This window comes from Sceloporus occidentalis, unplaced genomic scaffold (assembly GCF_023333645.1).
Source record: "Sceloporus occidentalis isolate IW3139 unplaced genomic scaffold, rSceOcc1.0.p SCAF_62, whole genome shotgun sequence".
Taxonomy (NCBI): Eukaryota; Metazoa; Chordata; class Lepidosauria; order Squamata; family Phrynosomatidae; genus Sceloporus; species Sceloporus occidentalis.
This window is the reverse complement of record NW_028317042.1, coordinates 3,405,595-3,549,773: the sequence shown is the minus strand read 5'-3', so window position 1 is coordinate 3,549,773 and position 144,179 is coordinate 3,405,595. Positions and strand designations below refer to the sequence as shown.

Genomic DNA, 144,179 nt, shown 5'->3' with positions numbered 1-144,179 from the left:
AGTGAACCCTGAATGTTTTGGTCCAGAATTTTCATTTTAGTTCATCCCTAGAATAAATCTAGGGAATCCTGAATTTGTAGTCGCAAAACTTTCAAGGCCCAGAAATCAGTAAGAGGAAGAGTAAAGGTTTTGTGTCATTTTACTTTATTTTAATCTGCATATTTTATTAAAGGCCATATTTTTTGTCACAGTGAAAAATGAGTGCGGCCCGCGCACGTATACAATTCTGATGAAGTGGCCCACTGCAGAAAAAACTTGGACACCCCTGGATTATGCCCTTTGTACATGCGCCCCTTTTTCTTTGATTATGATTCAATATGTAAATTGAATTTGTTGAATTAGTTGAAAAAAAATTGTTGGGTAAAAATCATGTTTTTTTGGGGGGGTGAGGGGGTGGGGGGCCCTTAACAGATTCTCGCACCCGGGCCCTGAGGCATCTAGTTACGCCCCTGCTTGGCATGATAGGAGTGTGATTGCTGTTAGCCTAGGCAACCAGTAAATGCTGGTACCTAGGCATGATGGGACTGTGCTCGCTGTGATTGCTGTTAGCAATCACACTCCTATCATGCCAAGTCAGCCAGTACATGCTGGTACAGGGTGGCTGTAAGTGATGTGCAGACCCCATACTGCTGGCAGCATCACTACACAAGGGGGGCAGCTAGCTAGGTTTCAGCATGTACTGGCTGACTTGGCATGATAGGAGTGTGATTGCTAACAGTAGTCACAGTCCCATCATGCCTAGGTTCCAGCACTTACACATCCATCCAGTAAATGCTGGAACCTAGGCATGATGGGACTCTGATTGCTGTTAGCAATCACACTCCTATCATGCCAAGTCAGTCAATACACGCTGGTACAGGATGGCTGTAAGTGATGTGCAGACCCCATACTGCTGGCAGCATCAATACACAAGGGGGGCAGCTAGCCAGGTTTCAGCATGTACTGGCTGACTTGGCATGATAGGAGTGTGATTGCTGACAGCAATCACAGTCCCATCATGCCTAGGTTCCAGCACTTACACATCCATCCAGTAAATGCTGGAACCTAGGCATTATGGGACTGTGATTGCTGTTAGCAATCACACTCCTATCATGCCAAGTCAGCCAGTACATGCTGGTACAGGGTGGCTGTAAGTGCAGACCCCATACTGCTGGCATTATCACTACACAAGGGGGGCAGCTGGCCAGGTTTCAGCATGTACTGGCTGACTTGGCATGATAGGAGTGTGATTGCTAACAGCAATCACAGTCCCATCATGCCTAGGTTCCAGCACTTACACATCCATGCTAACACACACACACACACACACATTTATTCATATAATCATTCATTCACAGATTCATTCCCTCAATCACACACACTCATTCAAACACCCTCCCCACCCCCTTACCTGTACTGCAGCTCCCTCGATGCCGCTCGCAGACTTCAGCAGGGGGCGCGGCCTCCCTCTGCCTTCTCTGCTAAAGCACAGAGGAAGTAGGAAGTCACGTGAACCCCGCTTCCTCTGTGCTGTCCAGAAGACCCTCCCACAAGTAAGTAGCAGGGCTTGAGGTGCGGCTCGTGTAAGATCGGTTGCCCTGGCTGCCGATCTTACGCGGGCCGCACCTCGAGGTCTCGCGGGCCTCATTTGGCCCGCGGGCCGCATGTTGGACGCCCCTGCCTTATTTAAAAAAAAAAAAAACGTAAAAAAGATTTCGGGCGGCCCCTTGGCTTGGGCCCCCCTGCCGCCGGGGCCCGGTCGCAGTCGCGACCCCTGCGACCCCGGTAGATCCGCCACTGATGCCAAGTCATATTGCTAATTTTGTCCAATTGCGTGTTACCTACTTTTATTAAACATGTGAGTTTTTATTATTTTTAAAGGTGGGGGTCATTTTCGGTTTTGGCTAAGTGAACCCTGAATGTTTTGGTCCAGAATTTTCATTTTAGTTCATCCCTAGAATAAATCTAGGGAATCCTGAATTTGTAGTCGCAAAACTTTCAAGGCCCAGAAATCAGTAAGAGGAAGAGTAAAGGTTTTGTGTCATTTTACTTTATTTTAATCTGCATATTTTATTAAAGGCCATATTTTTTGTCACAGTGAAAAATGAGTGCGGCCCGCGCACGTATACAATTCTGATGAAGTGGCCCACTGCAGAAAAAACTTGGACACCCCTGGATTATGCCCTTTGTACATGCGCCCCTTTTTCTTTGATTATGATTCAATATGTAAATTGAATTTGTTGAATTAGTTGAAAAAAAATTGTTGGGTAAAAATCATGTTTTTTTGGGGGGGTGAGGGGGTGGGGGGCCCTTAACAGATTCTCGCACCCGGGCCCTGAGGCATCTAGTTACGCCCCTGTTGGGACGTGCTGTAGAAATCTTCATATCCATAAATTTAAAAGCAGATATAAGCTGATCGGTCAGTAATGTTTTTAAGACTTAGACAAGGTTTACATAGAACAATTACCTATACAGAAATGCAATTAAATGTATAGGATCTCATAAAGAGGAAACATGTTTATCACCATGTACACCGTATTATTCTATATGGCAGTTGCTCCTTTGTATATAATAATGCCTTATCTCACAGGCGACAGTGAATGCAAATAATGTTTCTTGATCTATACATAGGCTTGTAGATCTCTATAGGGGGCATGGCCTCTTTAAAGAAAACATGCAGACCCAACGAGATCTGGGACTTGCACTCCAAATGCATTCTCCTATACTAGCCATGTTGGGGTCCAAATGAAGCTGCAGCTTGTCCACCCCACTAGCACATTATCCTGCCATATTAAGGAATGGGGGGGGGCAAGCCGCGCTGCAGAGTATCTCACATTAAAAAAATACTGTTCAGTTAACAAAAACAGCTTTAGTCTATTGGGACTGGTGATCTAAAGAAGTCTGCTTTGTGCCTAGCAAGATCTATTACTGCGCGATGTGCTGCGGTACCGAGAGAAGGACATTACAAACATGACATTTCATCGATGCTCACACAACACCCGGGGTAATATTCAAAGTTTAATATGCTCCAAATAATTAAACAGCAACATTGGGCAATGGTTTTAAAGATTGTTAAGTAAATAAAACCCTTCATAAGAAAGGGTCGTTCTCTCTGGGCTTAGAATAACTTGAAAATAACATGAAATGGTTATTTACCTTTCATACATAGTTTCACTCGTTATACATAAAGAAACACAATCTGCTCCTTAGATAATATTCAAAGCATAACGTCTTCTACTTAATGGCCCGGAATAACTGAACTGCCAAACACTGAAAGGGCTTTAACTGCTAAATAGCATTTCAATTCACATACTTTACTAGGGGGCATATCCACTAAAGCGTGAGTCTGTAAAGTAAGTTTAAAATCGCATCGCCCTGCCTTTACTGAACTGTCCCTGTATAATGCATTGTTAACATAGAAATATTTTAAAAAGTTGCCTTGTTATTGCAGGACCAGGCTTGCTTATGATTATAACCCAAAATCAGTAACGACATTATATGCCTTACAGTGATTTGCAAAGGATAAACTCCAATTAGTGAAAATATGCTTTATGCCTACCCCATGCATGTTTAATAATTGGTTCTGGAACCACATTGCTGGCTCTTTAAAGAAAAAAATAGGTTAAATGTATATATATTGCATCATCTGCTTTGTAGCGGGTGTTGTGTTAAATTAGAGAAGACAGGTACTTTATGCCATCCACAGGTTGCTGAAGTTTCACGGAAGCGCCGGTTGAAAAAGTGCCAGATTTGTGTTTTGGTCACATTGCAACTACAACAAAATTATCCACAATTAAGTCTTTCAAAACCCTTCTTTTTTTTTTTACTCTATTATGCAAACTCTTTAATAAGGTTAAAAAGTTACGCATCACCAATTCCAACAGCTTTTCCCCAAAGATTATTAGATCGGGGACAAAGAGGTGCTATGTATATTTTTTTTGCTGTTTTATGGTTATATATGCTTACAAAAAAAAGATAAAAATACAGAGTTTAGCATTTATAAGAGTACTTAAAACATATTTTTACAGTAGGGCGGTAGACAAGCTTTTATCTACAGGACAAACAGAGGGATGACACATCAGCATCAAGAAACACACCCCGACACTGCGAGGCACCACGTCTGGAAGCAGTATAACTAATACTAATCAGTGGGAACCACCGACTGTGCACGAGAACGTGATATATTGGGCACAATAGCCCTCCGAGGACATCTCAACAGGTATAGATGTTTAGGTTACATTTTGCAAGACATCCGGGTTGAACCTTGGTATCCGTCGGCTGCCTGCGGAATCGCACACAATGGCGGCACTCATAAAGGAAAAATACAAGAAGAAAAGAGCTCTCGATTCCCCCGACTGGTTTTAATTCAATGCACGGCTGTTTTTATTTCCCTGCTGACTCCGACGGAAGGTTTTCCGGTGTTTGTGGATTCTCATTTGGTTCCGTGTTGGGAGACGTCCTCTGGGCAGATAGTTTCGTGGCCAGAAATTGGGAAACTGGGTTTTAATCTCAGTGGTGACAACCGGGGATGGTCCAAGTCAACAGAGGAGGAAGCAATAGCGCAGAAAATAGCATTGGCCGATAAATTAAATGTGGATTATGTCTGGCTCTGGATATGGGATATTTCAAGGACTGGCAGCAGAAGCTGGAAAGCATCCTGGATGTAGGAAGCGCTGTTAGAGGCCTAAAAAAGAAATGAATGAATGAATGAATGAAGCACAATTCACTTGATTAAAGAATTATTATTATTATTATGTGACAGGTGTGGGGATTGTTTTTTTTAATGCTGTAGTTTAGTTCTAAAAGTATTAATTTAGCAGTGTAGGTGATACAAAACCTCCAAAGCTTCCAAGAGCTGAACCTTTCACAAGATGCCCCCAGACATAAACAATGACATTAAAGGAGTCACGACATGCGGGAGCCTGGAGTTACTCAGAGAATAGAGGTTCACAAAGTACACACACCAACAACACCCGACACCCGACAACCTGCGTGACATGCATCAAGCTGTGTACATGTCAACTGTCTAAATAAAGTTGATTGAAATGGGAAGCCGTGTTAGCATGTCCGTCCTGTGGATCCACACATGCTCTACTCTCTGATCTCGATTAGGTACATCTGTGATCCACACTCACCTCTAAAAAGACGGCCGTAATTAATGGGTTCAAAACATCAGACTTTTCTGAAGCCTGCAAAAAAAAAATAACATATGTTATTACGTATTAATAGGTTGGATAGCAAAGAAAATAATAATTTCCTGTATTGTTTTATTGATTAAAGCCGACTTTTCTGTACTTTGACAAACCATTAAATATAAACTTCGCCTGAATATCCTCCTCCTCTGCTAACCTACAGATGCACTCAAAATATGAAATCGTATAAATAGTGAAGAGGCCTGACTTGTGTTGATAGCGTCGATGAATCTGGATTAACATATTTTGAATTTAAACTCTGGCCATAAGAATAAAGATGCGCAACAAAATACACCCTCTTCAAAAACTTTCATAAACCTTAAGCAATCGCTTCCAAGCCATAAATCCATTAAGTGCTCAAAATGTGTTTTCCAACATCAGAGGAGTGAAAGAAACGGGCCGCGCCGCATGCATTGGAAAGGATAATAAAAGATTTAACGTATCCGTATCCAGCACACGCTTACCCCGGTAGTCGTCAGCAAAGTCGTTACTTTCTTTGAAAGCTGTGAGAGTTCTTTGCACAACGTAATTGTCATTCTAGAAGAAAAAGAATGCAAAATTAAACCAGGAACTGGGGGTCCTATTAGTGGACCACTAGGCAAACGAGTAGACCACAATAACATCAAACGGTGAATTACTGGCCCTATGGCTCCCACTCAGATGCATCTCCACTCCAGACCATTCTATGTATCTCTATACTACCCATCCATTTAAATTCTGTGCATGGATACCTTATGTAGTAGTGGGGACAAAATAAAACGTGTTTTGGCTCAACTGATCCTTACCCACAGACTACAAAAGGTATTATTAAAGTGTCCCTGCTATGAAATACACCTTTGTATTACACTCAAAAGCAGATACTTACCACTGCAAGCCATTGGGAAATTATTTAATTACAGACTCGCGTCTATGAGAAATCATTGGCCTTTCTCCTTACCCCACCCTCACCGAAACGGCTGCCTGAATCAATCAACAATAACCAGCGACTAAACAAGAGGGGACAGAGAACGTAATGGGGAGGCTTAACTATGTATATACCGAGATCAAGACGTCTGTTAGGTTTGATTAGCGAACTGGAATGCAAAATGTAGGATTTGGGAAAAGTGACAGAAGCTGCACCCCTCGCGAAATATCTTTATGGGGGGGTCACTGACTGTAACCTGTGCTGTTTGCAGTTGCCGATGTTCACGCAGTAGCTGTACGGTGAGAATGGGGAGCAGCAAGACCGCGTGCACTTACTGGGACAGGGCCTTTCCCCTTGATATCGCAGGAACTTGCGTCTCTCCGTGAAGGATTAATGTAGCCGACTTGTGGAACATTTCCATAGAGCAGGCGGATAGTTCTGCCAGACTGCGAATCGCCAGGTCATGGATTTCCTGCCATCAGAGAACAGAGCCATTAACACTTTAAACGAAGGGCTCGGACACAATATGAGTTTCTGACATACAGTGTTCCAGAATCTTTGAAGCCATGTGGCTTCCACATTTAACATTGTAACATAGTTCATAAGGTTGAAAAAAGACCAAAGTCCATCAAGTTCAACCTATATACATATTGTGTCCCTACTGTGTTGATCCAGAGGAAGGCAAAAAAACCCTTATGAAGCAGATGCCAATTGCCCCATACCAGGGGGAAAATTCCTTCCCGACTCCAAATATGGCAATCAGAATAAATCCCTGGATCAACGTTCTGTCCCTATTAATCTAATATCCATAACTTGTAATATTATTGCTTTCAAGAAACACGTCCAGGCTCCTTTTGAACTCTTTTATTGAGTTTACCATTACCACTTCCTCTGGCAGAGAGTTCCATAATCTCACCGCTCTTACTGTAAAGAACCCCCGTCTGTGCTGGTGTAGAAACCTTCTTTCCTCCAGCCGTAGAGGATGTCCCCTTGTTATAGATACAGTCCTGGGTATAAATAGGTCCTGGGAGTGATCTCTGTACTGTCCCCTTATATATTTATACATAGTTATTAAATCCCCCCTAAACCGTCTTTTTTCCAAACTAAATAACCCTAATTCTGATAATCTTTCTGGGTACTGTAGTCCTCCCATTCCCCTTATTACTCTGGTTGCCCGTCTTTGAACCCTCTCCAGCTCCACTATATCTTTCTTGTACACTGGTGCCCAGTACTGTACACAGTATTCCATGTGTGGTCTGACTAGTGACTTGTACAGGGGTAGAATTATTTCCTTGTCGTGGGCATCTATGCCCCTTTTGATGCACCCCATGATTTTATTTGCCTTAGCAGCAGCTGCCTGACACTGGTCGCTACAGGTAAATTTACTGTTAACTAAAACTCCTAAGTCCTTTTCCATGTCAGTCGTCCCCAGTGTTTTCCCATTTAATACATATTCCCAGCCTGGATTTTTCTTCCCCATGTGCATAACCTTACATTTATCTGTGTTGAACCTCATCTGCCACATCCCAGCCCAAGCCTCCAACCTATGCAGATCCATTTGTAATCGTGCGCTGTCCTCTATTGTGTTAACCACGTTACAGAGCTTAGTATCGTCTGCAAAGATTGATACTTTACTATACAATCCCTCTACAAGGTCATTAATAAATATATTAAAAAGAATAGGACCCAAAACTGACCCCTGTGGTACCCCACTAGCAACAGTCACCCATTCAGAGTATGTACCATTAATAACCACCCTCTGTTTCCTATCACTGAGCCAGTTACTTACCCACATACACACATTCTCCCCCAGCCCAAGCATTCTCATTTTATGTACGAGCCTTTTATGTGGCACCGTATCAAATGCTTTGGAAAAATCAAGATATACGACATCCAGCGATTCACCCCGATCCAGTCTTGAGCTCACCTCCTCATAAAAGCTGATCAGGTTAGTTTGACAGGACCGATCCCTTGTAAACCCATGCTGATATGGAGTCATACACTTATTTTCATTGAGATACTCCAAAATAGCATCTCTTAGGAAACCCTCAAACAGTTTACACACAACAGAAGTTAAACTAATGTTATAGCAGATGTTATATAACCCATGAGCCAAAACAAACTATTGCATTTCTCCATCATTCCCCGATCACATCCCCTGATTCATCCCCTGATTATTGCAGCATTTTTCAGGCTGTTCACCTCAACAGTGGTTTTCTTCTGCGGCTCTGTGACCTCCGTGACCTCTGCGTCAGTCTGTTCCTCGCTTCCCTTTGTTTGCTGTGCCGCCACTCCGGCCACCCAACTGTAAGCCGCTTTCCGTGCCTGAAAGGGGAATAGATGGCAGAATATGGGAATAATTAATCTGACCAGGCAATCAATAAAGATGTAGAAAAGCCATCTGTTCACACATTGATCACACGATTACTCTCCTGCATTTCTTAAACTTTACCCCTAAAGTTTACCAACTAAGTTCTGAAATTAAATGCATCAGATCTGAGCAGCTGTGGCAGCCACCTAGTGGCCACGCATGGCATTGCAGCAAATAAAAAGTCAAACATCTAAACATGTGTCGGGTTTTCTAGATTCTGGACATGTACCGGCCAGTGCTCAAAATTTGAGATGTTAGCGTGTAGAGTTATGTAGGAGCCGCAGGGGACAGATAACGAACATGTTGCAGATGACTTGAGTGGCCAACAGCGAGTAACGTTCTAAGTCATGGAAGCCACCGTGCTAAACGCCGCTTTTTCGTTGCTGTTAACAGTTTGTTCCCGAGAACGCTACCTAAGCGGCCGCTATAATAAAGGTTAAGCCTGGCCGCTGGGACTAGTTAAAATAGGCAGCAAAGTAGGCCCTTTTCTCATTCGTCACTATGTCCTCTTCATCTGATTAGTCCCCGAGTTAAATGGATTCAGAGGGGACACAGGTGCTTTAACGGCAAAGCTGATTGGTCGCCTCTTGCCACTCTCGTTTTTAGATGCGAGATTGAATTGCAGATAGCACTGTGGGTCTAGCTTTATATGTGCTGTATGTTTCATTAATAAAGTGTGCCTCTTTGTTCAACCAATAAGACCAGTGCCATCTGTTATATTAGGGAACAATACAACAAAGGGACGAGGCACTAAGCCAAAAAAAAGCCGACTATTAATCCAAGGACCAGAGGAAGATTTTGGCAACAAAGGCCAAGGAATACTCGGTGCGCTTGGTTCCCATTACATTCTAGTATGGAAAATGATTGAGGATAACGATGAAATAGTCCTAAGTACAATGACACTGGCCCTCACAGCTGCCCCACTGGCCCTCATATAGCTGGTACTCCCATCTCCGTTGACTGGCCCAGGGAGCTGTAAAATCAATGGCGGTCTGTGCTGTTCCAGCATGGACCTTCACGGCTGCTCCCACATGGCCATCTTCCGACGCCCTGAAGCTGGGCACTGCAAGGTGGTTCCTCAAGTATGGTGAACAGGTGGCCCTGCCCTGACCACAACCCTTCCTGTGTCTGGTCACACCCCCCACCTCTAACCACACCCCCACCTCTAACCACACCCCCAACACAGTTCCCCTGATTTGGACCTTTGCCATCAAATACTGTGTGTTCTGTGAGGACGATCGTTACACTTTATTCATGGTGAACGCCGTCACACAACCGCCTGGTAACCAAACGCTAGATCACACAGTAAAAGGATGTCGTTGATGATAGGGACAGGGGCAAGCGCACTCACTCTGGTCAGTTTATCCGGCTTGGCTGAGATCTGTAACGCCTCGAACAACGCAGTTACCTCCTGGCTGAAATCTTCATCCCCTGCGTGAAAATCATTAGCAGAGGTAAGACGACTATTCACAAAAGTCTAAGAATCCAATGGGTAGTTGCAATCTTTTGATAAGGTACAAAAAAAACCAAAACAACAATATTTAAAAATATACAAAATAATCGGCCAATTAGGAGAGATACATTCTGGGAGATACTCAGAATCCTAATGGGAAAGCTTTTTGTAAAAACTATTTCAAATATTATTAAAAATATTCTCTCTGGTTTTCTCCCCACCGACATGGCTTTAATGCATTCGCATGCCATATTCCCATGCAGGAACTATACAGACTTTACATTACATTCATTTACATTGTAATTAAACTACATTTCAGTAAAAGTGTGTGTCCATTAATTATATATATATATATATATATATATATATATATATATATATGGAATCATACTTTCCAACTACTTTCAAGAGACTACAAATATGACAATTAATTGCTGGGTTTATGGGTCAGTCCTTTGACGTGCCCAAGTCCACCGATCTCTTTCTATTTTAAATCTCAGCCACTCCAGAATGGAGATCGGGCCTTGGGATAGTTGTCAGGTACAGTAAAAGGTACAGACGGTGATGTGCGCTTGAACTGACTTGACCCAGCTAAAATCGCCACCTTCCATCTTTGGTCTTCATGTGCGTCTGGAAGGGCTTTCGCGATGGACCTTCAACATCAGGTGGGCAAGTCAGGCTCAGCATTGGCCAGCTCACCCACCTGTAAGATAAAAAAAGGAGTCTCCGCAGAATTATGCCTGTATTTTAACTTGAGTATCAAGCAACCTTTAACTTTTCACTGCTTAGCACACAATTAATGAATTTCACGGGGGGCTATTACACATAGATTCCTGCACTGTGTTTTTACCCTTTTCCACTTCATCCTCATCATCAAATTCCTCCAGAGAGAAGGTTTCCTTTAACGGCTCCAGCTCAGATTTGACTGTGGCGAGCTGGTCCCCAGACAGCGCACTAAGAACAGACTTCACCTGGGAAAACAAGCAAGAGGAACCATACGGGACCTCAGTTACCATTACTGAGGTCCAATCTCAACCTTTCTTAATCACCGCAACATACCTTAAAGGCCCGGGATTCAGGAACCACTGAGCAGACCTAAAAGTGTCTGTTAAATCTGTCACAATAAAAGTTACTTTCATCATAAAGGCTTTAAAAAAAGGTCTACAGGGCAGTTTTTGCAGCTCTTTAGCCAGTTTCTCAATTTTCTGATCAATTCCCTGTTATTTGCCTTCTTCTCCGCCAACCAACAAAGCTACCAACTTAGCAATAGGCAAGAAATTATAGGGTGGAATAACAATGGAGATCTGGAAGGTATGGAAGCTTATTTCTCCATGGTATAAATGTTAGTTGGGTTTTTCATATAGATTGCTTATTGTAAAGACCATTATAGAGTTTACCGATTCCCCTTAAGCATTTAAACGTCAATAATAACGAGCTCTGTTTTTATGCGAAATATAAAGCAAACCTTCGCTTCACTTTCTTTAGAGAGGATTTCCAAAGCCTCAAGGTGTGCGAGACCCTGGTACTCATCAAATAGGAGCCCGTAATGGGCCTTTCCATCGGTCTCTGCAGTAACCGCGCCACTGACTCGCTGTTCTTCTTTCTCCTTCGCCTCTCTCAATACCTGCCAGAAATAAAGAAAAAGTTAAGGATCATTAATAGCGATTGTTGTTTTAAAGCGGGTGTGTTCACGTCATCTCCCTTTGTTCCAGATTTCTGTTCTGTTGCCATCTGCACTGAACGGATATCATAGAAACAAATTTCCTCTCTGGCTTGGATGCGGCGGGAAGACTCACCACCAGAACTCTGATACACAATTAAATTGATTGTAGAGCTTTGGCAGACGCAGGGATCCGCTTGAGCTATAGCGCCAAATTATTGTTTCTGTAACAGCTGATATTTCATGATTCCATACAATTAGGTGGCCCTGGGGTTTCCTACCCTACACCCAAGAGCTGGCAATGACACCTAGATTTACATTAAAAATCAAAGGGAATGTTATGAATCAGCACCCAGCCTTACAGCCACCGTAATAGAATGCTTGTATTACTTATACAAAGTATAGATTTATAGGTTACTTATAATCAGACTGCCCTAAGCACAGCTTAGCTAACTAAGCCTGCTGTTGAACTATTAAGAATAAGTGTAACGGCCCACAGCCGGTCTGTATCGACTGCCGGAGTGGTGGTGTGATTGCAGAAGGTATAGCAAGGAATTGCCGTATAAAGAGTGTGTCCTGCTTTAAGAATGACAGCAGAGTGTGGTTTGGCTCAAAACAGCCGAGCTTAGACAAGCTGGGGCAAAATCTTATTTCGTACATATATAGAATATTTACATTTATTCATTACGTCCATCCCTACGCCTCATCACTTCACACATTCGCTGATCATTGGTGGGGTGAAATACTGCAATGGACCACAGACTCCTGCGAGAGTTCTGTCTTTGAGGGTGAAAAGTCGAAACTTACTTGGGATAAGGTTGAGTTTCTGTTTATAAGTCGCTTGGTTTTCTTGAATCCTGGGTCTCCCTCTGCAATGACGTCCATGGTCTTTTTCCCGATAAACTCCAGGGCATCTAATCCTCCGGTGAGAACAGTCTTCCCCTAAACAAGAATCCACAGATCAAACGGTGATATTGTATAGGTGTTCGGAACGTCATACACGTACAATCGGTGGATTCTGGCTCTGTAGACTGGAAGAGCTGTCCAACTGTTGTCTTCTGAGCCAATTCTTGCAGCTGCATGAGATATTCTTAGAGGTGGTAAGTAAACTATATGTGACAGACTGCACTGTATAGGTGTTCCGTACGTCGTATGCCGCACAATCTGAGTCTTTAGAGTCTTTTTAAGACATCGTACAAACACACGCACTCACCCGTGTCATATTAGCATCCCAAATATGAAGAGAAAGCTAAGGGCCCTAATGTCAGGAAGGCAGGACTATACGCTCTCTTATAAATACCTTATTATAGCCTGTAACTATGGAAAATTGCTAAGAAAAGTATGAATAAGAAGTAGAAACATTTAAATACTCAAACAGAAGTCACAAAGTACAGGAGGGAAGTTTATTTCAAAGGAGGAGAATTATGAGGTCATAATCCAAACGCGTCAGAGGCTTTGATGTAATATATTAGAGTTTTACTGAGAGGGTGGTAGAGATTAACACAGTGAAGGAATTTAAACACGGAAAAGATAAATACATGGCCTGAATCTAAAACGAGTCCAACGACTGATTAAGGTTTAGGTCTGTAAAGCAGAGGGGCTAAAAACCAAGCAGACTAGATGGGCTGAATGGTTCTTATCGGCAGTGAAATTCTCTTTTTTTTTTACAAATGTTGATCAATTCTGTGTTTATAGAGAGTAACAGGAAATTATTACAGCCCAGACAAACATTTCAGATTCCAAGAAGCGATTTGCAGTGAGCGCTTACCGTGCTTTGGACTGCTGTAGAGATGCTGGAGAGAAAACCGAACGCCCCTGTTATAGGAGACGAGCTTTCACTCTCTTTGGCGCCACTGCTCTCCCCAGAATTGGCCTCTACAATAAATAAATGGGAGAAAACACTTTTTTGTATAAACAATTCGATTTACCATCATCTCAGTGATAAAATCCTTCAGCCATACAACAAGATTCAAGGTATGGTAACTCGCCTTCTGCTGGCTCGTCACGGGTTCTAAATGAAAGCTCAACAGGGCTGGGAACCCCTAAGGAACTCTCAGCCTTTTCAATAGCGGTAGAAATCCCATGACCTGCAAGAACAGAGTGGGGTGTAAAAATACTCAAGGGGTGCAAAAAAAACACCGGGATGGGCATTTATGTTCAGAAAATGAAATAGTTGCAGCTAGGTGGGATATATTGTGTTAACCTATATAGAAGATGTGATTTTTGTATTGTCACCATTCCCCGACTTCGTTTCTGTCTAGCAATAAAGAAACCAGAGTTACTGGTTGTAAGAGTGTAAGCTCATTTGACCAGGGCCCTCCTCACCTGTTGTTTATGTATGTTATCTTGATATGTTACATACTAATTGTTATGTTCTGTCTAGCCTTTGTACGGAGCTGCGGAATCTGATGGCGGACATGCCACTGGTGGAACAAGTAGCCATGGGTAATCACTTCTTTATGGCCCTGTATGAGGGACTGGTCGGCATCAGATTATTACTGGTACTGACACTGAGCAGCCAGAACAGATATGCCATCCCAGCTGGCTGTCAGTCTCTTTAACTGGGTTACATGGGATGTTAGATAAGAACTCAAATGAACCCCGTAAGCAAACGGTTTGATATGTGCAGCAAAACTGATGATAATTCACAATCTTTACGGTAACTACGAACTCCCACGTGTGCTATCCGTACTCACCCACAGTAGCCACAGTGGCTGAAGCTGTAGACATTAATGATTTGCCCCAATTTCCCCAGTAACCCCATCCCGATGGCGATTTGGAATCAGAATCCTTCTGGGGATAGAAACAGAAACAAAAAATGGTAGATTAACGGAAGCCTACTGAAAAGAACGGGTGATAAACGTTATGTTACTAACTGATCATTAACAAAACCGGAATTGTTATCTACAATCGTAAACAAGGCGATTGCCGCTATAGCCTCTTTTAGGTGATCGAAGATAAAGACGTGAACATGGATGTATCTTTTTTTTTTTTTTGTGGTGAATATTTACATTTTGCCTCAGCTCAAAGTCACCAGGAATAAAACAGGCAGACTGTGCTGAATGTTTCTAGGTGGGACCTGGTTTATTGCCTTATTACTGTAGCACCGGAAGCCCCTGGGCACTGCTCCTGGAGCACGTGGCTGTGTTATCCGAGAGCAAGGAGTGTAATGGCTTCCAAGCCAACCTTTGATCTGTGACACATCGCTTTCCATCGCGGGTCTCTGATATCTTACAGGGTATTGCCAAATAACAGGTTACTCTTAAGTACTTTGAAATGCCTCAGCAAGTATATTTACTAGTGTAACGTATGAAGGTTTGATGGAAACCCACTTGAAGGTCTACTGAAAAACCCTCCTAACTATTTTCTTTCTGCAACATCATTTATCACGGAAACGGTGGAGGTTAATACAGCGAGAGCACGGGATAGACGTGAAGCTCCTGAATCCAAGACCAGATCAAGGACCGATTGAGGTCTGAGTCTCTACATCGGGAAAGACGGGTAGACTAGATGGGCCGGACGGTTCTTCCCTGCCAGTAAAATCTATTATGATCTCTCACATGGATAACCAGCACGAACTTTGCTTCTAATTACGTTCGGATGAACTTCCCCAGAACCAGCCCCCCCAGGAATAATGCAAACTAGATCCAAGCTCAGCTTCAACACCTCTGAATAAATAATCGTTCTGGAAACGGCCTTACTGCTTCGGACTTCTCCGGGGCCTTCTCCTCTTCATCCGTAGATGTGCTGTAAGACTTAGATTCCGGCCGCTTCCGGGTTACAGCCACCGGTTCTGCGACTGGCCGGGGCTCCTCTTTGGAGACGTTCTCCGTTGACGCTGCATCTTCTTCCCCTTCCTGAGCCAAGATATCATCTGTAGTGTTTTCACTGCTGTCTTTATCAGACATGTTTAAAACATCTGGAAGGAAGAAAAAAAAGTTGTATTTTTTAACAAATTCCACTATATCTGACCCTAAATGGCTAATGATTGATAACCCCGCATCGCCTGTATCTTCAAACATATATTGTCCTCTTCGTTGATCTTCCATCGTGATCTCGTTCACCTAACACTTCCAGGACCTCTACTGCTGCACCTAACCTTGGTCTGTCAGATTCTCTACCATGTTCTCCTTTCTTTAAACACCGTCTGAAGAACCCAGCACTTCGCCGAAGCTTATAACCCACCCGACGGATACTCAACAACCAACATTCCAGAAAAGCGAGACCGTTCTACAACATCTCTAGGATAAGAACATCACTCACCGTGTCCGGCATTACCCTCGTAGCCCCCGTATCGCCTAACACTCTCTACCTCCTAAAACCAGGTAAGCTCATAAGAGGACAGCCTTCTATGCCAGCAACGTACGTTTCTTCACAACAGTCGAAGCAGCCATGCGTATTGTATTTCGCCCCAGTGGCTTTACAACCGGCGCTTCCGAGAGGCTGCACAAAGCCAAGTCGCTGTAACGCGAACGGCATGGAGCCCAGGGCTGTGCGTGAAGCCGGCCGTTTCTAAACCATTGCACATTAAAGGCCACGATGTCTATTGTAACGCAAGTACCCTTCTTACACATGAAAGCACGATCACAACTGCGGATCCATCATTATTATTCATTTATATCGGGACTGTGTTATTTAATAGTAAAGAAACTACAGATCTGACGTGAAAGAAACTTTTATTTAGGGCTCTGTTCACAAGAGATCACAATCGTATGTAATATATGCAATTATTTACAATCCGCAGCATTATGTGATTCCGTATCATTACTTATAATAATGACATGATATTATTATTAAGAAATTATATATATATATATATATATATACACACACACATATGTATTATACACATTATTATATATATATACACACATATGTGCTATACAGATTATATATATACACACACATATGTATTATACACATTATATATATATATATATATATACACCCATATATGTACACACACCCATACATTATACCACATGACACCATATGTTTATATAAGCGGGTAATTTAAAGTAATATTTCTTTTCCTGCTTGGCGCATATAGCCCGTGCCCCTATATATATATATATATACAGGTAGGCATTGTGAAGTAATGTATACATACACCCAGCGGGCTGGCAGACGTGGTGTCCGTGTCTACAGCTTCCTATGACGGGGTAATATTACTGTAGCTGCTCGGAGCAGATGGGACGAGGGGGGTAAACCCCGATGACGTCACGAGGCTGTGACAGCACGCGCCGCCACGTCACTGTCAAGTCCAGAAGCCAAACAACCGTGCAGGCGGAAGTGAGAGCTGAGCATTCCCCGTCCCACACCCGTGACCCGGAAGCGGTCTGTCATAACAGAACGCTTCCGGATGTGAGGCGGAGGAGGATTTGTGGAAGGTGTATGTCCCCGCCGATGAGTGTGTGGATAACTCGGAATACGGAAGGTAACTCCTGGAGGCTTCGGCTATAACGCTTAGAATCTGACGGGAGATATGACTCGTTTGGCTCCTGTAGCCTGCCTGTCAGTCGTTGGTCTCGTCTTAGATTCAGGCGCTGTATGCCTATCCCATACGTGTTTAAATCCCCCTCACTGTATTAATACCACCACCACCACTGCTGCTGGCAGGCTGTGCTATTTATCTACTACCCTCTCTGTAAAGTAAAACTCCCTTATGTTACATCTAAGCCTTTGACCCTCTAGTTTTAGATTATGGCCTCTTGTCCTAACATTTCTCCATCTCCAAAATAAACTTCCTATAAGTTAAATCCTTTTAAGTATTTAAATGTTTCGATCACACCCCCTCTCTCTTCTTTCCTCCAAACTTTAGGTAAGAATTCCCATTGTCTTTCCTGATCACATTTATACATCACACACACACACACACACACACACACACACTCTTCATTCTACATCTACACAGAGCGCTAGTGTTTAATATAATAGGACAATACAATTTGTGTGCAAAAATAATGCACAGCAAAACGTAGTGGGTTTGTGATCTGTCACGTCCAGATCTCCTTCATAATAAGACTATAAACGAACCCTTGTACAGCGCTACAGAATATGATGGCGCTGCAGGAACCGATAAATAATAATAAAAACATTTTACTGCCTCGTAGTTTGGCATCCAGCGCTGTTGATAAAGCAGCATTAGAAACGGCAGAGAGCGATCAGACCGCCACGATGAAAGTGCTGAGCTTGCGTTATCGGGGGAATCTGGCAATGTCCGGCTCGTGGAACGCGATCTGTGCGCCTCTCTGTGTCTCTCCGTGTGCCGGGCAATGCATTTCATTTAGTGATCATTTATGAATAGCAGAAATTATTTGCATGTAAATGATTGTTTTGATCATTTTATTTATATATATATATATATATATATATATATACACCATATATCACAACTGTTCAAAAGTTTGGGGTCACTGAGCTGTTTTCATGGCGATCCAGGAAATTTCTAGCTGTTCCAGATGAATGCAAAAGGGTTTCTAACGCTCAATTAGGCGGTTAAAATTGAATTAGCCAACACAACGTGCCATTGGAACACAGGAGTGATGGGAGTGATAAAGGACCTCTGTACGCCTATGATGATGATCCATTAAAAATCAATTTCCAACTACAAAAGTCATTTACAACATTAACTCCGTCTACACTGTATTTCAGATCCATTCCATGTTATTTTAATGGGGAAAATGTGTGTTTCTTTCAAAAGCAAGGACATTTCTTAGTGACCCCAAACTTTTGAACAAGTGTGTGTGTGTGTGTGTGTGTGTATATATATATATATATATATATATATATACTGTATGTGTGTATATGTCTATATATTTATATATACACACACAGGTAATGGTACATTTTGACTACATTCTTTTTATGTTCACAGGAGGAAGTATCTACAGAAATGTCCGATGTGAATCCGCATCTTTAGGTTTCCTCATCTGAAGATCTCTTTCACCAATGGATGTTCTTCAGTGGCTCTGCTGACTGAGGTGGAAAGGTTCTCGGTTTACATGTCCAAATGAAAGGCTTATTTCCCATGCGGTCTCCTCTGGCGCCTCTCCTCCTCTGTTCTGGACTCGCTGTGTACCTCGCCAGCGCACAAACCATTTCTAATGCAACCAGCACCCAAGCACCCAGCCCGCACAATGCCTCTTTTCATGCGCAGCTCCGACTCTCAGCAAATTCACCTGCACACCACAACCTGATCGCTAAAGAGGGAAGCAGCACGGTTATAGAATGTAACCTCAACACCACCCAAAATGGAGACATCATGTGGTTTAACTCCAAAGGCCGTCCTCTGGGAGAGGTGGAAGGAGGTGAGAAGTGCAATGAGTTCAGCAATGGTTTGCATTATCTTTGACATATAATACCAGCTTTTATCCGGAATGTCAGAGGATACCCTTTGTTTGACAACTATATATGTTGGGCACAAAGTGCAGTCTGATGAGCTTTGAGGTCCTCGAGAGTCTCATCTTTAGATGATCAAGCGCTGGTCCTGGTCAGTTTTCTTTAAGCTACTACGACCAATGGTCTTAGTTAGTCAACTGGCGTATGTTTATGTAAAGAACCTACTTATTTAGTCAACAGCCCATGGTTTTAGATTTTGGTAGGGATGGAAATGGGTGTTTGTGTGATTATAGTGGGTTTCCTATTTGACTCAGCCTTGAAATTGGTATATTTTGAAAATCGAATATTTTTTATTCTGTGCCATCATTATAATGAGTTGTTTGAATGACGCACAAAGAGTTGCCATGTTTTAATCCAGTTCTTATCTCCTTTGACTCATTTAGGAGGTAAATGGGTGATCTCATCAAGCGGTGCTCTGAACATAACAAGTGTGACCTTTGCCGATCGTGGTAGGTACACCTGCATGTACCCTGTTGGCAATGGTACGTCCTTCTATACAGTTACTCTCAGGGTCACCTTCACCTCTGGAGATATGGGCATCTACTATGTGATTGTCTGCTTGGTGACCTTCACCATCACTCTTATCCTGAACATCACCCGCCTCTGCATGATGAGCAGCCACTTACGAAAGACTGAGAAAGCCATTAATGAATTCTTCAGAACTGAAGGAGCTGAGAAACTTCAAAAAGCTTTTGAGATAGCCAAGCGTATCCCGATTATAACCTCGGCCAAGACTCTAGAACTGGCCAAAGTCACTCAGTTTAAAACCATGGAGTTCGCTCGTTATATAGAAGAGCTGGCCAGGAGCATCCCGCTTCCCCCACTTATCTTCAACTGCAGGGCCTTCATGGAGGAGATGTTTGAAGCCGTGAGGCTAGATGATCCAGACCAGGTTGATAAGGTGAATAGTTTGGGTATCTACACAATCAGCCCACCTCTGCCACGCAGCATATCCCCATCTGGAGACTCTGAAGACAGCTGTATCAATGGGCAGGAGATAGCTGTAAATGTGTCTGTCCACCCACAGTGCGAAACGCAAAGCATCCACACACATAACTCTCAGGACAGTTATCCCATGGCTGGTCCTGAGGAAGTTGTGGCCATGTTGGATCCAGAGACCACACCAGAAGATCATGTATGTGGTTGATGTCATCCCAAGTCAGAACCCAAGGGGCTTGCACCCAATTCCAAACCCCACTGGCACACAAGTTTATTCAATCTAATATTCTTCACCATTCATTAAGATGGGCTTTGGTGCCTTTTCATAATGCCGGAACTCACCTACAACATACAGGGTTGATATGAGTTTGGGCCTAGTCCATTTCCCCCTTTGTAGCGGCTGAATGTGCCAACAAGCCCTACGCCAGCGTCGCCAATAATATGTAGTGAACCATGATCAGTCTAAACCGTATTCAGGAATCATATCCCCAAAACTGTAGCCAGGCAGGTAAGTGATGAGCTTTGAAACACAGCTCACGTTGGAGTAGGACAGGGGGCTTGGATTTGTTATACATTCAGTGCGCTTTTGGGCAGTTACATTATTAGGTCATCTGGCCGATTTTGCCCATGAGCTAACATTTGCCATTCTGACGCTGTGATCTAGTATTCCAGAATCTTACAGCATGTGCCATAAAGATGACGCCTGGTAATAAGTAACCCCTTTGTTACCGCATTGCTAGAACAGCCGTCATAACCGCAAAGTCGCTAGCCAATAAACGACGTTCCAAGAAGCAAGAAGCAAATCTTACGCAATACTTATGTTTCTCGATGGTGACCCAAATCTGAGCAATAGGGGGAAAAAATGAAATGTTTTCCAAACAGGGACCAAAAATCACTAAGGATTGGTTTATAGACCCAGGTGAAAGTACAGACGATGTTGCAATGTGTTTTGTGTTAGTTCAGCTTATGATTAGGGCATTAACTGCCTCGATCAGCTTATCGTAGTTAGCGGACTCCCTGCTATTCCTGCTGCAGCGCATTTTAATCAGTCGATTGACTTTTTAATGTAATCTCTGTCTTATTGCATTGTCTGTAACGTTTGTTGTTTTCCCCTCTCAACGGAGCTAGTGTTTAATTGGAAGGATCTGTTACATTTTGTAGCATAACGTGGGTAACTTTCAACAAATAATCAATCTTCTGCTCTGCCAGCTAACATGTAGGGAAAAAAACTGAAGTCACACAAATATATATACTGCCCTTCAAAAGTTTGGGGTCACTTAGACCTCTTTGTTGTTATCAAAATACCATGAAATAAGTCAGAAATACAGCGCAGACGTTGTAAATGACTATTGTAGCTGGAAATGTTTTTTAAAACTTTTGATTGAGGAAGTGTATGACATCACATCAATGTACGATGACATATTTCGATTACAGAACAATCGTCCACATGCTACATATGTGTGCATGCAGAGAGGGTGGCTCCCCAAAACATCAATGGGAGAAAATCATTGAATCTTACTGGATATTCAATGGCAATGAGCGTAAAAAGGATCAAGCCGACCAGAATTGAAGCTATGCAATCGTGTTTATATATATATATATATATATATATATATATATATATATATATATATATACCGTATTTTTCGCTCCATAAGACGCAGTTTTTTTCCTCCCAAAGTAGGATGAAAAATCAGCCGCGTCTTATGGAGCGAAGATGCAGGCAGGGAGGGGAGGGGGGGGGGGCAACGATATACCGTATTTATCGGCGTATAACACGCACTTTTTTAACTAAAATCCGGAGCTTAAACCCTACCTGCGTGTTATACGCCGATAAATCCGGGGTCGCAACTGAGGCAGGCGGCGGCGGCGGCCGCCAGCAGAGGAGTCCTGGATTTCTGCCAGTCAGGGGGGCCCAAGGGGTGCCGAGCGGTTGCTGAAGACAACCGCTCGGCAACTCTCGGGCCCCCCTGCCTGACAGATATATATAGGAATCCTTTGCTGGCGGCGGCCGCCGCCACTGCCGCCTGCCTCAGCGCTTCAACTCCTGTGTTGGAAGCGTTTGTCTCGGGTGCCGGCGCTTTACGCTGGGCGCCGGCATATGACGTCAGACGCCGGCGCTCAGCAGTGAAGCGCCGGCACCCGAGACAAACGCCTCACGCTTCCAACACAGGAGTTTAAGGTAAGTGACCGGGGCGGGGGGGGGAGAACCTGAGAAGGGGGGGTTAGAGGGGAGATCCTGAGAAGGGGGGGTTAGGGAGTTAGAGGGGAGATACTGAGAAGGGGGGTTAGGGAGGGAGGTCTTACTGTGTGTGTCTTACTGTGTGTGTGTGTGTGTCTTACTGTGTGTGTGTGTGTGTGTCTCACTGTGTCTGTGTGTGTCTTACTGTGTCTGTGTGTGTCTCACTGTGTCTGTGTGTGTCTTACTGTGTCTGTGTGTGTCTTACTGTGTGTGTCTTACTGTGTTCATAGCTTATTCAGTTATTGTAATAAATATTTTAGCCCATTTTTTAGCTCAAAATATTTTTTCCTTTTTTTTCTCCTCTAAAATCTAGGTGCGTCTTATCAGCAGGTGCGTCTTATAGAGCGAAAAATACGGTATATATATATTATAACCTACAACCACAATTCAGCCCTCAAAGGACATCAATTCCAAAGAATTAGTCATTCATTTATTTCCCGAGTAGAAGCCGCAGGATATATTTCCCACCGGGACTGCCCGATGAGATCATAATTTATAATCAACAGCTGATTTTTAATGGAATCTCTTCATAGGCACGTAGAGGGGCCTTTTATCACTCCCATCACTCCTGTATTCCGACGGCACGTTGTGTTCGCCGATCCAAGTTTAAGTTTAAAAGGCTAATTGATTGTTAGAAAACCCTTTTCAAATGATGTAATAATTATGTTACAGCCAAAAAGTTCCTTGTTTCCCATGAAAACAGTGACCCCAAACTTTTGAATGATATCGTATATTATTATTATTATTTATTGCTTTGTATAGCGCCATCAAATTCCGTAGCGCTGTACAATGGGTAGACAGGACATAACAAGTAGTATGTAACATAACAAATTGACTTACAGAGACAGGTGAGGAGGGCCCTGCTCAAAGGAGCTTACAGTCTATATGTCTGAATATTTCATATTGCGTAATAATTATTTTTTTTTTGCTAACCTTCACAAGGCTTACTCAGCGTTGCCGTTACGGCGTTCGCACGGACACCAGACACAAGTACTATGAATATTTTTAAGGTGCTGTTCCACCAGCACTGCTGGCTTTAACACTAAGCAGCATTAAAAACATCGTCTCTAGTACCGCTGAATGCCCGAATACTTTGCCCATAAACCTGCCTCAATCATCGTTTTTGACGGTAACACTTAATTGTCAAATGCAAGAACTAATGTTGTTGCCATAGAAACTGCAGAACGGTTTTAAACATTTCAGTGCTCTTTTCACGTGCTAAAACCTTCCGAAGAAAGAATAAAAAGACAGATCAGCTAATGGTTAATTGATTAACATTATAGAAAAAGGAATTGAGATTTTGTCCAATCTTACGTTGTGAATATCTGTTAATGGCTTTTGTTATTATCGCCATATAAACTTATTAGTTAGATACACTGATAGCATATTGGCGGTAGTGTTTAATAGTATTAATATTTTAATAGTACTGTAAAGTGTGCAGTGACATATCATTTCTTCCCGCAATAATTGTTATTCCCTCTATAAAATATTTTTTAGGAGAAGCATGCAGTCTCGACCTTTCCACCCCCTATGTTGAGGTATAATAATGATCTGTTATAGTGATTAAATGCGACAACATTGTGATCCGTGTACGATATACTGTGATCATTACTTCTAGCTATGTTGTCACGTTTAGGCTTGTGTTGTGTTTTAGAATAGCTCGTGTTTATAACTTGTTGTCCTGATTGAGTATTTGATTACGTTTGATGCCCAGCCTTTATCATGGATGTGTAGGCAGCACCCTGATGTCCAGGCTAGTTCTGTAATCTTTGGGGTAAATGATTGGGTCCATTCCCCATATTCCACGATTCTTTGAGTTTGTTTGCCACTTTATAGCTATTTTGTCCATCAAAAAAAAACACAAAAATCAAATAGTCCTTGTTCCAGACCTTTCTTAAGGGTGCTGTTCCACCTAGTCTGCTGCATGAACCTTAAGTACCTAAAGGTTCCTACCTTTCCCAGGAAATAATCACTTAATGGGATAACATTTTCATGGGAATGCCTAATTTTCATGGGACACAAATGCAGGCACTGGTAGGTTATGATAGAAACTGAGAAGGCTTTTCAAAAAGTCCTGTGTTGGTTTTAGAAGGAAGAATATAACAGCAGATTAACACACTAAAGAGCGTCGTTAATATTAAGTGGAACAGCACCTTTAAGAGGCTGTATTCTTCTAAATTAAGCAATATAAACTATTAAGAATCTCAACCCAACTTTTTGGGACGGTCTAGCACCCACAAATAATCTTTCCTCTCGTCAAACCTCACTGATTGTCATAGGATGGAAGCAGAATCTAGGTTTATGTTTTTGTTTTTTTTATGTGGTGGGTTTTGTATAATTGAAGTGCCCCAAAAATAGGGTTTGTTAATCAAAAAGTAAGTAGTGGTGAGCTGAACCATTTTAGTGTGAATTCACTAAAGTGTGAGTTTGCGGGTGAATTTAGTGTGAATTCACTAAAGTGTCACTTCACCATGTGTTATAAAAACACCAAACACAGCGAGCCTTCCCTTCTAGAAGGTCCAAGCTTGCCCAGCAGAACACATCATCATTAGAGCTGGCTCTTGGCCATGTGCGGTCTGCCTCTTGGCCATGTGTGGTGATGTTAATAAGTTCATCTCTCCTTTAAACATTTAAGTGAATACCCCCCCAATTTTAACTTGCAGTATTAAGTATTCGTTATGAAGGACGAGTATCATCCTCCTTGCTGGATAGACTCACCATGGTTGGTCCTTCATGATAGTGAATAGACACCAACGGTTGATATGGGTGGCAACGGACCTCATGTTTTGACATTGACCAGTAACGTTTTCAGGAACCAAAGGAATTCCACAGTGGGCCACTTCTCACTTCATCGTATGTACCAAACAGGGCAAATAGGCACCTCATCCTAATGGGGGTTTCACTTGAATGATATTTAACCCCCATCTCTATTTGCCTCATTCTGTTTATTTTTTATGTTCCTGATGTATTTTCCATAAAAGATAAAAAAAAAAAATCTTTACACTTTCAGATGATTTGGTGAATTTCCAAATACAATGAACTCAAAATGTTGCAGTTTTTAACTAACACGGCAAACTGTCCAGAATGGCAACAAAGTGTTTCATTGTATGAACGAAATGGGGTGTCTTGTAAAGAAGGGGGTGGCAAATGATTTGGTAATATTTTGGGGGACAAGTATTATATTTGGCAAAAGTCACCCTTGTCGCTACACATTCCTTCGACGAAGCAAGTATTTTGTAGCCAGCCGCGTATCATTATTGATAATGTAGCAGATCTGCAACTTTGCATGGAGTGATTTAATAAAATCTGAACGTTCAATTTGTCTTATATTGTGTTTTTTTCCCATTTTTACTTTTGTTTACCAGCAGAACTATTGCAAGAGAGCTTTAAACCTATATTATTTGGGTATGAGGTTTGTATCTTAGTCTAATGCTGGCATTACATTCTTATGTTATTGCAATGAGATAGACAGTGCTGATCTCAGGGTCTCACGAGCCACAAACATGCCAGGAATTCAGGACAGGGCAGTATTTTAACATAACGACCCCAAACACACCTCCAAGATGACCACTGCCTTGCTAAAGAAGCTGAGGGTAAAGGTGAGGGACTGGCCAAGCATGTCTCCAGACCTAAACCCTATTGAGCATCTGTGGGGCATCCTCAAATGGAATGTGGGGGGGCGCAAGGTCTCTAACATCCACCCGCTCCGTGATGTCGTCATGGCGGAGTAGAAGAGGACTCCAGTGGCAACCTGTGAAGTTCTGGTGAACTCCATGCCCAAGATGGTTAAGGCAGTGCTGGAAAATAATGGTGGCCACACAAAATATTTTTGGCCTTTTCTACTTAGGCTTGTACTCACTTTTGTTGCCAAGGTTTAGATATTAATGGCTGTGTGTTGAGTTATTTTGAGAGGACAGCAAATTCACACTGTTATACAGGCTGTACACTCACTACTTTACATTGTAGCAGAGTTACATTTCTTCAGTGCTGTCGCATGAAAAGATATAATAAAATATTTACAAAAATGTAAGGGGTGTACTCACTTTTGTGAGATACTGTGTACATATATATACAGGGCCGGCCTTTGGGGTGTGCGACCTGTGTGACCGCACAGGGCGCCTCACTCCAGGGGGCGCCGACGCCGCCACCGCAGGGTCCGCTGCCGCCCCCTCTGCACCTAAATTAAAACCCTAAGGCCGGCTCTGTATATTTATACCGTATTGGCTCGAATATAGGCCACACTTTTTTCCCCCACTTTAAGTCTTTTAAGTGGGAGTGCGGCCTATATTCGGGGTCTAGCGCCCAATGCCCGGGACATGCAGTCCCGGGCGCCGGGCAGGCAGCGGGGTTAGGATACAGATCCCCCGCAGCGGTGCAGGGGACCCGTATCCTACTCCCCGATACGCTCAGACAGCCTCCCCTGCCAGCACTTCCCACGGGGGGGGTGCCGGCACGGGAGGTTGTCTAAGTGCATCGTGCGGACCGTCCGCACAATGCGTTTTACCTCTGCCCCCCCCCCCCCGACTTACCGGAGCAGACTCCTGGGTGTCTTGCGGGGCCGGTGGGTGACATCTACGCAATACGCGTATACAACTTCCGGTGCCGGCACATCGGAAGTTGTATACGCGTATTGCGTAGATGTCCCCCGCCGGCCCCGCAAGACACCCGGGAGTCTGCTCCGGTAAGTCGGGGGGGGGGGGCAGAGGAGGACAGTGGCAGCATATCTCGGGGGGGGGGGAGGAGGACAGTGGTAGCATATCTCGGGGGGAGGAGGACAGAGTGGCAGCATATCTCGGGGGGGGGGAGACAGAGTGGCAGCATGTTTTTTTGGTGCTTTTTTAAAGAAAAAAACTTTTTCTTTAAAAAAGCACCAAACTTTTAGGGTGCGGCCTATATACGGGGGCAGCCTATATCCGAGCCAATACGGTATATATATATATATATATATATATATATATATCTGTGCAAATGCCCAGTCTGACATTGGCCTCCAGTGCCCCATATTCACTAGACTGGATATGCACAGCCACACAGTGTGAGAATAGCCATTGTCCTTCAAGAGATAGGGCCTTCTGCTCATCCCCAGTCCGGCCGTGTATGTAATCTATCAGGATCCCAAAAGGTTGTAGCTATGCACTTGTGACACTAGAGGGCGACATTGTAACTTTATAGCAGCATCTAAAATATGCATCACAATGCAAGGCAGTAAATTCTGAATATGAGCAGCTGTGGAGGCCACAAAACCTGTTTGTTTTCATAAATGATGGAAACAGAAATGCAAGAGAAACCATATTGCGTCTAGAAGCGTTTAATTCATGAAATAAACCAGAAAAAATAGCCAACGACTACTCCTGTGGTTTGATGCCAAAAACCAGCAACAACCACAGACTTGATTAATTTATGCTGTGTACCAGCATATTTCTAACAAATGTTTAAGATTCACAATCACATTGATTCTTCCTGATTACTTCTTGTCTGTTATTTATCATTACACATAAATGGAATAGAGAGATGAGATGCGATCTAACAAACAAATTGTGCTATCCCTATAAATACTGTTTCTTGCTTTGTGTGTTTGGGGAGTGATTTGTGTGGCTGGCAACATTGTGTGGTTGAGTGTGGTGTTGTGTGTTATCTGTGTAGCCGAGACAGTTCTGTGTGTCTGACACTGGTTTGTGGTAGAGTGTGATCTGTGTGGCTGAGGGAGGTTTGTGGCACAGTACACATACACATTCATACACATACACATACACATTCATACACATACACATTCATACACACGGTAACTGTGAAACTACAGGAAAATCTGTCTCGTTTTTACAGATCTCTTAAAGTAAGCTCTGTCCCATGAAAATCAGAATGAGAGGCAACCCTACCGGTGGAGGCAGATCCGGTCCAGTTGCTGTTCAATGAGCAGATTTGGGAGATCTCCCATGTAACTACTGAGGCATATCCTGTGCGTATCCAGCATTGACTTCCATAGTAACTCTTGAACTTCGTGACCTTGTGATGTATATCACATCATATCCTAGGGATCTGCTAAAAGGCCTGGGTATCATTAGGGGTGTCGTTACAAGGTTCCTTCTTATCTTAGGAATTAGGACGTGAGGGCACAAAGGACAAGGGCAGATGCAGTTTGGGGCTTGTGCTAGTAGTCCAAAAGCTTCTATCTCTGTTCCATGCAGTGTGGGTCACACAATTTGTCTTTCGTTGTGTTTCTTTATCTTCATTTTTCTCATAGGTGCCAGTAGACCAGAAAATGTCAGCGTAGTACCAACAATTTAACTTATGTCTCAGTTGTCCGACCCAATGTACAGGTGGCAGCTTTGCATGCTTAGTTCTAAAAACCAACCAGGCTCTTTCTACAGAAGATGTTAACTGGAGATGGACCTTCATCATGCATAGTGAAGCTGAAACACAACTCTCCTGGATGTCCCTCACATTGTAGGCAGGCTTATGGGTGGCATCATGTGGTCTTCTGTGTCACTAACAAACTCTCAGAATTTGCACCTTAATCTCAGGGTGAAGAGCGAAGGAATATAATCTCTGGGTTACACAATCCAGAGCTGACTCCATATTCTATACAGATCTGATGACACATGAGCCTTCCGTTTACTACCTGTGTGTCATGGTTGACATGCCTACTTGAGTACAGGTGACTCAAATAAGTGTTAGGAAGATAGTAGTGCCATTTGGATAACACATTTGATGAGTGGCTACATAGAATCTCCATTATGGGCTATTAAAGGGATATTATTTAATGAGTCTCAGGGTCAGCTCATTTTGAAAGTTTGAAGGTATGGTCACCGACCTCTTTGCATTCTTACAAAATTATTTTTATTGATAAAAGCTTGATCCCTTTTTTGGTTTGAGCAACTCATTAAAGGTTAATTGGGTGAGCCATATAAATTTTACCCGCTTTCTTATCGTAGATATTGGCTTGGTCTGGAAGTTCAGCCATGTCATGTTAGCTAATTGAGCTTGTCTACACAACAATAAAGTACTAAAGCCATTTGGTGATTTAATATATTTGCAGGCTTAGATTTGATAAAAGGTAATTTCTTCTTTTCCTTTTTGTTATAATTTATAAATGAAGCAGGGAGTTTATACGGTATTTGACTGAATGGAAAAGAGGCAAGTTGGGGTTACACACAGGGCTGTAGGTAGCACTAATTCAATTAGAAAGGGGATGGAGAGCCTGCATTGCCAAGCTTCACTCCCACCAGATTTACTGTCCTGGAGACTCGTGATAACCGATGTTTCTAGGATAAGCCCGAGGGTTTCTAGGCTTCTAAAGATGTTGGCCAAGACTGAGAGAGTGTAGGCTGGAGCCAATCTGCCTCAAACCCTTGCTTTCATTTAATCATTTGGTCCTCCTTGGCAGGTCCTGTCTGGCCATCAGCAGACAGCACCCCATGCTTACCCATACAGTTGCTCCAGGAGCAGATCGGGTCTTGCAGTGTGAGGACGCCAGCTGGACACTCACATATCACGTCATTTATCAGCCGCTGGCCTTAAAGCCCCAGGGCGGCTGACGAGACCCCATACAAACATTTTTCATGTTCTGAACTTGCTGAAACCCGGGTCTTGCTCAGCCGCAGAGTGTATCCAACAGCCAGATGATCACATCCTAACTCCCTCTAGATTGTAAGCTCATTTGAGCAGGGCTCTCCTTCTTTCCGTATGTCAAATTGTTATTCTATATATTACTTGTTATGTCCTGTCTACCCACTGTACATCCCTACAGAATATGATGGCGCTATATAAAACAATATATAATAATAATCAGACACTAGGTGTGGATAACCACGCATTGAAAGGGTCCCCTTAACAGAATGAATATTGCTTCAGCATGAAAGCCTAAAATTCCTATTGACTAGAACCATTTATTTAAATCAAGGTCTCTCCTCCCACAGTATGTATTCGGCTAAATCATCTACCAGCCCTTTAAAGTATGATAAACGATCGTGATCCGGATCCTTGATTAGGAGAAATGGCTGTTGTCAGAATAATGTTATGATATAAACATATTAAATTCCATAGGCTTATTGTTATTATTATGAAAGATGAGCTAAATATACGGTTAACTAATGAAATAAGGCGTATTATCAAATATATATATAAATATATATATATATATATATATATATAAATTTATTTCTCGCTTAAACAGAAAAATAACATTTGATTACGGAGTTCTATGGCACAACCGAACGCTAATACTTTATGATTTCTCTTTAAATTATTTTATAACTGGTGTATGAATGAGATGGTGACATCAGACACGCATACACTACCTCCAGCAATTCCTGCCTACCTGGGCACTCTCCGGGCTTTTGCCCTAATCTCAGGATGAAGGGGCAGATTCTTGGGGTCATACAGTCTGAATCTGACTCCTTCTTACTCTACATTACTGTGATCATATCTAAAACTCGGCCGTACCTGGGATCTTTCTATATAAGCGGACCATGAGATTTGTGAAATATTAACCCTTTAATAGCTCATTGTGATTATTCTAAATAGTTGGCTCACCAGACATGTTAAACACGTGCATGACCCTAAGAATCTGCCCCTTCACCCTAAGATTGGGGCAAAAACCCTGAGACCCAGGGTCCAACCCCCGAGAGTTCGCCTACTCTGCTGAGTTTAAGACATTTCAACTAAATGCGGTTAAAAACGGTGTAAAAAATAATTCTTTGAGTCGTGCACAATTGTGCCTCATTCATTACCTTTACAGGGACACAAAATCACTAAAGTTACCACGGAAACTGAAAATGCTTTTAAAAAAAAATTCAAAAATTCAGGTTTGTTTTTATGGAAAATCTGCTAAACTATAAATATGCATCTTGTGTTATAATCGTCTGGCATACCTGAGCTCTATATTTTGATCATTCTCATTCATTCGCACACTCAAAAGGTGACAGTCCCATTAATAACGTAATAGGCCATTCATTCTTTTAATACAAAAAACAGAAGCAACGCTGACAAATATCACGGCTTATAGAGCGGCAGCTGTAATTCTATTTGAAGTGTCATTGTTAGGCTCTCCACAGCCGTTACACGAGAGATCCACGTAGGAGAGCTTTAATGTTATAATGTATGTGACTTCACATAAGTGCCCTTAGACAATATGAGATCTTTATGTATAGGACAATTATTTAGGGGACTATAAGCATGTTTACATTCACCAAGGTCTCATTAATCGCCTTTACATGCATGTTATGTCATTGTTTGCAGAATATAAGATGTCATTGAGCTAAACGGTGTTTAAATTGACTAAAGTCACTTGAAACAGATGGCTGAGCAAACAGATCTGCAAAGTGACCAGAGCAGCCGGAGTGCCTGCTTTAACGCAACGTGCCTCTGAATGGTAAAAGGGATCCAAAGTGAGGGTTCTGCCGTCAATCCAACCAGGGATATCTGGTTCCTCTTGTTAAACTGTTGCGACCAAACCTTTAGCTTTCTGTTTCAGGCTGGGGAAGGATCATTCTCTCTGTTCAATTCACAGGCTCCGGCTTTTGTTCAGTAGGAGCTACTGAAAGCCAAGGAGAATTGCAATTTCATCAAGACAAAGAATAGAGCACTATAGACAACACCGAGTGCAATTATTTGATGTTAAGAGGGCTTGTTCAACCATCCCTACTCTGCTTTCACGAAACGGCGCCAATTCATGCCCAATACAACCTTCTTTTGTATAAAAAAGAGTAATAGGAAGGTGCGGGCTTTCAGCCTTTGTCTGTATCTTAAAGTGACAGTAAAGATTAAAGTGCACTGAACATGTCCAATGTGGCCTTATTCAGAATATCTGACGGGAACACTTAATTGTCAAGTAACATAAACAGAGGCACTGATAGGTTGTTGCCATAGGAACTGAAAAAAAAGCTTCTTAGATATGTTGTCCCCTTGTGCACCGACGTTTGTTGTTATTAATTTGTGTGTTTGTGTGCCGATGGGTGACGTTGGGATACGAAGGACTCCCCTGACGCTACCTAGGGTGCCAAATACATACCTCCCAACCATCCCATTATCCACAAGATAGTCCCAACTTCTGGACATGGTCCAGCCTCTGATATCCCCTGACCGGCCCAAGGAGCTGTAAAATCATTGAAGATTGGTGCTCTTCCCATGTGGCAACCTTGCTACGCTCTGAAGCCGAGCACCTTGAGGTGGCTTTTTGGATAATGTAATCCTGCACCAGCCCTGCCTTCCCAAACCCACTCTCACCACCTCCAGACCCCCCCCCGACAAAGGTGTCCCATTTGGTCGCCTCAAATGTTGGGGGGTATGCTAATTTGGCAATTCTTTTAGTTTTACTCTTTAACTACTTTCATGACAGCCATAGTGATAGTAATTACATAGTTACGACTAACAGAGAAGAAAGTGTTCTCCCACCTAATAAATTAATGCAGGATTAGAAACATTTTAGTTCAACTGAATGCCCAGACCTCCCCGATAAATAATTATTTAATCATGTCAGATATTACCTACTTTCTACGTTTTCAGGGAACGCTTAATTGTCATGTGATGCCAAAGCAGGCATTTATAACTTCTTGCCATAGAAATTGAACAAGTATTTTAACTGTTTGTAGATCCTTTTATGTGGTTAAACTTTAAAAGGATCATATTAGTTGGTTAAGGGCTTGACTAAGTGTTTATCTTTGGCGTTCTCCTAGGCCTAACCCAGGGCAGCGACACCACCGCCTCCTTTGCGTCACCATCCTTAATGCTGGGATATGACATCATAATTCACACGGGACGGAAGTAAGCTATGTAGGCTGTGCCAACTTGGCATGGTCCGCTATAGTCTTAATGGGCTGTTTGGGGAGATCAGTGATGTCACATTGAACAGGCCCATTGAACAGTGGAACTACCTGACCGTCCAAAAGGGCAATAGGCCCCCTGTTATGCAGCAGAGGGGCTCTTGCCCCCTGGACCTGTATGCTAATGACTGGGGGTGAAGTGTAAAAATTCCAAAGTAAAATGTTTTCTTGGCCACCCAAAAATGTCCCCATCTGCCACCTGCTAAGCTCGACATCTGGGCGCTCAAAGCAAAAAAATGTAGCAGTGAATCACCGCATTTCCACTTAATCTATACGGACTGGTGAAACGGAGTATCAGCTCCCAGCGGGCTTCAGTGTAACAGGGAATTGAAGAGAACTAATCAACAATGTTTCCCTTCTGTCCGTGTGCAACCTTCTGTCTGATCCGATGTATAAACTCAATGATATTCTGTTACGCACAGTAAGACCCCATTATGTTCATCTAGGAAAACATATATATATATATATATACCGTATATATACAGTATAAATATATATATATATATATATTTATTTATATGTATGCATTGGCTGATATTCCCTCTATATGCTAAAAAGTTATAATTTAAATTATTTAAATAATTTCACAGCTTCTTTGATGTACTTTTCCAAAAATCATCACACATTAACAAACGATTAAAACGGAGCTGTCGCCTTCAAAGCTTTTAGCATAATTAAATTTATTATAGCTTGCTATTGCTCGTAAATTTTCATCTAAACAATTGTTTTGGCAATATTTAGTTTAAAATTAAGAAACTATTTTTATTTTATTAGTGGCATCAGAGATCTGTGGGAGAGCATTCAAGACGGTTGCCAATCGTCCAAGGAGTGGACATCCCATCTAATTCACCTTAAGGTCAGAACATGCAATGCTCTACAGGCCTCAGTTAGCATGTTACATGTCACATGTTAAAGTTCATGACAGTACAATTAGAAAAAGACTGAACGTGTATGGTTTGTTTGGAAGGGTTGCCAGGAGAAAGCCTCTTCTGTCTAAAAGGAACATGGCAGCACAGCTTAGGTTGCAGCTGAACAAACCCCTAGACTTCTGGAACAATGTCCTTTGGACAGACAAGACCAGAGTGGAGATGTTTGGCCATAATGCACAGCGCCACGTTTGGCGAAAACCAAACACAGCATATGAGCACAAACACCTCATACCAACTGTCAAGCACAGTGGTGGTGGTGGTGGTGGCGTGATGGTTTGGGCTTGTTTTGCAGCCACAGCACTTGAGAACCTTACACTCATTGAATCGACCATGAACTCCTCTGTATACCAAAGTATTCTACAATCAATGTGAGGCCATCTGTCCAACAGCTTAAGCTTGGCTGAAATTGGGTCATGCAACAGGACAATCATCGCAAGCACACCATCAAATCTACAACAGAATAGGTGAAAAAGTAAATAATCGAGGTGTTGGAATGGCCCAGTCAAAGACCAGACCCTAGGCCTGGTCAGCTGAGGCCAGGATATCTAACTGATCAAATGCATTAAGATATTCAGAGTGTCCATTTAAGGTGTCAACTTTTGGCAACCAAATTAGTAGACAACCAATAACACTAGGAGGCCAACGAAGGCTATGAGTAACCTCCAGCCACCGCTTCACCAGGCGTTGAGTTGCCAGCTAGCATTATCTTTCCACTTTTTCCTCTTTGGTAAATTTAATCTCAGCTTCTTTACAGGAAAACTGTAAAGACATCATTACGAGAATAACATGGAAATGAATTTATTTGGTCCATTCCACTATCCCGAAAGATCCTAGTTAGTCATGTTGATTTATAAAGCAGTTTATAAGACCTGACAGTCAATTTAGGGCCCTGAGAAAATGTCTGTTATCAACTTCAATGTTTATCAAAAGCCGAAAAGCCCACAGGAGAATCTGATAATAATAAAATCTGGGGGAAAAAGCAAATGTACCGCTGGGCTAGTTATATGTGACTATATATTTAATCAAAGGTGTTACTGCAGACTGAGGATGCAGCAAGAGACATATACAATTTAATTAACACTTTAGATTCATTTAGTTGTGCCTGCAATGCATGTTTATTGGAAAGAGATGTCTTTATTAAAAGGATACATCATATGCTTTTTACAGATTATGATAGATGAGTAACCACTTTCGATTTTTAGGGTGTCCCACTTTTGCAGAATCCCCCCATATGCCTTTGCCCCTTTCGTAGGAATTTGATTTACAGGACATATGTTGTGCCGTATGATGTCATTACTGACAGTAGTCTCCAACACTAGCTTGGTGAGAGTTCCAGAAGAGAGTGGTCTAAGGAGAACCTCCATGTCTGCGCAGAAAGAGGTCCCTAGCATGTCTTCCTTTGTACATCTTTCTAAGGACTAGTGCCTGCATATGACATCATGTCCACACCTGGGAACCCGGAGCCTACCCTTGCAGGATCTGGCCAGGTCTGCCCACTGACGTCTTGGAGGATTTGAGTGTCGACTCCGGAGAACTGGAGAAGCAGCACCGAGCAACGCGGAGAGTTCCCAGGTATGGTCATGTGACATGGCAAGCAGTGTGAGGAAGCACTGGAGGTAGATCCTGGAGGGCAGCTAGGGCTGCTGTCCAGCTGAGCAAACCCAATAAATACGGAAATAGCCTATTGGGTTATGCATTGTCCATCGGTACCTTATTCCTAGAGCTTTAGCTTACTCAATGTCCTGAAACATCCACCTCTATGGCTATACACTATCCATCTATAAGATAATGTGTATAAGAATTGATTTCACTACTCCCTTGCTAGACAAAGCATTAAATTAAGATAACACAATACATTGGGGGATGTTATAAACAGAGCTCTCGAATAACGTCACCACACTTTCCTCCACCAGGCCCGGACTGGATACCCCACTCACAAGTTCGGCAGACCTCTATGACCACAGCCGGTGTAGAGTGTGGCCGTGTGTATCCATCCATTCGTTTGCCGCAGGTGCATAATTTATCGGCCACTGGCCTTAAAGTGCCGGAAACCAATTTTAATCCCCCAGTCCAGATCTTTTTCCCCACTATCTAAGCCACCAAGGCTACTTCAATTTCACATTTATCAAGAGTTCAAACATTATTAAACACAGATTGTGCTAATGCCACCAAAGCTCTGTTAGTAATGTGGTTATAAATATGTTTTTCTGCAATTAAATCCTTGCAAGTGTTTTGAAAGAGAATGTTGGCAATCACCCAGTGCCTGTCGTGGCAGCTAAAACTTTTCTTTTTCAGACTTTTAGGCTCAGTGACGTTTAACCATCTGTCATCAATATTCCAGCTTAATTATGTCTGTCCCAGTTTTTATTCACATGCTATTATTTAGATCATCAACAATATAAATAACCTATTACTCTTGGTTGATGATGCAAGAAATTGTATTATCTGATACACTCGTCATGTCTGGGCACAACTTGATGCATTCTACCCACCCCAAGAGTTCTGCATACAAAATTAAAGTAGGTTCTAAAACCAATAATAAATATTACTATTGGCAACATAACAGACCTTTACTCATTCTACACAAATCCAACTGCCTGGAGGAGCTAACGCTTATTTAATAACTACTCTGGGGTAAAACTTAATGTTTAGGGCTACCTGAAGTGGAGGTTTTGCCGTCCAGGCACAGTCTACTAAAGAGCAAATGGGCTGAAGATCTCCCTTGGAACCGGCCTATTGAGCAGCAGAGCACTGTGGAGCCTGATTACTAGACTTGGGCGCCGGCCAACTCTTCGTGTTCGTCTTCATGGGGAAAAAAATCTTCGTATTCCGCGAATATTCGCCCGTTCCTGTGTTCGGTTTGGGCGAATATTCGTGTACATTCTGACAAAAGCGACTGTGTTACGTGACCCTGCGGTAATAGCCCAGTGTGCAAGCAGCTATAAGGTAAGGATGTGAGATGAGGTTTGTTGACCTCATCTTTTTATTTATTCAAGTGCTGGTGTTTGAAGAAAAACCAATAAATATTTAAAATAACGTTGTTTTTTTCTAAAAAAAAAAATAAATAAATAAAAAAAGAGGAAGAAACATGGTCTGGCACTTTAGGACACTTTTGCGGAAGGTAATCCCTTTTACTTGGCCAACATAGTAGTGTCTTTGGGGCTATAAAGTAATTCTATTGATATTCAGAATCATGGATACTGGTATTCTAGTCATCTAATCGCTGTGCATGTAATTCATGCAGGCAGATCACAGTACTTTGCCTTTATCCTCAGATTTAAATGCTGGGGTGCACTTAGCTCATCAAAGGACACACAAAGTAGATAGGTGTATGACCAAGTATTTAAATATTTTTTAATACTAAGTAAAAATGAAGGAGGAAATGTCACGCATACATTGCTCTTTACAAGCTGGTGCTTTGCCAGGGGCTAGAAGCCAATGTCTTAATATCTGTTCATATTTGCTTGAGTGGCTGTACGAAAGTAGCTGCCAAAAGTGTCTAACGATTTTAAAGCAAAATATCATCTTGTAATAAAAATTACAACTTGGAAGATGAAAGGCTCTGAGGATCTTCTAAATGGATCGACCATAATTGGTAATGTTGGCACAAAGCTGTAGGAAAGAATAGATTTATGGTTCGGTATTCATCGAAAGGGACATGGGGCATAGTACCTACATCTTGGCAGTGATTACTCTGCCAATTCATTATGTGCTGGGCTTTGTGATAGACATTTCACAATATGCCTCATAAGCACCGACGACTTCAATTAGCCTTGTTACAGATACTTTGTCCTGGGTGGGAACCTTCTCCAAGCCAATATCTTGGTAAATTCTTTCCAAACTGTTGATGGATCTGCAATAATATGGTAGCCTGGCTCAGTTTAGAGGTGTCGAACTTTATGCCTAGAGGGCCACAGACAGATCAGGTTATCTGGATATCCCAGAATGGGCGCTGGTAGCTAAATTCACCCAAATGCCAGTCTGTTTTTGGCCCTCCAGGGCTGGAGTTCGACATCCTTGAATTTAAATAATATCCAAATTGATATCCCAACTTTTATAACCAAAAAAAAATAAGGAAAATGTGGGCAAAAACATGCTTTATGATGGACACTTAATAGAATGTTCTATACTTATTGAAGACTATTGACGACCAAGAGTATTGTTAAAGACAAGTATGGATACTTTGCCCACCTCTTCTTGATGGAACAGGAGATTCCATCGCATCATGGATGTGACAAATCTGCCGCCGCTGCGTGCTGCCATCATGTCCATATGGACCAATAAGGTCTCATAAGGAGCCCCAAGGATCACCAAATGTTTTACTGCTTTGAAAGTTAATTTTGGATTACAATACAACCCTTTTCCCTCTAGTGGTTTGAGCATCTTTTTTTTTGTACTGATACATAGAGGGTAATAATTGGATGTCAGATTTGTTATTCTTTAGTAGATAGCTAGAGGAGAGAAGTTGCCTGGAGCTCTGAATGATGAAATCTCCCGTGACAGGTACATGAAAACACTTGTGTCTATCCACACATCATTTAAGAGTAAGATTCAATCACACCAGTCGTGAATACCTCGTCCCCCTTTCCACTGACTGTATTTGATATGGTATTGAGTATAGGCACTGAAACCATATTGTCTAAGAAACAGAATGCAGACAAAAGTAACTAACCTAGAACGATAAACACAATGCAAGTTAAAAATCAAAAAAACTCAACACCCCTTATATTACTGGAAGAAGTTAGGAAGAATCTAGCCGATTAGTATATAAAAAGTCTGATTTTAAAAAGAATCTAACATATCCTTTTTTGCATAGACCCAGATGAAAAGCCCTCTAAAAGCACTATATATATATATATATATATATATATATATATATATATATATATATATATATATATATATATATATATAAAGCCTTATATATCTCCAAGGGTAGGCAAAATAATCCCTGGATCTACCACTATTTATATGACTATGCATACCAATGTTCTTCCTCCAAAACAGGAACCCGCTTTGTTCCTAGAAGCCTCCAGCTGTGGTTTCCATTGTCATAGAGAGCGCATTTCAGAGCTTTACGGCTCTCACTGCGAATAATGTCCATGTTGGGATCATAGTGGTGGCTTCTAGTTATCTGCTGACTTCGTGGTGTAAAGATTTCCAAAAACCTTATGCTGACCTCCATTGGTGAGGAAGTGGACAGAACATGGGCACAAATGGGTTGGTTATGTTAAATAAAAAGAAATGTTCATTAACAAATTTCATAACTAGTTAAAATTGAGATTAATTTCGAATCTGGGCAGCTCTATAAGTAGCCTGATAATGTGTGAAATGCCATCACTGAGCTCAGCGCAAGCTACAATTAAAGTTTCCCTTGAGTCACATTAATGTATTACTTAACTTGATTGCTTTAACTCAAGCCTTTGTCTTTTGGGATAAGACATAAATATAAGAAATAAAAGCAATACAACATATCATATTAGGCTGATATCGTTCCTCACAGACTTTATTGAACCCGTTAAAGTTTTATGATAGTCTAATTGAGTGACATTGCATATGGCAAGACATAGACTGTACCCCATGCCCCACCAGTATTGTTAAACCCTTCTCCATAGAGTTTTACATCTGGTTATAGTTGAGCGGGTCTATAACGACAGCCGAGAACCGTAGAAACTTGATTTGCCCCAGAAGCTCGGGGTATGGGGGCTTCTCAACAAGCTTCTGGGGTAGCTTTTTGGAAAGGACAGCAGTATTTAGCTCTGCCAAATCCATGCCCTATTCTTACTCTACTGCATTTTCCTATCAACCCATGGCTAGTCCTATTCATCATATGGCAAGCTCAGCAGCCCCGTCCAGATTTAACTGCTCCTGGCTCCCATGTCTACAATAAGTATATGGAACAGAGCGCACGAGAAGTTGTATGTTGGCCTATTAGAGCGGGATTTACTGCATATATTATCCAATTACCAGCCATTTGGGAACCATTCAGGTACAGGGCTATTCCAATATGTTCCAATTAGAATCCCTTCTCTTGTTTTCCCACGCTGCACTTTAAAACTTCAAATATATTTCAGTCGATTAAGGAACTTTTCCAACTTTCTCGGCAGCCACCAACTTATCTTGCATGCTTTTACTGTCCCCTAAGTATGGTTGGGATGTGGGACCTGATGAGATCACCTATTTTGTTTTCATTTTTTAAACCCACTTTAGAGTAAAAAGATAATCATCATAGCAACAGAATAAAGACATTAAAAATACAGTTTTGCTAAAAAATAAAAAAAAAGGTCACCTGTTTTTATGATTTTGCAAAGAAAAAGGTTGCAATTGCACGAACCATAAAATAGAACAGTGGCGGTCGATGAGACTACACATTTTTCAAAGTTAATTAAGCCTTCTTGTGTTGAAATATAAACTGTACTTATTGTTTTCTACCAAAATATCGCTCCCATGTGTAATCCGCTAGCTTTCCAACAGCCCCCTAGGGAAGATGTTCAGGATTTTCTTGTTTCGCTTCAACTTAACTACAGATATCGATTAGTTCCTTACCAAGAAATAGAAAAAAAAGACACAATTTCTTCCTTGATAGAAAAAAACATATTAACCCTTTGGACACTAGGCAATGCATAAAAAAAGGACGTCTCATCCTCTATGGCAAAGTTCTAGTTCTTTTCTGCGTACTTCTTAATGTCATAATAATAGTTTTACGTGCCAAATTGATCAGTGGCATACTAATGAAGTGGGGAATCCATATTTCTTAACAGCATTATTTTTTTATTAATCCTATATTATGGTTAAGAGTACAGCATTCTACCCATCATATGCCTATTCTACCATATATACCTTTTTCAGAAAACTATTGAATGTAATTTGGTCTTATCTGGTCCTTGGGTATAAAAGACTTTCTATAGACTGCGTAGGTGTTCAATTTATATATTAACATATGTGTCTGTAGCGTCACTTAGTATATTTATATATATATTTAAAGAGATTACAAAATACACTCCAGTTGGTATAATGACATCACATAACAAAGAGTCCCGAAATTCTATTGATTGCTCATGTTATCCCTGTAACACTTTTATTCCATATGGCATAATTTAAAGCGTGATAATTTAGCCTCTGAAGACATTACAATATGGCACCCAGTGACCGAGTATTTCCAATAGCTGGTGGAAGAATAATGGTAGGTTTATACAATACCTACCAAGTGTCTCACTTTGGGGTTAAACTCAATTGTTCCTTTTTGCAAGGAGCTTAGAATGTTTGCTGGCCATGAGTGTTCTGCAGATCTAAAATTAATTAACTTAATTAACATTAATATGACAGCAATGCTTATAAATGAAATTGTACAAATATAGCATATTATTTTTCTTCTAAATTGCTTAATCTGATATGTAATTGGTAGGAAAGTTATCTACAGTGCCACAAGTAAATGAACCCTTTCTTGTTTCCCAGACTAATTGTTCATAAAATGTGATCTGAACTACATCATCATCAAGTCACAAGTAAAGGCAAACACAATGTGCTTAAGCTAATAGCCCACAAACAATGATAATCCTTCATGTCTTTTAATATTCACAGTGCTTGCGGAAAGAGTAAGTGAACCCTTGGATGTAATAACCGGTCGAGACTCCTTTGGCAGCAATAACCTCAAACAAGCAGTAGCTGCACAATATTCAGGAGGAATCTTACACCATTCTTCCTTACAAAACTGATAAGCTCAGCCATATTCGAAGGCAGTCTGGTGTGAAAGTTCTCTTGAGTTCATTCCATAGCATCTCTAATAGGTTAAGGTTTGAGCTCTGACTGGGCCACTCCAGTCATTCTTTTAAACCATTCTGTAGTAGATTTTCTGATGTTTAGGATCATCGTCCTGCTGCATCACTCAACTTCTACTGAGCTTCAGTGCCTGTCCTGGTGAGTGTGTTTGGGTGTTGGCGTGGCAGAGCCTGTCATGGTGTGTCTGTGTTTAGGTGTCGGTGTGGCAAAGCTTGTCCTGGTGTGTGCGTGTTTGGGTGTTGGTGTGTCACAGCCTGTCCTGGTGTTTGTGTGTTTGGGTGTAAGTGTGGCAGAGCCTGTCCTGGTGTGTGTTTTTGGGTGTCGGTGTGGCAGAGCCTGTCCTGGTGTGTGTATTTAGTCATCAATTTCCTGGCACTTTATTTACCGTATGAATAAAATTAACTATTTAATTTTTACTTATCCTGAGATAAAACTCCCTCCTGAATTTGTATACCCCTTTAGAGGACAAAGCTTTATAGGCCCAGAAATCAGTGAGCAGAAAAGTAAAGGTATTGTGTTATTTACTCTATTTCAATCTGCATATTTTATTAAAAATTAATAAGGATTACTGACTTCAGTATATGATGACTTTTTTTTAGTGTACTGATGTACTCCCAATTCCATCACATTAGATTCTATCCTAGATTATCTGCCAGTACACATGGATGCCCAGGAGTTAAGATTCTGTATATTTTATTTATTTCCATAAAAAGGCCACCAAAATCCTCAGCACCAGGCCCGTGATGATCTTAATCTAGTCCTGGCCAAGTAGCCACATCGCTATCCTCACCACATAAAACAAGTATAGTTCAATCTTCGTATCACATCTCCGTTCTCTCTACTTTCCTACAAGCTACTCATACTGAGTTCCCTTAATATAGATATATATCATGTTTAAGGGTTTGACCTTGGATATTGAGGGTTGACTGGGACCTTGAGTGTTTTTTATTTTCCTGTTTTTCTGTTCCTAGGATCTTGAGGTAAATTGAGATATTTTCATGGTCACGGTCTGGGATAGATTTGTCTCGGAAATACAAAAAAAAATGAATTCCAGTTCCTTGAATAAAATAATTCACCAATATATTTACTGTCCCACAGGCATAAATATATGTTTCTAAACATATTGGTGAAACTATTATCATAACATGTGTCCTTCGGAGTATATTGTGTCTACAGCTTCATTTGACTATAGATTAAATGAATATAAGCATATAAAATTCAGTATATAAAGTAGACTTGTGCATTTGTATTCGGGCGAACATGAAAACGAACACGAAGGGTGCGTTTTCGTTGTTCAGCCCAAATACCGAAGAAACGACCATGGCGGCGGCAAAACGTATACGAAGAGGAAGACACACAACACGAAGAATCTTTGTGTTCGTCTTCGTTTACTAATCTCCCTGGTCCCTTCCCCATCTAGCCCACCTCATCTACGCAGCATTGCAGGGGTTGACGGGAGTGGAAATCCGTAGGTTCGCCGAGTGAAAGGGCTGTCCAAGCGACTCTATTGGTCGCCTGCAGGGTCCTCCTCTGGCATCAACCAATTGGTACCCCATCATGAAGATTTTATGTAGTTACTCACCAAATTTGTAACCGAATAGCTTGAATATAGGCCTACTTGACATGTAATTATTTAAATATAAGCTTGAGTCACCTGCATTCAAGCCGACATATAAACCATGCCATACATGTAAAACTTCTTAGATTGAGTTCTTTCAGAATGGAAGTAACTTTTATAAATCATTACACTTCCAATTTACCCAGCCTTGTGGGATTATCATTAAAAAAAAAAAGTGACCAGTATGGTGAGGTCAACATTCACGGTGAGATTTTTTTTTCTTCTATAATGCGATTTGAGGCAATAATAATAAAAAACCCAGCATGAGGCCAAACCTGCCAGGATAGCTACACCTCTGCAGACTTTTTTTTTTTTACACTTATATCCTTGCTGTCCTAGTTTCATCGTAAATGAAAAATGAGGTACAGAGATAGCTGTTGACACCTGGGACCTAGAACATAGCGGGAGGTAGGATTTACACCATGAAAACAATGGAAGAATCGCACCGGTTGGGTGAACGGGGTGACAGGCAGAGAGATACATTAATTCTGTTGGCGAAAGGCATTTGTCAAAGTCACTTTTTGCATTATGGTGCCAAATTGCATTAAATCAGATCTCTGACATCAGAACGTATTTTTGTTTTTCTTTTTTGCCCACAGCGCAATTTTTTTTTATATGGACAACGGCAAACAAAGTGAACAATGAACCTCATGCCATAGGTCGTAGGATACCTTGGAGCTCAGCGCTGTGTATTAAATTCAAGTTTGCCTGGTATTGTCTTTTAAGTGAGCTGTAAAGAAATAGAAAGAAACATTTTTTTTTATTATTATTATCTGGCTCTCTTGTGTAAATGAAAGGACTATGGGGACCCAATGCGAAGCGACCAAGGACTTTTTTCGGTCTAATAGATTCTCTCTTGCAATATTGTGATCCCTGAGTTATTGACCCTAACTTAGAAAAATCAGCCACATTTGTAGTTTTATTTGGAGGTGCTATTGGAGTGTGAACGCAGAAGGGCATATCCAGTCTGCCCATTTTCTTGATATGACTCAGATCTTAATCAGTCCTTGATCTTGTCTAAGATTCAGGATAGCTTTATGCCCACCTCATGGATGGTTAACCCCTTAGGACCAGTGACGTCGCTACAGGGGGGCAAGGGGGGGCAATTGCCCCCCTAGGTTAATCCTTGCCCCCCCTGTTGCCCCCCTGCCGAATTTGGAAAAAAAGTCACAATGCTACTTTAAATCCCGTCTTTTTTTTTAATTTTTTTAATGCGGAGTAGAGAGAGGGGCGTCTAGCAACCGCTCGGCGCCCCCCATTCTCCTCCACGAGGCCTCTACCTCCATCGCGGTGCCAGCATTTCATCCTGAGCGCCGAAATATGACGTCATATTTCGGCGCTCAGCAGTGAAGCAGCGGCCACCTCAGCAGAGAACAAAGACAGAAGCCTCGTGCTCCCGTCGCTGGACCTAAAGGTGAGACAACTACAAAGGGGGAGGGTAGATAGTGAGTAGGGAGAGGGGTTAGAAAGTAATAAGGCAGGGGCGTCCAACATGCGTCCCGCGGGCCAAATGCGGCCCGCGAGACCTCGAGGTGCGGCCCGCGTAAGATCGCCAGCCAGTGCAATCGATCTTACGCGGGCCGCACCTCGAGCATGTACTGGCTGACTTGGCATGATAGGAGTGTGATTGCTAACAGCAATCAAAGTCCCATCATGCCTAGGTTCCAGCACTTACACATCCGACCAGTAAATGCTGGAACCTAGGCATGATGGGACTGTGATTGCTGTTAGCAATCTCACTCCTATCATGCTAAGTCAGCCAGTACATGCTGAAACCTAGCTAGCTGCCCCCCTTGTGTATTGATGCTGCCAGCAGTATGGGGTCTGCACATCACTTACAGCCACCCTGTACCAGCATGTACTGGCTGACTTGGCATGATAGGAGTGTGATTGCTAACAGCAATCACAGTCCCATCATGCCTAGGTTCCAGCATTTACTGGTTGGATGTGTAAGTGCTGGAACCTAGGCATGATGGGACTTTGATTGCTGTTAGCAATCACACTCCTATCATGCCAAGTCAGCCAGTACATGCTGAAACCTAGCTAGCTGCCCCCCTTGTGTATTGATGCTGCCAGCAGTATGGGGTCTACACATCACTTACAGCCACCCTGTACCAGCATGTACTGGCTGACTTGGCATGATAGGAGTGTGATTGCTAACAGCAACCACAGCAAGCACAGTCCCATCATGCCTAGGTACCAGCATTTACTGGTTGCCTGGGTATGATAGGAGTGTGATTGCAGTGTGGATGCCAGGGCTGGCTTTGGGGTATGCAACCTGTGATCTATGCGTGTAATTTAGGGGGTTTTAAATATACCTTTTAATTCCAATTCCAATTGATCTGTACCTGCAAAGCTGGGTTTTTGTGTTATTCTGTAGATCCATATCTGCTATGCTATGTTTCCATACATTATTTATGTATACCTGCAAATACAGGGTTAATATGTCTTATTCAGTTGATTAATACCTGCAATGCTGTTTCCATGTATTTATGTGATCTGTACCTGCAATGCTACATTTCATATACTATTGTATACCTGCAAATACAGGATTTGTATGTCTGATTCTGTTTATTTGAGATCACAAGTGAATTTCAGTTGATCTATACATGCAAAGCTTGGTTTGTGTGTTAATGTGTTGATCTATACCTGCTATCGGCAACTGGGGCTAATGTTAATATATATAGGCAGCAGGGGCATCAATACACAAGGGGCAAAAACACTAAGGGGGGTATAAACGACAATGCAGTGTGAAAAATCCATCCTGATGTAGACGTCTGTGACGTAGATTGTGTCCTGCTGTTTGTGTGTTCTTGGTTATCAGTGTAGCAGAACCTGTCCTCGGTGTGTGTGTATAGGTGTTGGTGTGGCAGAGCCTGTCCTGGTGTGTGTTTGGGTGTTGGTGTGGCAGAGCCTGTCCTGGTGTGTTTTCGGTTGTCAGTGTGTCAGAGCCTGTCCTGGTGTCTGTGTGTGTTTGGATGTGGGTGTGGCAGAGCCTGTCCTGATGTGTGTGGGTGTCTGTGTGGCAGAGCCTGTCCTGGTGTGTGTGTTTGGTTGTTGGTGTGGCAGAGCCTGTCCTGGTGTGTGTCTGGGTGTCGGTGTGACAGAGCCTGTCCTGGTGTGTGTGTCTGGGTGTCGGTGTGACAGAGCCTGTCCTGGTGTGTGTGTCTGTGTGACAGAGCCTGCCCTGGTGTGTGTGTCTGGGTGTCGGTGTGACAGAGCCTGTCCTGGTGTGTGTGTCTGTGTCACAGAGCCTGTCCTGGTGTGTGTGTCTGGGTGTCGGTGTGACAGAGCCTGTCCTGGTGTGTGTGTCTGTGTGACAGAGCCTGTCCTGGTGTGTGTGTCAGTGTGGCAGAGCCTGTCCTGGTGTGTGTGTCTGGGTGTTGGTGTGACAGAGCCTGTCCTCTTGTGTGTGTGTCTGTGTGCCAGAGCCTGTCCTGGTGTGTGTGTGTGTGTTTGGTTGTCGGTGTGGCAGAGCCTGTCCTGGTGTGTGTGTCTGTGTCACAGAGCCTGTCCTGGTGTGTGTGTCTGGGTTTCAGTGTGACAGAGCCTGTCCTGGTGTGTGTGTTCAGTTGTCAGTGTGGCAGAGCCTGTCCTGGTGTGTGTGTCTGGGTGTCGGTGTGACAGAGCCTGTCCTGGTGTGTGTCTGTGTGGCAGAGCCTGTCCTGGTGTGTGTGTTCAGTTGTCAGTGTGGCAGAGCCTGTCCTGGTGTGTGTTCAGTTGGCAGTGTGGCAGAGCCTGTCCTGGTGTGTGTGTTTGGTTGTCGGTGTGGCAGAGCCTGTGTTGGTGTGTGTGTTCGGTCATCTGTTTCCTGGCACTTAACTTACAGTAGGAGTTATTTAATTTATATTTATCCAGAGATAAAATGCCCTCCTGAAGTTGTAGTGACTTCAGGGGACAAAACGTTCAAGGCCCTGAAATCATTTAGTGGAAAAGTTAGTTATTGTGTTATAATATTTATTTCAAGGATTAGTCGCACTCAGTTGTGGCTTCAGGCTTCCCATGTTGAATGATCAAGTATTATTTTAGCCCAATAACAAAAGTATAATTCCATAGTACATTACTTTTGGAAATTATTAATGCCCCCGCAGTTTGACTGTGGTATCTTGTGTGCCCCCCCTATATATTGTTTCTAGAGTCGCCACTGCTTAGGACACACCTGTATGTCTTGGCATTTTGACTAATGGCTGGCTTACTGTCATCAGAATGGTACACTGTTACACCAACAAAGAGGAGAGAAAAGACCAAGACCATGTTGGGATCTATGTTTACTCCCCATGCTGGTTGATCACACACATTGCGATTAGCAATGCAGGGCTATGGAGCCCTGCTTGCTGATCACAGTGTGATCAGCACAGGAGAGATCAGAGGGAGATCTTCCAAAAAAAATATGTAAAAAGGCTCTACTTGTTCTGAACAAAATAAAGAATAATTTGTGTGTGTACATCAAATATGGAAAAGGGGAATAATGGTTTAAACATAAAATGCTTAAAAAGCTTTAGTGGATAAACACCTTCAATCCTGTAGGGCTTAAATTCTCCCAAGGTATTAGCCTCTACAACTTCTGATGGAGCCTCTTCCATTCATCTACCACGCTCATGAACTCGCCGTATCAATTAAAGACATGTGCGCTCATTAGTCGCTCACTTAACCATTTAAAAACTACTGTGACTAAAATAAATAAAAATAATTGAGCGTCCACAGCCACTGAGCTCACATAGCATCATATCACAAACAGCTTATGATTAAGCGCCTGGTGCGTGAACCCCGTAAGGCTGCTTTGTAAAGTTGCTTGATCTCTCCCACCACGTTGCTGCGCAGCACATTCTCCTACTGATCACTGATGAGTTATTTGTGCAAATTAATTACTAGGAGACGCCCGAGCGCTGAATCCATTCGCCTTTCAATCCGATGATTGCACAACTAAAACAGAGATGCCTTCTAACGGGGTGCTTGGAAAGCAATCCAAAGACGGTCGGTGCGTCACTGGTCCACTGAAGCTGCTTTTTTCTTTATTTGACTGCATATCTGTGGTTATCTTCTCACATTGAACTCAAACAGGGAAGTATCTTTTTAAATGCAGAACCCTGCTTACCAGCTGAGGGGCTTTACCTAGAATTTTTATCTTGTGACTTATCTTTCTCCAAATTTAGAAAAGGAATAAGATATTTTAAATACAGAGCTTATCAGTATACTTTGCAGCTTTGATACAGGTTACTTTGACTCGCAGGGCTGTACATGCAGCCAACATGCTCAAAAGGCGGATGTCAGGGGCCGAGCCGGACTGCTGATCACGAAGTGGCCCTGGCAATTTAAGTCCAGCAGCCGTCTGATTACATAGTTGTGGCTGATGGACCTGATCTGCCGGTACAGTGACAGATCGGATGAGCGTGATGGCGAGTGGCCCGTTGGCCATTGGCCAGTCCAGGCCTGGTCAGGGGAGGGAAGAGAGACAGAGGGATTTAGAATCAGGTATCAAAATACATATTTACACATATTATATGCATATAATTTACATATTGCCTAGAATTTATTATGAAAAAAGCCCTCGTTATCCATCATCAGAACCAAACTCAACACGGTACGGTTTTCATTCTATGACATCATCCACAGGCAAGTGTAACTTTTTATAGGACATCAAATTTGTCGTCCTATTTCTTTTTTTTTTGCTGTTTTCCATTTCTTGATTTTTTATTTTTAGAGATCTTGAGCCGTGCCAAGTGATTACGGCTAATCAGCGCTAATTAAAACACCTGGAGTGATTCTTTTTCCTAATATCTTGTATGGTATACATTTCACCATGTTAAAGTTTGAGGAATACATAAACTCTGGCAAATAGAAGAACCATTTGGCCCATCCAGTCTGCCCAGCCTTAGCTTATTTCTAGGATAAACTTGTGCCTACTGAAACTACAGAGCCCAACAACTCTACACTCCCCTACCCTACTATCCACATTTACCCCTGACTGCCCTCTTTGTTCCTCTCGTGACCTGCGTCTCTCTTATCCCGTCTTACCTCTTCCCCACTCCCGTGCTACACCTACTCTGGAAGTCCCTTCCCCATCCCGTTAAGCTTACAAACCTTTCTTAGTAACACTCTCAGCCATCATCCTACCCAAACCATCTGAACGACCAACAACCTCTACAGATTATCCTGACTCGACCAACTTCTCCCCATCCAAGCCGTCCTCTCCCGTATCTCTTCCCCCTCACCCACCGACTAGATTGCAAGCTCCCAAGAGCAGGCCCTCCTGCATTTGTACCCGTTTGCTGCTGTTTTTAGGATTTTATTTAACCGGTCCCTTCACATGGCGAAGGGGCAGTTTGTGAATGCTGCTCTGTAGGAAGTATTTAAGCGAATTACCTGCTCCTGTTTAAACTTTAACTACAGACACCAGGAAGGGTAATTCTCCGCACTGAATGATTGGAACGGGCGAAGGTTAACTCTTCTCGTAATAAGATAAGATAATTAATTACGGGCCAATTCCGGATGGCGATCGGACGGCCGTCGGCAACATTTTTTTCCCACAAAGAGCCACAAGGATCCGAATATATGATGGGATGGAGCAATGTTCCCTCTAATGTTTCTTAGGTGGTGTGCGCAGAAAATTTCTCTCGTGCAAAATTTTTCCCAGAGCCAAAATTTTGTGCGCACAATGTTACACTTAAATTGTTATTCTATATTTTTGGTACAGCTCGCTCATGGTTAATAATACTAAATTATAGTGTGATAATGTAGTATAGGTTACACAACAGTATTACTTACTGTAATGTTTTTTTAAAGGTGAAATTCTCACTGCATAAGTAAATTATGAGCGAATCACGAGCGGAGGCTCCAGGCCGCATAAAGGATAAAAAAAAAATTGGGAAAAACTGTTGTGCGCAGGGGCGTACCTAGAGTATTTGGCACCTGGGGTGGATCTACACACACACTTTAAAACAGCATAGCTTCTATCGTTAGGCAAACATTGACAGGGGTACAGCATAACTGTTATCATTATTTACTAAGGCAGACATTGACGGTGGTACAACATAACACCTATCACTATATACTGAAGCAGACATTGACGGTGGTACAGCATAACTGCTATCATTATATACTAAGGCAAACGCAATGTGTCCACCCCCGCGCAATGCTTGCATTCCCTCGCTGTATTAAATAAAGACTTTCTTTGCATTCATCCCCCAGAAGTGTCAGCGCGGGTCCTTTACCGGTCAGGCCGGTTTCCGTTGGGCTCGGTTGGGGGTCCGCGCTTCAGTAAGGAAGCAAAGACCACCCGCAGCCACCGTCCATCAAAGACACAAAGAACGTACGAGGAGCTGGGCTAGACGCGGCCCCTACAGCCACGGAACACCCTTACAAAGGGGAAAGCCTGCTCTCCGGTTTCACTGCGCTGCCTAACACCTAATACACTGCCTATTCGTAATGAGTACTACCCTGCAGCCACCCTCCACATCAATCCCACCGCCACTCTCCACACCACCATCACTCACTGCCACCCTCCACACCAATCCCACCGCCACTCTCCACACCACCATCACTCACTGCCACCCTCCACACCACCACTACCACGTGCTGCCACCCTCCACACCACTACTACCACTCGCCGCCACCCTCCACACCACTACTACCACACGCTGCCACCCTCCACACCACTTCCAACAACACGCTGCCACCCTCCACACAACTACTACCACGCGCTGCCACTCTCCACACTACTGCCACCCTCCACACCACCACTACCATGCGCTGCCACCCTCCACACTACAACCACACGCTGCCACCCTCTACACCACTACTACCACCCTCCACACCACTACTGCCACCCTCCACTCCACTACTACCACCCTCCACACCACTACTGCCACCCTCCACTCCACTACTACCACCCTCCACACCACTACTGCCACCCTCCACTACTACCACACACTGCCACCCTCCACTCCACTACTACAACGCACTGCCACCCTCCACACCACCACTAACACACACTGCCACCCTCCACTCCACTATTACCACGCACTGCCACCCTCCACACCACGCACTGCCACCCTCTACTCCACTACTACCACACGCTGTAACCACCCAGCCGGGTCTAAGCCGCACACAGTACACCCCGCTCAGTCTCCGCCCTGTGGGTTGCGCCGTGTCGGGGGCGCGCATCATGCCCCGCCCCCTCGCCCCGGTGCGCGGCGGGTCACTTCGCTGGAAGCGCCTGGCATTCGCCTGCTCGCTGGCTGTGTCCGCCTGTCGGTCAGCCTGTCTGTCTGCTAGTCGGTCCTCGGGGTCGGTGCGGACGGGACAGGGGGTGGGAGACCGGGCGTGGGCTCCATATGCGGCGGAAAGAGAAGCGGCTCCTGCAGGCGGTGGGGCTGGTGCTGGCCGCCCTGCTTTTCCTGCCCAACGTGGGTCTTTGGTCTCTGTACCGGGAGCGGCAGCTGGAGAACTCGGGGGGCAGTAACCGGGGACCAGAGGAAGCGCAGGTAAGAAGATGCCCCGGCAGCCACTCGCAGCCAGATGTACGGGGTAATTGACTCGAGCCCCTGTGTGTATCCGGGTGTGTCCCGGGGCACTCCTCATCCAGGGTGTCAGTACAGGGGCATCTGTCACCTCATCATCTCGGGGAGAGCCCCGTCACACAAAGCGCTTCAGCCGCTGAAGGGGTTAAGTCTTTCGTATGTTTTGAGTGTAAGCAGAAGTTTGTCTGGGCGTGATGTGAGTGTCAGGCTGTGCGGGCTGATCGGTGTGACTGTGTCAGGGGTATCTGTCAGTGCCCTTCCCAGTTGCCCCGAGCTGTGTCGGTGCACTTTGAGATGACGTGGGCTTAAGTGTGACCTGGAAAGGTGTTTCGGTGTCGGTGGTAATGCCCGGCCACATCATTGTGTGTGTGGGGGGGCACTCGTACTGAAGTGGGACCGTTTCTTATATGTTACAGGTGTGCCTTGTAAGGGTTAATAAATCGCCCCTTTCATGTTGTTGAATGTTTAAGTATCTTTAAATATGACGTCATTAGATAAAATGCAGCCTCTGAGTAGCTGCTGGTCTGGTTTGGGTTAAAGATCTGTTTAGCACCAAACATATAATTAAAAATGGATTGAAAGGAAAGCCTCTCTGCCCCTCTATATGTGTATATGTGTATATATATATGATATATAATGTATACAGGATCTATATATATAATATATATATACACACAGTCTCAGGGTGAAGGGGCAGATCCTCAGGGTCACAAAGTCTGTAACTGACTCCTTCCTACTCTGCATTGCTCTGATCACATATAAGACTCTGAATTGCTACCAGTATGTTATGGTGGATATCCCTGCTTGCATGCAGGTGACTCAGTTAAGAGTATCTTTAATGACAAGTAACGTTTCCATGTTCTAGTCATTTTATTAGTCATTTAGTTACACCTTTGTTGACTCGCTACATAACTGGCTTTTAAAGGGTTAATATTTCATGTCTCGGGGTCCACTTGTTAGAAAGTTCCCAGGTATGAATATATGTGTATATATATATATATATATATATATATGTGTTTATTTACTGTGTGTGTGTATATAATATATATAGATTGTAAGCTCTTTGAGCAGGGCCCTCCTCACCTGTTGTTTCTGTAAGTCTAAGTGTTATAAACTACTTGTTATGTCTTGTCTACCCATTGTACAGCGCTACGTAATATGATGGTGCTATATAAAACAATAAATAATTGTGTGTGTGTATATATATATATATATATATAATGGGTGTATATGTGTGTGTTTGTGTATCTATATTTGTATATATATATGTGTATTTGTGTATATGTCCGTGTAAATGTGTGTATATATATATGTGTGTTTGTGTATACATGTTTGTATATATGTGTGTGTTAGTGTATATCATATATGTGTGTTTGTGTATATATCGTTTGAGCAGGGGCCTCCTCACCTATATATGTGTTGTGTTGTGTTGTTTGTGTATATCTGTGTGTGTTTGTGTATATATGTGTGTGTTTGTGTATATCTGTATGTGTTTGTGTATATATGTGTGTGTTTGTGTATATCTGTGTGTGTTTGTGTATATCTGTGTGTGTTTGTATATATGTGTGTGTTTGTGTATATCTGTATGTGTTTGTGTATATATGTGTGTGTTTGTGTGTATATCTATACAGCTTCCCGTTGTATATTGAGCTTTACTTGTTAAACTTCATTGATTGACAGTTCATTTATGATGACTGCTCTGCTGTAACTTGACACTTCAGTCTGCGTTACTCCTGACGAGTACCTCCCTGAGTGATGTCACCGTCTTAAAAACCCCAGTGGTGGGGCAGAAACGAGGGGGTGATTATATCTCTTAACCCCCCCTCCGCCTAACTTTCTTTGCAACAGTTTCTGTGAATAAACGGTGCAAAGTTCAAAAAGTGGTCTTATCACCGTAGTAACCAATGGAATGATCCAATCAACTAAAAGATTCCACTGGTTGCTGTGGTGATAAGACCACATTTCAAACGTGGCACCAGAATCACTTTGTATGGGTGTGCTCCTGACGAGGGGCGGCGCACCGGTAACCGCGTCGCGCCGGGTATTATAATTCGCCCGGGCGTTTCATAGTAGGTAAGTGGGACGGCCACCCAGCAGAAGTGGTAAAGGCCAATACAGTGATGAAATTGAAACATACAGTCAGATAACACTTGAACCCTTCCTGTGCGAAGCACACGCTTACCCCGCTGGCACCGACAGGGTTAAAATTCTGTACGTCCTGTGCCCGAGATGCCGGGGGGCCATTGAGTGCTACCCGCTGACCAGCTGCAGTGTGAACGTATGTAACGTATGTATAGAGTGTAATATATATATAGTATAAGCAGAGTCCCGGGTGAGGTCCTGCTCCGGTATTTTGGTGTAATACTCGTTTCCTTAAGAAAGTTGTATATCGCTGGGGCAGATTCGCTTAGTAGCGCTCCGTTCGTAATCTTTTGTTTGTTTCTTTGAGTCCCGAGCATGTGGGTGCCATGTTTATTTACTAAGGGGACAGTATAATGCCCCGTACTTCCCCTCCCCCCCGACAACAACGAGCGCCTGTTAAAGTGCCACTCACTGCATGTGTGTATTCGCACGGTGGGGTTGCTAGACCCTGTGGCTGGCGGTGAGAATGTTGCGTGTGCGCAGCGGTAAGCGTGTAAATGCATGAATGTATAAGAGGATGAACCCCTCCATGCCTGACACGGAGGCAACATGTCAGAGTCCTTCTAACCCCCAACTCTTTGTACATAACCTGAAATTAGCAGAGGTGGAGGTGCCTTATTGCCTTTTTCCACCGAGCCCCCCTGCGGTATAACGAGTGCTAATCACGTCCCGTCGAGTTTCTCGAACCATGAAGGGCTCGCTCCGGGGACGGCGGCCGGGGCGCAGGACCATAACCCGGATCTCCTCTATCATTTATCGCTCTCTGTCAGGATCGCCCCCTGCGGGAGGACCGGCGGAGAAGACTTTGTTCCTTGAGTGCGAACGCCGCAAATCCGTCATCTTTCCCGACGGCCGCTTCAAAAAGATCTTTCTTCTCCCGTCCCCGGCGCTGCCGGCGCTCTCTGAACACCCAAATTTACTGTCACGACGGAAGCTGCTGTGATCTTAAAGGCGAGTTCAGGCTCTTATTTTTTTCCCGCGCACTCTTATTGTTGCGGCGCTCTTTCATTTATAGAGCCCTAGATCTTTATTGGCTCATCAGATCCATGCCTAGTGAACTCTAACGATATTCTTCTTTCTTCTTCTAGTTCTTGTAAGCATCCCTGGGATTCTATCTGCGGGGAACGGACGGGTATACATTATATACTGGGGAGGAAGAAAGCAGCGCAGGCATATACTGAGTGATTTAAGTTTACCCTTTCGCTGCCAGATTGGCGGCAGGGAAAGGGATAGAAGGGGATCGAACACTCAAGAATGAGCAATACGATAAAATAACGTCCCTGTCCTGAAGAGGCGAACTAGAGGGACAGATGTTTCGATGTAAGGGAATTTTACTTTTCTGAGACGGTGGTGGGTAAAGGGAACAGCCTCCCACCAGAAGTGGTAGAGGCTTTTACACTAAGGGAATTTAAACGTGCATTAAAAAAAAAACCTGTTAAGCCCCGCCCCTTTCCCGCGGCTGGACATTTTGGCCCGATCCCTGTTCGGATCCTAGCACTTCTCCCTACCCGCTAACATTTAAGGTGGCCAAATTAGGACAACTTTGTTGGGGGATGTGGCTGGAAGCAGGGAGGGGGTGAGGTTGGAGGCAAGAGGGGAGCGGGGCCGCATAGCGTGTCCCACCGAACTTATGGCGCTCGGCTGCAGAGCATCTCGAGGAGGCCACATGGGAGCATGACAACTCCCTTGGCCGGTCAGCGGAGATCTTCCCAACTGGCCCATGATCCTCACCGCCCGCAAAAATGGAGGCGAGTCTGTGGAACAACAAGGCTGCCCTGTAGAAAGCAGGACTCTTGGGGGGGGGGTATGCGTTTCAATCCTAAAATCTACTTGTAGGGTTGACTGTGGGGGCCATGACCCTTGGTGATGAGGCACGTCTAGCGGGTTACGGTGTTACCAGAGTTTGCAGAGAGTTATAGTTTTAACTTCTTGAGTTGACTTTTCTATACATTATGATGGGCCACCCTCTGGAAGCTTCTGCTGCTGGGAAAGCTTGGCTGGCCCTGTATAATGAATAGTTAAGTGAGTGAGATTTCTTAAGTCTCCTTACCCGCTGAATTATGCATTTTACAGGGCCAGCTTAGCCCTTCAAGCTGGTGGAGCTTGCCAGTTTTGGTACTTCATAATGAATAGTGAAGTGATTAGAGCGGAACTCACAACTCTCCTCTAAACTCTGCCAACTGTGTTTAGTGAATAAACCCCACTGACGTGGGTTACGTCCTGAGCACCAGTGCTGAGTATACACTTGGACCATGTAAATCTGATTACGAAGTGATTACGAAGTTCTTGTAAAAGATGTGTCCTGGTCCTCCCGGCATCTGGCTTTTCTTAACGGTCAAATGGTTTAAGAACGCTATAAAGAAAGCGTTCTTTGAGACATAATCAGGGTTACGGAAATGCTTTTAATCTCAGAACACACATTTCCTCCTGGAAGATTTGCTATTTATTAACTTGTTGACATCTTACACTTTAAGGAAGGATATATATAATTTTTTGTTCTTTTTCAGGACTTCAGTTAAGCCATTCATAAATGCCAAACCATGCACTACCTGACACTAAAAAGACAAATAATTTTAAGCATGTTTCCCCATTATATTAAAGAATGTGCGGAGCCAAAACATCAAAGTTAGACTAAATGTTTTTCTTAAATGCAGAAATAAGCATTTTTTAGGCAATCGCTGTGCCGAATGCATTTCTTTGACCGGAGGAGGGTGTTTGGCCGGACAGATAATAGAAGTCTGGTTGCTATGGCTTCTAAAATTGTACAAATAGCACCTAATTTATTCTACTGTTTTATAATTATCTCTAAAGCTGGATCCCTTCCAGGCTTCTAAAATATAATGTCTGGCTCTACTCGACTTGCCCGGGCTGACTTGCTCCCGGGAGTGAAGGCTGGCTTTGAAGGGCTTGCCACAAAACAATGGATCTGCCAGTAGGGAGCCCTCTGAATGTTGACAGCTCTGCCATTGGGGGCTGCAGGATCCAGGCACGTTGCCTAATCACACAATGTGTACTCGGCCATCAAGGTATTATGGCAGGAGACCCGGTCAGGCTATCTACAGACCTCCCCTAGTCCCTGCCAATGTCAGCGATGACTCACTTTAGGGAAATGCCTGAACTTCTGTTCGGGCATTTAAATCCCATGTGAATGTAACAGCACTCAGACAGAGCATCATCGCATTCGATATGACAGCTGAGGGCCACAAATTTTGGCCCCAGCTGACTTCCCGGGTGGGAAGTGGCAGGTCAGAGCAGAGGAGAATGGGAGGTATGCGTTCTGAGCAGAGGGATGTTGGAGAGAATGGGTAAGAGCAGAAAGGGCAGGAAGGCCCTGGGAGGATAAGAGGGGAGCTGGAAGGGCCAGGAAGAGGCTGCACCGAGCAGTGGACAGCTAGGGCAACAGAAGACTCTTATCACTTTGTGAACTGAAATGCTGGACAGGTTAGTGACCAATCAGAGTGCAGCATGTGCGCTCCCATTAGATGATACTTTGAGTCCCAATGAAAATTCCCATGGTGATAAGGCCATTTTATACACACAGGGTATTGTGCAAAACGTTTGTCCAGGTGTGAAAAATGCTGTGAGCTAAGCGTTCTCTCAAAAATATTCTTAGTTTATTTTTCAATCTGACAAAATGCAAAAACAAAAGAAAAATTTAAATCAAATCAATATTTGGTGCCACCGCCCTTTGCCTTCACAACAGCATCAGTTCTTCTAGCACGAATTAAGGAATTTTGTAGGCTTATAGTTAGGTGTACGATTAAACAATTATAGTAAACAGGTGCTAATGATCCTTTATTTAATATGTAGGTTGAAACACAATAATTAACTAAAACAGAAACAGCTGTTTGGGAGGAGTAAGGATAAGGAACATCCAAACTCACTAATAAGGTGAGGTTGATGAAGACGGTTTAATGTCAAAAGGCATCCATCATGGCAGGACTGAGCACAGCAACAAGACACAAGGTAATTATACTGCATCGGCAAGCTCTCTCAGGCAGAAATTCCAAGCGGACGGTTGTTTCCAGGTGTTCTGTCCAAGCTCTTTTGAAAAAAAGCATAAATAAAATGGGGATGTTGAGAACAATGAAGATGAAGTGGTTGGCCGAGGAAACAGTCCAGCTGATGAAAGACCCATCATGCTGACTTTCTTTCCCAGTCGGAAGATGTTCAGCTGTGCCATTAGCTCTGCATTGGCAGAAAACAGTGGGACCCTGGCGCACCCATCTACTGTCTGGAGAAGACTGGTCAGAAGTGGTCTTCATCGAAGACTTGTGGCCAAAAAGCCACACTGGGGTGCAGAAAAATGGCAGATGGTGACTGATGAATCAGAATTTGAAATATTTGGCTGTAGCAGAAGGCAGTTTGTTCGGCAAAGGGCTGGAGAGCGGTACAAGAATGAGTGTTTGCAGTTAACAGTGAAGCATGGTGGAGGTTCCTCGCAAGTTTGGGGCTGCATTTCTGCAAATGGAGTTGGGGGTTTGGTCAGAATGAATGGTCTCCTCAATGCTGAGACGTACAGGCGGATACTTACCCATCATGAAATACCATCAGGAAGGCGTCTGATTGTCCCCAAATTAATTCTGCATAATGGCAATTGCCCCAAACATACAACATTCAGCTTAAAGAAGACCTGGAAGTCATGGGAATGGCTCCACAGAGCCCTGATCTCAACATCATCAAGAGAGAAACAACTGAGGCTGCTTAAAATCCACAGACTAACTGTGATTAGTTCCCCAAGATATCTGAAACAACCTACCTGCCGAGTTCCTTAAAAAACTGTATGAGAGTCTAGAAGAATTGATGCTGGTTTAAAGGCAAAGGGCGGTCACATGGAATATTGATTTGATCTTTGATTTCTTTCTGTCCATGTCTATTAACTTAACAATCCTTAACTTAACTTGTGAAGGATTGTTACAATATTTTTTATGCCTGCCTAAAATATTTGCACAGTACCGTATGCGCCTTTATTTTGCGTTGCTGGCTGGCGGATAGGATGTATTGTTTGACTCGTTCCACCGATACTAATCCCTGAATATTCTCTGCCTCGTCGGCCGCGTTATTCAAATAGAAGAGGAGTAGGAAGTAAACTCTCTGGGTTTATTCAGTCATTAACATTATGGCCCAGACAATAGGCTCACTTACTGTAACAGCCAACATCGTCAAAATCTATGATCTGTTTGGCCGAGCCTCCCAGGCTATTTAAACGTTTGAAACGTAACATTTAGTCTTCCAAATGAACCACAATCTACGGCTCTTTTTCTAGGAGCCTGCCGCGTTGAACAATTTCAATACTTGTGATTCTAAATGATTGTAGATTTTTTTTTTTTTTTCCATGCTTTTTCTATGTATTTATTTCCATATTATGAGGTTGCCATGGTAATTTCTGTTTGCTTAGTATGTGTGAATAGCAAAGCTACACTGCGGCAATATGAAATTAGACAATTTTTATCAACTGCCAATAGAGATCATCACTGGATTAGCTGCAAAAAAAACCCCCCAAAACGAGTTTAGTATTTCAGATATTGTGAAAACCCTTTTGTTCCGTTCATATGTCATCATTTAGGTAAAGGTAGTTATGACCTATCCAGAGTTTTTTGTTATAAATGATTTAAACACAATTATTAGGTTTGACATATACCATATTTGAATGTATAATCTTGTTAATCATGGCGCTTATGATGTCATCATACTAGAGCAGCAGACCAGGTGAGTATGTGGAGCTTGTTGGCCAGTGGCCCACCAGCCATTAGCCAAGTGTGCCAGAGGGCCAAGCTGGGCCAGGGTCAGAGAATCTGAATGAATGAGTGAATGAATGAATGTATAAATGTGTGTTAGCATGGATGTGTACGTGTTTGTGTGTTGACATGGAAGTGTTGGGGGGGCAAAGAGGGCACAAACTGGATGTTTGGGGGCAGAAATTGTACAGACAGGCTGTGCGGGGGGCAGAAATGGCACAAGCAGGATTTTTGGGGCAGATATAGCTATTTTGGTGGCAAATAGGTATGTATAAAGATTGTGCTGCGTGGGCACAAGAGCTCGAGCACGCGATAAAATATATATGGGGCTGGGGTATAAATATTTCCAGGGCTGCTTTTCATTCCCAGTCCTGGTTTGGGGAAAACGCGTTATAAGCTACCACCTTTTATTCTTTTTTTTTCCAGCATTTCGGGTCTATAAGAATTTAGAGTGCTGTGATGCTCCCTTTATAATCTTTTACTAGTTGCATATTAAAAATCTGCGAGTGGACAATGTCTTCATCTCACTTCACGTCTGGCAAAGAAACCGGGGGAACATCTGCTTTTTGTTATTCTAATACCTCATCCATCCTTCTTATGCTCAAGGGACCCGTAACAAGAGCAGCGCATGGATTATAGTTTGACTCCAGACGCTTGGCTAATTCATTAAGCTGGATGTCATATTGGTTATTTGCCTGAGCGCGCGTGTGTGTGTGTGAGACACCGTTAATGTGTTATATTTAATAAGTGGCGTGCGCAGCCCTTTTCTTTCCTTTGTTAAATGCATTCGTTCAATCAGCCCGTTCCCGCGTGTGCCTTCCTAATATAAAGTGTTTTATGAAATAATAGTGACCATAAGCGTCTCGGCAGTTAACCTGCCACCTGCTTTAATACAGGAATGGCTGTGATGGACATCTAGAGGTGTCTACCCTTGTTCTACAGGAGAAGTTACAGTTCCTGCATGACGGAAGGCTTGTTTTGGTTTTAGTGATATTTATAGTTCTGTTCTGTTTAGCAGAGGACGTAGCGTTTTCAGACCCCTGGCGTAGCATCAGGGACTTAATGTAGACCCCAGTAGTTCCATGGCCCCCAAGAGTACTTTTTGATACTGGCTTTAACGACATCTGCAAGTGACCTCCGTTGCATCTACTAAATTTCTCATAAGTGCATGGAGAGCTTGCCCCTCAACGCAGCTTACAGCTTCTTTCTCTGGCCCCTAACTCCTAAGCAGAGTCTTAGCCGCGAGTGTACTGAACTGTAACACGTAAAGGCTTTTGGTGGGTGCTTAACTCTTTGTGTGCCACTCCTGTTGCGGGATAAAAATAATCTCTTGCCTGCGATGTGTTGGTTCACTTTATTAAGTTCAGTTCTGATAGCTTTACATAAGGAAGCTGCAAGTCAGGAAAAAACAGGCACACTACTTTTTGATGACGTTTAAAAATGCCTTCTTATTTCTACTGGCACTGATGTGGTTAAAATATTTTTTTTTACACGGTAAAACAAACTTTTTTACGATATTTTGTTTTGACAGTAGAAAAGGATTCTTCCGACCAGGCCCGGACTGGGACAAAAAATAGGCCCGGGCATTTAAGACTGAGCAGCCCATTTTTATTTTATTTATTGTTAAAGCCCACCCTTCATGTACCATCTTTGCATTTCCCCAAATCACTTAAACATTCATGATTCATTCATGATGACACAAACACTTACTCACACACAAATCATTAACACATATTCATTAATGCAGTCTCATAAATCATTCAAGCAATTCATCCACACATGAATTCATTAATTCTCATACGCATTCACACAATTCATCCACACAATTATTCATTCTCGTAGGCATTCACACTACCCCCTCTCCCCATCCCCTTCTTATCTGCACCTTCTATTTTCCCTCTTATCACTATGTACCCCCTTCCCCATTTCTCAATATGTACCCCCTCTCACTATCTATCCCCTCTGCCCCTTCTCACTTCCCCCCATCCCTTACCCTACTTACCTTGTTGCCGGAGTAAGCAGCAACTGCGACCGGGCCCGCCACTCTAAATTAAAACATCGGGGGGGGGTTTTTGGGGTTTTTTTTTAACTTTATTTAACATCCTCCATGTTAAATAAAGTTAAACAAACTTTATTTAACATGAAGGAAGTTAAATAAAGTAAACAAAACAAAAAAAACCCCGATTTTTTTAATTTAAGCCCTGTGCGGCCGCGCACCCCTAAGGCTGGCTCTGGTGGGGGCTGCCCGGCCCCCTAGAGTGGCGGACCCGGTCGCAGTTGCTGCGGGCTTAAGGGGCAGGTGCCCCTTATGCCCTGTGTTAATGCGGCCGCATAGGCCCAGTCAGTCCGGTCCTGACTGAGCCTTTTTTAATGTAGGGGCCTGGAGCTGCAGCTCCATCAGCCCCTACGTCAATCCGGCCCTGGGCCGCCCGGCCCACCGGGAAAATGCCCAGTGTGCCTGATGGCCAGTCCGGGCCTGCTTCCAACCATAGAACACAGTTACCAATTCAGGATTCTTGTATATTTTTAAATCGCTACACATTTTGTTAAAAAATATCTAATTATACACCAAGCTGTGCGGCACGTTGGTTCCCCGAGTACAATGCCATAGATATAGTTAATCGGCAAATACATATAACAAGACGTAAGAGCAGCAGGAAGAGGGGGTATTACAAACCCACTGATCCTTTTATGGTCAGAAATGTTTGCATTAAAGGTGCTGTTCCACTGTTCCGGTAGATTAGACTGCTGGCCTTTCTAGTACATTAAGCCAAGAAAGCAATACTTTCAAGGCGGCTAACAAAACTACCCATGTGCAGAACGCATTCAATTTCAACAGGAGAGCTTTCCTGCAACTGGTTGGCTGCTTGAAGCAACCAATCAGTGGCAGGAATCATCAGACCATGGAGAAGAAAGGGCAGCTGAAGCAACAGGGCTGCAGCTCAGCTTCTGAATAATGCATGTTAAAGTACTTATTGTGCTTTCTTCTTTACAGAGGGTGTCAGGGACCGTATACTGCCCCTTCCAAAGGGTTATTTCTGGGGTATTTAGGACCCCCCCCCAAGTGTTCTAAGAATGGGGTTTCTGGTGCTGCACTTAGTTCAGAATGCGGAACGAGAACATTTGTTTTGATCCCTTCGCCGTTTTTCAGTAGGCTCTCGCTGGCGTGTTGGTTTTTGACAGCAGGATTGAAAGGAATTTGCTTAATTACAGTTAAATATTCAGCTACTTCCTGAAAACGACGGCTATTTCTCCCAAGTTGTCAGTAACTCTGATGGATTCTGGTATTTTAGCAATATGTAGCAGCTTTAAATGGTCCATGCTGGAACATCCACAGTACATCTCCAGAACGTCCCACGATACGCCACCAGAATACCCCCCCCCTTTTTTTGTGGCGTGCACAGAAAAAGATATTTCGTTTCCGAGAGTTGCTAAATCAAGCTAAGCATTGTAGCCACTCTAGCCGTAGAAAGGCTGTCTATGCCAATCACCAGTGAGCCACAACAATAAGGGAACGATAACCCGATGGGGAGGAATAACCAAGCTTATCCTGAAGAACTGGAAGTAAAGGTGGCTGTTCCCATGGTGTACACAAATGGCAGGTTTCTAGCGTATCCATACATTTTGCTTATTTTTGTATTGAATTGTAAAATGTAGTATTTTAATTTTGATATAAAGTAGACTAGATTTGGGCCCCAACTCTTTGCCTTTTAGCGTTTTTGTCCCCCTTGAGTATGACGGATACTTGTATAGTCTTTCCGCATGTTGTGTGTACAAGGAATTGCCCGGCTTCTTTTTTTTTTGCCAATCAGCGTAACTGGAGGACAGCAGCAGCAAACAGGGCTGCAGCTTCTAAATCAAGGAAGGACTTTGTGCTTTATTTTTTCATACAGAGAGCATTTAATTTGCATATTTCTTTAACAGGGTTGTCGGAGACATTAAACTCTTTCTTCCCGATATGTCCTGTTAACTCTCTAGACTGTGCCTTTTCTAATTTATTTAGTATCCGCTATGAGCTTTAAGTTAAAAAAGTATGAGGAACATGGTGAACGTTGGAGCAAACATGTAGAGTATGGCATGTGGCTTTATGCAAGCCACTCATTATTAATGACACGGATCATACATGTGCATGGAATAATAGGTTATTATTATTACTTATTGTCTAATATAGATTAAGCTTTAGTCCTATAATTAGTTATCCCTTTTTGCAAGATTGACCCGAAATCAGGTCAGGAGCAGATTAGTTAAAGGAAAGGTCAAAGAACCTTTTGTCAAATGTTTCGTTCTATATGCATAAAAGCGGTTTAACCGGTAGATAATTGCCATTGTAGGCCAAGTCCTTCAGGTATAACTTGCAGACGTGAAAAACTTGTTGAGCTTCCCCTAAAAAAAATAAAAAATAAAAAAAAATCGCAGACTTTATTTTTTGTTAATCTATGGAAAATCCCATAACTGGTCAGTATTGGAGCGTCTTATTGAGCATCCTTTGTCTTTGCTCTTGCTTTAGCGTGCCTGGCTCCCTGAGAATTTGTAGTTACTAATCGAAGGGATGTTGGCCAAATACCACGCCGCAGCCATCCAGCTGGCACCTACCTATGGACTGGTTTCAGCTCTCATCAGAGTTGGTCCAAATCAACACATAAGGAGTGGATTAGTAAAATATGGCTTGGTTGTCACAAGGCTGTTGCCCACACAAGAGCAGCTTGGCAGCAGAACCCCCGACAACAATTCATCCTACTCCGTATGTTTATTTGGAATCGGTGGGTAGTTAGCGCTTAGCGATTAGCGCGCCATTTCCTGCTTTGGGTTTGTAGCCAAATAGAATTTCCCAAATTATTCCGCTGCGTCCTAACATCCTATTTTTGTTGTTCTTTAATTCTTTTCTTGGACTATTGCGTGCCCAAAAAGTCAACATTGGTGATCATCCTTCTGGCATTCAGAGTACCGCATCTTTCTATTGCGAGCAACTAAGTCTTTTAATTTCCTTAATAGACTCTGGAAGCGTCTGTAAGTCCGTGCTTTGTCGCGCTGCTACAGTAACTGCTTATTAACCAATTTCTCAACGGTGTCCTCCTCTCGGTAACAGCTGGGAATGGTCCCGCTGCCGCTTGGCTTTACTCGCCAGTTTGACATTTATTCACGTCTTTGTATACCCGCGGTCCTCCGTTGTGATGTGTAGGGAAGGATGATGCTTTCACGCTGTTTTTTCCTGCTGTGTAATAGGGCAGATAACTATAGCCGCGTCTTTTAGAACGACGGACGTCTGATCTGCTGGGAGTCTGCAGTAAACACTCCGTCCCCTTCCTGGCTTTAAGCGCTTAGGATATCATTTCTTCCATTCTATATCTTGTTGATTTCATTTTAAACAATACGTATGAAGCATGACGATAATTCAGTTCTCAATAAAAAGGAGATTTCACCCCATTGCTTGGAATCCGGGTCAACAGAATAATCTATAATCTATAAATTTAAAGGAGAACGCTCAAATTCTAAAGTATCTCCAGCCTACACCTCTATACAGCCTTACATTTCACAGTTCTATGCACTAAATGGACCTTTGGAACAGTGTTTACTGATTGAAATAAGCAATATTCACTATATGACCAAAGGTGTGTGTGTATACCTCACCATCACACCTATATGAGTTTGTTGGACATCACATTCAAAAACCATGTGCATTAATATGGAGTTGGCCTAAATTCTGCTGCTATATCAGTCTCTGTCTCCGGGGGAGGCTTTTCACAAGATTTTGGAGCGTGTCTTTGGGAATTTTTGCCCATTCACCCGAAAAGGGGATTTGTGAGCGACTGCAACCAAGTCCATCCAACCATGTCTTGATGGACCTTGCTTTTGGCACCGGGGCGCAGTCATGCTGGAACAGGAAAGCGTCTTCTCCAAACTCTTCCCACAAAGTTGAAAGCAGAACATTGTCCAAAATGACTTTGTGTGCTGAAGCATTAATCTTTCCCTTCACTGGAAGTAAAGGGCCCAAACCCTGAAAAACAGCCCCAGACCATTATCCCCGCTCCACCAGCTTACAGCAGGCACTATACATTCTGTTGGGTAGCGTTCTCCTGACATCCGCCAAACCCAAATCTGTCCATCAGACTTCAAGAAAGTGAAGGGTGATTCATCGCTCCAGAGAATGTTTCTGCTGCTCCAGAGCCCAGTGGCGGTGGCTTTACACCACTCCAGCTGGCACTTGGCATTGCACATAGTGATCTTCAGCTTGTGTGCAGCTCCTCCGCCATGGAAACTCATTTCATGAAGCCCCCGACGCACAGAGGTTGTGCTGATGCTGCTTCCAGGGGCAGTTTGGATCTCTGTATTCAGTGACGCTACAGCGGCCCCACTCCGTGAGTGCGCCCCCCCCCCAGTATGTGGTTTTCATACCAGACATAAAGTGCAGTTAAAGAAGTGGAGACCGGTATAAGCTTCTGAACATTATATAACTTCAAATATAAATACCGTATAGAATTTATAATGTAAATACAGCTTTCTGGGGCGAAGGGGCACGTGCCTCAGGTCTCTAAACTCTAAAGACAAAACTAGAAGGAACTCCTAAAGTCCGCTTTGGAAGTGGGGCTCCCTTTCAAATGGTACTCCCCTCCCACTTAAATATAGGTGCTACTGAGCACACTTCCTGGTTTCGGGAGACAGTTGGGGCGGAGTTAAATGCTGTTGCATTTCTAATTCTAATGCTTAACGCATGCAGTAAAATGCACCGGGGAGCGCATATAGCAAACCCGCATTACAGATATAAATAGAATGTTGGGGATCAGACTTTAGTAGTTGATATGTACCTGGCTTGTTACATGCGTGTGCAGGGAATGGCTGGTTTCTTGTCTGTTTTTCCCCTTTTAAGCTGTGATGAGGGTTCTGTGCATTTGAAGTGGAAACTGTGGTTGAAACACAAGGTGATCTCTTTGATTTGACAAGAGGTTGTCCGAGTCGTTTCATCTGTGGCCCCTGTTATATCGCTCATTAATAATAGGCACGGCTTTTGATGATGTTCATTAACTAGCCGGCCCACTGCATTGTTAGTACAAATCTGTCGGAGCAGCCTTGTGCAGAGACTGAAACGCGGCCTCATTAAAACCTGGAACACTGGGAAACCAGGGCCGATTTGCTTTTGCTGCTTGTTACAAGTCTTTTATACATCAGCTTTCAAAGGAAAATAGTGAAGGAGATGATGGGGGGGGCGTCTAAAACGGGGAATGCTGCTCCGCGGCCCCCCAGACGCTTATGGCGCGTTATGATTAGCTGCATGATTACCGAAAACGATAGGTCTAACTTTTTGATTCTCTCTTGACGTCATTACCCTGCCATGAATATTAGATGTCAGTAAAGCCACGACGTGGTACATTTCTATCGTCTCCTGGCAGGTATCATGAACTGGTGTGTTAAAGGACAGTAAAGGGTGGTAGGATGTCAGTAAAGCCACAACGTGGTACATTTCTATCGTCTCCTGGCAGGTATCATGAACTGGTGTGTTAAAGGACAGTAAAGGGTGGTAGGTAAAGGAACAGCCTACCATCAGACGGGGTAGAGGCTAAGGAGGAAATTCAAACATGTCTGGGACATACAGCTTGTGAATCTGAAAGGAGGCCAACTACTGATTAAGGTCCGAGTCTCTACATCAGGGATAAACGAGCAGACGAGATGGGCTGCCGTCAAATTCTATGTTTGATCAAATATTATACTTTTAATCTTTCATAAAAAAAACAAAAAACAATGATTTATCTTAAGGTTGCCTATTAACAATGTTCTGAAGAGCCATCTTGATTCACCTTGTTGGTTAGAATACCTTTTCTGTGAGTAGATGGGGAGTCTCTTAGCGTTCAGGGCTGGATGGCCCCTGTCACAGAGCTGGCTAGTCCGACCGACTGCCTCCGCTGTCTTGTGCTCCCTTAGCCTGGGACAACACACTTTCCCCGGTTCCCCAGTCACTAGCCGAGACTCAGTGTAGGGTAAAACCAAACGAAGATTGATTTATTTTAGACACACAGAGCTGGATATATCCAGCAAAACACACATTAACATAAAACAAGATATTGGGACACAAACCGCCCCCTTAATCTGCCTCTCAGAGACAACAGGGGCAGTAACGGGATTAACAATACAATAGGTGGGGGGAGACTGATTTATACATTAAACATCAAAGAATGGTGGTCACTCCCTGGTGACAGATCCTGGCTGTCTGCTGGAGATAATCCCCTCAGCCAGTGATGAGAGGATACTGCTGGGGGTAGCCACAGAAGCCTTTACAAACCCAGGGCCCATAGTCAATAGGGAGGAGGCTGGCAGTCAGGCTTCTCCAGTGGCCCCAGTGATGGAGGCTTCCGTCACAATTCTCCCCCCTTCGAATTGGACTGACATAGGATGAGACCCCAAACGGGTTGACTCCGTAGTCAGTCAGTTTATTTGGCCCATAAATGCCCTCCCAAAATTGGTGCTCCTGCTGCTGCTGGGGAGATGGGCCGGCTGCGCCATCTCCCGGGTACCGCTGGGGAGTGATGCCGCCTGCATCCCCTCCCTGGTGCTCCTGTTGCCGTTGAGGAGGGAGTTCCGGTTGATCCGGTCCTGGAATTAGGTTCTGCTGCTGGGGGGGGCGGGTCGGCCGCTGTATCTCCCTGAATTCCAGCTTTGGTAGGTGCTGCGCAGAGGCCAGCGATGCTCTGCCTGGTTGCCAGCACTTCAGCTGGGGTTAGGGAATCTTGTGGGTCAGCCTGCCGCTGGGGAGGGAGGACCGGTTCCTCCGCTCCCGGACATGTGAGCTGCCGCTGGGGAGATGGGCCGGCTGTCACATCTCTCGGTTCCTCCCACTGCCGCTGGGGAGGAAAAACAAGTTCCTCCGCTCCCGGACATGTGAGCTGCCGCTGGGGAGAAGGGCCGGCTGCCACATCTCCCTGGATCGCTGTAGTCATTGCAGGTGTGGGGCAGTAGCCAGCAGCGCTCTGCCCTGTTGCCAGCTCTTCAGCTGGGACTAAGAGATCTGGGCAGACTGCCCAGCATTCTGAGGCCCCCGGTGTGGAGACCGCAGTGTTATCCACCCCTCTTGGGTTAACATCCTCAGATGTAAAATCAGTTAGATCCACAATCTCTGGATCTGGTTGTGGAGCACAGTCGCACAGCTCCAGTATCGAATCTGGATTAGCTGCCCAGTATCCCTCTGACTCAGGGGTGGAGACCGCAGTCCCATCCACCCCGCCTGGGTCAACACCCTCATCTGACCACTCAATCACATCCACAAAATCCACACAATCCCTGGACACTGGGGCATTCTGTTGAACGCGGTCAAACAGTTTTTTATACGCCTTCTCCAGTTCCCACTCCTGCGTAATTAAAAAGTCTAAATCACCTTTAAGTCCTAGTGCATCTGGGAGGTCCCACTCCCTGAAATCCCGGATGTCCTCAATCCGCCACTCCGCTGTACTGCCGAAGTCCGGATCCTCCTGAAGACTATCCCATAATAATCCAGGGCCACCAAAGTCATAGCCCTCTGGAGAACAATCTTTCGCAGTTCCCCAATATGCTTGCTCTGTATACCACTGCAGAGCCCTATAGTGATCTTCCAGCTCTACCTCCTGTTGGACTAGCTTGTCCAATTCGGATACCCATTGCTCCTGGGGTTGCTGTCCCAGGAAAGACATCCGTAGTTCCCGCTGGTCTCTAATCTTTTGTTCGGAGCTTGGAAGACACTGACCCCGGCGTATAACAGCCCTCTGCCATACTGACCGTCGAACCACTTGCCTCAGGTTCTGGTATTGTTCTGTAGGCAAAGCAGTGGTGTAGCAGGAGAGGATGACCCGCAGCAGCCCCTGGAATTCTGATACCACATCCATGTCCTCGTCAAGGCGACCGAAGTCTGCCGTCCTGTCGGTTAATCCCGGTAGAAAGTAAGTGTCCCTCAGACTAAGAAGAAATCCCACCGCTGCCACCAATGTCACGGAGCTGGCTAGTCCGACCGACTGCCTCCGCTGTCTTGTGCTCCCTTAGTCTGGGACAACACTTTCCCCGGTTCCCCAGTCACTAGCCGAGACTCAGTGTAGGGTAAAACCAAACGAAGACTGATTTATTTTAGACACACAGAGCTGGATATATCCAGCAAAACACCTCTGAGCAGTCAGTCACCTCCGTTGAAGTCAGTCATGTGCATCATCCTTAAGGACCCCCCCCCCCCCGGGACTGTTGTGCAACCAGTACCCGACAACAGAGGGGAGATAATAAGGTTGATTAATCTTTCAAATCCAGCCCTCGGGAAGTTGCCCCCATGGTATATATCTACGGTGGGTTTTTATTCCATATACATTATTTTTTTTATTTTATTATATGTGTGAAGAACAGTAGGAATTGTGTAGGAAGATCGTGGGTTCCAGGGACCAGTAACATGAACATCTGGGGTTAAATTCTTTTTGGAACATGCTTCTTGCTAAAATATTAACTGTAAAAAAGAAAAATAATAAAAGTTGAGCATTTCAGGGCAGAGTTTCCGTTCCTCCCCCGTTCGGCAGGCTTGTGTGGTTGGGGCACGGAGCTGCCGGTGCTCGGCACTGACCCCAGCTATAAGGCGATAAGCTGCAGAAGGGTGTGCGCCCCGTGCATCGACATGCTTGTTTAATGCCGCGATCCGTGCCGCTTTTCATGGCAGAATTAACACTTTTTTTCGGTAATTGGCATTTCTATCGAGTGCGAGCAGAATCGTCGGAGACCTAAAATCTCTTTGTTCTTCCGATTGATCCGGCTTGCATCAAAGATTTATGAATCCATTCACACAGGAGCACATTATCTCGCTTCATTTCAGCTTTCGTCTGGCCGTTGCGAGATTTCTCCGCACCTGGGTATTTAGGAAATCGTAACACGTTGCGTTTGCTCGTAGTGACATATTAATAAGCCTTTTAACCGAACAAATTATGGCCCCAGCTTCCCGGTTAGTAGGTTATAAAGAATAGACGGTTAGATATTGGTACAAAACTACCCTGTACTGCGTGCAAACTAGCTTGTAGCCCCCCAGCCCCTGTATTAGACCCTATAATGCCCCCTGATTGCTCACTTTTTTCCATAGGGGGCCTTCCCTCGTGTTCTGGTATGTAGGCAGTTGGTGATGCCACAGCAGGTCAGAGGAGATGTCGTGTCCGGCACGGGCAAGGAAGCCAAGGGGTCTGTGCTGTGGCTACGCAGCAGTGGCGACTCTAGAAACAATATATAGGGGGGGCACACAAGATACCACAGTCAAACTGGGGGGGCATTAATAATTTCCACCATTAAAACATACCACTGAAAACACACACACACACACACACATATATATATATATTTTGCCAAAAGTAATGTGCTATGGAATGATATTTTTGTTATTGGACAATACAATACTTGATCATTCAACATGGGAAGCCCGAAGCCACAATTTAGTACGACTAATCCTTGAAATCCTTTCAACACAATACCTTAACTTTTCCACTAAATGATTTCAGGGCCTAATATTAGTCCCTGCTGCCGATATATAAATATATATATATATATATATATATATATATATATATATAAATATATATATATATATATATATATATATATATATATATATTATATCCTGCTGCTGATAGGAGGTATAGATCAACACATTAACACACAAACCCAGCTTTGCATGTATAGATCAATTGAAATTCACTTGTGATCTCAGCACTGAAGGTATATATCAAATAAACAGAATCAGACATACAAATCCTGTATTTGCAGGTATACAATAATATATGAAATGTAGCATTGCAGGTATAGATCAAATCAATACATGGAAACAGCATTGCAGGTATTAATCAACGGAACAAGACATACAAACCCTGTATTTTCAGGTATACATAAATAATGTATGGAAACATAGCATAGCAGATATGGATCTACAGAAGAACACACAAACCCAGCTTTGCAGGTACAGATCAATTGGAATTCACATAAAAACATGGCATTAAAGGTATATTTAAAACCCCCTTAATTACAGGCATAGATCACAGGTTGCACACCCCAAAGCAAGCCCTGGCGTCCACACTGCCCACATAGAACCTGGTCAGCACCCAGATAACACACATACGATTTGCCATCTTTGTCCCATATACACCCTGCCTGTGCCATCTTGGTCCCCAAGGCTCAAACATCCTGCTAGTGCCATCTTTGCCCTTCCACAATTATACATCTATGATACACACAATCACATTAACTCATGCTCTCCCTCATTTAGACAACTCATCCACATATTAACTCATGCTCTCCCTCATTCAGACAATTCATCCATTTTAAGAAACTACACCCCTTGGAGCTTCAAAAGAGGGACTACATGTATTTTTAGGACAAAAGTTGACTGCACAAATAATGATGGAATATGTCGCTTTGGCTAGAAAATATGTTTTTTCTAACCATAGCGACATGTTCATTTGTGTCTTGCGCACTCCAGGTTTGTACTAGAAACACATACAGCCCCTCATTTGATGCGCCAAGGGATGTCGTTTTTGCAAATATGTACTTTTTGTGCCATAATTTAACTTCCTACGTGAGCAGTAATGCCACGTCAAGGCTTCAACCCTAATTACTGATCATTCACAGGCCTTTCATATCTCCATTCACTCACAGAAGCACACGCCATTCTTTCCATACATTTACTCACAGAAGCACACACCATTCTTTCCCCTTACAATCCCAAAGAAATGATGGTAAAGGGAGAAGAAAAAATCACTTTTACAGCAAAAATACGTTTTGCAGTAAAAATGCAAGGCGCTCCAGGGATGAGATGGTTACTCACGTACCGCACGGGCTAAATGGCTGATTTTAATAATATTTGCAGTTCATCAGGATTTCAAAAATTGCCTCCCTCTACCGTTGGCTAAATTTAACCCCATGATCAAAGGGATCATAGGATTAAAAATTAATATCGGCCATTTTTAAAAAGGGAATGTGACTTTTTATAGCTATATGATCGCTGTGGTAACATTGGCTACCACAGTGATCATTTAGCTAGAATACTTAAACTTTTTTATTTTTTTTTAAAGTTAAACTACTTTATGTTTGAATAATTTAATTTGGGGGTTTCTAGGCAATTTTGATCTTTTTTTATCTGCCTTTAGAGACCTCCAAATCATTTTTTTTACATTTTTATGTTTTTTTACTTAATATTTTTTACAATCTATATACGTTGGAAAGGTGAGGCGATTACCTTTCCAATGGTATATGTTGGGGGTATGTAGCTGCTTAGATGCCTGAGATACAGGCATCTAAGCAGCATGCCCCCATACCTCTTTAACTGACAATTGTCAGTTGTTAATAAAGTTGCGCGGTGACGTCATCGCGTCATTGCGCGAGACGTCACCGGGCAGATCGGGTGGCCCCGGTGATGCCCTTCAGTGCGAGGGGCAGATCGCCGGGGTAGGTGGTGATGGAGGTCCACAGACCTCCATCAAGGTAAGATAGTGCTAGTGACGGCAGGGTGCCGTCGTTAGCACCTGACTGGGACTGCTAGCGACGGCACCATGCAAAATCGGCGGGGGGGCAACAGGGGGGGCAAGGAATAACCTAGGGGGGGCAATTGCCCCCCTGTAGCGACGCCACTGCTACGCAGGCATGGGCTTCCATCATGCATTTAAATGGGCTGGGGAAGGGAGATTCTACGAGGGCAGGTCCCTCGCGCTGGCTGCACCCATTATTGTTCCGGTATTGGTTTCCTTCATTATCAATTTACAGTACGTCATCACTATAAAAACTAAATAGCTTGCTGCATAGGGCGCAGAATCTCACCTATGCGGTATGCTAGCCATTTCCTAGCAAATGTATAGGTGAAACCGCGCCTTCCCTGAAACTTCCAGCCTTATTCTCTGGGTTATCTGGAACCAACGGCATTGAAATGAAACCCTAAAGATACAGTAATGGAAGGAACACAGTCAGCCTTTTTGTTGGTCCAACATTTACTAGCAATGCAATCGGCGGAAGGTACATATAACCTTCTATATAGCTGTATGTATGCCTATAGGTGAAAATTAGAATTGTTAGACATGCAAACAGTTATCTACTAGATTGTAGATCTGTTAGAGCTGGGGTCCTCAAACTACGGCCCGCGGGCCACATGCGGCCCGCGGAGCGCATTTACCCGGCCCGCCGGGTGTTTTTGCCTCAGGACATCCATGTGTTCCGAAAGATGCTTTCGGAACACAAGGATGCCTCTGTGAAGTCCCTGCGGCCGGGAGCAGGCGCACGCAGCGACGTCCCATGCGTGCACCCATGGCAACCGAGCGCGGAGAAGAAGGCAAGAAGCAAGGACGCGCGCTGGAGGTAAGTGTTTACCAGCGGCGCGTCCCTTCGGTGTTCTGACCACCGATCCTCCGGTCCTGCTATGGCCGGAGCAGTGGTCGGAACACTGAAATGGGGCAGTACACAGGCATACAGCCTCCAGCCATACTGTATGGCTGGAGGCTGTATGCCTGTGGGGGAACATACTGCCAGCCCCTATAGTCCGGCCCTCCAACGGTCTGAGGGACCGTGAACTGGCCCCCTGTTTAAAAAGTTTGAGGACCCCTGTGTTAGAGCAAGCCTGTTTCTGTTCGTATTGTTATGTGATGCACTACTTGTGATGTGCTGTTTGTGCAGCGCTGTGGAATATGGCAGAGGAAAATATTGCTGAGGTTAAACAGAAACATTCCAGCGTCTTCCCGCCGCTTCTCCGATCGGTCTGAGTTCAGGTTTATTCTCACTAAAGGAATGTTGATGAACAACTCGACAAAGAAATCTTGGAGATGGGCTTTGGAGATGAAAACTCCTACGGTGGCAGGAAAGTGCTCCTATTGAAATCAATTGTAGCCCTTTCGGCACATGCGCACATGGGTCTGACCCATGCCAGCAACATTCTCCGAGCCAGAGGTGGAGCAGGCAGGGGACATATAGCTGCGATGGGGTAAGGGGCAGTTGCATGTGGAGTGATTCTGCAGAATCCCCTCCATGTATCTGTAAAGGGGACAACATTAAACATTAAGGACCATACACTTATCATATATATTAAAGATCATATGGCTGCAGTGTCCCTGCTTTTGCCTGTTTAACTATTTGAGTTCTGCCGGCTGACATCCAATAGCAACGTAACTTCAAATAACTGCTTATTACCTCTCACCTGGGCGAGATTTTCATTTCCCAGCACGGCAGTCATGTAGGTTTGGCAAAACTATTTGAACAAAGTCAGCACAATGCCTAACCCACTGGACAAACAAGGAGATCGCCCGCTGAGACAGAACGCGAGAACGGAAAATGTGGGCAATTTAAGAACAGCAGGAGGCGCAACAAAAAACGCCACGTCTCTCTAACTGCATGGCAGCCCCTTATAATGTCTTCTTTTTGTAATATATAAATCTGTCGAGGATAGAGATTGCTATGTAGGTATCTATGCACATAATGTCCTATATAATCTAGCCCCCAATTTCCACTTAAATGTGTGGAGTCCAGCCTTGTTTAGTCCATCTTTAACCCTTTAAGGGTTGTAGAATACGTGTTATCGTAATATTAAATACACTATATGGACAAAGGTATTGGGGCACCTGACCATTACACCAACAGGGACGTTTTATGACATTGCATTCTAAATTCATAGACATTAATATGTAGTTGGTCCCCCCTTTGCAGCTATAACAACTTCCGCTCTTCTGGGAGGGCTTTCAACAAGATATTGGGGAGTTTCTGTGGAAATTTTTGCCCGTTTATGCAGTAGAGTATTTGTGAGGTCAGGCACTGATGTTGGATGAGACGCCCGGCTCAGAATCTCTGTTCCGGTTCATCCCAAAGGTGTTCGATGGGGTTGAGGTCAGCGCTCTGTGCGGCCGGTCAAGTTCTTCCAAACCAACCTCATCCAACCATGTCTTAATGGACCTTGCTTTGTGCGCTGGGCCATAATCATACTGGAATAGAAAAGGACCTTCCCCAAACTGTTCCCTAAAGTCGGAAGCAGAGCATTGTCCAAAATGCTTTTGTTTGTTTTAGGAAGTAATTTAACATCTTCACAAGACACTCAAATGATAACCTGATCTACTCCTTGCTCCATTAAGTCTGCTATATTACGTCCTCCAAAAAGCAGCATTACATCATATTCTCAACGTAATTAGCTAATAATTACCATCTTAATTTATGCTGTTTCTTATCTTGATCTTTGGGACTGCCTGGTCCCAATGGGTTCTGTGGTCCAAAGCGTGATAATAAATCACCCACTGCTCTAGACTTCTACTTTGTGTTCTGAACTTTTTGGGGTACTTACCATGATTTTTATCGATCCATTAATTTGTGGCTCTTATAATTCTCTAATCTAAATAATGCCTAAATATGAGTATTCTTAAGTATACAAAGTGCCTCGACAAATAACACAACTGTCTAAGTCGGTCTTAGTGGATCATTGCTCCACTGTATAGAAGCAGCCGTTTTTATTTGAAGCTCTTGTGTTACTCGTGTTCTTGAATGGCTTCCAGTACCGAGGCTGTACGTTTCCTGTTCTATAACCCTTTGCAGATGGAGAAACCATTCACGCTTGTAAGCGTCCAGTGATAAATGTTATTGGGAAGCCGGCTGCTTTATAAGCTCCATCATTCCGTGTCTTACTACACCTTATTGCACAATATTAACATAATACTCCCCTTAAAACGGAGTACAGATAGCGGTTTGAGGTCTGTCCTCTTCATCAAGCCCAGACGGGATTCCGTTAGTTCATCCTCAGCCGAGGCTGAAACGTGAGTGACGCAACTGGAGTGGCGCAAAGAAACCTGACTGTCTCCGATTCTTTTGTAATTCCACTGGAGAATTCCCCACGTAAAGCAATACCTCCTCATCCACTCACCCTCTTCAGATAACTCGCACGTGGGATTAGGGATTGTCATGACCATTTAAATATACAAATGTACGACAGCGTGAAACCCCTGCTCTAGATGTAAGACACAACCGGGGGGGGGGGGGGGGGGGGGATTGGAGAAGCGACTAATTGGTCTTTGGGGAAGTAATACGTTGATAGTTCCTAGGCTTGAACGATGCTAGTGATTTATACATTTTGGGAATACTTAAAAGGTCAGACTGCGGCATGTAGGACCGACCTGAACTTGGCTGTAAGTCACAGCAGAGTGTGATATATGAATGTATGGAGTCTGGCAACATCCACTAAAACATTAACGAAAATAAATCTCTTTATTTACAGCTTTACCGTCGCCATAATAAAAATCCAGCCGGTTCTTCGGCCGGCTGATACAGATACAGAGGACATCTGTATTAGTACTGGGGGTTCTTCTAAAAAAGAAAATGCCCATCGAAGGTCCGCATTACGATCTCTGGTCTTCCAAACTGGATCATTTACATTATGGCCGAACTGATACGCCATCATGGCCGAACTGATACGCCATCATGGCCGAACTGATACGCCATCATGGCCGAACTGATACGCCATCATGGCCGAACTGATACGCCATCATGGCCGAACTGATACGCCATCATGGCCGAACTGATACGCCATCATGGCCGAACTGATACGCCATCATGGCCGAACTGATACGCCATCATGGCCGAACTGATACGCCATCATGGCTGAACTGATACCCCGTAGCATGCTCTTCTCGGTCACTGCATGTGCTTATATTCTGGAGCTCTTGGTAAGGATGGCAGCTGCGGTGGGGCGGGTGGAGGAGAAGATAAATCCATTGCTGCTCATAGGTCCACCAGGCAGGGTGAAGATGATGACAGTTAATCTAAAACATAAGCATTTCAACTAAATGCTTCTTTTGTACTTACAGGAACAATTCACTGTAATTGCTGCAGCATCTTCTGCTATACAAAGTGACAATTGACACACGTATGACGCACAACATACATATTCTATTACCCTCTATGCAGTTTGCGTTTTTTTTTTTTTAAATTAAGGATTTCAATTGTGAGAAAAATAGTTTTGACAATGCGTAGGTTGTTTTGATCTTGATTTTTATGAACTGATGTTCAATTTTATAACCAGCGTTTTGAAGGCCTAATTCGAGAGGAGCTTTTTTTTTTTTTTTTTTTCGATGTCAAAATATCACATTGATGGGTTTTTCCCCAGTGTGTAAAACTGTTACAATGCTGAAATGCACTAATCGGATACAATTTATAGATCCATTAAATCTCACTTTATTGGTGCTTCACGCACTTAATTAACCTTGTAGCTTTCGTTGGCCAGAAGATGCGTTTGAAGAATTGTGTGATGATTTAATAGCACTGACTGTTTTGGATGCCGCAGTTAACTTTCATGATCTGAGGTTTGCAGTAGACAAACAGTTCTCTTTAAAGCAGCTGCTTTTATCGCTTGGATTACGTCTTAGAGGTGCAGTCGTGTGACAACCAAGTAACGTTTGGTTGAGAAGAGCAGCTGTTGACTATCTTTGTGATGCCTCCTTGTCATACCTGGGAGCTTTCTGGCTCCCAATTGTTGGATGCTGGTAGAAGGTCCGTGACCCTGACAAGCGGCATTTGGCCAGGAGTCTTCGTTGAAAAGATGCTCCTTGTATGATGAGTTTGACCACTGAACCCACTCAGTCAAGAGATCTTTGAGAACCATCAAAGTTCTGGACAAAGCTATAGTTATTGCTAAGATTGTAATGGAATTTTGATAAAGCGTGTATCTAATGAGATCTGACCTACTGACCTATCAGCATACCTTGCAACATCAGGTAGACTACCTGGAGCTTCCCCTCTTCTCAGAGGTGGCTTCATTAAAGATTGGGGGTAGACCCAGACAGCCAAGTTTGCAAGAGAGTTCCCACTTCAAGAGGGATGCTGTCATCTCCCACCAATTGGCTGTTATAAGAAGTATAATCTGTCGCTGTTCATATGATCGCTGTCTGTGACAAGCAATGCAAGCAAACAGTGCTGGTCTTCCAGAGAAAGCAGCAGGAAGAATAAGCTGCGTTCTTTAAATTCTTGATGTTTTGAGGGGGGGAAGCATTGAGTTATCCCAATGGAGCCAAACTTATTTTCAAAGCTGAGTGGATCTTAACACTTTATGTAAAGTGTTTTCAAATATTGTAAACCAGCTAAAATGTGGACCGATTCCTAAAGTGTTTTTATTTTCTATAGCAACAACCTATCAGCGCCTGCTTTTGTGTCACTTGACAATTAAGTGTTCCCAGCTAAAATCGAGAGCCAGACACAATATTAAGGCAGATAAGGGTTAATGATGGGAAAGGTTTGTGTGTTCAATCATACTAGGAAGGATGATTCTAACGTTTCATTTAGTGTTAAATTCAGCGGTCAGTGGGACAGCCCCTTTAAATATCACAAAATATTTTCCTTCTTTTTCCAAAGGGTCTACCTTGTAAATTTGCATGCAGGGGCCGAGCTGCAGACGAAGCACCCAGACATGTTTATAGCTGTGCCGGTCTATTAGTATGCTGGGTCGTGGCGTCTTAGGGAATGAGATGCGCATCTCGGTTGATGCTTTCTTGTAATACACTGTATTGACTTGGCCATAATGAAACGAGGTAATTGTGTTAGATGGCGCCCTGCCTTGAATCTTTAATGCTTTATTTTTCATGTGTCTTATTGCCTTATGTCTGCGGGGCATTAAGGAGCCGCGCGGCCGTCGGGTCACATCGTGGATGTTCGCGTTTCCTTCGGTGCGCTCGTAGCCCTTTGCAAACCGATGCCTCGTCTCCAGAGGAAGATTTCCCCCGCTCCGTCTCGCCCCCGAAGGTTCTTCCGGTCATCGATCGGCGCGCACCTAATCAGAGCCGATCTGTAATGTAACACTTATGCGGTGCAAGGGGTTACAGCTCAATTCCGCCGATGATTGTCATTAGTGGGTTTGAAGGAGTCGTTATCGGAAAAGCCTGTCGCTCGCAAAGAAATGTGTCTGCAGACCATGAAATTAACATTTCTGTGCGGCGGCAAATAATTGCTTACCAGACAGCAAATTCAGTAGGAAAATAAGCAGCCCGGGTGGTGATTAGTAAGGTCACCTGGATCAAGAGGCAGCTTCATTAGCAACCGATACATGCGCAGGCACAAGCAAGCAAGCAGGCAGGCGCTATCTATTGTTATATTGCATGGTACATTTGTATTGCTGCCCTTTGCAAGTTAAATCGCTTGAACGGCCAGGAGTGCTCGGCCAAAACAAACAAAAAGATACGCGTTGGGATCAAATTATCTCCTTGGGGTAATAATTCTCACGTGGCTTGCATTACTGGTAGACCGGAGAATGTTTTTCGGGTATATCCGAGATTTCCCAGAGATACTCGGGACTTAAAAGGGAATTAAAAGGACAAAATGAAGTTTGCCTTTCTCACAATTGGCGGATGGCCCGGGCCGTTTGGTTCCTATTTAAAGTTTGAATGTTTATAGTGTGCTAATGTTAACCAGTTAAAGACCACTGCAGCCATCATATGCCGTTTAATGGATCAATCTTTCCTTTTTTGTGTGGGCTCCCTTGCGGATCCAGGAGAGGATAAGGCTCTTCGAGCAGCTAATCAAGTGGCGCAGAAGACCTGGAGCTGCAGCTTGACTTAAAGCATTCTCCTAGAGAATGTATTTTATTTTAGTGAAGACATATTAAATTACTTTTGTATGCATTGTTTGTTGGTCAGGCTATATGGTACATTAGACTTTCCCTCTAAAGGGTAGAGCATGGGTGATCAGCACCAGTCCCCAAGGGCCACAAATGGGCCAGCTACTCTGTCTTTTTGTGGCGTCCTGAAAACTGTATGATTATGGCCATATCCTCTCTGCTTGGTTACCTACTAACAGAATGTATACACTAAACAGTTATCTCTTATTTGGGTGACGCACAACTCAAACTCTGGCTGCCGTCGGTTCGCCAATATGCCTTTAAAATCGAACAGATAATGCTGTCTCTGCCGCAGACTGCCCACAATTCCATGTGTTTTAGGCACAGGATTTCCTTTTATGGGCATACCTGAGAGCTTCCGAGTGCAGGCTACCTGGAGGGGACTTTGCTAGCCATGCGTATGGTGGGGCTAGCCTCAGAAAAGCCTGTATTGGGCAGAGAGAAGGAAGGGATAGTGGACGGGGAGAGGACGCGGCCAAACACCCCTTCCCTGTCTGGGATATATATATATAATCGGTATATAGCATGGCAGTGTTCCCAAATTAAAAGGAATTATTAATTCTTTAAAGGGAGAATGACACACCTGCGATCGAATCCAGCACTGGAATTACCGTATTTGCTCGATTATAAGACGAGGTTTTTTCCAGAGCAAATGCTCTGAAAAATACCCCTCGTCTTATAATCAGGGTCGTCTTATAATCAGACCTCAAATAGGTCTGATTATGAGACTAAGATCCAGATCCCCCGCAGCGATGCAGAGGACCTGGATCCTCCTGTGTTAACCCCCCCCCCCAACTTACCGGTGCTTCTGAGTCCCCGGTGCTTAGTCCGGGCTGCGTGTAGAGCTCTACACGATACAATCGCGTAGAGCTCTACACGCTTCCCGGACTAAGCACTGGGGACCCAGATGCAGGGGACCTGGATCCTCCTGTGTTAACCCCCGACCCAACTTACCGGTGCATCTGAGTCCCCGGTGCTTAGTCCGGGCTGCATGTAGAGCTCTACACGATACAATCGCGTAGAGCTCTACACGCTGCCCGGACTAAGCACTGGGGACTCAGAAGCACCGGTAAGTTGGAGGGGGGGGGCATAACACAGGAGGATGCAGGGGACCTGTATCCTCCTGTGTTATGCCCCCTCCAACTTACCGGTGCTTCTGAGTCCCCGGTGCTTAGTCCGGGCAGCGTGTAGAGCTCTACGCGATTGTATCGTGTAGAGCTCTACGCGATGATATCGCGTGGAGCTCTACATGCTGCCCGGACTAAGCACCGGGGGCTCAGATGCAGGGGACCTGGATCCTCCTGTGTTATGCGCCCCCCCAACTCAGAAGCACCGGTAAGTTTGGAAGAGGGAGGGGGAGTGTTAAATGGGGGGTGTAAGGCATTTCTGGAGGCAGAGTGCTCTGTGAAATGCTTTTTAACCCCTTTAATGCCACTCTGCCTCCTGAAATGCCTTAAACCTCCCTATATGCCATAATATGCCTTTTAATCCTCTAAGTGCCAGAGTGGCATATAGGGTTAAAAGGCATATCATGGGGCACAGTGGCATATAGGGTTAAAAGGCATATTATGGGGCACTGTGGCATTTAGAGGGTTAAAAGGCATATCATGGGGCACAGTGGCATATAGGGGGTATAAGGCACTTCTGGGGCAGATGTGCATAACTAGGAGGCAGGTTGGAAAATAGAAGGAAATAAAACCAAAATATTTTTCTCAAGCATAGCTTTTATTAAAAAAAGTGTTTAAATGAATTAAAATTTACTGGTAAAACTTTTTTCCTATAGGGTCGTCTTATATTCAGGCTTTTTCTTTTTTTCCTAAATTAATATTAAGATTTGGGGGGTCGTCTTATAATCAGGGTCGTCTTATAATCGAGCAAATACGGTATTTATCACTTGTGTGGTGATTTCTATTGAATTTTTTGTATTTTTTGTCTCGCGCACGTCGCCGAACATCTTGGTTGAGCGGAAATCTGTAATCAAGACCAAACAAAGCAGGGAAATTATTGGAGAAAAGTGTTTTCTGGGTTGATTTATGCATTTTATTTTTTTTTTATTTATTTTTTTTAAGCCAGCTCTTGGTGATTGGAGTTGTTGCAGCTGTTGGAACATATCTTTTTTTTGCCCGCGTTCTTAGTGAAATATCTGATAAAGGAGCGAATCAGATCCTGCCTCTAATTTAATGGAGAGAAGAAGACATAATTTGGCGAGTAAAAATGAGTAAGTGGTGGGAAAAGTACAAATATCGCGGTGTAATTGCGGAGAAATCGTGTTCCTTAGACAACGAGTACGCTTCTGGGCTCGGTGTACGCTCTGTTCTGCTAAGTCTTATATTTTACAGTTTAGTCTGTTAAATACAGCTTTGTAACATTAATGTACAGAAAATACCCTAAATTCTCTGGTCGTAATGTCCGGAAACGTAGCCATCATATTGACTTTAATGTATATGGTAGCTGTGTGGAGCCCCCCTTGCAAATACATTGGGGGGAGGGGGTGTCCTTTCCCCCACCTCCAGCTATTTTCTGTGCCGGAGATGCATTTGGCCGAACATATCTCCTGGCACGCGATATACTTACCCCCGGGCTGTTCGGACCCTTGTGATCATGCGTGGAAAGCACTCCCATTAGGAGCGCTTTCCTTTCAAGCAGTGGCTCCGGAGTCGGACTACGGAGAAGGGCATCTGCTGCCGCAGAGCGTAACAAATCCATATTGCCTTAAAAGTAATGTCATAAATAGATATAGAGCGTTTCTGCCCTATTCACCAAGTAAAGGGCAATAAGACTTTTGTGAAAGCAAGATATATTACCCCACGTTATTGGTCAAAGGCTTTGTGGATCCACATTTTTAACCAAAACGACTTTTTCCATCTAAAAAAAATTTACACGGCATACTTTGGTTGTCTGTGCCAAGATTCTGTAGTTGGACGAATTGGCCGTCAACGTTTCCTTTTGTAGTTTCTGCTGATGGGAGAAAGTGAGTAAATAAATCTAATCTAAAGATTTATAGCGTGAGATGTCAGAAACGCCGAACAAGCAATAGAGACGTTACCTGCGTGCGAGGTCTCTGCTGCTTACGGATAGTGTTGGGTAAAGTCTGGGTTGGAAAGGGTTTGGTGTAAATTACGATTTTTGGGGGTATTTTATTGCCTTGTTTTCTATCATAGTTTAACGGATCGTGGGCAGTGGGGCAAGCAAGGGTTAATGGTTGTTTTTTTTTGTGGAAATCGCTTAATTATACACATAAACGCACACACATACAAGCACACCCGGAACGCGTGTGGGATTGTATGCAGGGCCGCCAACGGAAATCTTGGGGTCCAGTAAAAACCTAAAGACACTCCCAGCCCCATGTTCACAAATAAGGGCCACCAGACACCAATTCCCACAAAGGGGCCATCCTGGACCCCAAAGCCCGTGAGGGCCCAGACACAGGTTGGAGGCTGTGAGGGCCAGCAAGGTAGTCCGTGACGGATCAGTAAGGCCAGACCGCCCTGCTTGCCAGGGGCCAGTACTCTGGGACAGGTTCTACCCCAATGGCTGTCCTGGCCATTCATTAGATGAATGTATTTTTTAGCTTCTTGTACACACACACACAGTTTTTTTTATTTTATGTATTATTTTCATGCTGCTATAAATATGTGTTTAGCTTGCTTAGGTTTTTGTTGTTTTTTGTGTTGCGCTTTAGGCGGATTAAAATATTTTTATCAACAAGCAGTTAATTTCTCCCCGTACCCGTCCGCTCCGAGCAGCAGGCAGGCGAAATTTCTACTGAAGCTGAAAAGCTCTCGCTAAGCCGAATCCAACAACAACAAGAAAAAAATCAAAGTACTATTGTTATTCAGAGTCGGTTTTTAGATGGCTGGCGCATCTGCTATTGATTTATTTGTACATGATATGGAAGAATTTGTTCCTTTTCAACAGGAATCGGGTGTATTCCTATGGCCCGTAGATGGCATAATGTTCTAGATCTCCCAGGAAAGACACCACGATTCCAGAACAATCAGCTCCTCGTAAGACACGGCTTCTGTTTGATGTCCTGGAGAAGATCGTGTTGCTTTGATCTGCCCCATGGACTCTGTTTGGTTTTTTTTGTTTCCCCTTGAAAGTATAAACTCTAGAAAAGTATATATTTTGTACCAAAGAGCAGATATAAAAAAAAAATGTTTTTAAGTGAACGTCGTTATTTCGAAACAGCGCAGTGGTTGATGTCTTTGGAATGCCAACCAACTATGTCCTCCAGATCAAGAACTCATTCTTGAGTTTTGATCATTTGGTGGTATGGTGTTTGATCTTTCCCCCTGACTAGCGCCTATTTGATCTGTGTAGCTGGGAACTTTCTAAAGGAGTTGATTATGAAGAGTCTTCAGAATATTAACCCTTTAAAAGTTCATCACGGGATTCATTGTAGTGGCTTGTTATGGCGGTAACCATATGGTTTTGCAAGCAGTCCTTGGCAAGAAGTCGAGATAGTCGGAACTAAATCTCCTATATTCGAGCAGGGATTGAATTGATTGACAGTGAGAAAAGCGCACATTGGGATGTTCGGATATCATGAAATCAAAGTAGAAATAGAGTAATCTCCAAAATACATGACCCTGAGAATTCTGCATCGGGAAACATCACATGTTGGCATGCAAAACAGTGAAGTCGGAGGGACGGCAAGCGGACTGCTAAGAATGTTCTGGGGGGTAAACGTTTGCCTCGTTAAGTGACAACATGCATTCTTTTTCATAATGTGTGACATCACAGAAGAAGAGAAGGGAAGCATTTGTGCCGTGTGTCCCACTAGTGGGCAGTTTCTAGAGTTGAGTGCTAGAAGAGGTATTTCTGCTGTCTCAAATTTAAATAGCAGACATATGGGGTTGGTCAAGCGGCATTTTTATACAGAAGGAGATATAACATTTGCCGGTGTCTTGCTTTCTGAATACTGCCTAATGAGATCAGTATCTTGGGTAACCAGTTGCATGCTTTGCAGAACACGCTGATTGGCGTGGTGGTCAAGGCTAAAAGTTAGCTGCCATTCCCAAATATCTCCAGGGACCACACAGGACTTGGCTATTAACAAATGAGCCATTACACAGGTGAATGCACGTTATTTACAAGTGAATAGCGTGCCGGATGGTTGGCTCTCAGACCTAAACTGGCTCGGTGCCGAAGCTGATATTTGAGAATGACTATACTTCAGGTCCTGGCGTTGATAAGATCAGCCGCTGTGTCTGCCCCAGACCCGTGCTTTGTCTTGCAGTTTGCTTATATTCGTTCTCTTTGTTGGGAATTTGTGTTGCTCTTTCAGTGTTCCAAAACTTCTAAAATCCTATTAAAATCTGACATTTTGAGAAAAAAAAAGCATTCATCTGTATGCCTTTTCGGGTCACAATGCCTTTCCCTGAGTTGGTGTTTCTGTCCCTCTAGACTCACGAGCTGTTTGTCTATCATGGCCACGTCTTCTGTATTTAGTGGCGTTTCATTGTCTGCTTGAAAAAAATTGTACAGTATACACAAACTACATCCTGTTGTTAAGCAAACATGGACCTACTAACTGGTAACTCTTTCCAGTCTGTGCATATATACCGTATATAATTATTCAACGATAGTCATTGGTTACAGTATATGGAAGTATATTATATTATTATTATTTATTTATTTTTTTTTAAAGATGCAGTTCCACTAAAACAAAAGATTATGGGCTCTCTGTGCATTAAGCAAACAGAATATATGTCATTTTTTTACTATCAAGGGTGAATTACATAAAAACCACACAAACTGTTCAGAAGCTTTTTGTGTCAATGGAAACAACGCATCGGTCCTGGCTTTTGCGTCGCATGACAATGGTTCCCGGAAAAAAAGGACAAATAACACAAAAACTTACTTTATTCAACATTTTTCAGTGCTCCAGGAATGGTGTTTCTGAGGCTGCTTTTAGTCAAATAAGACAGAGTGGATTGAAGGACAGATGCTCTTTAACGTACGTGGGGTTCTGATCCGCGTAAAGGAACACGTGTGTTCTATTTTGACCTCGACATGTGAAACTCAGTTATGACAGCATTTAACTAAATTTATAGATGGGAGCAGCAGAAAAGAGACCCTCTCTATCCCCTCTCTCTCTCTCTGTCTCTATGTTCTCTCTCTATCCCCCCTCTCTCTCTCTATCCCCCCCCTCTCTCTCTCTATCCCCCCCCTCTCTCTCTATCCCCCCTCTCTCTCTCTATCCCCCCTCTCTCTCTCTATCCCCCCTCTCCTCTCTCTCTATCCCCCCCTCTCCTCTCTCTCTATCCCCCCCTCTCCTCTCTCTCTATCCCCCCCTCTCCTCTCTCTCTATCTCTCTCTCTCTCTCTCTATCGCCTCTCTATTTTCTCTCTCTATTTTTTCTCTCTCTTTCTCTCTCTCTCCTCTCTCTCATAGGTAAGAGCCAATCAGAGAGTGTTTAGATTACAATTTGTTTTATTAAAAAGTGATGCCACTGTGCCTGGTACAAGATAACTAAATTGGGAAACTTTAACGTCCTGATTAGACAATGGCATAGTTAAATAGATTACCGCTCCCCTTTCTTAATTCTAATCTGAATAGACACTCATTAACAATACAGAGAGTAATCAGACCTATCCATGTTGTATCAGCGATCAGACGCGAGCTTTTAATATAGCTGGCTGTTTAAGCGGTGCATCTCCCGGTGTTAATCAGTCCGCTTACCAGTCAATTAAAATATTACGTTACTGGATTTGAAAGGCACCGGCGGATCAGGAGAGACGTTGAAATGAAGCATCGTGAAATGAATAGCGTTTTGTAAATCACAGTTGGATCGGCTTTTAGTAGGATCATCCCAGATAGGATTCACAGACTCAAAGTAGTGTATTGTACTAAGCCGGGAAGACTTTCAAATGGGGCGAAAAAAACCACGGTGTTGCCTAATCATGGGGGTATTGTTTACAGCCATGCGCAAATAATTTAAGTACAGGGCGTGTTTTTATAGACGCAACGTATGATATTTATTACCATATTTGCTCGATTATAAGACGACCCTGATTATAAGACGACCCCCCAAATCTGAATATTAATTTAGGAAAAAAAGAAAAAGCCTGAATATAATACGACCCTATAGGAAAAAGTTTTACCAGTAAATGTTAATTCATCTAAACTATCTTTTTTTAATAAAAGCTATGATTGAGAAAAATATTTTGCTTTTATTTCCTTCTATTTTCCAACCTGCCCCCCAGTTATGCACATCTGCCCCAGAAATGCCTTATACCCCCTATATGCCACTGTGCCCCATGATATGCCTTTTAACCCCTCTAAATGCCACTGTGCCCCATTATATGCCTTTTAACCCTATATGCCACTGTGCCCCATGATATGCCTTTTGACCCCCTATGTGCCACTCTGCCTCCAGAAATGCCTTATACCCCTATATGCCACTCTGGCATTTAGAGGGTTAAAAGGCATATTATGGGGAAGAGTGGCATATAGGGAGGTTTAAGGCATTCAGGAGGCAGAGTGGCGTATAGAGGGTTAAAAAGGCATTTCTGGAGGCAGAGTGGCATTAAGGGGGTTAAAAGGCATTTCACAGAGCACTCTGCCTCCAGAAATGCCTTATGCCCCCCATTTAACACTCCCCCGCCCCCCCCCCAAACTTCTGACTTCCCTGTCATGTAGCCCAGGCAGTGTGTAGATCCCACGCACTTACGCTGCAGCCGGAAGGAGGCGTGGCTAGCAGCGGGGGTTGTCTGCGTCCATCGCGCAGACCTTCCCCGACTATCAGAGTTCGGGGATGTTACAGGGTCACCGCACCGGGCTGAGGAATCACCAGCCAGTCCCTCATACGGATAGCACTCAGCTATCCACGGATCATCCAGACCACCATTCGTAGTAAACCAAGAAGAACTCTCTTTATTACAAACACACAGAACTTATATACAATCTCAATGCAATGTGTACCGAACCCAACCCCCAATCCCATCAGCCACATCCCATCACAAATCACATCAGTATACAGGGGATGTATCAGGTGAGGGGATTACAGAATACAATGGGTTCCCCCACCTGTGTTATCCCCCCTGTAGTGCGGGTGCCGTCTGGGCAGACAGGGCTGTGTTGGCTGATTAAGAGCCCCAGCCAGATTATAGGATTGTCTCCTTGAAGGCTGGAGCTGAAGCCACATCAGTCTCTGGGCCGGTTATACAATAATACACAATATAATATATTACCGGGTCACGGGATACGGAACCGGACACAAAAGTGCTCCATGACCCGGCTAAACTTCATATGACACATGAGCCAGCTAGCCTGGCCCTGTCACAGGGGAAATCTGATCTCTGACAGCCGGGGAAGGTCTGCGCGATGGACGCAGACAACCCCCACTGCTAGCCACACCTCTTTCCTGCTGCAGCGGAAGTTGTCTACGCGAATCGCGTAGACATCTACACGCTGCCCCAGCTACACACCGGGGACTCAGAAGCTCCGGTAAGTGGGGCGGGCGGGGGAGACACGAGGATCCAGGTCCCCTGCAGCTGCGGGGGATCTGGATCTTAGTCGTCTCATAGTCAGACCTATTTGAGGTCTGATTATAAGACGACCCCGATTTATAAGACGAGGGGTATTTGCATTTGCTCTGAAAAAAACCTTGTCTTATAATCGAGCAAATACGGTATATTAATTTTTTATCCTTGTGGTCATATATCTCCCTTTGTTCTATTCTATGGATTTTACATAGTTCTGTGATAAAAGTTCCCATAGGTGAAAGCTTCTCTTTTTAAGATTCCTATAGTTACCTCCATAGTGTCCCTCTTTGCTATGAACTTCTAATGTTTCATGCGCGGGACCATTCAACGATAACCAGATCGAAAGCGCACAATAATACGTGAACAAGCAAGAGAACAAAAAGCATCTTGTCGACGGCCACGATGGGTCATAACGGCATGTAAAAAGTGTTCTAAACCCCGCCCCTAGCCACACCCCTAACAACACCCCCTGAAATATGCCTCTTTTTGTCCATTTGAAACATTGGTAGGTCTTGGCGCCACAAATTCTGTTCCCGGGCGCTAATACTATTATTTCTAAAGATACAATGTAACGAAGGCGCTTGGAAGGGATGCGAGCTGAGAAGTACAGGGCGTGTGTAGGGGGGTTTTGGCCCTGTACTGTCCCGCTTGGTTCTATATACTGCCCTCCAACTTAACTAGCTGTTGGATGCCAGCTCTACAGTCTTGTGTAGTTGGCTTCCACCCATCCCCCCCTACTGAGAGCTTTAGGGGCCACCTTTTTAGAGGTTCCCAATTATGGAGGTGATAATAGGGACATTCACTAGCCATACTAGCCATAGTGTGGAATATGTAGTCATCCAAACATTAAAGTGAATCCCCCCATATGTGCATTTGCCCCTTTCACAGCCCCCTGGCTTTTCCCCATGCACTTGTTCTTACAGCCATTCAGCTCGGGTGCTGGGTGGGGGAGGAATAACGGGACTACCTGAGCACATGCCCAGAAGTGTCGCCGTCCCTTTAAATCCAGAAGAGGTCCATTTATTTCCCTATCGGGACAGAAGCCATTAAGACACTTAGAGAGCATTAATCACCAGCGGATTATCTGTATCTCTTTTTTGTTCTCCGTAATCCAGTGGAACGTTACATGAACAGCAATCATTTTTTAATGCGCTGGAATGTTCTCCTCGGGTTCTCGTTTTAAATCCTTCAAATTTATTCTTTCAACATTTTGGAAAGTTCCACAGTTCTTGAGGGTCCAACAGCATTGGGAGGAAACGTATATAAAATCTTCTTTTTTTTTTTTTTTCCCCGGAAAGTTTTATTTCAAAAGAAATAGCTGTGGTTTCCAGTTGTTACTCGGTGGAGACAGTTTCCGTTTTTTTCCATCAGAAGAGGAAGACTGAGCCAGAAGCTCATTTCTAAAAGAAATGATCCATAATGCAACCCGATCGACTTATGGTCTTGGATCTCTCTTGAAAAAGGCGGCTCGGTGTAAAGCCAGAGACATATTTACTTATAAATTAGTTTGGTTGCATAAATGAGGTATTTGGCTTCATTAGGAACTTGCTGAATTTCAGCGCAATCAGGTTTAATGCAATCGTTTTTACAACGTGCTCATGAATTTACTTTGGGTGGGAATGGATGAAGCAGGGATGCTTTTAGAACAACGGGAATCTGATATTTGTGGCAAAATATGGCATAATCAACAATGCTATTCCATAACACTGCTCGATCCTTACGTTATTCCCGTAGGCTAAGGCTCTCCTCACTTATCACCTCTTCCTTTTCCCGTCTATAAGATTTCACTCGGGCTGCCCCGTATCTCTGGAATCTACTCCCAAGGAACCTTCAGCTTTCACCCCCCCTCCCACCATTCAAGAAACTTCTTAAAACCCACTTCCTAAGAGAAGCCGCGCCATCTTAGCTGCTAGAACTTCCCTGTCATCGATACAACCACCACACTACCTCTCACCCGTCTCTATGCCTTATGTTTGTCACCCCATTCCCCTGTGAGCCGGGCTCTCTCCACCTAATGTATCGGTTTGTCTTAGTCGGTCAATTCTCGTCTTGTCAGACCCCTTGAATATATGGATTGTATTAAGCGCTGCGTAAATTGTTGGCGCTATATAAATAAAAGATAGTAAAATAAGGCATATCTGGGGGGCATATAGGGGGGTATAAGGCATATCTTGGGGGCAGAGTGGCATATAGGGGGGTATAAGGCATATCTGGGGGGCAAAATAGCAAGCTGTGGTGCAGGTTGGCAAATAAAAGGAAAAAAAACAACAAATGCATTTTTCTCAAGCATAGTTTTTATTAAATATGAAAAAAAAGTTTACATGTGAATTAATATTTGCTAGTAAAACATTTTTCCTATAGGGTAGTCTTATATTCAGGCTTTTTCTTTTTTTTCCTAAATTAATATTCAAATTTTGGGGTGGACTCCCTCTAATCGAACAAATACGGTATTTATATATTATATGTATATATATATATATGTGTGTAATACAAATGCAATGTGACACCAAGGCCGCGCACGGAAAGGTCCTTTAGGGCCACATCCTGCCCCTCGGTCAGGGACCGGGTTCTTCATCCTCTGTGGGCCCGTCCGTGAGCCGCATCGTCAGGAGCGGGCATTAGTATTCCGCAGCGGAGCAGATGCCGCCACATGATATGATTGTATGCTGTGCGTGTGCCGCGCCGGGCCTCGCAAGCAGTGCGCGTTTTACATGTTGATACGTGCAGCTAGCATCGAGCAGAATGTGTGCGCCGTTTACAAGAACCGTTTAGAGTGTGTAGAAGAAGTGAACAAAGTGTTAAAAGAATCAATCTTTTGTTGTGTATCTCCGTGTCATTTAAAGGTTGCGCTGGTGAGACAGAAGGATGACGTCGTCCATGAAAAAGCACCCGGAAAAAAGGACTGGCATGATTATGAGCAGATCAGAAGAGAGCAGGAGCGAGCAGGTAGTCGCCACGCCGTATAATCGCGTCTCGGGAGGACTGCGATCGTCTGGAAGAGCTGGGGTTATTTTAATGTTTGCCCGGCTCGAATAATAAAAGAATAGTAGAATTGGGCAAAAAAGCTGAATGTTTACAGCAACCTCAGACTGAATGGTATTTGTGCTGTCCGCATATTCATGAATTAACCGATAATAATAATCATCCTATAGCCCCTTTTGATGATGTCATAAGTAGGGAACCGAACCAGCAAATTTATATACTTAGTTCATACAGTGATTATATATATATATATAATGTTTTTCAATGTGTTGATTGGGATCTGGTTGAGATATAGTATTAGGAAATATTACTTGCATTCTGAACCTAATGCACGACCAAGGACTGATTAATATAGTGATACAGCTACATTAATACATTTTAGACAACAAATTCACTTTTCAGTACAGTTACTTTGCTTCTGAAACACACCTGCCCTAAAAACCAATTTGATTTTGAGAATGTTCTGTGCGCATGTTTAGGAAACGGAGAACATGGGAAACCATTCCCGATGACGGATGCGGATCGCGTGGACCAGGCTTACAGGGAAAATGGATTCAACATATATGTCAGCGACAAAATCTCTCTTAACAGATCGATTCCAGACATCCGGCACCCGAAGTGAGTATCCCGATCATAAAAATCCTAAACAAAATTCTCCTCCCTCAATTTGGAGCCGTCATGTTGTTTGCAATTAACATTTAAAGTGCACACATGCGTATGTTTCTGGTTTCTGTACATTTCTGTCCAAATAAGCATTCAAATAGTTTGATACTATCTATATGTTGTGTTTGAGGTTTTAAAGGGACGCTGCGGCCATAATATGCGCTCTAATGTAAATGATAGCCGCACAGTCCCTTTAAATATTGGTGGTTTCCCCCTTGCAAACACATGGGGGGGGGAATTCTGCTGAATCCCCCTGTAGGCATTTGCCCCTATCCAAGCTATTTTCCATGGAGGAAATGCGATTGGTTGAACTCTTCTTGCACGCGATATACCCTCCTCCAATCAGCTCAAGGGATCTGTTATTGAACCGGTTTGATCCATTGACTTGGTGGATAGAACTAAATTCTTTACGTGCTTTTCTTGGGCATTCCCTTGAGAATTTGCCTCAAAGGTAAGAAACGACAAAACTGTTTTATGAACTATCTTTATCTGCTGAAAACTACATCTCCTGGAAGGAGTAAAGAATACGAAGCAGGAGGGGACATTGCCGACCTCCGTGAAATATTTCGCGACATTATTATTCAAATGTTCCTCTGCGGCTCCTTGCCTATTTTCTCAGCTAAATGCTTACTGTGCATGCACGTACCCCGTAATCTTACAGATGGACCTTCGTGCACGTGTAGAGTACACCCATGGCTTGTTCTGCGCAGCACGCTTGGCATCCGAGGTGCACTGGGATAAAACGTATTTACCAAAAATCCATCTTCTGGAGGGTAGCAGTAGCCTGGAAAAAAATAGCTCTAAGAATATATGAATAAATAAGAGCCTTTTCTTAAAAGGTGTTTGTAAAGGGTGCATTGGTACGAGTGATCAGGAACGCTTATTTTCTTTTGAAAAGTGTTTGACGCAAATATTACCATTTGATAAAAATATTTGTAACATGTTTTGACTGCAGAAATGGGAAATAGGTGAATTTTTAGATTAGGAATTTAAGAACCCAATGTACCCAAAATAATAAAATTCACCCACTAATTCAGCCTATATTTATGTAGTCACAAATATCAAATATTAAGAGAACACATATTGTGTGTGTGTATGTATGTGTATATATATATATATATATATATACATATATACATATACACAGACACACATACATTTATAGCATTACTGGGTTTTTGGCCATGTCTTATGTTCAGGGTTCCTTTATGCTTGTCCCTTGCTGGCTTATATTACGTCAGTAGTGTTAAATTATATGGCTTTTCCATTTATCCACCACTGCCCCTATTAAAAATACATCCATACATTAATTTTAAAGGTACACTTCAGCCACTGGTGTTGGTTGCTCGGGCTACAGTACCTCTTACTGCATGTAATTCAATGCATGCATTTTTCGCCCGGAGTCTGGTTTCCTTCCTTTGCTGCCTAAATCAATTGAACCATAAATATACTTATGTAGACTTCCTATACATGCTCAGAAGAACTTCAGTTCTTTAATAATTAGTCTGTCCTGTAAATGCACAGACCCCTATCAGTCCTACAACACAGTGCCAAGTGATTTCGCAGGCAGGGAAGCAACTACGGTTGAGACCGCTCGCAATCACTTCCGCAAGGACCTGCTGCTTACCTGTGACAACGTCTCTTGTACCGCCTAGGGGAAGCAGGAACCCAGCGGAGTCACGTCAGTTTACATCACGTCACATGACCCTGCTCTGTTCCTGCTTCCCCTGGGCGATAGAGAAATTATTTGCACAAAGTGCGAGTAATTCAGAGGGAAGCAGTGGCCCCTGCGGAAGTCTCTGAGTGGCACAAAGAGATCTGCAGTTCAGGTAAGGGGGTGTCTGAATGAGGGAATCCTTGTGAATAATTATCTGTGGGTGAGGGAATTAATGAGTATATGTGAATGAGTGAATGAATATTTGTGAATGAATGAATGTGTGATAGCATGGATGTGTAAGTGGGGGGAAGCATGACACAGGGAGGCTGTTTGGGGCAAAGATATCACAGGGAGGCTGTTTGGGGCAAAGATATCACAGGGAGGCTGTTTGGGGCAAAGATATCACAGGGAGGCTGTTTGGGGGCAAAGATGGCAAGACCTATGCTTCCGGTTTGGGTGCTAGGCAGGTCCTGTGGATGTAATCTGCGTGCCAGGGCTGACATTATACTAAGGGGGGTTACGGCTGGCTGGGGGCAATATGCAAGGGTGTGGTGGCATTAATTCACAAGGGGGTGCTGGCTGGAGGCATCACATAAATCAATACTAAAAGGGGGACTGGGTGTTGGGATAAACATACAATGTGGAGCTGGCTGGGGGCAAGACACAATGGTGTGGGGCGATGGGGCATTAATTTACAAGGGGGGCTGGTTGGGGGCATCACATAAATCAATACTAAAGGGAGGGCTGTCTGTGGGATAAATATACATTTTTTAAGTTGATAATTTAGTATGGCCCGCGAATGATGATATAAATATCCAAATGGCCCGTGGCAGAAAAAAAGGTTCCCCAACCCTGAGTGGGCGACGGAGGGCTTAAAACCTTCTCTCATCATTTGTAAGGCATGAAAATTCACTCTCTCTTTTTTCGGGGGATTACTTGTTGTCCTTGACTTGGATTTATTTTTCATGATTAAGTAAATCCTAATTAAGGCAGGTGCAGTAATTGCTGTTTATTTCGCCTGGTAGAAAATGTTAATTCTTTGCATTTCCCTGAACCATTATTATGGGGCCACACCGTCTGAAATGAAGCCCACTATGTGGTCTTACTTTGTGCAAAGGAGAAATTGCAAAAAAATAAATACATTTTAAAAACTCGAGGAAATTAAAAGGAATATCAATGAGCAAAATATCAAACATTAATCCGAACATCAAACAAAGCCAAAAAAATAATGGCAAATAAGTAAAAGCAAATATTTATACAGCATTAGGATTTATAATGAACAGTTCTCAGATCTCCACGATAAAGGCTGCTTTTCTGGCACTAAATGGATTATACTTATTTATTTCATTACCTTGAAGTGTGTAAGATTTCCACCACGCTATATTATCATCGTGTTATCTTTATTAACGATGGGTAAGGAATCAGAACGTCACGCACCTTGTGTCTTTGAGTGCCTCTATAAAATAATACATATAAAATATAATATATATAAAAATAAATAAAATAAAGCAGCAATCACTGGCAGGAATGTGCTCCGATTTAAATAAATGGGAGCACTTTTTACACATGCTCACTGAGGTCTGAACGTCTGCCGGGCCAAATGCACATCGATGGGTTAAAAAAAAAAATCCCATGCTTTTGAAAAATGGACAACACGAAAATGTGAAGTGCATATGATGGCTGAAGTGCTTTAAATGCGTCCATATAGGTTTTTTTTTTGTTTGGGAGATTTAACAAGAAATCACCAAAGCATCTTTTAATGTTTTAGGTTGACAGCCTCAATTAGGAATAAGGTTTATATTTTTTCTAGCATTTTTTCATTGTTTCCACATATTTTGTGGGTTCATATATTTACTCATTCGCTGTGGTCAGTTCATGATGGTGGAACATCACCTTAAAAAAGTGAGGGTTGTATGATCGAAACTTTAAAAAAAAAAAAAAATATATATAATAATAATAATAATTTTAAAAAATATATATATATATATATAACATGATTAGGGAAAAATGGCTCCTACCTTTTTGGCTGGCTCTTCCAAATTTGTTGACCCCTGTATTAAGTATAAAAAAAAAAAAAAAAATACAACATGTAGAAGAGAGGTATATATTGGGGGCATGTGATCTTAGATGAGAAATATTGCATGGGGGAATACATATTATGCTGTTCAAATTAGGACTTAGACATGGAGTGTCAAAAGATGGAAGACATTCCGTACCACAAATAAGGCCAGACTGGGGAAGAAAAGTGTCGCCATCTGCTGCATATGTGTTTGCCGGCATGCTACGTTTTTAGCAGCGGGTGTATTCCATAATAAAGGTAAATGTGCAGTGACTTCAGTTCCCGGCCCACTGGCTATCATACCGGTTTGCCAGACATTTAGTCCGGGTCTGACCACAAGCAAGAAGAACACACAAGCTCCAGCACTGAATTACAAAAAAACTATTGGATTTGATATAATAATCAGTAGTTCTGTAGCTAAAGCACATCATCCTCTGCTGACTGCACATAAAAAAAAATATCTTCCTAAAATAAATTGGTGACGGCTAGTAGTTCTTGGCTCCGGAAGCTGTAGAGAAGCTCAATTGTCACCAGTTAATGAAGTGTTCACAGTTACCTACAACCGACCGGCGGAATGCAAGATGAATAATTTCACAAGCGGGCAGACCGAGCGGGACGATCTGTCTCCATAGTGCTCTCTGGCAAACCCTGCTTCACACCTGGATATTTCCGCAGTACAGAGAATGTAACACCTGTCTACATATCTGCCTCTCCCAGCACAAAGAATCGCTGTTCTCCAAAACATTCGTCTGGCATTTATAGTCCTCCACTAGCAGCTCCTGATGAGCTTTGCTGTGACCGAACTTTTTTGTGTTTGTGTGTGTGTGTGTGTGTGTGTATATATATATATATATATATATAATATATGAAATATAAGTATAGACAAATACAATGTGCTTAAGCTAATAACACACAAACTTGTCATGTCTTGATTGAGCACACCCACTACACATTCACGGTGCTGATGTTTTTCTATCAACACTGTGAATGTTTAATGTGCCTTAATTTATAGAGTAAGTGAACCACTTGGGTTTATTAACTGGTCGAACCTCTTTGGCAGCAATAACGTCGAACGTTTCCGTAGCTGAGGCCTTCACAACGTTCAGGAGGAATTTTGGACCATTCTTCCTTACAGCACTTGCAGAACTGATAAGCTCAGCCGTATTCCTGAGATGTCTGATGTGAACGACTCTCTTAAGTTCATTTAACAGCATCCCTAATTGGTTAAGGTCTGGGCTCTGACTGGGCCACTCCAAAATGCAGATTTTTAAAGTTATTTTGTAGTAGATTGATTTAGATTATCGCCCAACGTTCATGTGGGTATGCAGTTCTTCAAGGTGCTCCTGCCATGGACTCCATGCATTTTAATGTTTTGTGTATGTAGACTCATGAACAGAGATGTTAACCAATTCCAATGATTCCTTCGAGCCTTTAGCTGTTACTTTAGGATTCTTTTTACCTCATTGAGCATTCTGTGTTGTGCCCTTAGAGTCATCTTGGCTGAGCAGCCACTTCTAGGGAGAGTAGCTACAGAACTAAATCATCTCCATTTATTAACAATTTGTGGACTGAAGAATATGTAAGCTCTTTGAGATGACCCTGTAACTCTTTTCAGCTTCGTGCAAACCAACAATTCTTGATTGCAGGTCTTCTGAGAATTGTTTGTGAGGCATGGTTCACATCAACAGATGATTCTTCAGAACAGCAAACTCAAAATGTTTGTGGTTTTTTATGTCAAAGTAGCTCTAAAACTCGCCTCCAATCCGGTTTTATTGATTGGACTCCAGGTTTGCCAACTCCTGACTCCAATTAGCTTTTGTTGAAGTTATTAGCTTATGTATGTATTCACGTACATTTTCTAACCCATACTGTGAATGTTTAAATGATGTATTCAATATGGACAAGTACATTACAATATTGTGTGCGTTATTAGTTAAAACAGATTGTTTGTTCATTATTGTACCTTACATGAAGATCGTATCAGATTTTAAGACAAATTTAAATGTGTGTCCCTATAGTAGCTTTCTGGGTGTCTTAATTTGTGAATGAAAAATATACCTAAATCATTTCCAGTCTTAAAGTTCTCCTTGTTTCTCTCCTCTCCCCGAACCAATCAACAGCAACCGGCAAGATAACAATAGGGCATATATAACTTAATGGGGAGAAATTACCCTTGAGATCCAGTTATGTAAAGATTACACTGTTGCAAAAAAAGGTTTTGCATTAAAGGAGCAGTTTCATCTTGACTATACCTCATCACATTTTGATACCCCCCCCCATAGAAATATTTTTATTTTTTGTCTCCTTAGTTCAAGTAAACTTGAATGTTGTTCTTTAAACTTTCTGCCTTAAATAGTTGATGTGTTCCATCACTGATTCAATCACCCCACTAACCGCCAAAAGAGCAATTACTGACTTCCCGGCTGGTATCAAAGGGGTTGTTATGTGGCTTTAAATACCAGGCATCATACGCTATAGAGTGGAATTTGAGAAGGACCCATGTGCCTCATGTTAGAGAGGATAGTGTTCGATATCGCTGCACTTATGAGTGAAGAGCTTGAGATAAACACTTAACGGGTGTTTATGAAATATTCATCCACTTATCATAACAGCGTTGGTATCACCCAGAGAATACAGCGCTGACAGTGATTAACGGTGTTACGAATATCTCTTTAGGAAGAGATGATAAATTGCTCTGCCTTTTGCCTGGCGTCTGTCCGCAGAGACCCGTTCTGCATCGTCGCGCTCTTTAATGTTATTACGTGTAGCTCTCCCAGTCCCGTGTGTACTTTCACACCTCTCGGCTGGTGTTTTCCCAGATGTTCGCCAGTTGTCCTTATTTAACACGCGCTCGGGGCATGCTCTGCATGAAAAGCTGACAGCTGTCCCATTTGTGTCTTCTCTGGTTTTCTAGCTGCAAGAGCAAACTGTATTCGTCGAAGCTGCCAAACACCAGCGTGATCGTTCCCTTTCACAACGAGGGCTGGTCCTCCCTCCTGCGGACCGTGCACAGCGTACTTAACCGCTCTCCCCCCGAGCTCATCGCCGAGATAGTCCTGGTCGATGACTTCAGTGACAAAGGTTCGTATGTTTCAGGAAATCTTCCATGAGCAATGTTCTGCCAAAATGAACATTCCGATGGAAACTGGAGAAAGAAAACCCATTGGCTGTCGATGAGATGCACAGGGTACGCCACGTCTTAAATATACTGCATGGTTATAGACACCTTCTAGACCTTGCGCCTTTCTTTGGCATATGTAATTTTTTACGTTGTTACAACCTAGTTGATGTCATTGGAACTCTGAGCCTGATTATTCCTCCCCTTTCATTTACCCTACCACTATAAGTAGTGGCCGAACAGCTGCTCACCATACTACATTCATGGGGTGATGGCAGTGTAACCATGTATGGGATGTGTGGTTGGCTGTCTGGTCAAACTTTGGCAACCATACGTGGCTCTCTAAGACTTAAATCCCAGCGCTACAGTCATCGAAAATAAGAGCTCAAAAGGTGAAGAAAGATTAGTCTGATGTCGGCATACATTTTGAATTGTTAGAGGGAGATAATTTCCGAGGGGCTCGTGATAGACAAGGAAAGGAGTATAAGCACATGTATCAGAGCATCGGTTGCATTTTGCCTTGTATAGGGACCAAGGTATAGTATTAAGATGCAGGCAATAGGATTTGGAGACAGAATGTGAAGGGTTAACGGGTCCAGGGATATTGGCAGAGAGCTTGTGGCACAGGATTAATGTTTGAAGTCAGGAAGATGTCACGTTCTGGATTAGAGATAGGAAGAAGCTCAGTGACATATATATATATGTGTATATATATATATATATATATAAATACTAACATTCAGATGTTTGGGGTCACTCAGCTGTTTTCATGGAAAACAAGGAAATTTATAGCTGTAACATTATTGCAAAATGTTTTTCTAATGATCAATTAGCCTTTTAAACTTAAACTTAGATTAGCCAACACGATGTGCCATTGAAACACAGAAGTGATAAAGGAGTGATGGGAGTGACACCTATAAAGATATTCGATTAAAAATCAGCCGTTTCCAGCTACAATAGCCCTTTAGAACATTAATTTTATTTTAATGGACAAAATTTGCGTTGGTTTCAAAGTGAGTGACCCCAAACTTTTGAATGGTAGTGTATAAGCGACGGGAGAAAATCACATATAACTAAGTACTTGACATTTAAAGTGTATCTGACGGCGTTCCCGGATGCTTCATTTTACGGCTTATATACCAAATAAACCTGTGTAATGGTGTTTAATGGTTAAAGTAAGCAGAATGGACAGTAGTTTTATTAAAGCTAAAAGCTGTGACAATGTTGTTTTCTCTTTAAGTCTCCCTTTCACATGCTACTAACGTGATTCCGGAGAATATATTTTGATCCTCATCAGGCTTCTGCTTCTTTCCCTTACTAAACATTTACTTTCAGAATATGGCGCTCCTGTATAGCGCACTTGCGTGAAATAGGGCTTTGTCGAAGCGCTTGCTTTATTTTGTTGCCTTTGTATACAGAACAGACACGTATTTTGGAGAGAGGGAATGGGATATTCAGGCAGAATCTCAATCAGCCATCAGACAGCTGCGTATTCTTCAGGCCTTCAATCAGCGACAACGCTCCGAGTCCTTTCACTCAGCGCCTTCTCGTGATTTATCTTCTGCTGCTCTGTATGTGGAAACTGGATGAGCAATCTGTCTATTTTTTTTTCTTCTTCTATTATTTTCTCTCGGTGCTCAAAGCTTGAAAATCAGACGGTGTCGGTAAATAGCTGTGAATCACATTTACTCCCGGTTGTTTAGAAATGCATGGGCTGTGGACATGATGCTGACGGTTTCGCTCGGAACACGCTGCAGGCAACCCGTATTAATTACAGGGAGCCTGAGAGGCGCTTAGTCTAAATGTAAAAAAAAAAATTATGAATAGAATATTCAAGAACAAGAATATTAAATTGATAGCTTTTTCGGCATCTGGAAGTCCGTCTGCTCGTCTTTTTACATCAGGATAGTAAGCTTTGGGTACATCCCGATACAGAATGTGACCTTCTCCGTGTCTGTTTATCCAGAAGGTAAACCAGTCTCCCCCATCTCTTGGGCTGTATGCAGGGCTGTTTGGGGCAAAGAAATGCATTGGGGCCTTAAAAAATATATTATATAAATATACACATAAGCTGCACTTACACACGCTTGCCTACACACTGCCATATACACTGCCCTTACACACACACACTGCCATATACACTGCCCTTACACACACACACACATATATATATATATATATATACACACACACATACACTGCCCTTACATATAGCTGCCCATACACACACACATGCACTGCCCTTATACACTGCCCTTACACACACACATATGCACTACACACATACACTGCCTATAAACACACAAATGCACATACTGTACACTGCCCATACGCCCACATATGTGCTACAGACATACAGGGTCACACTTGCCCTAACACTTCTTCCCATCTCCTACTCCGCTTTCTCCCCATCTCCTACTCCGCTTTCTCCCCATCTCCTACTCCGCTTTCTCCCCATCTCCTACTCCGCTTTCTCCCCATCTCCTACTCCGCTTTCTCCCCATCTCCTACTCCGCTTTCTCCCCATCTCCTACTCCGCTTTCTCCCCATCTCCTACTCCGCTTTCTCCCCATCTCCTACTCCGCTTTCTCCCCATCTCCTACTCCGCTTTCTCCCCATCTCCTACTCCGCTTTCTCCCCATCTCCTACTCCGCTTTCTCCCCATCTCCTACTCCGCTTTCTCCCCATCTCCTACTCCGCTTTCTCCCCATCTCCTACTCCGCTTTCTCCCCATCTCCTACTCCGCTTTCTCCTCATCTCCTACTCCGCTTTCTCCTCATCTCCTACTCTGCTTTCTCCTCATCTCCTACTCTGCTTTCTCCTCATCTCCTACTCTGCTTTCTCCTCATCTCCTACTCTGCTTTCTCCTCATCTCCTACTCTGCTTTCTCCTCATCTCCTACTCTGCTTTCTCCCCATCTCCTACTCTGCTTTCTCCCCATCTCCTACTCTGCTTTCTCCCCATCTCCTACTCTGCTTTCTCCCCATCTCCTACTCTGCTTTCTCCCCATCTCCTACTCTGCTTTCTCCCCATCTCCTACTCTGCTTTCTCCCCATCTCCTACTCTGCTTTCTCCCCATCTCCTACTCTGCTTTCTCCCCATCTCCTACTCTGCTTTCTCCCCATCTCCTACTCTGCTTTCTCCCCATCTCCTGCTCTGCTTTCTCCCCATCTCCTGCTCTGCTTTCTCCCCATCTCCTGCTCTGCTTTCTCCCCATCCCCTACTCTGCTTTCTCCCCATCCCCTACTCTGCTTTCTCCCCATCCCCTACTCTGCTTTCTCCCCATCCCCTACTCTGCTTTCTCCCCATCCCCTACTCTGCTTTCTCCCCATCCCCTACTCTGCTTTCTCCCCATCCCCTACTCTGCTTTCTCCCCATCCCCTACTCTGCTTTCTCCCCATCCCCTACTCCGCTTTCTCCCCATCTCCTACCTTTCTCCTCCTCCACCTTCTGTCATGGGACCCCCAAGGTCTATCACTCCAGACCTCTGCTTTGGTGCATGGGATAGGCATAAAGATAAAACAAGACCAAGGACCGAATAAGGCTGGCGCTTTTACAGGTAGAAAAAAGACTAGATGGGCTGATGGGTTCTTATTAGCCGTCAAGTACTGTTTATATTTTGAAGAACCAGCCCCAGTGAGCTTCTCCTGCCAAAAGAGCTTGCCTGGCCCTACGCAATGTATAGGTAAGTCAGTGAGATTTCCTGGAGGTCCCCTCACTAGTTGAGCTATGCGTTATACAGGTCCAGGAACTTGCCAGGGTTGGCCCTTCATATTTCACAGGGGATTTGGCGATGAATCTGCAAACCCACCGGCAAGACTCTTGCTTTATTTAATAAACCCTTCCATCCCTGCCTTAATGATATTTAATATTCGAGCTGCATGGTGGTAAATGTTCACTTTCTGATACAAAAACCCATTGATGTTATGGTGCATAGTACTGCTATCCATCCATACATCAGAATTATTATTTCCCTCTCTGATAAATAATTCCGTACCCCTTGGCAGCTCTATCAATGTAGAATACTTTGTGTGAAATTTGAACAGCTGTTCTTTTTTTTTTTCCCCCTGCAATCAGAGTAAATTATTTAGCTGGGCTTTGGCTGCCAGAGCCCTAATTGCCTCCCTGAGAGCCTCTTTAATTTTCCGCAGACCTCCCATCTGTTCGGTCCCCAATGGTCGCCATAAGCCGGAGCCGTATGAGCTATGCTTTGCTGCCCTTTTTGTTTGCACTCGCCCTTTTGCCGGTGGCTTGAATTGTATTGGGACCATTCATGTTTAGATTGTAATTGCAACCTGTTGACTTTATACACGCATCATCTATCAGATTTAAAAGGAGCCTACCGTGTCAAAAGCACATATTTTCCTGGAAATCCGGGTGCCACAAGGGTTTTGGGGGGGGGGGGCTATTCCTGCATCCCTTTCTGCCATGCAGCTTGATACCTGTCAACCGCTCAAATCTGAAGGCATGTGGAGTAGGAGATGGGGAGAAAGCGGAGTAGGAGATGGGAAGAAGTATTAGGGCAAGTGTGACCCTGTATGTCTGTAGCACATATGTGGGCGTATGGGCAGTGTACAGTATGTGCATTTGTGTGTTTATAGGCAGTGTATGTGTGTAGTGCATATGTGTGTGTGTAAGGGCAGTGCATGTGTGTGTGTGTGTAAGGGCAGTGCATGTGTGTGTGTGTATGGGCAGCTGTATGTAAGGGCAGTGTATGTGTGTGTGTATATATATATATATATATATATATGCGCTAAACTTGTCTAGGAAAGTATAAGTGTGTGTGTATATGTATACATACATACATACACAAATACATATATACACTGTGGCAGAACTTGAATGCAGAATCAGTGCAGTCCAAAAATGGTGGTCAATATCTAAGTAACCCAAGCAGAAAATAGGGTCCATTAGCTAAAGAGAGCGTTTACAGAAGAGGTGTATGTTTCGGTTCACTGATATCAATATGCATTATGCAGGGCTAACTCAAGGGACAAGGAGAAGCTCATTGGGCTTATCCTTCGTAATGCCCAGTCACAACAGAGTTGAAATATTTAACTTTTTGTGTAAACACATCCTTTAGTGAATAGACTTAATGTGTCAAATACAATCAGATTCAGTTTTGTTTAACAGACTCCTTAAACGACCACTACGGGCCTGGTTTCGTGTTAAATGTGCAGGCATGTATTAGTTATTGGAGGTAGAAGCTGAGGCTTCTGTCTTATTTAACTCCTCCCCAGCTTCCCGTGCTGGAAGCAAAGAGCATACCTCAGTATGCTTCTTGCACATGCTCAGTGGACTGCTGCTTCTACTGAGCATGTGCAAGAAGTTTACACCCTATTGCTTCTTGCTTACGTTGAAGACGGAAGAAATAATGGAACAATCCATGGCTCCTATTTGCATACAGTTAAGGGCAAAAAAAGGCAAAAATGACTGCAACATGTATTAAAAATAAAAATATAATTTTGAGGATTAGACCCTGCATTAAAAAGACAATAAAATTGGGTGCTGGCTCTAGCTTGGATAGGTAACTGAGATAACGAAGGCTCTGTAATATTTCAGATACCCTGCCATTAGAGGTTTTAGGATCCCCACTGTTCGTATGTTGGGTAGAATTTTACTTGCCTAGCTTCCTTTCCCTATATCATAATCATTACATTTATTAAATCGTTTTCCCAGCTTCACGTAAGATTGGTCAAAAATCAATTTTATGTAGGATTTATTTGTATCCTTTTTTTGTTGCATGGTCTGTATGCTTACTTAGCTCTAATGAAATATAAAATACAGATAATCTGGATAAATCCTAATTCTAATGGATGTACTTTTCTACACTGACGAGAAACGAGAATTTTCCACCTGTCGATTTATTTGTTGTCCTATCCAGGTGCCCAAATCTCATTATTTTTTCAATATATTTACACGGTAACTAGCTTTTCTGGAGCTGTTAGGATTCCTGGCAAGTGCTTCACAACCTTTTCAGATCTTTTTGTTCCCAACTGAGCCAATTTTTGCCTTATCCGTTCCTTGAAAGCCACATGTAGCTGTTGAATTATTAAACCCGTAAAGCTTTAATGTCTGCTACGCCGCCCCAGAGGACTGCAGTCAAAGAGCGAACCGGTTCTTAGTATGAGTGGAATCAACGAAGCTTTGTTGCTTTGCTTTCAGGCGCTATACTATACCGGGGCATGGCGGCACGGACCCGGCTCTGCCCAACTCCACCAAAGGGTATGATGGGGAGCAGAAGCCACATCTGTATATAATGTGTGCATTTGTCCACAATAATACCAAGATTGGTATTCATCTCCGGTTCAATGTATAGTTCTAAGATTCTTTGTTGTCTCGTGGAAACTTTCAACTTCTGAGATGGGTCTGCAATGGCATTAAAGGTGCTCTATGCATCAAAACGTTATTTCCGGTACTGAGCGCCCAAACCCTTGCCAGAGATAACTTTTAACCACGTAACATTTATTCCTCATTGATCAGTATCGCCAGGGATATTTAATTGTCATGGCAAGCACCGATAGGCTGTTTCCGTAGAAGCTGAATAATCTTCTTTAAGTGATTAAGCCTTCAGAGGATGAATAAAATGGCAGATCTCTAAGGTTTGTTTCCTGAAGTTACCAATAAGAACAGTTTCAGACCAAATGGATTTCAGTTGTAGTTGATTCCTTTTATTGGGCCATCATAGCATAAGATGTAACGTTACAAAAGCTTTCAAGACCTCAAAGATTTTGCTGTCATATGGAAAGGTTCTGAAAAGTAATGTAAAGTTTACATATTTGCCCAATAAAAGGCATCAACTTGAGTTAAAGACTCAACGTGGTAGACAATGCTGTTTTGTCTAAGTGGGACAGCACCATTTTTTGGCGACAATTACTCAGAGTCCTGTTAAATAAGTGCCAAAGTGTTGGATATATTGTATTTGTGGTTAATACATGAACTCTGGTTAGCTTATTATTTAAGCCTCCCTGTTCCTTTTGAAATTGCTTGTCACTTTATATTCTACAGCATTCCTTTATACTTCAATCAAAGCAGCTATATTGGGAGACAAGCGTGATAATATTGCATTCTATTAAGCCGCAGCAGAAGGGTTCTACTCGGTTTAAAGATAATAACGTTCTGCTCGGAAGATGAGGCTGTTTCTACCTGCGTGATGTCTTCTACGGCCACCAAACACATCTTTTACAAAACCTGAAATCATTTTCTATGATAGGCCTACGTCGCAGCCGAGTAGAAGGAAGGGTTATTGTATGATTGAACTGCTGTATGCTGAGTTGTGGGTTTTTGACCCGAGTAGTCAAGGATCAGGTTACTAAGACCTTGTCTTTCAGCTCGACTCTGTATAGTCTGCAGCTGATGTTCCTACCAAGCTCATGATGACCCCTGTATCTCTGAAAGTATGGATAACAAATGTGGGGACCTCCTACAGCAGTTTTTTACTTTGTCCACTATTGATCCTGACCATGTTGAGTCGGACCACAACTTCTCATCACATTCTTTCAGCTCTTCTTACTTACGGTATTCCCTCGGCTAAGAAAATATTCCATGGAATCTTTTAGCCTTATTTTTTTGGGGGGGGTTTGTGCATCATATTCGTATTTAACGTTATCTGCAGATGTATCCTTAAATTGGGTCATGTCCTTGTATAAGCTGCCAAGTTCAATTGCTGAACCCGACCTTACCTTCACAGAATTCATAATTGTCAGATTTGAACCCAACGTTTATCCGCTGAGGAATAATACTGGGGTCGTGCAAAGTAAAGCAATCATATAAGGCATTCCTTTTTTTTGTGTTTCACCGTAATTATGTAATCTCTCCTACACGCAGAGCATTTGAAAAAACGTCTGGAGGACTACATGGTTAACTTCCCTAAGGTGAGGATTGTCCGAACGAAGAAGAGAGAAGGCCTCATCCGTACTCGCATGCTTGGAGCTTCAGTAGCCATTGGAGAAGTCATAACGTTCCTCGACTCTCACTGTGAAGCTAATGTGAACTGGCTTCCGCCATTGTTGGGTGAGTTCTATCACCTTCGGCTAGATCACCTCTACAGGCCATGGTCTGAAACCAGAGGGTCAGCTGATATAACCTAAGGAAGTTTTACTTTACTGAGAGGGTGGTAGATTCATTGGAAATTCATGGGGCTAATATAGCTATCATGAACCTAAGATGAGACCAAAAGACTGATTAAAGTCTTTGCTTCAGGATAAATGGGGGCCGAACGGTTCTCGTTTTCCGCCAAGTTCTACGTTGTATTTGTAGTAATTACGCTGACACCCAGCTGTACATAACATTCAGCCAGCATTCTGATGGTTAGCGAGTTAGAATGTTAGAAAACGGCCCGGGATTCACAGAGCTCCCTCCTGTCCTTCTACAAAGGCCTTTTTATGTTTCTGTAGAGAATGGTTGCCATGAGGATGGACAGGATTTAAACTGGCATTTATTGCTGACATACTTCCTTTTGGCTGAGTTTCTGACCTGAATCTTTCCTTACTGTATGACGGTTCAAGTGGCAACAGTACACGCCATTGTATCCAGGATTCAATAGAGCTTTATCTTACCTTCCATAGATGTGCATGCGCATCAAGTTTGCTTGGTTCCTGTCTCACATTGGCATTTTGATGTAAACTTCTGTCCTCCCGCAGACCGAATCGCTCAGAACCGCAAGACTATCGTGTGCCCAATGATCGATGTTATTGATCATGACCACTTTCAGTACGAAACCCAGGCTGGAGATGCAATGCGGGGAGCCTTCGACTGGGAGATGTTTTATAAACGCATCCCGATTCCTCCTGAGTTGCAGAATTCGGATCCCAGCGAGCCGTTTGAGTGAGTTTTACACTCTTTTGACTATTTGTAATTCCGTTATGTTGTCAGTTTGTAACCTTCCATGTCAACAGTATAAGAGTTCAGGGTAGATTGAGTCAGTGGATACATCAGAACGTGGCCATTAGAAGAAATGTATTACACATAACAGACATGTGAAGGGATAGGATTAAAAGGATCATATGACTGGGAATTCTTCTCTGTATTTATCATCTGTTCTCTTCCCTCACACTAGTCTTCTTCTATTGCAGCGTTTGTAATAAGAGGTACCTCATCCTCAAGTTTTATTGATGGTCAACCAAGCTGTTTGCATCTTTAAGACTAGTGGCAAAAAAGATAAAGCACATAAAAGCACCCAATTTTTCCTCCCCCCCACCCAGCTAAGTGGGCAAACTTCAGGTTCACTGGGGGTTGGGGTTACCGTCCCACAACCTCCCTATCTAACCTCCTCCGGGTTCTTTTGAAACGCACATCAAAGGGACCCAACCAGCAGTTGACATTGTCCTCGTATTCACTGATATGCTGTTTCCTAGAATGTATCCACATGAGTTAGGTTACAGATCTTTTATACTTAGACCAGTCTTTTTGGGGGCCATTTTAAGGCAATCACAAGTAAGAGATCTGAAGCTTCATCATCTCTTCTTTATGGAGTGATGACCGAATAGACCAATTTCAATGCCCAAGACTGTAAAGATCCTTCAACAGAGATCTGGTCCAGATCAGCCACAGACCTCATCCTTACTCTCTGTTACGTAAAAAGGAGTGGACCTCGTAGTAATGGCCTTTATGCCATGGTTTCCGTAATAAGCATTTCTACACCTCAGACCTGAGCCTGGGCTTTCTGTTTTGTTTCATTACAGGTCTCCAGTTATGGCCGGTGGATTATTTGCAGTAGATAAAAAGTGGTTCTGGGAACTTGGAGGCTATGATCCTGGTTTGGAGATCTGGGGAGGAGAGCAGTATGAAATTTCCTTCAAGGTCAGTGTGGGGTCTTACTGTTGATACCACCACATTGCCAACATTAGGCTATAGATGTGCATTTTGCATGATAGCCAGATCCCTTTTTCCTGCGTACGCATTGACACGCCACGTATGAGCACAGATTCCTGTGTCTTTATTATTCCCGACTTCTGTGTAGTGCCGTGAACCCCCTGCCATACAACATGCCCACTTCACTAGAGACGGTTACTGTCGCACCCCTAGTAATTAGTCCCCCGCTGCGAGACCCTTTGATGTGCTTGGGACATGTCACACAGTAACAGCTTCGTTTATTGTCTTGGAATTAAGATAAAGTGGTGCAGTCATCTGTAGCTGTAGTAGATTCATTACTGTGGTGAAATCACTAGTACAGAGGGGCTGGATGCAAGGAGAGGGCGGGTGGAAGTTATAAAATGAGCGATCACTCGGCCATGGGGGTTAACTAAGCTTATTTATTATCAGGCGGTGCTGACGGCAATACTGAGAACACTCCAGAGACTCCAGATCTAAATGCTCTCCATAAATTGGAGCTAGAAAATGCCTATACCCCTCCCTGATGGATATGTCCTCATCACGGCATTTTCCTTTTTGGTGTCCACAGCTTTCGAATAGTAGTATTCTCCATAAGCTTATTTTTCCACCTGTAATAACTAGACTTGCGCATTCGTCTTCGGGCAAACATGTAAACGATCACGAAGAGGCCGTTTTTTTGTTCGTACCGAAGTCGCGCCGAAGAGAATACAGTGCCGGCAAAACGTAGGAGAAGACGAAGACTCACAACCACGTAGAATCGAAGATTCTTTCGTGATCGTCTTCGTTTTTGCCGCGCAGCCGCCAAAATTTCAAACAGGAGTGAGCTGATCCTCGTCTCTCCAATCAGCTCACTCTTGTGACGTCACGCTAAGGGTCTCGTCCAATGCCTGTGCTGCTGTTTTTTTAATTCTGAAGGCGCCTTTATAAGACCAGAGCTTGCCTGAGAGATCCATTCATTTTTCGCTGTGACTGCTTTGGCAACACTGCTGTGCTGCATCCGAGCGTTACAGAGAGAGATTGTTCTGTTCTGTGTGAGACTGGTAAGCCTTAGCCTGCCATTTCTCACAGTGTACTTCATCCTCACTTCAGTTCTACTTAATATATTTAATAATAATAATTTGATTAATGTAATAATTTTTTTATTTAATTTGTCATCAACTGTGTAGTGCTGTTGAGTTGACAGCCCTGGGCTGGCACTAGTGCCTACTGCCTGTCCTTCTTAAATAAATTAAATAATAGAATTTTTTAAATAATTTAATAGAATATATTATTAATAATTGAATACATTTAAAATTATATACCGTATTTGGTCGATTATAAGATGAGGTTTTTTCAGAGCAAATGCTCTGAAAAATACCCCTCGTTTTATAATCGGGGTCGTCTTATAATCAGACCTCAAATAGGTCTGACTATGAGACGACTAAGATCCAGATCCCCCGCAGCTGCAGGGGACCTGGATCCTCCTGTCTCCCCCCCCGCCCCACTTACCAGTACTTCGGATTCCCCGGTGTGTAGCTGGGGCAGCGTCTATTTGTCTACGCGATTCGCGTAGGTGTGGCTAGCAGTGGGGTTGTCTGCGTCCATCGCGCAGACCTTCCCCAGCTGTTAGAGATCAGAGTTCCCGGCTGCAGCGTAAGTGCGTGGGATCTACACGCTGTCCCGGCTACATGACAGGGAAGTCAGAAGCACCGGTAAGTTTGGAGGAGGGAGGGAGGAGGGGGGAGTGTTAAATGGGGGGCATAAGGCATTTCTGGAGGCAGAGTGCTCTGTGAAATGCCTTTTAACCCCCTTAATGCCACTCTGCCTCCAGAAATGCCTTTTTTAACCCTCTATACGCCACTCTGCCTCCTGAATGCCTTAAACCTCCCTATATGCCACTCTTCCCCATAATATGCCTTTTAACCCTCTAAATGCCAGAGTGGCATATAGGGGTATAAGGCATTTCTGGAGGCAGAGTGGCACATAGGGGGTCAAAAGGCATATCATGGGGCACAGTGGGATATAGGGTTAAAAGGCATATCATGGGGCACAGTGGCATTTAGAGGGTTAAAAGGCATATCATGGGGCACAGTGGCATATACGGGGTATAAGGCATTTCTGGGGCAGATGTGCATAACTGGGGGGCAGGTTGGAAAATAGAAGGAAATAAAACCAAAATATTTTTCTGAATCATAGCTTTTATTAAAAAAAAAAAATAGTTTAGATGAATTAACATTTACTGGTAAAACTTTTTTCCTATAGGGTCATCTTATATTCAGGCTTTTTCTTTTTTCCTAAATTAATATTCAGATTTGGGGGGTCGTCTTATAATCAGGGTCGTCTTATAATCGAGCAAATACGGTATATATTTGTCAGTTATATATACTATAGTTAGTATTAGTAATAGTATACTAGTGTAGAGTGTACTGTAGACCTTCAAGACATCTACTAGTGTCTAATCTAAAATCATTAATATCAATAATTCTATAATTCTTATCTTAATAGTTAATTAAATTAGCTATAAAAATATAATTAATAATTACTATACTACTAGCTTATAGTTCAGCTAATCTTATTAGTACTGGTGCTGCAGCTCTATAGTTTGTGCTTTGTTTTAGCAACAGCAAGAGACCAAGTCAATTTTTCTTAATAAATATTTTATTTCATTTGTTTTGCTCACCTCAGTCCATCAGTGAAGTGAACTTGTTGGGCTAGTGAGTGCAGCCGCATAAGTGCTGTGTGTTTCAGCAAGCAGTAAAGATAACTGTTTTGCTGTGACATTTTATTTTATTTCTAATTTCTTTTCAAGAAAAATTGACTGTGTGACGACAACAACTGTACTAAGCAAAGCTTCAAGCTACTAGCTGTAGTACTAAAATAATTCTAATCTTTAATCTTCTTAATCTTATCTATAATAGATTATATAATATAATATAAATTCTAATTCATAATCTATAATATATATAAGTAATTCTTTCTAATTCATAATCTATATTCTATCTATAATCCATAATATAAGTAATTCTAATCTATTAATAATATAATATATATAATTTAACCTCACTTTAGCTTAGTGGGCTTGAGAGCGTCTGCCTAGAGTTAGACTAGAATACTAATATAGCTTTAGGTTTAGCATAGTAGTAGGATAGGCTCTTAGGCCCGTGTACAATATTTTTGTAAAGACAGTTAGAGAGAGGGCTTCACATAGTGGAACTCCACCTAGCGAGGTAGCAGAGGAGCCTGAGACTGAGAGGCCAAGTGCAGAGTCTGTTCTTCCTGCTCGCACTACTACTAGTCACGAGTCTCACGACGATATCAGTCTTAGCTCCAGCCTAGCAGGAATTCCATTCGATCTGGCTAATGAAGAACTAGACTATGAGCCAGAGGAAGTAGAGGAGATGAGTGGTCAGGAATCAGATTCCTCAGGGAGCAGTGTCCAAATGACTAGTGCACAATTTTCCCCTGAGCCTCCACCTTCTCCGCTACGATCATCACCATCCCCACCACCAGCAGCAGCAAAACCTAGCAAATCTAAAGTTAAAGCAATTAGCAGTCCCACTATGGCCAGTACTGTTACCACCAGTCCCACCACCACTAGTTCTGCCTCTGTTCATCCACCCCGAGCAGTAGGAGCAGCACCCAAAGCACACTCCAAGGCTATGCGCGCCCCAATTTGGGAGCACTTTGAAAATGTTGAAGAAGGGCACCATGGAAAGTGCAAACATTGTGGGAAGCTAATAAGCAGAGGGAAAGTGTCTGGCCATTTTACCAGTGCTAGCATGAAGCATCACCTCAGCACTCAACACAACGCTGTGCTATTGGGGAAAGATGCAGAGGGAAAACTGAGTGCAGGCAGCATAGCTGGTGGCCGTGGAAAAACCCCAACAGCTGCTTCTGAGCCAATAGCAGCAGCAGCAGCAGCTAATGCTGGCAGCCAGAGACCAAGGCAGGTTGGAGCCCTGCATGTCCAGCCCACCCTGGAACAATTTGTGGCATTCCAATCCAAAAGGTCAATGCCCAAACAGCAGGCCAATAAAGTAACGCGACTTATTGGTCAGTTCATTGCTGTTGGAGGGCATCCTTCTCTATGATCGAAGGGGAGCCTTTCAAACAATTGATGGCGGCTGTGGCTCCACAATATACAGTTCCGTCACGTTCCACTTTCAGCAGGAACATTGTCCCCTCATTGTATCGGTCCTGTGTTGCAGCAGTGAAAGAGGAGCTTGCCAAGGCTGCTGGTCAGTCTATTCATTTCACAACAGATTTGTGGAGTGCACCTAGTGGGCAGCATGCCTTTCTTTCTTTGACAGCACACTGGTGGCAGCCCGGTGTGCCCAAGGAAGCTGCTGCAGCAGGCTACCGATCTTTCCTTCTCCATGCAGAAGTGATGGATGAAAAGCACACTTCCCAAAATATTCTGCATGCGATGAGGAAAATGTTTAGCCTTTGGGTGGGAGCAGAGGCGGGCACCAATGTTGAAGTTGGTTTTGTGGTAACTGACGGAGGTGCCAATATGGTGAAAGCGCTGCGAGATGGTCATATTGTTGGTGTGCGCTGTGCAGCCCACATCATCCATCTTGTAGTGAAGGCAGCAATGTCAGAAGGAACTAATGTGGCAGCAGTAGTTCTGTCCTGCTGCAGAAAGATCGCTGGGCACTTTCACCATAGTGTTAAGGCTAGCCAACTTTTGAGGGAAGAGCAAGAGAGGTCAGGTCTTCCCGTACACTGCCTACGTCAGGATGTCAGTACACGGTGGAACTCCACGTTAGACATGCTGGAGAGGATTTTGTAACAGCAGAGGGCAATCCATAATCTTGCCTCAGAGCACAATATTGGGATTACATCTCCATTGAATAGGGAGGATTGGACAGTGATCGCCCAGCTAGTGGCAGTCCTTAAACCATTCAGGGACGCCACAGAAAATTTAAGCTCAAACACTGCCAGTCTGGCCCAGGTAATCCCAGTGTTCTCCCATCTAGGCAGCAAGATGGATGTGTTCCTTGAAAACCGTGAGGCTGTTCAAGGTGGCACTCTACATCCTGACGTAGCAGCCATAGTCAGGAAGCTGAAGGATCTGCTAAAAGTACACCTTCGCAAACGCATGGAAGAGAGTCCCGAAATGATGCTAGCGTGCCTTTGTGATCCAAGAATTAAGGGAAAGCTAGCTTTGAAATTCAATGTTCTCAGTAGCTACCGGGAGCAATTGGTCAACAAGGTGCGTGACTGGCAGCGTAAAATGGGAATGCTGTCCGAGGAGGGAGAGGTGCAGGAGGAGGAAGAGATTATGTGGTCTGCTACTCCTAGCAGCAGCATCAGCAGCAGTGCCACAAGCATCACAACAACACAGCTGAGTGGAGCAGCTGCGTTTTGGGAAGAGGCACTTGGGAGTATAGTTGGACCATCTGACAGAGCTAGCAGCAGAAAGGAGAGTAGTGCTGCTGAAATGGTCAAACTTTACTTCTGTGAAGTTCCTTCTGCACCTAATGTTGATCCTCTTCGCTACTGGGATGAAAAGAAGAGTGTGTGGCCTTCACTCTCATGGGTTGCGCAGCAGCTTCTATCATGTCCGCCAACCACTGTTCAAAGTGAGCGCGTGTTTTCTATGACTGGAAACATACTGAGTCCTCACGCATGGCACCTCATCTGATGGAGCAGATTGCCTTTCTTAAATTCAATCTGCCCAAGTTGGGTTACCCAGCTCTTAGCTTGGAAAGTTAAAAAAAATGTTCTCTAATGTTTAAGGTAGTTTCTCCCCCTGGTTGCACGTGTTTGTGGTGTGGCAACGTCTGCTACCTCCGCCGGTGTAGCCAATTTACGCTAGGGCCTAGTGTCTGAGTTCTGGAAGTCCGCTCCCAAACGCCATGGACTGACAGACTTTGATGCTTTGCCCTGGGGTGAAACAGGTGAGCAGGTCGTCAATTGCCCACTCATTCAACTTTCCCAATGCTGCTGCTGCTGGTGGTTGTGGTGGTGCCAGCGTCTCTTCTCTGCCAGTTCGCTTCCTGGCTAGTGTCATGCCTTAAATGTCCAAAATGTTCAAGGTAGTTTCTCCCCCTGGCTGCGTCTGTTTGCGGTGTGGCAATGCCTGCTACCTCCGCCGGTGTAGCCAATTTACGCTAGGGCCTTGTGTCTAAGCTCTGGAAGTCCGCTGCCAAACGTCTAGGACTGACAGTGTTTGGGTGCTTTGCCCTGGGGTGAAACAGGTGAGTGGGTCGACAATTGCCCACTCATTCGCCTTTTCCATTTCCATTTCATTTTTTTTTCCATCTGATACACAACCTACCAAACATAACACACACAATAACACATATAACACAGTGACATAACACATAACACACACATGTACAATTCACAAATCACAAGGACCTTTCGGCCTGTTATTTGCCCTGGCCTTCACTTCTACACTCACTAGCATTAACGCTAGAACTCACACTTCACCCTATCCCATTTTTCCATCCACATAGCTGCCAACAGACCCAACTTTTTCAGGGACACTCCTGCTTTTTTCCTGTCCCATCAAATTTAGCTAAACTAGGTATGCTAGTGCACATAGGTATAGCTGGGTAGGGTAGCACTACAACATTAAATAAATATAATAAAGTAAATAATAATAAATATAACTTTAAAATAAAATTCAATAAACCCATTAAAATTAAAATTAAATTATTATTTAGACATAATATATCTTTAACCAAAACAGTGCACTGCTAATAATCTTAAACATAACCGTACATTAACCCTAAGCTAATTTTTAGTTCTTGTCCAACCTTTTTCAATTCGCATACCTGCCAACACACCCAACATTTTTGTGGACAGTCCTGCTTTTTTCCAGTCCTGTCCAGTAAAAGTTGGGTTGTTGCAAAGTATGCCATTATAAATAGGTAGCAAATGTTAGGCATGTATTACAAGTGGTCCAAAATCAATTTAAAAATGTAAAATAATCCCTATTCTTTTATGAAACATCTATGGATGTGTGACTGTGTATGATAAAAAGGAGGCCAAGTTCCTTGGAGCATTTGTCTAGGTCATTTTGTGTACAGTACACCTCGGTACGTGTGTGCAACTCTATTGGTCGTTTCGGCAGGGGGCTCGCCTGCCATCACCGAATGAGGTGCATTCTGCAATTCATTTGTTGATGCCAGACCAGCCCCCTTCCGGCGACCAATAGAGTCGCACACACGTACCTTCACGGCGCGAACGCATCTGCTGCTGCTCCGATGTGTTCTTAACCGCGTATTAACCCCTGCTACGCAGCCGGGAGAAAACGAAGATGAAACGAGCACGATGAATGGTCACGAATATTCGCCCGAAAAGAAGACAGGAACGGGCGAATATTCGCGGAATAAAGGCTGTGCATACTTTTTAACATTTTTTTTTTCTTAAACTATCCAATCTTCTGGGAACTACCTGATACAATCATTGTTTGGGTTCCTCGCCAAACTAATGGAGTCTTTAGTTGAAGTACATAGGGTGTTCAGATGTGGAGTCACGCAATCTTTCAGGACCTCAGAGCTTTCTTCTGTATTGTGAAGAAGAGATCCGTGTCGTACAGGTTGGGACTCTACGTTTCTTTTTGACGATGTTGGCCAACCCCAGCTAGTTCCTCTGCAAGAAGGGAGTTCCTCCAGCTTAAATTACATTTTGTTCCTGGAAATTTAGTTTTTAGAGAATGTTGTCTAATTATATATTCATGATAATCTGTTTTGAATAACTTTTAGGTGTGGATGTGTGGAGGTCGAATGGAGGATGCTCCATGTTCCAGAGTGGGGCATATTTACCGGAAATATGTACCGTATAAAGTGCCTGCGGGGGTCAGCTTGGCTAGGGTAAGTTTTTATGAAGTTACATGAACCAAATCATGATCATGGGCATCTGTTAAGCTCTGGAGTAACTCTTGTTTCAGTTTTACCATTTTTCACACAAAACTCAATGGGCGCATGCACTTCCCCTTCTCTATCCATTTTTTATTATGGGGCATGAGGCCCGTCTGTCTTGGAACATGCCTTTCTCAGTACCGGTGTAAGGTCTCATGCTTCTCTCTGGACCATATCTATTACCACCTGTAGTAGAAAGCGAAATAAAGTATACTGATGCCAGAATGGGCGAGTTATTATTCTACGTTTGAACGTTAAGTAGAGATTGCTTTATGCAATTTTGTTTCCGCCGGTTTCTCTAATATCTACATCAGTCTTCTACGTATTTTTTAATTTATCTAATATCCTCAGCAATTAGTTAGTCTGTATGTTATTATTTTTTATTATTTGATTAGGAGCCAAATGCAGAAATTTTGAGGGGGAAGGTTTTGAATTTCAGATGATGCATCAGCGCCCCCTGGTGGCTCTTGGTTAGGGGAAAATTACAGTTTTTTTCAGTAAACAGAATTGAAAAGATTTGCAAAATAAAATTATTGTTGGAAAAGAAAGTGTTTCCACCTTTCTATAGCTTGAGTTTGGATCTTATTAGACTACCATTTTTTAAATGCGTTGGACGCTAGTTGGGGTGGAATGAGGACTTTGGCATCCAGGGGGCTGGATAAGTAGAAAGTATCCAAGGGGCCAACTTCTTTGTTTTGTTTTTGTGGACACTTACTCATGTAGGCTGCCTTTCTTTGCTGTTGTAGAACCTGAAGCGCGTGGCCGAAGTTTGGATGGATGAATACGCCGAGTATATTTACCAGCGCCGACCGGATTACAGACACCTGTCACCGGGCGATGTGGGATCCCAGAAGGAGCTACGCAACAAGCTAAACTGTCAGAACTTCAAGTGGTTCATGACTAACGTAGCCTGGGACCTCCCGAAATTCTACCCACCAGTGGAGCCACATGCCGCTGCCTGGGGAGAGGTGAGATCCAGTGATCCCGTCACTGTTCTTCAAGCGATGCGAGTCAACCTAGATCACTAGAAAGGATCCTAACTAGATCCCAACTACCAAACAGGAGTCAAAAAACAGCATCTGGTCTCGGCTACCATCTTCTTCTGAAATTTCTAGCACCTCATGAAACATAACTTTGAGTTCTATCAATGAAGCCAAGGATATTTCACAAGTTCAATAGCTCTTTAAGAGACGTTAGATCCTCTGTTTAGGTTGAACGCTGTAGGCCCGTACATATAATAACAATATCTTTAAATAGAGGCATTTGTAGGGTTTTTGTAAGCGTCGGGTTTCGGCTGCTCGTTTATCTACTCAATACAAATGTATTCACCGCTTTGCCTCATGTATTCTGTGTCGTACAGATTCGTAACAAGAAGACGGGCCTCTGTGTGGACACTAAGCATGCGTCTATGGGCTCCGAACTACGTCTGGATATATGCACCAAAGGCCAGAAGGCTGATGCGTGGAGCAGTATTCAGGTAGGAACGTTACTCCTTCCACCTCAATAGGATTCATGTCAGATGGGCAGCGTAGCCACCAGTATGGGAAATACACACGTTTATAATGAGGTTTGTGTTACAGGTCTTCACCTTCGGCTGGCGGGAAGACATCCGCCCCGGAAACCCTCAACACACTAAAAAAGTTTGCTTTGATGCCGTTTCTCATACTAGCCCGATTACGCTGTACGATTGCCACGGCATGAAGGGTAACCAACTGTGGAGATACAGAAAGGTGAGTTAAGGGCCTGGGGAAATAATTGTTATGGTTGGGGTGGTTGATACCCCTTCTTTTGTGAAAGGAGATTAAGTCCCGGCTAACCCACTTCCGTGTGGCATATTCACTGCAGAAAGTTACTTCTTGGGTCACGGAGAAGAACTAAGCTGTTGCCCCATTAATATTTTCATGTGTAATTCCCTACATAATGGGACACGCCAGCCATATGATAGCTGTGTGTTCATCACAGTTGGGTACCTTATGGCCCACTCACTTCTGTGAACACCCGTTCCCATGATCCCATGGGAGTTCTAGCCAACCGTGAAGGAACCAGGATTTGCACTTGACGCAGTTCACGTCCGGCTGACATTATTTATTTTATTCCCAGGACAAGACAATATATCATCCCACCAGCAACAGCTGCATGGATTGCAACGAGTCCGACCGCAGGATTTTCATGAATATTTGCAATCCTTCCTCACCCAGCCAACAATGGACCTTTGAAAACACCAACTCCACAGTCTTAGAAGCCTTTAACAAAAACATGAACTCCTAGCAGAGGAATATACATATATAAATAGGAATATATATTTTAAATCTATATTTTTTACTGGTGGGTGGGGAATCGTTTCCTTCTGAAAATTTATTTTTCCTTTTCTTTTGTGTCTAGGTAAAAAAAAAAAAAAAGGGATATTTTGAAAGTGTCGGTGCAGGCTGGGATTACATGTTTTTTAATGACACTGTGGTTAAACATCAGATGTTTTGACCCATACAGAGATGTACGAAATTTGGTCTATATTTTTATCCTAGGGACAAATTTACAGCTAGCGCCAAATTAAGTAGCCACTAACGTTCATATATGGTTGGCCAAGAAGCCACAGAACTCTGCTGATTCATAGCGTGTGCCTTTTGATATAAGCAAATGTACCTTTGAGCTATAAAGTAGCTGTCTAATGGGTAAGGGGTTACCTACTGTCCCCCCAAAAATGTTATCACCTGGAACATTGGCAAGCCTTCCAAGGGCCTACTTAATAATGAATACAGTGTATAAAACTGGAACCGAAATGAATCTTAGGCTAAGGTGGTCTCTTTCCATGTTCTCTTATAATGGGAGTACCTTCACATGCCATTGGGGATTATGTTCTAAGACTGCGTCTTTAAGCTCATGAATATTTATATTAAATGATGTGTTTCCATACCATATGATGTAACATCTCATCATGACATCCGTAGTTTAACTGCAGCATCGTTAAAAGGACCAGCTTGCAAGCACAAATGAGCTGCAAATGCCTAAACTTGAACCATTTTCTAGTGCCTTGCTGGACAGGACGGAGGGATGGGGCTTTCTGGAATGTTGAGACTGTGTAAGCATTGTGTAGATAAGATTGGTTTTTTGCCTTAACCTCTCAATACCCAGGAGCCCTTTTGTATGATTGATATGTAGCGGATCTGTGAGTGTACCGTTTCATAAGCGCGTCCTACTAATGATCTAACCCTGTGAGCGCCAGGGGACTAATCAAGAGTTTACAAAGCCTGACAGGTAGCCAATGGGCGTTCATCTTACATATGGGGAGTACTTTTTTCTTTTTTTTTTTTTTTTTTTTGACAATGAGATGGAAGGGCCCTCCATGTTGTTCAGTGTTGGTGTCACTGATGATAAAAGCAAGAAAAGTACTAGAATTAACACCTGATAATAGAAACTGGAATTGTATGTAAAACAAGACCACTGTAGTTAGAAAATATTCCGAATTCTTTTCATCTCTAAGATGACAGGAAAATATACTATGTTGTCTACTGTTGCTTCTGGAGACACTGGTGGAGCTACACTTGAGTGCTCGTTGTCCTCGTCCGTTATTGTATAGGAATACAGGTTCACTGGTCAACCTACTAAAATTGTCACCTCCGTACCAGCCGGTGACCCCTCAGCCGTTTTAAGGCAGGACTGTTCCTAGAGCAAACGCCAACCCAGCACCTCATTGTATTATCTATCCCCTCTCATCCTCAGCAGACCAAGATGAGATGTGGTCGGTGAGTTCACTGTCGGTTGTTTCAGTGGGTATTGAAGGTGATCCAGCCATAAGGCTTCCTCTGTCTTTGGCCTTTACGTTATTCAGAGCCATTGTTTGGAGGAGATGGACAATGGTTTGCTCAGCCCTGGATTAGCATGTAGCGGCAGGACAATTCAACCACATAATCTACTGACTACCTCTGTTTAGAAGTACAATGCTCTGTCTTTGTTCTGTCCATTTTAGGTCTCTAAAGGGAAATTTTCGTTAAAACACACATTTTAGAATATTTTAGATTGAGAGATATCTCTTTCTGGTACAAGCTGTTAATTCAACGGTGAAACTGGTACTTAACATGTGTAAGATGGTTGATGAAGACTGTATCTTGCTTTATAGGCAGCTTTCCCCTTTTGTAACACAGATTACACGCCAAATAAATTGCCCCCTTGTGATGAAATTTTGCTGTTTTGCAGCAGCTGTAAAGCAAACTTCCAACTCGATGGAGGGAATAGGGCAGAATAAATCTAATTTGTCTTTTCTTCCAACTAAAGTCATAACCAGTCCATTACCATAGATTCCATTACCATTTATTTATCTTTTTTTCGTTTAGTTTCGCTTTTTTTTATACCTTCTGTAAGCTTCTTTGTAGACCTTCTCAACAAAAGTTTATTCTGGTCAATAATTCCCTAATTCCATTAATTCTTGTAGCCCGTGGCTTTTTGCGATTCTCCAAGTTAGATGTATAATTTTTGTATGTTTGGTACATGTGGTTTTCTTTTACATTTACTGTATATGGCATTACAATACTTTAATATTCTAGAATGAAGGCCCTTGGAATGTCTTACTGCTGTCGATCCATATGATTTTTTTTATGAATGTTCTGTAAAATCTCTTATTTGCTATGTTTTTTGGAAAATCAAACTGGAAAAAAATGTACATGATTACAAATGTTCGCTGCTATCAACATCAAGAGACATCAAGTAGATTGTATGATGAACTTCAGATGAAACCACTAATAGAACTAACTGGATGTTGTCCATGATAACACCGAGATGTCTCCTGTTCTTCTGGTGGGACGGATACTTCACACTCCTATATATTACCAGCTTCCTCCCGTTAGCTGAACTTGTCTCGCAGATTTGTGACTACATTTCGGATAGACGAGGAAGGGTGGGTGGTTTTGGCACTTTAACCATAGTGGCTTGGATAATCCTTGAGGAATTTTATGACCTATTGCGTTGCTATGTTTTTAAAGGCTAAAAAACAACTTATTTTATAATGTATTTAAATTGAATAAATTTTACAAATATTCCTATGTGAACGAGTGTTCTTTTGTTGCCGTGCGTATTTTGCGTTGATGTTTTCTCTGGCGTTTAGGGTTAATCCTATTATTTTCGGGAACCCTAGCTGCCCCCTCTGTACTTGACGCAGACTTTCTTTCAATGTTCAGGTCTGGTTGGGTCAAGGAGTTACTTTGTATGTATTTTGTATGTATTTTGGATAATGTGTATAGGGTTAATATTTTTAATGTATAACAAAATGTAAAGCTTTGAGGGCGTGATGAGTCGCTACTTAGAATCTTTGGCAACACCTAAAAGGAAATATCATTTGAAATGATGACTGGAGCCAGAGGTTAAGAGAGAGACATGATGTAGCTCTTTCCAGCTAGGAAAGGAGACGCGGAATCATACCAGGGAACTCTTCCTGTTTTGCCCGTAGACTCCTGGTTGACACCAGAATCCTCCAGGTCACAGGGTCCTGACGAGGCCCACTGCCCATCCATTTGCCCCGTCCCGTGACATCAGCTTGAACTCCCACCGACATCAGCAGGCAGGGCTGGATTAAGAGCATCATGGGCCTGGTGCTGAGGATTTTGGTGGCCTTTTTATAGAAATAAATAAAATATACAGAATCTTAACTCCTCGGCATCCATGTGTGCTGGATAAAGATGACATCGGTGCTAGGCAGATAATATAGGATATAATCTAATGTGATGGGATTGGGAGTACATCAGTACACTAAAAGGAAAAAAACCCATCATACACGGGATGCCTTAAATCACAATTTTGTGCCACTAATCCATTGTAATAAAATATGCAGATTGAAATAGAGGAAATAACACAAAACCTTTACTTCTCTCACTGATTTCTGGGCCTAGAAAGGTTTGTACTGAAGTGGTCTACAAAGCATGGTGTTTTATCTCTGAATAAGTAAAAATTAAATAGTTCAGTTTATTTCGACAGTAAGTAAAGTGCCGGGAAACAGATGACCAAGTACACACACCAGGACAAGCTCTGCCACAACAACACCCAAACACCAGGACAAGCTCTGCCACATTGACATCCAAACATGCACACACCAGGACAGGCTCTGCCACACAGACACCAAAACACACACACACCCAGACCACCTCTGCCATGTTTTCCAGGACACATCATCCCACCACCCAGCCCCGCTTTAATATTGATTTATGTGATGCCCCCAGCCAGCAATCCCTTGTGAATTAATGCCACCACACCCTTGTGTATTTCCCCAGTCAGCCCCACATTTTGTATTTATGCTACCCAGCCAGCCTCCCCTTTAGTATCATGTGAGCCCTGGCACCCAGATTACATCCACAGGACCTGCCTAGCACCCAGATTGGAAACACAGGACTTGCCCACAATACAATACACCCTCCCCCACTCCCTTACATGAACTGCAGATTTCTCTTTGCCGCACGCAGGAACCCACTGCTTCCCCCTGTGTTGCTCGAAAAACGTCTCTTTTACTGCCCGGGGGAAGTAGGAACGCAGCAGGGCCATGTGACTTAACATGACTCTGCTGGGTTCATCCATCCCCTTGGCGGTAGAAGAGACGTTGCTGGCATTGTGCAATGCACAGGTAAGCAGCAGGCCCCTGCAGAAGTAAACGTGGGGGTCGCCTGGCCGGGCACGGTTGCGACCCCCTCGATCACTATTGCTGTGGGCTCAAGATGCCTTGTGTTAAAGATGGCCCTCGCAGTCGTGCAACCGCATCAGACACTTCGGTGCTCCACCAGCCCCTGGGCTGAGCAACCCCGGCCAATCTGTCCTTAACTGGGCTTATTTTCAGTAAATCACACATGGACACAGAAACCGAGGGACGCCCAGCAAAGCTTTCACTAGGGATTCCTGCTTTCCTGCACCCTACTGAACACACAGGGGCAGAAATGGCAGGGGTTCTCTGCAAAGGAAGACAGGAGGCTGCATTATCCACTTCACACCAGCAGGGGGTATAAGCTTTTGTTCTTTTTTTTTGCAAAATAGAGACAATAGCTGCCAAATGCCTGACCAGTTCCATTCACAATATGTCTGCGGGTTCGGTGAGTTCTATAGCATATGTTTACATCGAATGGACATCTGCTATGCATTGCTTTAGTAAAGTGCACTGTCTCTTTAAATGCTGCAAAGGGCTACATTTCAAACTGGGCCAACTTTTCAGGGTGCCGCCCCTTTAAGGAAGTACACAGTTTGAGTTAACAAAGCTACTAGCGTAGCCGGAAAAGGCGTGGCTTCTCGCAGCCTGTGTGATAGCGGGTTTGGCCAATGGTGTGTGCTATGTTTCCAGCGTCTCTCCCCCTACGGAAAGCAATGACCACTCAGCGTGCGGAAGAGGGCGGGATTTCCGTTGTCAGGGTGCTGGCGGCTCGGTTGCTGCAGGAGTCTAACTGGTGACAGGCCCGGCATGGTTGTTTTGTTTTGGTTGGTTTGATGATACGGAAAGAGCGGGAATGAACGGCTTCAGCACAGAGGAAGACAGCAGGGACGGGCCTCCGGCCCCCACCGCACCGTTTTTTGGTCAGATCTGCTGCCTGATCGATGGTGGCGAGCGCTGCGCTCGGCCGGCGGGCAACGCGTCCTTCAGTAAGAGGGTTCAAAAGAGCATCTCCCAGAAGAAGCTCAAGCTGGATATCGACAAGAGCGTGAGTGACCCTGCGTGCAAAATCCACGCGAGACCCGGGCTCCCTCAGAGCCCGTATCCATAATCCCCATCATATAACCCCGCGCTGAGTGAAAGGGCCACCGGCCACCGTATCCGTTTTAAAGCTTATTATAGCTGAGGGGACCTTTAAGTTTTTATGATGCCGCCCCCCCCCATAGGCTTTTTGTCCGATATACTCCCCTCCAGTCAGCTCCAGCACTGGCTCAGGGAGGGCTGTTAATAAGACCCCCGTGCACATGAGTGGAAAGCCCCCCATTAATTTCAGTGCAAGTGCTTTAAGCAGCCAATCAGTGACAAGAATTATTAGACCATGGTGGAGGGCTGCAGCTTCTCTCCTACTCCGTTATTACCCTCCCCAGCCCAGAGAAATAGGCACAGATCATGTAAATAGCGTTTAGTTCCCACCTTAAAGGCTACAGACCCCCATGTTAAAATGAAAGAGTTTACCTCATGAAATGTGTTCTTCCTCAGGTACGTCATCTTTACATATGCGACTTTCACAAGAACTTCATACAAAGTGTCCGGAACAAGCGGAAGAGGAAGACCAGCGATGATGGCGGAGATTCCCCGGAGCACGAGACAGATGTGCCAGAGGTGATAGAGCGTCTCTACTTCCGAACGCCACAAATAGTGACGCTGATACCTGTTACTCGTTGCGCTCCTCAGGGGTCAGCGAAGTAAAAGCTGTTAATGAGTTCATCTCAAACGTGTTTTTTATAATAATTCTCCCTTTGCGGGTCTCGTGGGGCCGACAAGGGCCATCCTTGTTCTCTTGTGCCTGGAGGGGTGCCAACCAGACCCTACAGACGAGGACCTTGAAGGACAAACGTATGCCTGGGGTTTGTTGGTTCCCTTTGTGCCAGAGAAAAAAAGCCTCTTGTTTCCGTTCTGGCGCCCCCTTGTTATGGCTGTTTCTTTAGAATATATATATATATATATTGAGATGCTCCGCAGAGGGGATGCTCTGCAGAACAGGCTGTTAAGCCACTGTGTCCCCCCCACACTGGTTCACATTACTGGTGGCTATGGTCCATCTCCCGCGTCCTTCTCTAGAGACAGGCTTCAGTATTGGGTTGCCGAGCAGAGCCAAAGCATCTTCACATCTTTGCATATTTCAGATAATTTTCACCTCTTTTACCCTTATGTTCTTCGAATCCGGTTACAGCTATAAGTAGTTAGGCTTTAGATCACGGCTGCGCGGGGTGTTGATGTTGCCTCTTGGATTGTAAACCTAGTCTTTTTCTCTGTTCGCAGGTCGACCTGTTTCAGCTCCAGGTGAACACACTGCGCAGGTATAAAAGACATTATAAGCTGCAGACTCGTCCAGGACTTAACAAGGCACAGCTTGCAGAGGTACGCTAAGTGTTAATCCTCCAAGGGACTTTATTGGTCTCTGAGCCGCAGAGGGAAATGATGTCCCACTGATTCCAAAATGACCCCCCCCCCAACAATCTGCATTACGGCTCAGTGTTGAATGGGCCATACTATGTGTGTAACGGGGGGGGGGGTGATGTCCAGCAAGCCCCATCTTGTTACGATCTCATAGACGTTAAGTAGTTTTCGTTTAGAGGATTTACAGCAAAATTAGATTTATCTCTTTAACGATGCATGGGATGGGATGTGTCTATTTAGATGGGATAGGCATAAGGCTAAGCTCTATTTAATATAAGGCCGGGGACTAAGGAAAGTATTCGGAGGGTCGGCAGGCTGTATGGGCTGAATGCCACTTTCTATGTTTTTATTTAACGTAAAGGCAGCGGAGGTAATGTGTTCAGCGGTAAAACCGGTGTCCCACTGGTTAACAAAAATCCTTAATATGGAGCTTGAAGTCTTCATTTCCATCTGAGACATCTTCATTGACTCTCCCTTAACAGACGGTGAGTCGACACTTCCGCAACATTCCCGTAAACGAGAAGGAGACGCTGGCCTATTTCATATACATGGTGAAGAGCAACAGAAGTCGGCTGGACCAGAAGTCCGAGAGCAGCAAGCAGCTGGATGCATAGCTGCCAACGTGACGGGACTGACTGCAGCAGACCTGGAAAGCCAATGAATTGTATTGTACATAGGAACTTTTGTATTGTGCCATAAGAATGGAACTGGCCTCTCCTATCTATGACCGAGGCTTAGGAGCACATGTCTGTGTAACGACTAGGGCATGTTGGACTGTGCTTTGCATGTGACAGGATTAAGGTACAGTAAGAACCAACCACCAGCTTGCTTCCCCTACACATTTGGAGTCAAAGGAGACCGCAAAACAATTTGAAGCAAAAAACGACATTCGGGCATGTTGGCCCACCTCACTCCGCTCTCGGCAGCTATGGATGGCTGATGCGAGATCTGCATGTGTAATTCTCAGCAATAAGGTGCTGTCCAGTATCAGTGTGACCACTGCCTTCTCTCCTTCGCCCTGATTGGGACTCATTCTTTTTAATTTCCATGTAAATATCACAACTCAAGCAAACTTTGCCGTAGAAGCTTGGCAAGCGCCAACATCGGTATACAATACAGCGTGTTAGGCTTAGGAGAGACCTCTTAGGAACCATTAGGGTAATCCACGCTTCGATCACTTTAACGTGAAATGTGTGAATATACACCGGACTGTTTTTCTATTATCAGCCAACAAATCAGCGTCTCAACTCCTGTCTAGAAACTTGCTGCCAAACCCCATTTTTCACGATCTTCTAGCCAGAGAAAAAGGCTCCCCCCCCCCAGAAAGGGGCGGATTCAACGCTGAACGAGATGATATATGGGGAGCTTTGGGATAGGAAGAGTCCCTGGGACCCTCATACGGTTACCGGTGGTCTTCAGAGCCCTGAAGCACATTATGTGACACGATCCGGTATTTTAGGAATCCATTGTAGAGAATCTGAGCAAATGGAACGGGCGGAAGAAAGTATTTTGTAAAATGTGAGTTACACTGCCAAAGAGCACCTGCGTATTCATGGTGTCCATTGTGTACATACGTTCTCCGGCAGACATAATGTATAGATCTTTATCACTAACACCGTAGAGGTCTGTAGACACTACTCGGTATCACAGGCTGGCGAGACCTTAACGACCGCACAAGCGTGGGGTCCGTTGAGCCGTCCTAACAGGTTCTAAAAACCCCTTTTATACATTCTTGTCTTTTTTTTCTTAGGTTACCATATATATATTTTAAAGTCATTTTTACACTTTTTTAAGTATTTATTGTACTAAAATATAGTCTTGAATCCTAATTAAAATCTCTTGGTGGTTCACAATTTGTTCAGATGTTTTTTTTATTTTTTTTTAATCTTATCTCTGATTGAAATAAATTTTAGTTTTGGGGTATTTTTTTTTCTTAAACTTAATACAAAGAATACATTTCTTAGAATGCATGTTTTGTGTTAGAAAGAAAAAGAATAACTATCATGCGTTCTTGGACCAAAGTCTAACGTGGTTGTTGTAGTATTTGTATCGTTACAAATATTGCATTACTACTCTGTGGAAGAGTAAAGATGCTGTTCCACTAAGGTAAGACATTAACTGAGTGCTTGGTTATCAAATAATCTGAACCGAATGTGTTATTTTCTCTTAAGAAATATGATGTCACACATGCTGAATACATCATTGCACAATCTGTAACGCAATCTGAACCGTGGGATTGCAACCCTGCTGGCCTGCTGAGCGCTACCTCTGTTCCGAAAAGTGGGACTAGAGGGGTAAAATCAGGACTGTCCCATGCAAAGCAGGACAGTTGGGAGGCATGCGTTGTTCCAGCCATGTGTTTAGCTGCGAAGAACAAAACTCAGAGAAATCCTTATACCTGACGGCCTATTTTTCTGTATAAAAAAAGTTTTTCCTGGCATACAGTGGCAGTACCAGTGGGTAATGTTCTTTCCTAGGGACAAGTAGAATCTAAAGAGAGTAAAGAGTTAAATTGCCCAGAGCCCCTCCTCCTTACCCATAAAACCCGGGACCTCTCGAAGAGAATCAGTTCTTTTCTTGTCCCTTTCAGGGACGGACAGGTGGAATCGTCAGGTCCGGACATTTTCGGCAAGCTGGTGAGGCGCACGGGTTGCTGCCTGGGGGTTTCGTTGCCTCCGATTGCTCCCCGGGTGGTGAGCAGAGAGGGGTCGTCCCTCCGTAGCGGTTCGCGTTACGGAGGATGTGGTGAGTCTTCCTTTTGATGTTCAGGAAGCGGGAGCATGCGCAGTTTGGTGGAACGCACGCCCGGGTGTCGTTGCGTTCCACCGAAGATCCGATCGTGCTACTGAGCGTGCGCGAGTCGGATCTTCCGGAGGGCGGCAATTTTAAATTGCTTATAATGCGCTTTGCCTGTCTGACTGCTGGAGCTTTCGTCAGTACAGTGCAACCGTGTCACCAGCCCCCCCACACGGTTCAGAGGAGGTTAGGGTAAGATATTTTTTTTATCTTTGCTCTTTCTTTTCCTCTTCCCTCCAAAAAAAAAAAAAAAAAAAATTTTCTTTTATACTTGCTTTTGTTTTATCAGATGTCTAGTCCGGTGCCGTCAGAAAATCCGGATAAGGATAAGAGACCTGCTCCAGCTCCCAAAAAAGCCACTGCTAAAGCTAAGCATTTTACATGTGCTGAATGTGCTACTCCGCTTCCCGATGGCTGCAGGAAAAAATTATGTAACTCCTGCTCTGCTGAACAGCTTGCTTCTGAGAAGCGTAAAGACCTGCAATCGTTCCTTGGGTGGTTCCAGGAAAATTTGGCGCAGACATTTGAGGCGTTTCAGTTCTCCGCGGCTCAGACCCAGGAGAAAGTTAAGAGTGGGTCAGCTCACAAGCGCAAGAGGTCCAGGTCTTCCTCTCCATCTGACCTTTCCTTGGGTGAGATCTCCCGGTCCTCTAAGTCCTCATCAAGTGACAGTTCGGAGGATGAGATGGTTTTTCCTCCCCACGACCTCCGTAAGTTCACCAAGGAGGTGTCTCGCCTACTCCTGGAGGATGATATAGGAAGAATTAAGGGTTTCCCTGTCCTGCCTAAAGTGGATGACCTTATTGCCAGGGAATGGAAGCACCCTGGGAAGCGAGCTTTCATTTCAAAACAGTTTAAGCAGCTGTTCAGGCTTCAAGGGGAATATTCCTGGGATGAGCCCCCCAAAGTGGACGTACAAGTGGCCCAGCTCTCTAAAAAGACTACTCTCCCTATTGGTGAGGCGTCCGGGCTTAAAGACCCCATGGACAGGAGAGCGGAAACTTCGTGCAGGCGTATTTTTCAGGCTGCAGGAGCTCAATGTAAGGTGGCGGTATCCAGTGCAGCGGTGGCTAGAGCCCAGCACATGTGGATTCAGATTTTGCAGGATCGTCTTGCGGATGATTCCGACTCGGAGATTTCTAGGCTTTTAAAGAACTTAAAGCTCTCTAACAGTTTTTTTGTGGATTCGGCGCATTAATCTCTGAAGTTATCAGCCAAGAACATGGCTTTGTCTTCTGTGTCGCGCAGAGCCCTGTGGTTACGGTCTTGGACGGCTGATTCCGCCTCAAAAGCGGCTCTCTGTGACTTACCTTTGGAAAAGAAGAAGTTGTTTGGTGCACCTTTGGAAGACCTTATAAAACAGATTTCTGATACTAAGAGAGCCTTACCACAGGATAGAAGACCTAGGTGGAGTCGTAGATATCCATATAGGAACCCGAGGCCTTTTCTCCAATCTGCTAGATCTCAGAATTTTCGTGGGCCCTTTGGAGATAAGAAATTCCAAGACCGGCCGAGAAAGCAGGACAAAAGGAAATTCTGACAAAGTAGGAGGTCGCCTGCAGCATTTCAGTCTCTCCTGGGAACAGACCACGCAAAATCCGTGGATTCGACGCATTATTTCTCATGGTTACAGGATAGAGTTCTTTCGTCCTCCGGTCCGCCATTTCCAGATTTCATCTTACCCCTTGGTAACAAAGAATTTGACGCTGTTCTCAGAAAGCATGAAGCTTTTGGAAAAGGGAGTTATAGAGCAGGTCCCTGTTCTCCACAGGTTTCAAGGAGTCTATTCCAGGTTATTTCTGGTGCCGAAGCCGGACGGCTCCCTTCGTCCGGTTTTGGACCTAAAGACTGTCAACCGCTGCATTCCCTATCAGCATTTTCGGATGGAGAGTATCGCCTCAGTCACTCAGGTCTTAAAGGAGGGAGATTTGATGGTCACCTTAGACCTAAAGGACGCTTATCTTCATGTCCCCATAGCCGAGGCATCCAGGAAGTTTCTGAGATTTGCTCTACGGGTCAATCAGAGGGTGCATCATTATCAATTCAAGGCCCTTCCATTCGGTCTGGCATCTGCCCCACGAGTTTTTACAAAGATTCTTTGTCCGTTGACTTCGCACCTCAGGGAACAGAATATTTCCATCATTCCTTACCTGGACGACTGGCTGATCATGGCAGCTTCCCGGGAAAAATTGTTACTAGATCTGTCCACAACAATGAACTTTTTGGAACAACACGGCTGGTTGATAAACAAGCAAAAATCTTACCTTATCCCTTCTTCCAAGATTCTGTTCCTGGGTTTTTTGGTGGACTCAAGGTCCCTTTGCGTCTATCTTCCACGTCCCAAGCAGATAAAGATAAGACGGGAAATTGCAGCACTTCAAAGGTGTCCAACTTGCTCGGTCAGGAAGGCTATGAGCGTCTTGGGTCTGCTAACTGCTTCCATCCCGGCAGTACCTTGGGCAAGGTGTCAGCTTCGTCCCTTGCAGTGGCAGATTCTCTCAAGCTGGTCCAAGCAAGAAGAGGACCTGGATTCGTCCTTCACAATAAGTGGCCAGGTCCTGTCCCACTTAAATTGGTGGAAACAGTCGACCCATCTCACAAGAGGTCTCTCTTTCCGTCCCAGAAGTTGGATCATTCTCACTACAGATGCCTCCGGCCGCGGATGGGGAGCCCATTTAGGTTCCCTTTTTCGAAGAGGAGATTGGGCTCCAGTGGATGCGGCCCGCTCTTCAAATTTCCGAGAGCTGAAGGCTGTTCTTCAGGCACTCCTGGCCTTCAGGCCCTTCATAGAGGGGCAGGCGGTAAAGATCCAATCGGACAACGCATCGGCCGTCGCCTATGTCAACAAACAAGGTGGGACGCGGATACGGAGTCTTCAGATTCTGTGTGCAGTGATTATGGAATGGGCCCAACTTCATTTGTCGGATATTTCGGCGACTCATATCAGAGGCCGCTACAATTTAATCGCAGACGATTTAAGCAGGTCAAAATGGTCTCAGACGGAGTGTTCCTTGACCCCAGAAACATTCTGCATGTTGGTGGCACGTTTCGGTCTTCCGGAAGTGGATTTGATGGCGACTCGTCTAAACCGCAAGGTTCCGGTGTTCGCGTCTCTCAACAGAAGGGATTCGCCGCATGTCCTGGACGGTCTGTCCATGGTGTGGAATTTCCGGTTGGCCTACGTCTTCCCGCCGGTGGCTCTGATTCCTCGCGTGCTGCAGAAGATTCGTTTCGACAAGGCCAGGGTTTTGGCCATCCTTCCGTACTGGCCCAACAGGAGTTGGTTTGTCCTCCTCAGGCAGTTGACCGTCTCCTATTGGGAACTGCCGATTTCGTCCCAGCTTCTGGAGAACGTCGTCCTTCCGGATCTTCTTCAGGTCTTCCGTCTGACAGCCTGGCTGTTGCAAGGCTGATTTTGAGTTACCAGGGTCTGGACGAAGATATGTCTAATTTTCTTCTGTCTTCAGTCAGGTCTTCTACTTCCAGAATTTATTTGCGGGTGTGGACCAAGTTCCTCCTGTGGTGCTCCGACAAGAATCGTTCGATTTTCCCTCTGTCCATCAACTCCATCCTTCAGTTTTTGCAAGAGGGTCTGGCTTTGGGCCTTAGTGTCTCGACCCTTAAGGGGCAGATTTCGGCCCTTAGTCATTTTTTTCTCTCGGATTTGGCATCTCACGTGCTTATTAGACTTTTTTTAAGGCCGCCCTTATTCGTCGTCCTCCTAGGAGGTCTGTTTTTCCATCATGGGATCTTTCCCTGGTTCTTCATGCTCTCTGTTCAGCGCCTTTCGAACCTCTGGAGGAAGTGTCCCTTAAGCTGCTTTCGCTGAAGACGATTTTTCTGGTGGCTATTACCTCGGCTAGGAGAATTGGAGAAATCCAAGCTCTTTCTTCCTCTCCTGAGTTCACCATTTTTCATGAGGATAAGGTTGTTCTACATGTCAAACCCTCATTTCTCCCTAAGGTGATTTCCAGGTCCAGTCTCAATCAGCCCTTGATTCTGCCCACTTTTTTCCCGTCTCCTTCCTCTCCTGAAGAGTCTGCATGGCACACGTTGGATGTAAAACGGGCTTTAGAGATTTATATTGCTCGTACCTCCTCCATCCGTACCTCGGACCAGCTGTTTGTGAATTTTTTCGGGCGCTTGGCCGGGAGAGCGGCTTCGAAATCATCCATTTCCAGGTGGTTGGTGGACGCCATCCGGATGGCATACCAGTCCAATAACCTCACTCTGCAATGGCCCATCAGGGCCCATTCCACGAGGGCCATGGCAACCTCCTGGGCAGAAAAGGCCGCAGCTTCCCCTGAGGACATCTGTAAAGCTGCTACCTGGTCCTCATTCTCCACCTTCGTTCATCATTATCGGCTAGACATCTTCTCCTCCTCTGCGGCGGATTTTGGGCGTAAGGTGCTCCAGGCGGTGGTTTCCTGATGCGTTTTCCCTCCCAATTCCGGGATCTTGCTACATCCCACTGGTACTGCCACTGTATGCCAGGAAAAATGGAAATTTTTTTACTTACCGTAAATTCCTTTTTCCTTAATACAGTGGCAGTACAGGTTTCCCTCCCCTGTTTTGGTGGAATAAACTTATATTTTGGCAAGCATCTTTCTGTGTGTGTCTTGTTACTTACTGATTCTCTTCGAGAGGTCCCGGGTTTTATGGGTAAGGAGGAGGGGCTCTGGGCAATTTAACTCTTTACTCTCTTTAGATTCTACTTGTCCCTAGGAAAGAACATTACCCACTGGTACTGCCACTGTATTAAGGAAAAAGGAATTTACGGTAAGTAAAAAAATTTCCATTTTTGGGTGCTGGAAGGCTATATGATCTGAAAAGAATTAACACAATGTATACAAAACCTACAAATTAATCTTATTCTCACAATGTCGGGCGTAAATATTAGTTATAGTTTATATTGTTTATTCTTATTAGTCGCTTGATAAATACTCCGAAAAATGAGTAGGATTATTGGGCTGAGAAATGTCTATTTAGGCCAACAGGATAGGAATGATGGTTCTTGGTCAGAGGGAGTGACATCGAAGCTTTGGAGCAATAAACGCTTGCCTTTATTCTGTGCATTCTATTCGCATCTGGCTGTCCGAAGTCCCGTACGTTACTCGCAGGGTTAAATCTTCAAAAATAGAAAAAAATGACAGATTTTATATTAAAGAGAGATTTTTAATCAGGAAAAAAGGTACCGAAATTTCCTGTAACGGCTTTGGAAATAATATAATCTATATTAAATGTATAAAGTCCCCCATACAACCCCACAAATGAACATAATGGGGTTAAAGCACTTACCTTTAGGAGAAGCTGCAGCGCTCTCTCCATTGTGCATTTTTTTAATGGCTTTTGCCACTTAAAGCATCCCGGTATTGGCAGGAAAGTGTTCTTATCGGATCCCTGGAACTCTTGCATAAGCCAATGCAGGGGCTATGTGGTATTGGCAGGAAAGTGTTCTCATTGGTTCCCTGGAACGCTTGCGTGAGCCAATGCCGGGGCTAGGTGGTATTGGCAGGAAAAGTGTTCTCATTGGTTCCCTGGAACGCTTGCGTGAGCCAATGCCGGGGCTGGCTGGTATTGGCAGTATAGTAGGCATGGCCACCAAATGGGCATATGATGGCTGCGAGGTCCGCCTGGCTGAACACATCTCGTGGCTCGTGATGTTTTACCTCCAGTAGGTTTGATGAGCAGCAGTGCTGCAGCTTCTACCTTAGGTAAGTGCTTATTTTTTCCATTTATTTAAAGAATCGACGTTAAATTGCTCATTTAATATTTCATTAAATATATATTTAATATTTCATTTAATAATATTTTCATTTAATATATATATATATATATATATATATATATATATATATATATACATACATACATACATACATACACATATATAGAGAGAGGCTATCAGGGACATTAAACCGTCCCTGATTACACCATCCTTATTATTGCAACGACACCTGTGGTAGCTTGTTGTGCTTGTTTGCCCCATTTTGCCACAAAGTGTTTTTCTTAGATCCTGTTATGCCTGGAATGTAGGATACTGCATCTCACTGTCCCTCTCACTTTAACTAGTGGCTCCGCCTCTGTAATGCCTCACAGGTCAGAGAGCACAGTGGCCATTTTGTAAGCTAGGGAGTGTTAAGCAGTGATGCAGCATGGTATGATACTCATATATTTGTGTCAGCATTAATATCCTGATTATTCAGTAATGTTCAGCAATAAAGCAAGGTTGTATTAAACTACTGGTGTTATATCTGGAGCACTTAGGATTACAACAGTGGCGACGAGGATGGGATTTACAAAGACCCTACTCAGCCTGAACTAGAAAATAACAAGAGGTATTGTAATCATTACACACTGCCATCCACAGACTGTCCAGTAAGATCATGGCACTGATAGGCACATTATGTGAGTTTGATGGAGAGCAGACCTCCTGGAGTTCCTGGACTGAAAGATTAGAACATTACTTCAGTGCAAACACCATACCACCTGAAAGGCAGGTAGCTGTATTCCTGACAGTGGTGGGAGTTACAACATATGACACTGTAAGAGACCTTCTGTTTCCTGAGAAACCAGCAAGCAAAACACTAGTGGAATTACTAAAACTACTAGAGGATCGTTTCCAGCCAAAACCTCTGGAAATTGCAGAAAGATTTCGCTTTTATCAGCGGCAGCAGCAATCCGGGGAAGATATTAAGGCCTATGTGGTAGCCATTCGCAAACTGGCCTCCACCTGTTCATTTGGGGAGTACCTACCCATAGCTCTTAGGGACAAGTTTGTCCTGGGACTGAATAGTGAAACCATTCAAAAGAAACTTCTGACTGAACAAGGACTCACCCTTACACGGGCGATTGAGATTGCATCAGTCATGGAAATGGCTGTCAGGGATACTGAGGCATTAAACCATCAGGTTCACAAAGAAGGAGTGAAAGAGGAGGTTTTCAGAGCAGCAGTCACTTCTACTGCATCCAACTGGAAATACAGATCTCCACCCCAAACCAAATCAGCCTGCTACCGGTGTGGCAATACAGACCATGACTCCAAAACCTGTCGATTTAAGGACCAACCTTGTCACCATTGCGGAAAAATGGGCCACCTCAGACGCGTCTGCCGTAGTAGGAACATAAGGGAAAAACAACAGCGGTACACCAAGAAGAACACGTACAGAGTTGAGAAACCTACCTCTTCATCTGAATCAGACAATGATGAACCATTACACAGATTAACTATACATCGCCTACACTCGTCAAACCCTGCAATGACAGTAGAAGTAACCATTGAAGGAAAGGCACTAAAAATGGATGTTGATACAGGAGCTGCGGTTTCAGTCATCACACAAAGACACTGGAGACAACTACATATTCAGGCAACTATCCACCCAACCCCAATCAAGCTGCAGACATATTCCATGCAAGTACTCCACCCACTTGGATGTGCAAAGGTACAGGTATCATACAAGGGTCAGACAAAAAGACTACCATTATATATTCTGAAGCATGGAGGACCACCCCTCTTCGGTAGAGACTGGATTGCTCATCTGGGAATGCCAAACATCATCAAGAACCCTTGCAACACCCTTACAGTTCCATCAACACAGAATGATGGATGGGTGGAATCCTTGAAAAAGCGTTTTCCTGAGGTTTTTAAAGACCAGTTGGGAAAAATTAAAAATGACTGTGTAAAGCTCAAGCTGAAACCAGATGCCCATCCTAGATTCTTCAAGGCCCGGACAGTACCATTTGCCCTTCGAGCAGGAGTGGAAGCTGAACTCATCCGGCTAGAAGAACAGGGCGTCATTTCCAAAGTAGAACACAGTGAATGGGCATCACCTATTGTGCCAGTAAAGAAATCAAATGGGGACTTGCGCATCTGCGGGGATTTTCGCATGGTACTGAATTCTCAACTGGATATAGACCAGTATCCTCTACCCAGAGTAGATGACATCTTTGCCTCACTTGCTGGGGGACAGAAGTTCACAAAGATTGATCTCCGACAAGCCTACCTACAATTTGAGGTCCACCCCTCTTCCCGGAAATACCTCACCATTAACACGCACAAAGGCTTGTACGAATACAATCGTATGGTGTTTGGCATAGCACCTGCACCAGCCATCTGGCAGAGGAAGATGGATACAATCTTAGCAGATATTCCTTTCACACAGTGTCTCTTAGATGACATGCTCATCACTGGCCGTACGGACCAAGAACACAAGCAGAATGTAGAGCGTGTTTTACAAAGACTTCAGGACCATGGTCTTAAGGTGAACTTAGCAAAATGCAAATTTATGGTGCCCAAGTTGGAGTTTTGTGGCCACTTAGTAGATGCTGAAGGTATACACACCACTGAAGCCAAGGTCGACGCTCTAGTCAAAGCGCCAGCCCCATCAAATGTCCAACAACTAAGATCATACCTTGGCCTACTCAACTACTATAATAAGTTTCTTCCAGACCTGGCTCACACCTTGTTCCCACTACATAAACTTCTAGAGAAACGCTCCAGATGGGAGTGGTCAGCAGAATGTCAACAGGCTTTTGAGTTCTCCAAACATAAACTATTGGCCTCACGTATGCTTGCACACTACGACCTCCACAAGCCTCTCACTTTGGCTTGCGACGCCTCGCCTTATGGTCTGGGTACGGTACTTTCCCACCTCCTACCAGATGGTTCTGAGAAACCAGTGGCATTCGCCTCGAGATCCTTGACAAAGACAGAAAGCAACTATGCCCAAATTGATAAAGAAGCACTTGCGTTGATATGGGCAATTCGAAAGTTTCACCTTTACCTCTATGGCAGAGAGTTCACCATATTAGCGGATCATAAACCTCTGCTTCAAATCTTTAGCCCGGACAAAGGAATCTCCCAGACAACTGCAGCACGTCTGCAACGCTATGCCCTATTCTTGGGCGCATATAGCTACCGTATACAGTATCGAAGCCATGATGCAAATTCCAATGCAGATGCAATGTCCCGGCTGACGGAAATGCTTCCAAACTCTGCTCCATCTGTCAAGGTTTGTGGGTACACCACCACACACCTCCTGACTTCTGGAGAGATAGCAGCCCATACGATGAAGGATACTGTTCTGAAAACAGTGCTTTCCTTTGCACAAACAGGCTGGCCAGTGACTATACCAGAGGATTATGAACCTTACTACCGGAGGCGGATGGAATTGACTGTGAATGACAATTGTGTCTTATGGGGAGAACGAGTGATCATTCCAAAAAACCCTGCAGAGACATATCTTGGACTTGCTACATGCTGGTCATCCTGGTACCACAAGGATGAAACAGAAAGCACGAGGGTATGTGTGGTGGCCTTGCATAGATGCAGATATCACATCCTATGTCAATGCTTGTAGAGGATGTGCACAAACTGCCAGAGACCCACCACGAGGATGTATTCAGCCCTGGACTTGGCCCACGGTTCCTTGGTTTCGCCTTCATCTGGATTTTGCAGGTCCAATAAAAGGGCAAACCTTTTTGGTTATAACTGACGCCCACTCGAAATGGCCCGAGGTGTTTCCGATAACCCAGCCAACTACAAAAGCTACGATTGTCATATTATTGCATCTCTTTGCCACGTTTGGATACCCTAGAGAGATTGTCACAGATAATGGGGCCCAATTCACAAGCCATGAATTTAAGAGTTTTGTTACTGTTCATAACATCAAGCACAAGTTAACCGCGCCTTATTACCCAGCAACCAATGGCCAAGCGGAACGGTTTGTACAGACTTTCAAGAATTACTTCAAGGCCACAGTGGCTTCAACTAGCCAAAGGTCCCTATCTCCTCAGAAGTTGGACTCTTTTCTTTTCGCTTACAGAACAACACCACATGCTACTACTGGTACGACGCCAGCTGAGTTGCTTTTAGGCCGACGGCCATGGACTGCTTTTGACATGCTTCATCCTAAGACTGTCCATGACCATGTATTGCACTCCCAGGAGAAAATGGTCACGTCCAAAGAGTCTCCCATTTTTGAAGTCCACCAAGCAGTCTGGACACGATCGTATGGATCTTCCAATACTCGGTGGCTTCCCGCCACTATTGTGGAATCTTTGGGACCCAAGATGTACACAGTCCGTCTAGAAGATGGTTCTGTTACCAGACGACATGTAGACCAATTAAGGTCCCGTTCCCGGTCACCCGAACACTTGAACCCCAAACTTCCCAATTTCAAATCCAATGAGACGGAGGACATCTGGAATGGCGTTTGGGTTGACTCTGAAAACTTGAATTCACCTTCTGGGGTGGCCTGTGATTCTGGTTCTGAGGTTACCAGCTTGAACCCACCACATACCCCTTCTTCCTGTCCTGACACCCTGACGGATGGGGGCCGTCCCCAACGCCACCGCCACCCTCCTGACCGCTTACAACTTCAAGAACGAATACGTGACTTCAGTCGGTCCTTCCGTAGGACACGGAAAAATCCTGAAGGCTCTTCGCCCCCTCACCTTCCTTCAGAAGACTAGCCTTCTGACACCAGTGACACTGTTCCTGTGTATTAACTGTGTTCAGATGGATTTTTATTGTTTTTGTTATTGGGACATATGTTTATTTTGTTTGTTGTTTTTTTTTTTGTTTTGTTGGAAAGGAGGTGTTATGCCTGGAATGTAGGATACTGCATCTCACTGTCCCTCTCACTTTAACTAGTGGCTCCGCCTCTGTAATGCCTCACAGGTCAGAGAGCACAGTGGCCATTTTGTAAGCTAGGGAGTGTTAAGCAGTGATGCAGCATGGTATGATACTCATATATTTGTGTCAGCATTAATATCCTGATTATTCAGTAATGTTCAGCAATAAAGCAAGGTTGTATTAAACTACTGGTGTTATATCTGGAGCACTTAGGATTACAACAGATCCTTACTTGGATATCTTGGTAATATTTACCGCACCGGTGAAACGCGGCAGGAGACAGGGTGACTTCTAGAGATGCCCCAGTCACAAAAACGGGGAAAACACAAGCAAAACTACTCTGAAATATAAACTGCTTTACCAGAATATAAACAATAAATAATATATAATAACAGAAACGGTGGTGTTGCCCCCGCAGGTCCGGTAATTCCATGAATACAAATCACTAAGCGGCAAGCATGTTTGCCTGTTATATAAATCATAAATACCACCATCATATTCCGTAGCGCTGTACAATAGGTTAACGGAACAATTTTCACTTACAGAAACAATAAAAAGCCCTTGTTTAGGAGCTTACAATCTAGATGGAGTAGGGGTATAGTACACAAGGGGTTAACGGCCAGCCACATTAGCGTATATGTTATATCCATGGCTACTAATGTGCTTCTTTACAGCTTCTTCTGCAATCTTAAAATACCCGAATATAGGCCGCACTTTTTTCCCTCACTTTAAATCTTTAAAGTGGGGGTGCAGCCTATATTCGGGGTCTAGCGCCCGACGCCCGGGACATGTAGTCTGATACGCTCAGACAGCCTCCCCTGCCGGCACTTTCCACGGGGGGGGGGTGTCGGCACGGGAGGTTGTCTAAGCGCATCGTGTAGACGTTCACCGGCAGCGGTGATGAGCGTGAACGACCTCCGCTGCTGGCACGTCTGCACCATGTGCTTTAACAATCTCCCTTGCCGGGAATTTCCACGGTGGGGGTCCCGGCAAGGGAGATTGTTAAAGCACATCGTGCAGACGTGCTGGCAGCGGAGGTCGTTCACGCTCATCACCGCTGCCGGTGAACGTCTACACGATGCGCTTAGACAATCTCCAGTGCCAGCGGAAGTGCCGGCACCGGAAGTTGTCTACGCGTATTGCGTAGGAGTCCCCTGCCGGCCCCGCAAGACACATGGGAGTCTTCTTTGGTAAGTCGGGGGGGGGGCACATCTTGGGGGCAGAGTGGCAGGGTAAGTCGGGGGGGTCAGAGTGGCAGTATATATCGGGTGGAGGGCAGAGTGGCAGCAGAAAAAACTATTCTACGGTTTTTTTTAACTAAGAAAAAAATTTCCTTAGAAAAGCACCTAACTTTTAGGGTGCGGCCTATATTCGGGTGCGGCCTATATCCGAGCCAATACGGTATTACCCCAAAAGAGGGTCAATACAGTTTAGTACCTCTGCCAATGAACTGGCAATACCACTGTTAGCCAGTAGAGGGCATCTGTGACCAATGAAAGCCGGTAGAGGCTGCAGGTAACTTTGTAAAAGTTAGGAAATGAGTTTTATTGCTTTATGAGGTGCTTGGGGTTCCTCGCTGGGACATTAGAAAAAGTAAAAGACACTTACATGGACACGTCCAATACTGAGACACACACAACCACGCAGGCTATGTCACTTTCTGACCCCTCACCCGCGGTTACAGGGCTTTCTCGTTGTGACCCGGTAAGTTTAATTATTGCTATAGCACAAAGCGGTGAGGAGTAAATTCAAAGCACCAGGAAAATATGGTCAAGACTGATCTACATTCAAATCTGATTTCATACGTCTTAGAATTTCATATATTTTGCAGAGGAGACGCGCTAGAACAAGAGGTCACCATCTAAAACTAGAGAGGCAGATGTTTAGATGTAATGCGACAAAGTTTTACTTTGCCAAGACGGTGGTAGATAAATGGAACAGCCTCCCATCAGAAGCGGTAGAGGCCAATACAGTGAGAGAATTTAAACATGTAAAAGATAGACATAAAGATAAGACAAGATCAACTGATTAAGGTCTGAGTCTCTACATCAGGAAAATGGTCAGACTAGATGCACCAAATGGCACTGATATGCCTTTGAATTCTATGATCCTACGAGATGCTGCAAGGTTTTAAAATCATCCATAAATGACTTGATTTTCAATTCATTTAATAACAGAAATAAGGTTTTTCTCATTTATATTTAGACAAATATACCAAATGTATGGAGGGACATGTTTGTTTCTGCAGCTTCTTCTACTAGATGTGTATATATATATAAATATATATATATATATATATATATATATATATATATATATATATGCACCTTTATGATGTCATGCGCCTATAATCCCTGTTGTGTGTGCATAGGTATTGCATATGGTATCATACAGGTCAGTCAATCTGTGAGGTCATACTGATGTTTATGCAGCATGGTACGGCAGTATTTATGACGGGTACATTATAATGCTCTGTATTACATCATTGTATGTATTTTGAGAATGAGCTCATACAACCCGTATCATAAAGTAATAGCACACAAAATGTATTTGTTATCTTTAAAGTAAACTATGCTAAAAGGTAAAGTCAGAAGACAACTTATTTAGTATATATCTAATACAATGTGTATTGATGATATATCTTCTCCAAAAACACATTCCAACCTAAATAAGTATCCGAGCCCCTGTATAGCCTACATATATTGAAAGTCTTTAATACCCGGTATTTCTGTATTATTTTAATAATAATGAACACCAATTTCATGATGTCTGTAGCATCGATCAGGGTTGGGGAATTGATGTATTTGGACCATTTATTTACTCCTTCACAGGTAATATCAGCTTAAACCAAGACTCTCGATGATTTGGTGCCTGTCTTCTCCTCTGGCCTTCTCCTTAAAGTGTTATCTACGTTACACTAAGGAAATAAACAAGCTAAACTAGTGGCCTCCTAGTTCAAGACATCACGACCCTTTTCTCCTTGAACCATCTCAAGGAGCCGTAATAAATTTCAGTGACTGGCACTGGGTCATTGGCTGGAGTCTGGCTTGGGTGAGGGGTGTCCTGATGGGCTACCGACCCAATTACAGCCCCTGGTTGTAGAGGTCCTGCATCTCCCCAAATACAAGAAAAATCCCAATCCTAGTTTTGGTGCATGGAGATTTTTGGTGAGTGGAAACTGGGATCCTCCAGCAAGAGGTCATGTTGACTTAGAGCAAGGAATAATAAAATGAGCGTGACAGGGGTCCTCCCACTGAGGACCTCACTCAAGATAAATGAGACCAACTCCCAGTGATTGATATCTTTAATGATCCTGACAGCATCCCAAAAGTGAGACCTTTCTCTGCCTCCCACTGAGACTCACTCATTCATGGACTGACATTAGGCCTCCAGAGGATGAGGCACTTGCAATTGACTAGACGCCACCCCAAATGTCAACTGGTCACCAGAGGAATCTTACCCCTGTGTGTTTCAGCATGAGGAACCTGCAACGGGGAGAATATCGAATATCGTAACACAATTACCCACACTGTTCATGATGTCCGCTCTTGCAAGTAGATCCGCATTGGCGTGTCTCATAAAACTAACACTTCAATAAACACACACACACATACTTACTCACACGCCCTTAAAATCATCCTCTAAACCCTCGACTTCCACACCTCCCAACATTTCAAATGTTTATAGAGGGACATTTTTGTTTCAAAGGACTTTCCTGTGATTTTTATATGGCTTTTATACTTTAGAAGAATAACTTTTATAGTGATCATCTTAACACATTTTCTTCTGTTTCTATGTTTAGACATAATGGGGCCCGGGACAAACTCCCATCCCAACTGTACTGTAGTATGGGGGGGGGGATCCTGTGTAGCCGCCGACACAGACCTCGACCCTAATGCTTCCTCCATGGTCAGCGTACTGGGGTCCTGCGAAGGGACGGAATACCCGGCGTTCTCCACCAGCAGATGGTGTGTAGCCCCCTAAGATGAAGCGTTAGTGGGGTGGTCTGTGTCAACAGCTGCCCTAGGCCCTAAGGTAAACCTGGACCCAGGGCAGCTCCCCAATTTGTCGAATCATTAAAAACCGCCTTGACATTGTTGTGACTTTTAGGGCCGTAGAACATGAGGATGCTCTCATCAGGGGAAGTCCTTCATAAAAAGAGATACTGGGGAGGTATCAAAATACTGGAAATTGATTTTTCCAGTGTTTGTTGAGCCCTTAAATCAAGCACAAAAAGATGAAATCGCAACATTCCACATAATGGCATTCTATGCTCGTTACACGCCTTAAGTCATCTCAGGAGGTCCTAAGGAAACATCATAAAAAGTTACACCACCAAAAACTGGGGGTCCGATGGCATTTGTTGCTTCTTCCATTTTTTATCCCTTTTACCCCCAATAGCCCAGTAAACTTCTTAACATGTTCCTATCCCCTCATCGAAGCATCAGATAAGCTATCAGAGTCTCTACTTACTCCATCCAGGTCTACAAACCGCTGGATTCCTCGAGTACTGTTGTCCACATGACCCCCAACTACTCTCTATTTCCCAGGATCACCTCCTGGTTCTGGTGTCAATGTTCTGCTATGGTATTTGGCTCCGGGATGTCTGGGGAGTTTTTTTTCTTATTAACCCCTCCTTGTCCATTCCCAAGATAAGAAGAGATTCCCGGGAGATCAGATAAGCACATCCATACCAGCCATTTAGATACCAGAGCCAGATCAGGGCAGATGGAGTGAGCTCCG

General features: G+C 43.7%; 4 protein-coding genes across 4 annotated transcripts; 3 read left to right on the top strand and 1 right to left on the bottom strand.

The window, feature by feature from the left end:
- Window positions 1–4,576: 4,576 nt before the first annotated feature.
- Window positions 4,577–17,845, bottom strand: LOC149287315 (protein FAM114A2-like). Its single transcript, XM_089493022.1, has 15 exons — window positions 17,663–17,845; window positions 15,823–15,874; window positions 15,261–15,478; window positions 14,256–14,349; window positions 13,548–13,646; window positions 13,328–13,434; window positions 12,367–12,501; window positions 11,365–11,523; window positions 10,750–10,870; window positions 9,798–9,877; window positions 8,278–8,400; window positions 6,411–6,547; window positions 5,636–5,708; window positions 5,115–5,168; window positions 4,577–4,663 (listed from the first exon to the last, which is right to left on the bottom strand). Exons 1-15 carry the CDS (start codon window positions 17,843–17,845, stop codon window positions 4,577–4,579), a joined length of 1,722 nt encoding a protein of 573 aa, XP_089349148.1.
- Window positions 17,846–18,589: 744 nt separating this feature from the next.
- On the top strand, window positions 18,590–20,107 carry LOC149287314 (microfibril-associated glycoprotein 3-like). Its single transcript, XM_089493020.1, has 2 exons — window positions 18,590–18,869; window positions 19,344–20,107. Exons 1-2 carry the CDS (start codon window positions 18,590–18,592, stop codon window positions 20,105–20,107), a joined length of 1,044 nt encoding a protein of 347 aa, XP_089349146.1.
- A 31,513-nt stretch (window positions 20,108–51,620) lies between these two features.
- On the top strand, window positions 51,621–119,199 carry LOC149287313 (polypeptide N-acetylgalactosaminyltransferase 10-like). Its single transcript, XM_089493019.1, has 14 exons — window positions 51,621–51,744; window positions 58,577–58,587; window positions 70,800–70,814; window positions 91,609–91,711; window positions 92,227–92,365; window positions 99,041–99,207; window positions 107,072–107,257; window positions 107,887–108,070; window positions 108,928–109,045; window positions 116,776–116,883; window positions 117,678–117,899; window positions 118,292–118,408; window positions 118,512–118,661; window positions 119,032–119,199. The coding sequence occupies exons 1-14, from the start codon at window positions 51,621–51,623 to the stop codon at window positions 119,197–119,199; spliced, it is 1,812 nt and encodes a 603-aa protein (XP_089349145.1).
- A 5,201-nt stretch (window positions 119,200–124,400) lies between these two features.
- Window positions 124,401–126,618, top strand: LOC149287312 (histone deacetylase complex subunit SAP30L-B). The gene is made up of 4 exons (XM_089493053.1): window positions 124,401–124,592; window positions 125,084–125,206; window positions 125,867–125,965; window positions 126,487–126,618. Exons 1-4 carry the CDS (start codon window positions 124,401–124,403, stop codon window positions 126,616–126,618), a joined length of 546 nt encoding a protein of 181 aa, XP_089349179.1.
- The last annotated feature ends 17,561 nt before the right edge of the window (window positions 126,619–144,179 follow it).

What these genes read in the sequence shown, in the direction of transcription:
- LOC149287312 (XM_089493053.1), top strand. Translation starts at nt 124,401, where the DNA reads ATGAACGGCTTCAGCACAGAGGAAGACAGCAGGGACGGGCCTCCGGCC. An exon ending in ACGAGACAGATGTGCCAGAG is followed by an intron (nt 125,207 to 125,866) that starts GTGATAGAGCGT and finishes CTCTGTTCGCAG; the next exon opens with GTCGACCTGTTTCAGCTCCA. An exon ending in ACAAGGCACAGCTTGCAGAG is followed by an intron (nt 125,966 to 126,486) that starts GTACGCTAAGTG and finishes CTCCCTTAACAG; the next exon opens with ACGGTGAGTCGACACTTCCG.
- LOC149287314 (XM_089493020.1), top strand. Translation starts at nt 18,590, where the DNA reads ATGCGGTCTCCTCTGGCGCCTCTCCTCCTCTGTTCTGGACTCGCTGTG. An exon ending in TCTGGGAGAGGTGGAAGGAG is followed by an intron (nt 18,870 to 19,343) that starts GTGAGAAGTGCA and finishes TGACTCATTTAG; the next exon opens with GAGGTAAATGGGTGATCTCA.
- LOC149287315 (XM_089493022.1), bottom strand. Translation starts at nt 17,845, where the DNA reads ATGAAATGCATTGCCCGGCACACGGAGAGACACAGAGAGGCGCACAGA. An exon ending in AGCCGGATAAACTGACCAGA is followed by an intron (nt 8,401 to 9,797) that starts GTGAGTGCGCTT and finishes TTCCCCTTTCAG; the next exon opens with GCACGGAAAGCGGCTTACAG. An exon ending in AGAAGAAAACCACTGTTGAG is followed by an intron (nt 6,548 to 8,277) that starts GTGAACAGCCTG and finishes CTCTGATGGCAG; the next exon opens with GAAATCCATGACCTGGCGAT.
- LOC149287313 (XM_089493019.1), top strand. Translation starts at nt 51,621, where the DNA reads ATGCGGCGGAAAGAGAAGCGGCTCCTGCAGGCGGTGGGGCTGGTGCTG. An exon ending in CCAGACATCCGGCACCCGAA is followed by an intron (nt 92,366 to 99,040) that starts GTGAGTATCCCG and finishes CTGGTTTTCTAG; the next exon opens with CTGCAAGAGCAAACTGTATT. An exon ending in CGATGACTTCAGTGACAAAG is followed by an intron (nt 99,208 to 107,071) that starts GTTCGTATGTTT and finishes TCCTACACGCAG; the next exon opens with AGCATTTGAAAAAACGTCTG.